The sequence below is a fragment of the Nicrophorus vespilloides genome, unplaced genomic scaffold (assembly GCF_001412225.1).
Source record: "Nicrophorus vespilloides isolate i.1.1-1 unplaced genomic scaffold, Nicve_v1.0, whole genome shotgun sequence".
Classification (NCBI taxonomy): Eukaryota; Metazoa; Arthropoda; class Insecta; order Coleoptera; family Silphidae; genus Nicrophorus; species Nicrophorus vespilloides.
In genome coordinates, this window is record NW_017097871.1 from 21051 (window position 1) to 142946 (window position 121896).

General features: G+C 33.7%; 5 protein-coding genes across 7 annotated transcripts; all 5 read left to right on the plus strand.

The window, feature by feature from the left end:
• The first annotated feature begins 4558 nt into the window (after nt 1-4558).
• On the plus strand, nt 4559-76307 carry LOC108561284. Its single transcript, XM_017919146.1, has 4 exons — nt 4559-4829; nt 15477-15522; nt 73876-74436; nt 74671-76307. The coding sequence occupies exons 1-4, from the start codon at nt 4776-4778 to the stop codon at nt 76146-76148; spliced, it is 2139 nt and encodes a 712-aa protein (XP_017774635.1). The 5' UTR covers nt 4559-4775; the 3' UTR covers nt 76149-76307.
• Nucleotides 76308-81516: 5209 nt separating this feature from the next.
• LOC108561230 (brain-specific serine protease 4-like) lies at nt 81517-82413 on the plus strand. The gene has a single exon (XM_017919077.1). The coding sequence runs from the start codon at nt 81517-81519 to the stop codon at nt 82411-82413; it is 897 nt and encodes a 298-aa protein (XP_017774566.1).
• A 2837-nt stretch (nt 82414-85250) lies between these two features.
• On the plus strand, nt 85251-86837 carry LOC108561240 (translation initiation factor eIF-2B subunit beta). Of its 2 annotated transcripts, none has more exons than XM_017919088.1 (8): nt 85251-85330; nt 85392-85475; nt 85536-85622; nt 85684-85813; nt 85869-86162; nt 86220-86414; nt 86474-86664; nt 86721-86837. In XM_017919088.1, exons 2-8 carry the CDS (start codon nt 85420-85422, stop codon nt 86791-86793), a joined length of 1026 nt encoding a protein of 341 aa, XP_017774577.1. In that variant the 5' UTR covers nt 85251-85330; nt 85392-85419; the 3' UTR covers nt 86794-86837. The 2 variants fall into 2 exon arrangements, with proteins under 2 accessions (XP_017774577.1, XP_017774578.1); XM_017919089.1 differs by having other exon boundaries at nt 85267-85330; nt 85377-85475.
• Nucleotides 86838-87020: 183 nt separating this feature from the next.
• LOC108561241 (trafficking protein particle complex subunit 5) lies at nt 87021-87898 on the plus strand. The gene is made up of 4 exons (XM_017919090.1): nt 87021-87245; nt 87299-87425; nt 87480-87662; nt 87718-87898. The coding sequence occupies exons 1-4, from the start codon at nt 87091-87093 to the stop codon at nt 87814-87816; spliced, it is 564 nt and encodes a 187-aa protein (XP_017774579.1). The 5' UTR covers nt 87021-87090; the 3' UTR covers nt 87817-87898.
• An 8490-nt stretch (nt 87899-96388) lies between these two features.
• Nucleotides 96389-121570, plus strand: LOC108561279. 2 transcript variants are annotated; one of them, XM_017919141.1, is made up of 3 exons: nt 96392-97172; nt 108720-108919; nt 120945-121570. In XM_017919141.1, the coding sequence occupies exons 2-3, from the start codon at nt 108722-108724 to the stop codon at nt 121473-121475; spliced, it is 729 nt and encodes a 242-aa protein (XP_017774630.1). In that variant the 5' UTR covers nt 96392-97172; nt 108720-108721; the 3' UTR covers nt 121476-121570. The 2 variants fall into 2 exon arrangements, with proteins under 2 accessions (XP_017774629.1, XP_017774630.1); XM_017919140.1 differs by lacking the exons at nt 108720-108919; nt 120945-121570 and adding an exon at nt 98059-99460 and having other exon boundaries at nt 96389-97172.
• Nucleotides 121571-121896: the final 326 nt, after the last annotated feature.

A 121896-nucleotide genomic window follows, 5' to 3' on the forward strand; every position in this document is an offset into this window, starting at 1 on the left:
TTGACTAGTGACAGGTGTCGACAAGACGCAGCTAAATTTAACCTGGCCCTTCATAGATGGAGGCATTGTTTGAAACCGGAAGTAGAAGGAAGATATAATCTCAATTACTTAAATAATACTAATCTTTGTATTTAAAATCAAAATATATTTTGTTAATTTAGTAAGCCGCGTACGAAATACAAATATAAACTTTTCCGGAGAGGAAGAACTCCAACTTCTGCTTCTTCAGAACAGCAACCTTCTCTTGTACCGAGCTCCTTAACTCCTTCACAGTTCTGGACCCGCACAAATATCTATCAAAACCTCGACGATTCGATCCGGTCTCCTCGAAATTCTGGAGACATCGTTGCACCGTGAAGCGTTGTTTTCAGTGTGAAATGTGGAATCCTAAAATTATGTAATCCCTTAAAAATTATCTATCTTAAAATAATAAAACAACAAAATCAACTCTTGTAAATGATGTCAAAATCCTCCATCTATTGTAAATAATTGTGAAATATTTTCTGTCAATAGTCAGAACTAAACATCACCAGCCTCCTTACTGTATTTTATTTGTATGACAAATATCCATCAAAATTTAACGGAAACTTATATAAGAATATTCATAAATATTAAAAACTAATAAATTTATATCAGTTTCTGCATATTACTTGTATAAGTGGTAATAAACTATGTCAAATTGAAACAAGTAACACAAAATATGCAAACACAAATTACATAGAGATGAAATACCACGTCAATAGAAAAGAAATTTTCTTCAACAAAAAGAATTTGTAGGTAATAATACTTCACAACATAAAATCACGATTAAGATATTATTGGTATGTTATATAAAGATCTCCGGTGCAAAGATTCATATACTTTTATTAGTGTTTTTTTTTGTAATCATGTATCGAAATCTATTTCTACACAATAATCATGTATCGCAATAAATTTAATTATAATATATGTTATTACATAAAAAATATATATGAATGTATTATGATTTTATAGTAAAATCTTTTTATAGTAACCATATTCAGTCTTCAAATATACTACGTGAATGAGGAAGTTAACAAACTGAATTCAACTAATTAAGATTGGACTCTTTGAAAGAACACTTCCGATTGAATTACAATAGACTCTGAACAACCAATGATATCTGAGTCATCTTCGTGTCTTTAAGCAATTACATTGCATTAATTACAATCAATTATTACATTTACATAATTGATTTGATTAACAATTATTTTCTAATTAAAATTTTATTAAAATATATGTTCTACTAAAAATCATTTAACATGTGGTCAAATGGAGAGTGCATGAACTTTAAACATATTTAAAGAATGGTAACGGTATCATCAACAGTTTTGCGGAAAGACTTTGCGGTTACCAGGCAACTCGAGGCGCATTGCCGTTCCGATGCTTCGATAAACATAATTTATTATAGAAACCATCCTTAAATCCCATATGAATATAAATGGATATCAATTTAAAATGTTATTTCTCTTTTCAATAGGTATGGGTTAACCTTCGGTTAACCCAAATAAGGAAAGTCCTAAATGTATCATTCTTTAACCATAAACCTAGCTATCCTTGTAGTGCGTTAGAGAAAGACGATTCGAGAGAAATAATAGCAATAAAAATAGGATCATCTTCTTCTCTAACAAAGCAGGTACATTTTTAGTGTTTCGAGTGTGCTTTCTCTCGTTTTATCATTGTTGTCTGGTGACTTGGTTAGCTTGTTGGCGCTCATAATAGTGGTGTTATAAAGGTGGACGTTTCGTGTCAAAACGAGTTCGAGTAGGTAAAATTATATGGCGTGGAAGGTGTCAATAGCCCCCCCGTACAATTTCGCTCGCGCTCAAAATAATACAAGCCAATAAATGCTATGCCAGGTGTTAAAAGGTCTGCGTGAAATCGGCGTGGCAGATTGCTCATAAAATTCGATTATATACCGGAAATATAGAACTGTATGCAGGTAATAATCAATTATAACAAGCTACACAATAACATAAATTACTTGGAATTGAAAAAAAAAAGGAAAATATGAACCATGAAATAATATTTATTATAGTTTTAACTTTGAAAAAAAATGTTTGCAAAATTAATTCACTAAATTTTATCAATACCTCGCATAATGCTGCTTCGATCATTCCGGATTCACTATAGTCCGGTTCACTATTAAAACGCAAAATTATTTTACTAAATTTTATACAATCAATACCTCGCATAATGCTGCTTCGATCAATCCGGATTCACTACAGTCCGGTTCACTATTATTACGTAAAATAATTTTTTAGTATATAAATGATCGTTAAGTCTATTTGTGCAGATTTTTGTATATATATTGCATTGCTATATATATAAGAACAATTATATTGAAATTTCTTTCTTTTATTATATAAACATATTATATTTCGAAAGGTCAATGGCCCTTAGCGGCAATTGACTTTTTGTTTTACTTTTATTTTCTTACATGAAAATACGCCATCGATTGCATCTATTTAGAAGGGGTCTATATCGCAAGCCCGACAACCGAAAGACCGACTATTGAAATCCCGACGTTCGAAATCCCGAGTGTATCGAAATCCCGGCTCGCTCAAAATCTCGACGTTCGAAATCCCGACTATATCGAAATCCCGACTATGTCAAAATCCCGACTACCATAATCCCGACAATCAAAATCTCGACAATCTAAAACTTAATCGGGCTTGCGATTGCCACCGATTTAGAAGATCCAATGTTGCTTGGAATAGAAGAATACTTAAAGCATCAAAAACACTCATTAGTTTCCAATAGTTACTTTATGTATAACAACATTGTCGATATTACTTAGATTACTCAATTAGTTAATCTTATCTACCAACCTTTGCGTAATATATAAATATATATCAAACGTACAAACTACTATTGTTTATTTGAACTGACAGGTCTAATTGACGTCATATGTACATAATAGTTGGCATACCTGACGGATAATTATACTTCTTACATTTTATATAACATTAAACAAAAAATATAAGAATGTAAATACTACATAATATATCTAACTAAATATATTTTTCATAAATTACTTACTATATTGTTGGATTAAGTTTTCTTTAACTATTGTTCTAATTATGTTTGTTTCATAATAAATGTATAAACAAACAAAATATAATTAGTATTAATCTTATATAATAGATTTGGCTAGGATGTGTTTTTTTATGTTACATAGTCATTTGTTTTTCTTCAAAGCGGTTGTGGTCAATAACTATGTACGTAATGTTTTTTTACTTTATAAAAAAATCTACTAGAAAATCATTCCATATAATTAAATTTAGCTTACTTATTTTTTTCAATAATTGCTTCATTTTCATAACTTGCTTTTTGCGATGTACTTTGAAATTAGTATCTATTAACCAGAGAATAATAATATGACTAGAACGTAAAACAAAAACCTTGAAACGTTAATAGACGAAAATCGTATTTTGTTTATATAACAATATCCCACTTATTCCGGCTTCGATCCGGATTCACTATATCACAATTTTAATGTAAATAGAGCAAATTAAATTTAGAACACAACAGTATTTTCGTACACAAAAATTATCAGTTTATTAGTCAAATTTATTTTTTGGTTCCTCGATTAGTCCGGTATATTGGTCGAACCAGACTATGCAAGGTATTGCTATACTTATGAACAGCGTGAATGTATCTTCAATTTGTTCTTTTGTTACATAAAGCAATGATCATGCAATGTTATAATAATTGTGAAAGTGCGTTATGTTTTTAAAAAGCGTCACGAAAGAAATTTCACGTTTCTTTTTCTTTGTAAATGGGAGAAATGCATATAGTTAAAAAAAAATAAGCAATCTAATGAATACAAAATCACCAGGATGTGAGTCTCGTAAACTTTGCGAGCGTTGAGAAAAGGAAGCGAATTTTACCATAACTCCGTGCGGTGCATTAATGTTTCCCAAATTTTTAGAAATACCCAAATACAAGCGTCAAAAATAACAGCAATTTAGATATTTATTCAAATTTACAAAACACTTACAAACTGGTTATTCACCTTCCAAAAAACCACGACAAAATTTGTTTGTTTGTTAATACTATTTACTATTAACCCATTTCATGCAAACATTTGTGGTATTTCATTTTGAAACTGCGATTGAACTTAATTTGTTCACTTTTAGCAGTTGGCACAACGACGATAATCGTTATGAGCATAGTCCTCTGGTGGTTTGCGAAAAAAAAAAACTTATGTAACTGCATGCAAATAGCGGTGAGTGAGAGATTTTGTAGGTCGTTTGCGCAAAACCCGCGTCCAATCCATTATCATCTTCGGAAATCTCACTCGAGCTAAGTGCTTTTTGCTCTTTTCATTGCGTTTCTGCGACTCTTTACGATTTTTTTTTCCTTGTTTCAAAAAGGAAACAACAAAAAAAAAACATAAACGCACGTAACAATGACTCGGTAATCTTTTATGCAAGTACATTTCCATTTTAGAAAATAAATTAAAAAAATATATAGAAAAGCGACGATCTCCGAATGGCGCCGAACGTGGGGCAGGACTCTGGGCCGAGCGTCGCGCGCTCCGTCAGTTCCTTTTCGTCCTTTGAGTGGTCACGTCCGACGTCGGAGCGAAAGCGCGCGAGCGTCTTCAATACGAAGGAAAACACGTTGAAAAGTTTGTGAATTTGTTTTTGATTGGTGGTGGCATTTCAATAATACTCTAATTGGGGATTTACTTGTTAGATAAGTGATGGTTAAGTTGTGATGTGTCTGATTGCGACTGGTTAAAAGAGAATATGGATACCACTTCCGTGATCGAAGGCACCGTCAAGTTTCGCGATGGGAAGAAGGTGAGATTCGAGCCATATATTCTAGGGGTTGTCGGAATGGAATTGGAAGTTGTGTTGTTGTCATCGACGTCTTCTACAGTTGTTGTCCTCAGACGAATCGAATACGTTGCATATTTCGCGTAATTACCTGCCGGAGTTTTGTTCCCAGTGATTTTTTCTGCCTGTCGAAACTACCTGGTATTTGAGGTGAAAGGACCTGGGTTCGAGGAAAAACAGAAGAAAAAAAGTACGCCTCTCGTGCATTCTTCTCATCTTCTCAAATAAAACGCGTCGTTTTGCGAGACCGGCAAATATTTGTAATGGATTCTTGTTATCACGCCATTATCAGTTTACCGCGCTCTTCAAAACCTTGGGTTTTCTTAGGTAACACTTCTTATGTGTCACCTAGGTAAAAAAAATCAACCACGAAGAGAGACCGCAAAAACGTATACGTTTAGATGAACGTGATCTTAAAAGCCAATTCGATGAATTATTTACAATGATTTAGCGCAAAAAGTAAAGTCCAAAGTTGCCTCTAGCGAAAACAAGTCAAAGAATACGGCAATTAATAACGAATTTCTGACGTTTTAATCGACGCAAAATTCTATAACCACATTTTTGTTACTAGTTATTTAGAGCTAAAACTGTATACAAAAACGAGGATGACCTTTGTCATTCAGCGTCTAATAGAAAGGCAGGATCCGTACACAAGAGAAACAACTCATAAAAGCTGCATAATAAACGCGTCGAGCAAATGCGAAACACGATAAAAATAGTACATCTTAACAAGTCTTAAAATTACATTTTTTTTTTTTTGCTGCAACTGGACCAGAACTTTGGGTTCAAAGAATTAGGTTCGAACAATATAATCTACCTGTTAATAGCATCCCGAAGACCTGTTAAAATGTTTCCCAACCTTACGAGAATATATTTTTTTTAGTAAAAAAAAAACATGAGTAATAGACCATTAAAATAATCGTTTATCGAAATCCTTGAGAGGTGATGCAATTCGGATGGTTCGATAAAACGATATTTCGCAAGCGTTTTCGATGAAGCAAAATGATGTTCTCCGTTCTTTTTGTTTTGCGGATGGAGGAAGTTTTTTTTTAAATATTTTTTTCGGGGAAAATATGTAAATGGAAATTGGACTAGCGAAAGTTTTCCGTAAATTAGTTTTTATCCGGGGCGAATCTTTTCGTGAAGTGTTGAGATTTCGGGCTAATTAATGGAGAGATTCCGATCTGCTCGGCCTTTTCTCCGTCTCCAGCTCGTAATGCCGGGTAACAGTAATAGAAAAAAAAAAGAAGTGGAAGCATACAGAAGGAAGAAGAAGATTAAATAACGCGCTGCGGAGGAAAGCGAGAGTGTTTTCAACTCGTTCATTTTTATGTTATGGAATGGAGAGCAGACGCGTACTGAAAGACATGTTTTAACCATTCTCCGGTAATTAGTTCTGTTGTTGAAAAGTTAAGAAAACTTATTGATTATAGTATTTTTTTGTTTTGTTGCGAACATGTAGGGCGATTAACTGGAGTTTCGTTGTAATCTCTAGTGAAAGAAGAGCGATATGTTTTGTACTTGTCATAACAGTTGAAAAGTAGGCAATTCATGTAAACGCTATCATTACAAGTGCGATTACGCACGCACAGTGCGGAATGTTCGCTTATTGTATGGTTATCATCCAATATACGGGTTGTTGTATTAACCTAGTATTCAATAAAATCCATTATATTTAGAATCATTCAAGTATATTTGCATCATGAGTATTCTTATTACGATTCAAATTTATATAGTTTCATGCAAGAAAATAAGATAAAGTATTTAAACTTTAAGCGTAGTAAATGAATAAGATTTTAGTGAAACTATCAACTCAATATAAAATAGTTACTCTTCCAAGTGTTGCAATTGTCTGTAACTAAACAATTGAAACAGCAAAGTGTCAACTAAATATGAAAATTAATTTTCATAATAGCAAAATTAAAATAAAGTTTTTGAACGAAACAACGAAATTTTGTTTATTATTTGTATACAATTTGTATATTCATATTTGTAAATGATTTTTCATACATTTGTGAACTGTCAAATTGCAGTTAACAATTTCATAGGAAATATTTGTATTGTTTAATAATTGAAATAAAAAAAGTTTATTGAATTAACTAGGAAAGTAAAATAATTTCAAAGGGCGGAAATTCCTGTATTCACTTTGTTACAGTTTATATTTTTTTTTGTTATGATTTCTATGTACCGATCATTTATGTATAAAAAAAATGTAGGTACAAATTTTTTACAATTTTTATTTTGCTCAATTAAAATTTTGTTTTTTTATATTTTTAAACCGGACTAAGTGAAAATGTTAAAGTTTAATATTTGAGTGGTTGCAAATGCATTTACTTAATGTAATATTTACTGAGTTCACGTGGTTCTATTGCAAGATATACAAGCAAATTTGCAACATAAGGATTTCTCATTGCCATGTTTATAATAATAACCTGCCCTTAATGTATACTAACGTTTATATATTATGTATCGTATGCGAGAGAATAAGATAAAGTAATATCGAAATGGATCGGTCCGTAATGGGATTTGCGGAATTTGCACAAACTCTCGAAAATGGATTGCACGGCATCGTTTCATTTAATACATCCCCAAATAGTCGGTGATTGATTAAGGTCGCAGCGTGTGGTCTACTTCGGGGGTTCGTGAAGGATGTGGAAAATATTAAAAAAATATCAAATTTCACTTCTGCTACATATAATACGTATATATATATATTATTTTTTTTCGTTGCCTCCGTCGAGTTTTCGAGATGATTGATGGAAAAACGTGGAAAATCCCTACTTGTGGCTGCAAGCATATTTTCGCTGTTGATAAATCCTTGCTTGCATCGTGCGAAGAGCGTTGGAGGAGAGCAATCCTTATCTCGGCCCATTTATCTGAGCGGTTTGCGCAAATAAGGACGGACATCTGTCAGAGGAACACGCGAAAGCGAGATGCAGGCTCGATAACAGGATTGACACCTTTATCTAATCTATATTTGGCTTTTCGTTGCAAAAAAACATCAATTATGCTTTAACTATTTGCACTCTTCTCTCTATATATTTTCTATATTATTATCGAGAATAAAATGTAAGCCTTAAATCTCCACTTTTATTATTTGCGGACAAAGATCGTGTCGTTTGCGAAAACAAGGATTTATTATCTGTTTATGCAGGCCGGACTTCTTGAGGCCAGATGTCGCGGTTTCCTCCCGCCTCTCGCAACCCTCTTGGAGCCGAAGAACAAACTGCTTCTTGTGCTCAAGCGGGCAATAAAATCGACACCCAAAAATAAATGAACATACTAAGAGACAAAAATAAATCAACATAAAATTGCGGATGTGTCATTTTTCTTTATTTTTTTTCTTGGTTACACATTCAATTCCTTTTCAAGTTTTTCTACTGTCTCCGATAACGATTCTATTATTAGACAAGTTAAATTAACGACAAGACAATTAACGCAGTTATGTAAGGACTTCGTTTCATCGATTACAGTTTCTATTTTTATACCTATAATTGTTGTTTTTCCATGTTTCGTTTTGTGAATAATATAATAAACAGGAATAATGTTCAAAGTTTATTTTGTTGTTTGCTGTTTTGTTTGTGTAACGTAGAGGAAATATATTCTTTTACATGCAGACCAAACAATCAATATGATTAAAATAAACATTTTCATTATTAAAGTGTATTGACCTGTCCATGTTAATCATAACATTATCGTCTTCCATTTCCTCTTTACACTCTTCTTCGGCGTCTAACAAGTAAAACGCGTTCTTGTTGTTTCAAGCGTGTACAATTTAATTGAGAGTTGTCTGAAATATTAACATGTTTACGATTGCGTCGCGGTAAACGTAATTATTATAATAACTCAATTTGTGTAACTGTATTTACATAGGAGTTACATATTGAAACAATGGAAGTTAAACAGCGTTTGTTAATGATATTACTTGGATGGGTGATCGGCTCCTTTTACCAATTACAAACAAATACTATATACTTAAAGACTAGTTTATCAAATAATTAAGAAATTATATGAAGAGTAAATATATTTACGCAATTCACTGTAGGAAGTATACATATTGGATCTCGAGACGACTTATGAAAGTTAAACAGCATTTGTAAATGTCAGTACTTGGATGGGTAACTTTCTGTACTAGTATCAGACAATGTAAAGAATGTAAATGAATGAAATAATGGAGGAAATATAAACATGGAAGAACGAAGGTTTACGAGGATGAGGAAATGAAAAGTTGAAAACGGTTCATTGTGGCGCATCTCAATGCGAGTCGTGTTGAGGAAAATGTAATGAAAAGAAAACGCCTCTCACTAAATTCAATTTGTAATGCGAGTGTTTCGAAATTAATAGCCTTTCGTCAAACGATAGTACCGGATCGAGATAACACCTAGGGGTCACGAATCGTGTTTATATGATTTACTGTGCATTCCTTTAACATTATCTCTTTCTCTCGCGTTTATTAGTGCCCTTTCTTTCTCTCTTGGTACATTTTGCCCGATCTCATTTTCAGAGGTTTTCACAATTAACGCATCCCAATTACAAAACATCGATTCGACGTGCGGGAAAACAACAAAAAAAAATAAACAACGAATCGGGCTGTTACTGAAATGAACCGATCGTCGATTGTTTTTCACGGATTTTAATTAATGCCCCCCTCGCGCTGACTAATTGTTTGCACACCTTTTCATCGATTCCGTTTCGGAGAATCGAAACAAAAGGGTTGGAGAGCATCGAGTCGGGAGTGAGACAAGAACTCTTTCAATATCCTCGTGGATAGAAAATAATGAAAAGAAACACAAAATAAAAAAATAAACGGTAGCAGTCTGCGGTGCTAATTGGGGGTGAGAGAGGTGGTCGTGGTTGTCGGAATCGACGCGCAAGAAGTGGGACTCCCCGATGAGAGACCTTCGTTGTTTTTGTTTTTCTTGCGGCGTGCGGAATTTCGTTCCGGTGTCGGGTTTGGGGGTGGCATTGGTGGTGGCGTCTGCAGAAGGGGGATTTGGCAGCGGTGAGAATAATTAATTAATTCCTTCCCGGATCGAAGGTTTGCGCCCTTCCCGCCTTTGTACGATACTTTAATTAAATTCATTAGGGAGCACAGTTTAGGTGCGCTTTTAACTAGTTTAATGCTCGAATTACCCAACTATCTGATCGACGGCGAAGGCAGCGGAGACGACTAAGAAAACTTTACCTCATCTCTGCCATCCTCTAATGATTTTTCCCTTCACCCTTCGCCTACAATTAATTACGCCCATAGCACGCGTTTCACGAACACACACATCCACTAACGTCACTTACCTTTTAATCACGAAATATTTCACTGTTTGTTAGGATATTATCCTTCCAAATGACCATCAACAACGATATCCTTTTAACCCCTCCAAATTGCGTAACTTTATCCATTAAACAAATAGCAAAATAATCTATTAAATACCGGTTCTTTGTTTTAATAAAATCTATATTCAATAACCACAGGTTTAATTATCATTTTTACCTTGACTCATAAACGGAAACACGCCGTCAATTTTTTTACTTTGTACAGGAAATTGATTATTAATCGCCTTCAATGATGTACCTAAATATCGTTCAACACGTTAATTGACTGAAGAGCGAAGGTTAATGACCACTTTATATTTAATTCACCAGACATTAGGAACAACATAATATTATTTTCAAATCTATTTTTGTTTGTAAATAAAAATGTTACTTTAATAAATCTAAACTCACGTTATGAAAATGATACAATATAATGAGTAAATTAAAAATAAAATAATAAATTAAAAAAAAAATATAACATAAATTGGTTTAAAATCATCTGTTGATATAAATCTGCAGATTTTTCTAAATTAATTATAATGTTGCGTCCACACTATCCACGAAACGATACATAAATGTCATCTTACTGTGAAAATAATTCCGCTAACGCCAGTAACTAAATATGGTAACATAAATTTCTTTAAGTTGGTACACGTGTTAGCACTATATGTAATTACATCTGTCAGTACAGTATCACCGTCATCGGACTCCCAAGATAACCAATGACTACTACAAGTTAGAAAACTAGATTATGATAAGAGTTACTGATTTATGTGTATTTATTTGAAGCGAAAGGATGTCGTTTCGGTTACCGGTAATTCGAGGACTAATCATTACGTGCACAACATCAAATTAACTAACTAGTTATGAGCCTTAACGAGCTTTAACGTCTTCATTACATAAGATATAGAGAGAGCGTAAGAAGTTTTTGAGGCACAAAACTTCCAACCAGAAGTTACTTAGCATCGGTGCATATTTAGATTTATTAAGTTAGCTTCCGCCGTCTCGTTTAGAAGGGACCTCATGAATGAGCAGAAGAGTCATCAAGAAAAAAAAAATATGAAGAAAATACCGACGTGAGGACCTCATTCTAATCCGGGCAGATAGTGAGGATGAAATACGCGACGCGGCGCACTTACATAATCTCCCAAACAAATTTCGACATAATTTACGGCCCATTCCGTGTGTATAAATAGGCTAAACACAAGCGATATTTCATATTGTTGCCCTTTTTCCTTTCGATGTTATTTCCACTTTTTTTTTTCATTACATTCTTTTTTCACCCCAGTCGGCAATTTATTTTTTTTAACCGACAAAAATAATTTATGTGAAATATCAATCAGAGATGATTTCCACTGGAGGAGGAATGCCGTTCCATATTTCTCGCCTCCGAATCTGGATAAGTAATTACGCCCGCGCAATTATTATTACGCCAGTTTCATAACCGCCGTTTCATTAATAATCCCAGTATGCTTATGTTTTCGTTTTTAAATGTTGCTTTTGTCTCAAATTGCTTGGGATTTAAAGAAATAAAACAATCAGTTACACTGTCAAACCAACTATTTGTTATTGCTTAAAACGCATTATATATTGTTAAACTTGATATGAAATATTACATAAGTTGTAAAATTAAAGAAATTTGAGCAGTATGTACGCACCTAAATAAATTAATGATTGCTAAAGTGATTCGCTCATCTCTTAATTAGCATACTAATTACAATCGATTCACGGTAAATTAATTTGCGACAAAGCGACTAATAAAGCCCGCAGATAAAAGTTTCTTTGAAGTGTCAGTTTATGACGTGATGCTCGCAAATCGTTTACATTTAGAGCTTCTAAAGGTACGTACACATTACGCTGTATTTGACAAGTTAATTATAAAGTAACGAATTGAACCATACTAAATTCAGAGAAATATGATTGGGATAAATTCCATATAAACACTACAAATACATCTGTCAATTCAGTTTGACATGTGATTTATCACAATTATTAAACATGTCAAAGGTACAGGGAATACCTCGCATAGTGCGGATAATCGGTTCCGCCAATATTCCGTACTCGAGGAACTAAATACAGTCGATTCCGCTTAATAGGGACATCGATTAATCGGGACAGGGACCGGGATACAAAACCGAACAAATATTTGGAATTTCGGATTATTGGGCCAGCCTCTTAATATACCAGCCCCGATGTGTCCGGATTAAACGGAATCGACTGTACATACAAAAAAAAAACGGAAAATTTACCTAACAACATGTAATAACATAATATTTGCCAACACGATCCGCTTAAGTTTCAATTACCGTATTAATTACAATCGATTCGCCAATTAATTAACGACAAGGCGAGTAATGAGCCGTGAAAGCAGTGAGACAAAGTGTCTTTGAAATGTCATTTGTATGACGTGACGTCAAATAGAATTTGATATTTTCGCATCGAACAGATAAAATCCGGTGTGATGCTTCGAACAAACATGTATCCGCGATTTGGATTACGTGTGGCCGCATCACCTGATTAATCCACGACACCATTTTGTTGCCATTGAGGGATCGAATGTTGGCTTCGCGTTTTGCAAACAGCAGATAAGATAAAATTACATCGTGCTGTTGTAACTGAATACACACAATTTTACGTGACCTCAAAAAGGAAATTATATACCAGTTATTATTAGTAGACGTTGTAGAAAAAAAGGATAATACGAAGACTGAATGTAAATCAAATTTCAACGAGATTCTCGGATAACCCAGACGATCTAATTAACTCATATCCTGGATCTAGTCACTACACATCATCTATATATCAAATTAAATTATCCTTGGATTAGTATAATAAAATATTATAAGATTTAGTTTTCAGTTAGTATACTTATATAGTTTTACTAGAGTTAAAACCTAGTTAAATATACTTGTTTTTTCGTATTTTTATCAATAACTATTACAATTTTTCAATAAGTATCATCAAGATTTCAACCCAAGTTTATGTGATGATTAATTTATGATATTTATTTTCTAATTGGAACTACTTGATAGATTTAAAAGAGTCAAATGGATGAAGTATGTTGAGTTGAAAAACACCGGTATATTTTCAAACTTAATTAGTACTAATTAAAATAATACAGGTATTTGGCTACTCGCCTAATACTAATTAAAATATAATTTCTATATTTTAAAATAAGCTTGTGTTATTGGACCGCGACAAGAGGTTGAGGCGAGCGAATCAAACGGAAATTGGGTCTCCGTCCGTCGGCAGGATTCAATTAGTCGTTTATTAATTTTCTAAATCGTTTCTAATTGGAATCGATTCAGTTTAATTAAAGCGTGATCGCGAACAAAATCAGCTGAGCGAATTTCAATTGGTTTCGGTCAATAAATCCGCGAAACCGCTCTAAATCACAAGAACAAAGTGCAACGCAACCCGCGGTGTCAATGTCAAAACGCGAATTATTGCAACGCCGCACGAAATTCCAATTAAATTTGCCTACATTGATTTTCGATCAATTGAATGCACAAAAGCGGGGAAACGCGTGAAAGGAAACGAACGCTGCCTGCGACGAGTGCGTTACGCAAAACCAACGTTTAATTGTATCGCCTGTGGTAGAACAAACGTTACTTTTGTTGCCTTCAAAGCATTCAGATTGATTGGAAATCAATAAAAAGTTTGGTTGATTTTGAAATGGAATTGTTTGACTTTAAGTTTAATTAGTCATAAATTGTTCATTTCGTTTGCACAATTTATTTAAGTTACACCAATATGAATTCACTAATTTAATCATGTTATATAAGATTTAATCAATGTATGATGTATGAAGTTATATAAGTTAGTAAGAAATTAAAATATTTTAACCACGATATATAAGTCAATGTCAATGTAACATAGATTTTATGTATACATATATAAAAGTTCAATCAGAAGAAAATAATCAATGTTTACTTATAGATAATAAAAGTAATCGTATACAATCGATTCTCGTGTCTTAAGTACATTAAGATATGTTGATTGTATAAATTATATGATAATTACATTAATATAAGTACTAAACCATTTACAAACATATTTTGAACTTGTTAATTAACTTACAAAAAGATATATTTAGTCAAGTCACTAACCTTTTTAAGAATAAATATTATTCTCTTCATTTTGTTAAAGTCTCAAAAAATTCCACAGAAACAAAAATAGAACGTTTTTTTTCATTTAAAGAACATACATTAATTTTCTACAAAAATATTAAAATGTATAGTTCCTTCCTTTTCATTATTTGATCTATTAGTAAGAAATAAAATGCATATTTTGAAATTACTGAAAGTTTTGAATTTTATTGATAAAGTATAAAAAATAGAAGTAATTGGGGCAGAAAGACTTATGGTCAATAGCCCTTTGTAATAGTTAATCTTTTGTTTTACTATTATTATTGATGTGAATGAAAATGTTTAATTTTGTTTTTGACTACAATAAATATTATTATTAGAAGTAATTTTAATTTATTAACTATTTAGAGACATTAATTTGGTTATAAATTAATTTCAAATTTGTCACTATTACAATTTTCTTCAATACACAAAAGTATGAATTATAAGAATATTAAATAAAATGCGTGTACAAAGATATTATAAAATTATACATAAAAATATGTCAATAGAAATTTAGATTTGTTATTTATCAGAAATACAAAATATTATTAAAACAATTAATATATGATTTTTACAGTTTTAAAAAAGTGAAATGAGCATAAATTAACTTAATTGCCTCAGAAGCAATATTGATCATTTTATAACTGTCAAATATATAATTATTGAATGCTATATGTGGCTTTTCCCTATCATTGCGCAATTTTAGACCTAATGAAGCGTTTACAGTGTTCCACAATAGTCAGATAATTTAATGTTGGTTGAACAAAACGGCGGCAAATACCAATGGGACATTTCGAACGATATTTTCTAATTCTTCTAATTTGTGCCGTGTGTTCGGTGCGTAGTTTATGGATCGGCGTTTCGGTTCGCCGTGTAATTTACGGCCGCTGCGGCAGCAATAACAAGACCACCTTGTACCTAGGGCTTGTATACCGTTAGGGACGTATCGAATTTCCAGGTCACAATACGAATTTCGAGGGGCAGCAGCAGCAGCCTCCTCGCTTCAGCTCCTTATAGACGAACGTCGACAACAACACAACTACAATTCACCTCCGCTACCTACTGCTAATGGCTATAAACCAAACTCTTCTGTTCATTCTCATAATTTGTTTTTTTCTCTCTTTCTTTCCCCAATTTATGTTTTTTTCCATCTACGTGTGCGCGCCTCCAGTGGAAATCGAGGTGGTGCGTTATGACCAAGCTATCCCCGGTTGCAGGTAATTTATTTCACATATTTCTATTAATAATAGTTATAGACTGGACGATGGCATTCAGGGTTTGGTTGGTAGGTAGAGAAAAAGCTGCTCGGCTTATTCTTCTCCCTTTTTTTTCCAACCATCTGATAAAATTTTATCATCGCTGATAGCATTTCAGATATGGTCCGACAACTAACAGAAATAGTGTGTTTTCTTACCCTTAACAATCCTTTTTTATCAGTGACAGATTTATTCCACCTTTTTGACAGATATATTCAATTCAAATCCATTTACTTTAATAGCTATTCCCATTATAAGTAATGAAATTTGTCTCATTTATTCACAGTTATTAACTGACAAATTTACTGACATCTTAGTATTAGAAAGATTCCAAACATTTTATTTAATATTTAATGATTCTAATCAAATGTTATTTATTCTTATTTTATTCATTCTATTTTTACTTTTATAGTTTTAAAACTATATTATTATTTTTGTATTTACTGTTCATTTCTTATTTTAACATTTATATAATGTATTTTCTATAATGAAATTTGTCAGACACATTTTTTTTTTCACTGTTAAATCGACAAACTAAATAAAATACTTTTGATTTAATACACAAGATTTCAAAGCAAATTTATTCATAGTTTATTGTAAATTAGATAAAAATAGTTAAAACAAGATATTATTACTTATTTTGAACATTAAAATCAAATGAAATCAATGGACAATTTTTATTACTCATGTCAAAAAATTGTACAATCACCATTTGTACCATTTTATCCGATTTTCCGACATAACTTTATTAAAATAATTTGAAGCATGAAATTCGTTATTCCGACAAAATATTTTCATTATTATCAAAAAATCAATTAAAAACTATTTAAACAAACATTTAATTATACAATCAATATGAAAAAAAATAAATTACACAAAATATTAATAACTAACACGTTTGTCATTTTGATAACTTAAATTTAAAAAAATCAATTAACTTATTCATTTATCTTTTACACTAAACATTTATTCTTGATATAAATATAATCATTTTCCTGTACTTTAATTACTATTAAGGCTTTAGATGTGAATAATATATCCACAGTGTAATGACTTCAATTGTTTCCAAACTATAAGACAAAAAAGAAACAAATAATAATGGAACACCCCCTTTGTTGCACCGCAGTTATAATTATTATGTATCTAGTGACAAAGTGAAAACAAAAGGAAACAAATGAAAACGTACGGTGGGACAATATGCAAATGAAAATGATTAATTCAACAGCGCAAACGTATATGATTCTCTCTTTTTTTTTGTCTCCCTCTCTCTGTGCGATTCATGTGAAACCTTTATTACTTTATCCGTCTCCATATTCGTTATGACATTTACCACAATTTATTTACATCGTTTATATGCTTTCGTTAAATATTTATATCAGTCACAATTTAATCAAGATTTTTTTTCAAATTATCTTAATTTTTAAGGTAATTCTAACGAACTGTATATTTATTTTGAGCTAGTTGAGCGTTTAAACTCTTCTACTAAACCAAGCTTTTTTGAACGATACGAATACTTAAGTTTTTATAGTTAAGCAAGGGATGATAAAGTGATATAGATGATAGAAAGGAATTCTACTGGAACGGAAGCGATTTGTTGCAGTAATAAGTTTTATTACGAAACATAATTCATGGTTCAAATGATAAGTGTAAAGTTAAAAAAAACTCTGACAATTCTTCTTTAAAAAAAAATGTATATAAAACATATTGCTTGCACGTGATATTCAATTTTAAGCATTTTTTTGAATGCTTCATTTATATAAGAATGTCAATGTCATTTTGCTTGCAGTGTGTTTTTCTACGAAATTGTACGTAATTTTGAATACGGGAAAAACGTTGACGTAATATCGAAGTAACAATGAGGGAAAAATGCTTGGTAATAGTTCGATCATTCATTTTGATAGATAGTAAATTTATTGGAAATGATGCAATATGGCGTTTCCGGAAAGCAGATGTAATTTAGTAACAAATAACATCAGGAATGCCTAGAAATCGGAAGCTTATTTGACAGCTGCAGTTCGGCGTTTTTGCACCATTCGTTTAATTAAATTGCATAAGGATCCCGTTGTGCAATGAAACGAAATTCTTCTAAATTGCGTCCATTCGAGGATGCTACGTTGAAATGCACACGCGAAACTCTAGCCGCAACCCTCTGGCACACCGATGACAGCCAGGGCAGCCACCCCATTCATCATCATCGCACCACCCCTTAGGATAGACAACGCAAAGAGAGAGAGAGAGACTGACAGCAATTATTTTCCCTCTTCGACATACACACATTTTTTTTCTGTCACCCCAGACCTTTTTATTTTTATTTCATATTTTTTTTCGTATCCACACCAAGACAGTTCGAGACTTCTTCGAGTTTGTCAGGGGGACACGTGTGTGTGTGTGTATGAGCTCAATTAAAAAATAATTACCCCCATCCTCCCCGCAAGAATAACACGGCGCAATGGAAATTTAGGGACCCTTATTATTTTGAATATTAAAAATGATTACTCAGTTCTTTAACGAACGGAAGAAGCTCCGTAACGATCAGCTGTAATCCATCTCAAAACTGTCAGTCCCTTAATTATTACATAATCACATTTGATTGAAAGTTATATCTGTGATCAAAGATATAAATTACACAAATTTTGTTTTTATGAATATGTATTTATTCATTCAGTTTAAAATTAAAGTTAACTAGCGATACTAATATTCGGATAACGAACAGCTTACCAACAGTCTGACGTTACGTTTGGGAGTTAACGCTAATGGTGATATTAAGCTTAAATCGATGATGATTATGAACATTTCGGATAACGAACATTGTTTTTGACCGGATTATGTTCGTCAACCGATCATATTTAATCAAAAGTAATATAGAAACAGATCACATTTATAAGTTACATAAAAAAATGAATGTAAAAGCAGTAAGAAAAATTGAAAAACTACGTATTTAATATCGTTAAGTTCACACCGTAATATTGTGTAGAAGTAAAGTTAGCCCGAACTGCGAGTATCAGAATTGAATGCGAGAATCCTCGTGAGATACGTTTTATTTTGCCGGCATCAAAGCAGCTCTCGGTCTAAGTAAGAGGAGATGAAGTGAATATATTTATTAAGTTTTTAAGAGACTTACGGAGAGAGAAATCCATAAGAGATGAGAGAAAGAGGGACAAAACAAGGAGAGCAAAAAAAATGAGAGAGAGAAAGAAAGAGAAGAATAAGGAGCGCCTCTTTCTTGGCAACTCGGAGAGTCGAGCGAGCGCAATCTTATTTATATGAATCCGCGAAGGGGCGAAGTTTCTTGCATTCGTAAAAATAAGGGAAAGTTTCTTCTTTGGAGTGCTCGAAATGTAGATTGATTTTATCGTGTGCACGTGAACAGCTTCTTCCTCTTCCAACACATACATAGCCACAGCCACACACAAAACAGGAATCAAAAAGCTATTAGCTATATGCACAAACCGAGAGCTTTTTTCAATTACTTAATACATTCCATCTCTATCAGTATATATTTTTTTTATTCTGTTTATTTCTTTTTTGCTTCACAATTGTTCAACCCCGACGTCACGAAATATATCATTTAAGCCCACCCAAATAGGATTTGATCTGGGGATTCCCGGAATTGATTCGTGATGGGCCAACAGATCCAATAAAATATTAGATTATGCCATCCTTTTACGGTTTGATTTACCATCTGGGTGGTCAATACGATGGATGAATAAAATGATAATCTTTTTCGTTTTTTTTTTCTTTTCGAGGGTGGATGAACGAGATTATTTTATGTTTCGATCTAGATTCGAGATTCGACTGGTTTCGGATCGCACGCTGCGCTACTCTACGTCCGACGATTTTCACACAACAATTAATTGCTACCTATTACTGAACGGACTTGAACTTTGTTCATCGTAAATCATTGAACTGCTCCAGTTACACACGCTCATCTTCGAGGAAATTAACATCTCTTTGGCATCTGTCAAAATATTACCATAACACATTTCCATCAAGATTAATCGTTTATTCTGGCTCTCTTTTTTTTATCTTGGTTTGCTTCAAAATCCCCAATCTCCATGATTGATATTCATATACTTAGTTAAAATTTGATACATTCAGAAGTGATTTTTTAATTTAAACATTCTGTTTACTGTGGTGCAAATATATTTCCAAATATTATTTTCATTATGAATGTTTTTTAGACAAAGTTGCGCGGATGTAGAAGAAATCGTATTGGGGTTTCAAAGATGGCGTTTTATTAACTACATCACATCGCTTACACTTCTCTACTTAATACCTTATACTCAACTAATACTCTTCTACTACTCTCTAACTAATGTTTAATAAAGTTCTCCTCCATACTTAACTCCTCCGAGCTATGCGTTCCTCGCTAACTTCATGGTGTGCATTTTTGCCACCACTGTTGGGCTCAACCAATTAATGTATATATTGATCATAGGAACTACCATTTTTTATAAGAAATTCACGTTTAATTATATTATGTGTTATTTCAATTATATTTTAGTGATACAATCAAATTTCACTTTAATAGAAGTGTATAAATCTAAATCGCAATTATTATATGTAAAAGTAAAATGAAAGTACAAAATATACATAATAATTGAATTTGTTTACGAAATGTGTAATCGATTAAAGAAGCCATATAAATAAACATTGTTTTGTTAGAAGACTTAACTAAGTTTCTTGTATCTGCGTTTACTTAGACTTATAAGCTTGTTTTACAAGGACTTGTACAAGTTATTCACTCCAATATTAATTATATTTAAACGATCGTACTACAAGTTACACAAGTAGTGGGTTCTCACCTTTAAAAGCTTGCATATAGATAAGTGTTTTGATATGTGTAACACGTTTCAGAATGTGATGGTTATAATTAAATAATATAATTAACGAGTGGCGGGAAGAACTGATGAATATGGTCGAAGTGACAAAAATGAAATAATAATGCTTTGCGATGTAGTCCACAGAGAGAGTGCATCAATTGATTATTCTGTGACAGGTGTCAAATCAGGTCTGCGGGGAATATGCGGGTAGGAGGTGGCTGGCTTTATTATTTCTGCCCTGCATGTTGACATTAACTTTTATACATCTCCGGTGAAGTTAATGAAAAATGTGTTTTAAAACGTTTTCCTTGTCGCGCGTCAGAAATGACGGGGAGAAAAGAAGAGATAGATAGAGAGAGGAAAAAAGGGTGCTTTCCAATGGTTTCGGAATACAGAACCATTGTGTGTGCACACACTCATGCAGATGCCATAATAGGCGTCGGTTCAATCAGTCAGCGCTACCAAATATTGACAGTAGCTGCGGCTTCCCGGCGCGCCGCCACCATCCCCCCATTCTAATAATTATTATTTCATATCGTCGACGCAAAACCCTCTCGCTCCGCACTTGCCGTTTGCCAAAAGAGCAAAACGCAAACGTTGCGCAACGATAAATCATTGTTTCGCTTTTGAAAATTTCCGGTTTCGCCGGCGTGCAGGAGGAGGTGGAGGGTAGCTCTGGTGGCGTCAGAGGGACGCAGGCGCCGAAACCACCCCCGCACCCCACCGGACCTACGTGAATTATTTCGCGACTTCCGAAAACAAAACCCGTCGCGAATTGTTTTCGCTCACATAAATTATCGCCGCAAAAACGCAAACAATAATCGAAAAGCCAACCCTACCCGATGTCTATAGATATATATAAACAGAGGGAATCGAATCACTCGGAGTTGGAATTCAATTTGCGGCTTTGCTTCCGAGTAGAACAAAAGGAAACAATATCAATTGTTAATGAGGGCGACACCTTGCGGCACTCAGCTTTATTAAATTCTTGCTGCTGTTGTTGTTGCTTCCGGTTTTCCGCCTTCCAATCGACATAACTTCGCGAAACAAAATGCAGTTAGTATACGGATGGACACTTTCCATGCGGCAGTTTGGATTAAATTAAAGATTGTAGAGTGTATGAGTGAGAGAGAGGGGAAACAAATGGTCCGAGTGCGTGATTCAATTATCGCCGGCGTCAGCTGTGTCAGCATCGGCGGCGTCAGCCCGCCGTAAATCCCCCGGTAATTAGTTACAGAATGAAATCGGTAGACAACTCAGCGGCCTATTTATAAATGTATATCCTCCTCAACTCGCGTACGCCTAATTTTACTCCGAAAACTATTACAGAACTCATTTTTTTTTCCCTATTTTCTCCGCCGTTTCCTCATTTTCATTCTCCCCCCTCGAACGCAATTAAGGGCATCCGGAAGGGAAAAAATGCGTCAAAAACTATTATCGATTGCATAAATCAACGCACTCAGAGCAAAATAAAAAAACGCGCCGGCAGTTGACAGTTTACGTTGGCGTCCTGCCTCTATTATTTGCAGATGCGAAATGTACAAGAGGAAAAACTTCATGTTTATGGCGGACAGCTGACTCGCATTTAAAAGTGAATAATAAAAACGCTGCTGCCATCTATTTACGATGTTGGCGAATCCATTCATCGTCGTCTTTTTCAAATTTGTTCCTTCTGATGAACAATTTGTTTGCCCCTGCAAATATTTGCCACTTCGCCGGGATAAAATCTCGTCCAGAGGATCACAAATATTTGATCCAGAACGTAAATAAACGAACAAATTTCGAATGAAATTATTACATTTTTCCATCTCGCAAATTCAACTAGGTTACAAATATAGCAAATCCAATTACATTTTATCTCAATGCTTCTAAACTCAATTAAAGTTATTTTTTCTTTGAATTGAATCATTAAAAATCCGATACGAACGCTGCAAGTTTGAATTTAGACCCAATTGAGAAACGCCAAAAATTATAGTAAATAAGTTCAGCTTTAGTTACCTAGATTTCGTAAACACATTATTTCAAAAAGTCACGATAAATCAAATTTTAGACAATTTACATATGAAATTAGAATGTGCAATTTTAAAAACAAGCAATGCTAAAATTATGAAAGCGATATGCAAAGTTTACTTATAATACACGTTAATATGTATGAATATTTGACTTTCTCGAAAGTCTAGAATCATTAGTATTTACACAGTTTTGATAATATTTGTGTAATATTTGTCAGTGTCAATATTTGTCAGTTTTCCGAAAATTGTAGTAAATTAAAATATAAATCTACACTTAGAAAAATAAGATTTTTTTTGGATGAATGGAACACTTAATGGAACACTTATTAAATCCTGAACTTTTCACGGAACACCTTGTTTATTTTGTAAAATTTAAAAAAATGTGAAAAAACATTCATTATTTATTTAGTAATTATTTCATTCCAGTTTTTGACAGATCACTTATTAACTTTTCACGGATCACGGAAATCCAGCTTTGAAGGTTTCATTTTTAAAACAAAGTTAATTTTCAAACAGACTGGAAATAATTTTGCAATAGAAAATGAATATTATTTTATGATTATCTTAACATTTCATTTAAAATGTGTTAATCCATTTAACCTTTGCTTTATCTAACAGATTAAATGCCAATAAATTTATAAGTGGTTTTAATTTATTATATTATTTCTTAGACACAATGTTTTCTACATTCTCATCTAAATGGTTTTGATATATTGGCCTATTGTGATGTAAAATAGTGTAGTCTAAATTATTGTTAATGCGACTTTATATATTAACTTATTTCAATAACTAACTTATTTAATTTAATTATTTACTAAGACAATTCCTGCTACAAAATATATATTTGAACTTTGATGAAATATCTCAATAAGTTTAGTAGAAATACATTCATACAATTTGATGTAAATTATAATAGATTTGAATCTGTTTAATAATAAAATAATAATAGTCACTTTGATTATTTTGGTTTAAACTCTGCGGGACATTCATTTTCAGTTTGCAAAGTAATCCGTTACATGTGTACACATAATGAAAACGAAATGCAAACTTTACTTTGACGACGAAAGCCGCAATGTGTATTATTAATATTTGGTTTTCGCTTGCACCCAGAGCCATCGGTATTTGCATTTTTGAGTGAGTTTATTTTTTGTTGCGCAAATACTTTGCATAAAATATGGAGGCATTAAAGTAATTTCGCTCAAAGTGATAGAGAGAAGTTATCTTTTTTTTTTATTATTATATATACATATTTTTCGCGCGCGCACGGAAACAAAATGGAAAAATTGCGATGCGCATAAATTTGGAACAAATTTTGCATCTCATTTGCGTCGAATGTTTTCCATTTTTCGTAATAAGGAGGGCCGAGGAAAGATGCAATATTAACAAAAAAAAAGAAGCGTAATGTCAAATTCCGATTGCGGCGTCATCTAGCCGAGGTTATAAAAAGCTGAAATGAAATTTTTAATAAAAAGTGCATTTCATTATAATCCCCTTGAAGCATGATTATTATGTTTAAAAATAATAATAATGAGGGAATGAAGGGTGTGCATTACATATTTTAGTGGAACGAAATTAGTTTCGTGCTCGTAAATGAATTAAAACAATTTCGCCGAGTGTACGTACGTTGAGAATAGAAAAATAAGCGAGCTGAATATAAAGAGAATGAGAAGCATAACGTGGATGTCATATTAGTCGTTGCGAGTGTATGTGGGTGTGTGGGAAGAGAGGAAGTTAATTTGGGCCGGAATTAAAACTGCGCTCCGGGCATTCGCCTAATCCCGCGTCCACATTACGACCGGCCCAGTTATTTATTTACATAATCCGTATAGCTGCAACAAAGTTACGTCCGTCCGTCCGTATTTCCGGTCCTGACGTGGCACTCACCTATCCTATTCACTCCAAATTTTTTCTTCTATTTTTCACAATTCCCCATATGCCCTGTTAACTCCAAACAAATCGAACAGCAACAACGACGAAAACACACATTGATGGATATATATTCAGAGAAAGAGCATCAAAAACGTTTCAAGTAAACAAAAAGAACGGCTTTTTTGCGCTGTATGGAAGAGGGATGTTTTATTGAGCGAAGGGATAAGGGAGAAGTAGAAACAATCATTAATACAGCTCAAACTCTAATCATCTGTCGAGTGTCTGTGACAACTTAGTTATGTCGACGCGGAGGGAGGTGTTGTGTCCTCCGAAAAATGAAACGCATAGAGAGAGAGAGAGAGAGAGAGATGGGGGGTGTCGTAATAATAATTTGTCAAAACGATCGGAAAAATAAGAAGAAGAATACGCAGTAATCCAATGAAAATCACTTCCGGTTTACGTGAGACACGCACGAGGAGGAGGAGGAGGCTTCGATCAATTCCGCAAAATAAAGCACACACGCGCCAACGAATTTTCCGTAGAAAATAAAGGAGAAGAAAAAAAAATATAGAGAAGAAAACACACATCCGAGGAAAATAAAAATCCGAATTCCCGGGTCTCCAGATTTCTCCTCCTCTCCCATCACCCGAAAAAAATAAAGCAATAGTGACGCGTTCGATAAATTCCAGGACAAACCATGATATAACCAGTTTCGTATGTTTCTGGCAAAATAAAATATAGTTTGTCCAGGATTAATATATTTGCGCGGTCAGACGGAGCGAGCGCCACGTGTGCATCCGCCGCAAAACTCCGCCGATTTATTCAAACGGAAATTATAATTTAATTCGATCATACTGCCAACCGCAAAAAACTAAAACAAAAATGCAAGAGTAAATCAAGCGTTCCTCAGCTTTTAATTTATTTTTTTGCAACCCGTAATTAATGCCCATTTCAAAAGTGGATCTTCTAATCCGTGCCACGTCAAACTACGGGAGAGACGCCCTAAGCCCTTTTACTCTCGCGATGTTACTATCGCAAACAGAGCGCGAGATGTTACGTAAATACCTAAGTCCTTCGGATATTAGACTTCCTCGCTCGTTCGTTCGCTAAATTCATTACCAACGATTGACTCTATCTGGGAAAACGGGGCTCCGTCCTTCCTTATTCCCTCGCAACCGGGATTTTCGCACGTCAATTTTCGCAAATAAATAGTAGGAGAACGCCTTTCCGGTCGATTGCTGTCAGCAAACACACACACAGGCTTACAAACACAAACTTGATGTAATCAAGACGCAAGACACAATCGAAAAGCAAACCACTCTGCTACAGTCCTCGACCATTTTGAGAAGCGTATTTGCTTTACCCTTATTCCACTTCACCTGCTAATTAAACTTATGACACAAAAGGAATACTTCGCCCTCGAATTCCGCACTTAAAGGAATTTATAATAAATTAAGTTATGCCTTAACCTTGAACGTTTGCAAAACTTCTCCTACACCTGCTCAAACCGGCTCAACGTGTATCATAAACACTTATAAAAGTACACAATAGAAATTTATCGTTATAAATAGTTATTAATGAGTCAGTTGTTTCTAGGTTACAGATTACGTCTATACTAAATAAACTTCCTTATAGACCGAGTATAAAAAGAAGATTAACACAACCCACAACTTTATTTTTTTTTATAAGAATCAGGCGAGAGCGGAGTAATTTAAATACAAACATAAGACGAACTTTCCATGTTTGAACATATTATTTGCACTTAATTAGCGACGTTTTATCAAAGGATGCGAAGTGGAAAATACTTTTCATTAACTATTTATATATTTTTTTTAAGTCATTGACCATTACTGTGTATTTAAATCCATATACAATCTTGGAAGCAAAATAATTATTTAAGCATTCTGTTATTGACCATAAGGTTTAAAAGTTGCAAGAAATAACACCAAAACATATTTGCGTTTCAATCTTAACACAGATAAGAATTTTATCTTTTATTATGTTTGGGAATTTTGGTACTTTTATGTACTTTTCGTATTACTGTTGTGTATCTAAGATAATTTCCGCATTTTCTCTTAAACGTTCTAAAATCCTCTCTTAATCATAATAATAATATTTGAATGATGTTTTATATTTAACACTTTTTTTACTGTAATTATGTATGTTATTATACAATTACAATATTTTTATTATTATAAATATATATATATAAATATTTATAAAGTACATAAGTAAAAAAAAATTAAAAATTATGTTTAGATGAATGTGTTTCTTAATTCGTTAAGCTTTTATGAATTTAACAGTTGTGTATAATTAGAACTGTTCATATTTTTGTACGAAATGTGCTTAATTACTTAATTTAACGCATTTAGCAACGTTTTAATATACAATTTTTGTTTTAACTTGACCTCATGTTGGATACCATTATAATTAAGTAGTAATTACATTTGTGTAGTTTTAATTACATAATTAGGAAATTTACGAATTGTTTTTGTTTTCAAATAGTATTTGCGTTGAGAAATATTGAATATTAAATATAATAAATATAATTTTAGAATTACATATTTACAATATCATTTTAATCAACATTACAATTTTGATATTAAAAAAACAACTTAAGTTTCAATTGACGTTTGTATCTAGTTAAATATTTGACAGTTAAGTGGCATGGCAATGCAATAACTGTCAGATGAAAGTAGATTGAAGCGACCTGACGTTGGTGGCGACAGCTTAACCATCAGCAAAAATAGAACTGCATTCAAACGCTAATTATAAACGCAATCAGGGAAAAAACATTGACGCAATTCAGTGAATCGCCGCGGTTTCTGGTTACACGGGTCAATTAAGTCTTCACAAAAAAAAACATTCCAAATAAGGCATCCACAGGGTTGCCGGACCTCTCCGAAAAGGGATTCCATGTTGCATTGACAAAAGGTACAATTTATTGCGGTCGTCTATTGACAATAAAAGTGGAAAAAATGTCTGAAAAAGAAAAACTATTGAGAAAAGTAGGATGAGGAAAGAGGCAAAAAAAAGGTTTCGCCACACGTGGTGGTAACGGAGAGTCAGGTCCAGCTGCATCCAACAAAACTCTTTACTAAATGTGAAAAGCTTACAGTGGATCATCGCTTGCATTGTTGTATGATTAGCGCGAAAAATTGGATACTCTTCCTCCTCCGCCCCGCCAATCGGCGTACGTCGGCCACCAATTAAAGTCCCTTTTGCAATTCGATGTTGTTGAGGGAATTCGTTTCGTTTTCCCCCCAGATACTGCGGCGCCGTAATTCGATTACCGTTCGAAACGCTCCATTTTGTTGCAAACCGGAGAGAGAGCTTAATTTACACTTCATTACTTCGATACATTAACGGAAGCCCCGCAAGCCGATCCAACGAAGAAGGCAATAATTACAAATTTAAGTTGTAGTATTATTATCAAAATAATATACAGTGTCACAAATTTAACGTAACCATCCAAAATATCAATATTATTCTTAAGACTTCTGTGGATTAATGCAATTTTGAAAAGATTTTTAAATTTCATGATAAATGTTGTATTCTGAAGAATTGAATATTGATATTAATTGTAATTCTGATTTTAGTTCGAATGAATTGATTTAGAATGTAAATGTATTGTATATTTGTTCCTCCAAAGTCCAGTCATTCTCAAAGGCAAATCTTATACTTTTACCTGACTTTTTGTACAATTGAGTATTCCTTTCTTGATGTTCCTATTGAAAATGTACCTATTACCGTTTTTGTAATAATACACTATGAAAATAACAAGTGAACATCTTGGAAACCTAAAAATAAAATTACTATCTAAAATGAAATGGGTCACTCCATATATACATTTTTATATATATTTCATATGAAATATTTGGCGAGGTTGAAATTAAAAGAGATTTTCATTAAAGATACCTAGATTTATTATACACCATCAAAGGGGTTAAAAATAATAATCAACGAACATTTCTAATTTAGATATCATTCCATGCGCCCGAATAAATCTTTTAATGGACGTTCGATTTTTTCCTTTACCAGGCGACGACGCTTTGATCTCTTCCTGGTGCTTCGTTTGAGTAATATTCTTACGTAAGACCGATACTTGCCAAGTAACTTGTCAGGAGTGCTCATAGCGTATTCATGACACGTACCACCATTTAATTTCGTAATGAGACAAATTGCTGTATGCGACGTATTAAATTTTCATTACTGCCAAATACAAATATTTCCAATTACACGAACCGTGCGTTATATACATACAAAACCATTACCCATCAATTTTTAATTTCAAATCGGCCTTTTGTTCGTGATCGATTGCCGAACTCCCCAGTTTACGTTCCAGTTGTTTTTTTTACCGTTTTATTTTTCATTTCGCATAAACATTTTTTCGCATTGTTATTTCCCTCGCCACGCGCACCCTCGATTTCAGCGTGAAAATTGCGGCGACAACATTCGCACATCAAAGGTTAAATTTAACCATCCCGCATGGAACATCATAGCTCGTTGCAAATTTCAATTAATGCGAAACGATACTATTTGCATATAAAATACACGCATTTATTTTTATATCTGTTTCACTAAAAACGCAAGGTTTAGTTAAAATATATATATATTTATATGTATTGATCATTATATACATTTACCATTTACGTAAGATTTTGGCAAAATTACATGTTTATATATTTAAATTATTGGAAGTAAATATATTCAATTATTACTACTACACTTTAGCAAAAGCTTATATCGCTTGCTAACATAATAGGTAAGAGTTGCCGAATTTGGACCCTCAAACATTTTTTTTTATGGGGAGAAATCAAATGTTTGTTTTGCTATTTATTTAGACAATAGCTTATGGTCCAACATTAGGCAAATTTCACAAAATATTGGTGAAAATTTGTTATAATCAATGACGGTTTTTCATATGCATTTTAATATTATTAAATACATGTTTTAATACTTAAACACCTGCTTTTTGAAGTTTTCATTTAAATATTTTTGTTTATTTTTTTACAATTCACATATGCTATAAAGTGTTTATTTAAAATTTTCTGTGCACATTTTTGACTAAATCTGCAATGAATATGCATGATTTCCTCTGTGAAAGTTTGAAATTCATTGCTCGTTTTTCAATTCAAATTAATGTGCATACATTGACCAGTAAGTGTATACATTTACTGCGACATTTTACAAGTGAATCGGATGGTTCGCTGGAGAGGCGGGTAATTTATATGCTCGCAAATTTGAAATTCAGAATTCATTCTTAATTATTCCCGTGAGACCGTTACGGCAAATTAAACAGGTGTTACGTTTTATTTTTTTTTTCGCGTTACTTCTTAGCTTCTCCAAGTTGACGGCGCCATCTAGCGGTGATGCCCCGGGAAAGCTAATTATTAATTACCAAGTTTAAAGTTAATTACTGCTTGGTTAATAACGAAAGAACAAAACAGGAGAAAAAATGTAAGAGAAAGAACTTTGTTGGGTCGTTCCAAAAGTTCACAATCGCTGAACTTTTTTAATAAATTGTGGATGGAGGGAAAATCGCGTACTTTATGAAAATGCCGAAGGATCGGTTGTCGTCGTCGTGGGGGTGGAGGGAAAAAGGCCGGTTGCGTTCCGTAATGGGAATTTAAATTGAACGCAAATTGTTAACGTATGGAAAGAGGAATATAAAAATAAATATATATATATATACACAAAAAAAATCAGGTTGGAACGCGCTTCGTTCGCAATTATCGCCGTCGTCAGAATCAATGCAGGAAATTATAATAATTTAATTTCCTTAATCTAGGAGGGCGCGAAATTAAATGTAAAATTTCTTTTTCGAGCGCGCGTTTTCGCACTTTTTTCTCTCTTCTTGCTCGCTTGAAGGGCGCCGTATCAATGGCATTCAGCCGGCGACGTAATTCAATTACCTATAAGAAGGCGGAGGGCAACGGGTGGAAGCGGAAAAAAAGCCCTCCGAGTGTTTGCCTCCCGTTTAATCAAGGCGGACTTGAGAATTGCCGGCGAAAAAAAATTGTATAATAAAGGCGAATCATGACGAGAAACTCAAGTGATTATAATATGGTCGATAACTGACTGCTGCCGAAATTAATTATTTTAAATACATTGAAGAAGACTTTACTGCATTGCGTAATTAAACGTAAATTATGTTCAAACATTCTGTCTTTCGATAACATTACAAGGTTATATTATTATTAAACTTTAACTACTCGCGCGGTGTATTGTATACACCACATGTATTACTGCTAGACGAAGTCCATAAATTATTGTATGAAAAAAATTGTTCATTCTTCTTTAATAGATTCATAACTATTTGCAATACATCAATGTAATTATCAGAATTGTCTTCATTGCCCTTTATATATTCGTCAGTAGAGGTATTAGCAGTGTCTGCTATTACACCAACACTTCAGAGCAAGAACGAACATGCACAAAAACAACTTCTTTGTGTTGCAGTTAACACAAAATTAACCCGGCGTTTAGTACACATGTTGGGCTTAGGTTATGTTAAAAAATGTGGTATAATTTCTTATAACATGGTGTACTTTTTACAGGTTACAGGTTAAGTCAAATACATTATTGTGATATTATTTTTGATACAAATATAAGATTGATAGAAAATTGTCCAATATATGAAAAAATAAATTTTGTATTCATAATACTCACTGTTCGTAATCATGTTTTTTAACCAAGAATATTGATATGTTTAATGTATGTAAACTGTTAAAAATATCAAATTTAATCATATTCTGAATATTGCAAAACAACATTGAAAAGTCCTAAAATTTTGATAATTTACCCAACAACAAACATCATTTACATATCAGGCGTTTGTTTTTTAATCGCTGCACGCAATTTAAATAAACATGCAACGAAACTGCATAAATTTAGTTACGTAATTTATAAATTATATTATAATTTCATCAGTGCAGATTTGTTGTTGCACATTTTCTATGACATTAATCTAAATATAATAGATCAAGGTTCAGTCTTAAAATAATTGAACTCTCTTTATTTTTTATTGATAAATTTCAAAACATCATTAACTCATTTCAATTATATTAATTCAGCTAATTATATTTGTGTACTGTGAATATATGAATATAAAAATGTAAATTATCATTATGGTTTTTTTAATAATAATCTCGTATAGTGGGCATAATAGTTTCTGCCAATATCCCGGACTATTTGAAACTGGAAGAACTGAATACATACAAAAATGAATTGCATAAAAAGTGACTTGACTGCGAAAAAAAAACTATAATTTGTGTCTAAAAAAAATAAATTTATAAATTTATTTTTATTGTGCTCATTTCAAATACATTTTCTTTTGAAATTTGTAAACCGTACTATAGTGAATCCGAAACTTCAGTATGCGAGGTATTCCTATACTAAGTTCTTTCTTTATGTGAATTTAATGGTGTATCCACACTATGACTCACATAAAACGTTTGTCACTATTATTGGTTTCATCGAGTGCGATGACCCTGACTCTGAACTTGCACATTTTGTATATGGTAGTTCACATGAGAACTAAATAAATAAAAATGTAATTTAATTTCACGTATTTCATTTTGAGAGTTAAATTGGAAGAGGAATTTATAAATTATAAGAAAAATATGTGAACGATCTCACAGTAAAAGTTTGTAAATCAATAATTAAAATTAAACACATAGTTGTAACAAACAAGAACATTTACTACATAATTATAATTAAAAAAAGTACTATTATGAAGGAATGGCAGAGGACCCAAAATATAAACTCGTGGTATTACGTTTCAGCAAATCATCACCTCGTAACGTGAATTAAAATTAGATGTACTTTGCTAATTGCAGTATTGTTTTTTTACTGGGTTTCGGCAATTAGAGTCGAGGCCTTGGGTTTTTAATTAGTTAGTTTACATGTGTGCTGGTGTTCAGCTACATGAGACATGTTTTTGTTTAGATTTGCGAGCAAACGTTGCTACCTTTGGACGTGTTCGGTTGCAATTAAATCATAATTAAAGCTCAAAGAGCCAGCGAGGAAGGTAAGAGCAGTAGAATCAGCATCAGTAGGAGAGAAAGCAACAGAATATAATTAATTTAATTGGAAAATTGCGTTCTGCGCGGGAGATTCTCGCGGAGCGGGCAAGCAATTTGCAAATTGGTAAATTCGTGTTTGCTGTATATATAAGCACTGTGGAGATATTTAATATTGTGCACGAGAGGTGGGATAGGATGTAGCGTGAGAAGACCACCACAACAACCACCCCCTAACGCTATCTATGTTTTTATATCACTTCTTTCGCGTCCTAAGACCAAGTTACTTACGTTATCGCGACGACAAAACCAGAGGGGGCGGTTCGTTGCCTCTAATCCCCCAAGAAACTTGATTAAATTAAGCCACCCTTTTAAGTGGATTAAGCGACGAAAGATTTTTTTTCTTCTTTTCTTTCTCTTTTATACACACGCTGGTTTTGCTCTTCAACCTAGGGGATATAATACTATATAGTACGCGGGTGTTTTGCGGTTTTTCTTTCTGCGCGCATTGCACGCCATCGCGGTTCGAAAAAATGGCTCTCTGTTCGCTGGACGCAGGCTACCGTGAATTTATGATAATGAGAGGCTCCCAATTAGAGCGAACTGTTAATAATTCAATTTGCTTTTATTTATATTTACCGGAACAATAATTTTGCCCGCTTTAGCCGTACCATTGTTCGGCGCTCTTGCACACACACACACGCTCGCACACCGCGCTTTTTTACACATTGTCCTAATTTCATATTCATTTATGCATTCCACCGTATACAATTTGCATTCCTCTATGGTCAGTATTTTCATCTTCTGGTTACCGTCATTCGTAAATTTCTGTAGATATTTAAACACATGTTTTAAGATCAAGCATTTTTGTCGGAAACATTATAATGCAGGAATTCCCAACTTTTTTATACATCACGTCATTATATGACAATGCTCAATTGTTTACATAAATTTTGGCTTCACTTCTACTATTAAAATTGAAATATAAAGAAATATCTTTATGCTAATAATCGATCAAACACATTACGTAAGCTAACCTAATTTGTGTCATAAACAAACAACTATCATTACCTAACCTCAAAATAACATTTCTAAGCAAACCTTGCAAATAAACTAGAATAGGACTCAGCAATTTTATTTTATTGATCTGGTAGTAATTTGTAACAAGAATGATTGAGGAGTATTTACCTGATTTGTAACAAGGGTGTTCTTTATAGAAGTGAAAATGTACCCTTGGGGATACATGTACCCTATATTGGAAACCCCTGTTCTTTTCCATTCTAATAAATTTATATATAGGGTAAAATAAACAGGAACAATACATGTACTCATGACACTATAGGATTTACTACATTCACATTCACCGAACTTAACTGCAAAAATCAAGAACACCCCAATTTATTCATAATTTTTGTTGACATGTCCAATAAAACTATTAATATTAATTTATTCTTTAAATAAAAAACCTTGTTTTTTTTATTGTTGAAGATTAATTATAATAATTTGTGAACGCGCACACGGGACAGTTATATAATTATCACATTTGGCTATTAATACAATTTTCGTTTTAAACTTTTTAATTGGGTTATATCAAACCAGTTTATTTAGTTTTTTTTCTGCTGCGTATTCATTTTATTAAAACAGTTTTTACAATGTTTGCTCTAAATTCCTCGGAGGGACAACAACATTTAACGCGCAAAGTGTAATTGCGTAATTAAATAACCATCCCTCGGATTGACGAATAATCCCCCAATGTCCAATTCGCTCGAAACTAAACAAGTTTCATAATATTTAAACTAATTGTTATATCACTCATTTTATCATTAAAAAAAATATAATACGTGTCAGTAAATCTTGGAATAGGTAATAAATAAGTATATCTAGGTTATCTGCGCAATATCATAAATGTGTAACTATTCATTAAATGTAAAGTGAAGGTTATAGATTCTTGCAGTTTATATAATTGCGTTAGTAAATTATCGATATAATCTATATCAGTTGTCTTGGTTATTAAACTTGGTTATTTTGGAGTCTTAAAATTTAAGTCAGCTATACCAAATTTCATTGGTTGTCATGGAGATATCAGTCAATTATTAAATATGATGATGACATATACCTGACAGACATTGATTCTATTTTTATTAATAACTAATAAGTACTACAAAAGTCTATTGTCTATTTTACTCTAAAAGAAATGTATGTAGAGATGCAAAAAAACAAGCTTGTTTTAATCGTCATTTAAAGAAAATGGTTAAATCAATGTTTAACTAACTCAATGGACATTTTTTATGAAATTTTAAAATCAATGAACTGCGTGTGCATTGTATCTGTTAGAAGTGACGGCGTTTCCATTAAGTGAGAGTATTAATTAATCATAATTATCATAAGATCAGGGCAAGTTACTTTTTATTTCCATTTACAAATACCATTCAATAGAGTTTGGCATTTAGTAATTATTTTATTTTTGTTCTACAACTCTTTATATAATAGGCAAACAATACGTATATCGGCAGTGTAATAATCAAATTAAGGTGACTACGTTTCCAGTCGTATTTCACCATCGCTACATGGCGTGATTTTCGTATCCTTGAATTTTGTAAAAGCAATAATGGTTATTTATAAACAGCGGCAATTAAAACTTTCTTAGAAGAGAAGTAAGCAAAAAAAAATTACAAACATATTTATGTGCTATAGGAGGAACTATTTCAGGGACAGTCGAGTATTTCGGAGTCAAAGGTGTGCTCCGATATCTAAGTTTTTTATAGGTATATAGTAGAGTGGAGTCTCAATGGCAAAGCGCAATGTTTTGTGTAGCAATTCCTGTTTTTGATATGCGGAAGTTGTAGCTATCGGTAACTGTCATAGGGAGAAGCAGCGACGCATGCAAATGCATACACGAAACCAGAGATAGGACTACCCCGACTACAATGCGTATATGTATATGTATACACGGCAGTGGTGCCAACTGAGCCACGTGTATCTATTTTCCTGCTGATAAATCATTCACACAACGGCAACATTAACAAGGACGAAGGATAAACGCACGCAGATAAAACATTCGCACAAAATACATTTCGTAGCCGAGGCCCATTCCAGCCTGGAACAGACAACAATAATAGCGGCTGCGAGAGAGAGAGTGCAAAAAAAAGCATACACGAAATTACTTTGCGAAGGGGGAGCGTCATTTTGATTTACCTACGGCTGAGGGTGAAGCGCTTCCGCTTGGTTAAACAATAGTACTTCGATTCCAATATGGATTGATACATTTGATGGCGAAAGTAACAGTTTCAATGCAAGCGACACACGTCATTTTGTTCTATTTGGGATCTGTCAAAAGATAAATTTTAGTTTAATTTAAATTAATCTACGGTACAAATCTGCTACTTTTATACAGTTTTATTTGCTAAAACTTGACTTCTCTTTAATTACAACATTTGGTTGATTACGTTATTTGACTTTAGAATTAGAACATCAATTAATACCAACTTAATATCAATTGACATCAAAATAGGTTATGGGTTATTAATAAAAACAATAATCAATCATACATAATTTGAACATTTTGTTAAGTAAAATATCAAAGCCAAATATCAAATTTCTACTAATCAAACATATTCCAATTATAGTGTAGTTTTACCATTATTAAACGTATTGTATTTTTTGTTTATCAAATATATATTAATTCAACATAAGGTAGTATTAAAAATTATTTATTTATTTTATTAAACATAAATTATTTTTTATTGTCAATTGATTTAATTTAAGAAGTAATTATAAAATTGACACTTATTACCTTAAATATGAACCGATATAATCTAAACATGTTAAAATTTGGGTTATATTATATAATTTATGGAATAAATATAAAATAAATAGTTTGTTAACTATACGGATTTCCCGTTATTTGTCATTGATATTTAGTAAATATATAATGGACGTTTGTCAAATTAACTGTTAACCTAAACCGGTGTTCAAATATTAATAAATTATCGTGTTAGTATGAAATTGACGTATATGCAATTAATGTTTATATAATAAAAATTCGAGAGTAAAAATAAAGTTCATGTGTATGATACATGATTAGTTAGGTGGCTTTAGTGAGCCATATCTTACGACGTATATGTTTCATCTTATCATTCTATACTGCGACTTAAAGGCGACATAACGCTTTAAAAAAAGTTCTTTGACAATTTTGTGTTTAGTGAATCTAGTTGTGTGTTAGAACAGGTAGCCAAAGAAATTGTGTGTTGTTTATGGACCCAATACAGTATCGAATGCAACAGCAAAGCATTGGTTCCAACGCTTTCGTTCTAGTAATATGAACATCAAGAGATCGTTGAAAATGTTGATAAAATCATGAAAATTGTCGAGTCGAACCGGCATGCGAGCACTTATTCCATTGCCCAGGAACTGAAGATTAACCAGGAAACCGTATGGAACCATTTGCATAAGGCTGGTCTCAAGAAACTAGATGTATTGGACAAAACGCTCAGAACTTTTTACTTCATCCTATATATTAATTGACATGTAATAGAATAAGTATAAAATTTACGTTTGTTGATATCTTAATATATTTATATTAAGAATGATTTATAATTACTTTCTCTAATTTATAAGCTCTTAAATCATCAGAAAAGTATATTTAAGTCTCAGTATGCAGTAGCAACAAATAAATTAAAAAATATTAAGAACTAATCGAAGAACAATTTCGTATTGTTATTTAAAATAATGTAATGGGATATGATTTTGGAAATTGTGATTTCCTTGTAAAGTTACAGTTGTAAATATTTTATTCTTGAATAGCAACTGTGTTTTCCAATTATGTAATTATAAATCTGTCATAAGTTACAAAACGTTAGGACGAGTGCGAACGAATAAAGTCTAATTAAAGTTAAATTAACTTACGTAAACCTAAGCAGAAAATTCAATTATAACAAAACCCACATCGGACGTGTCACGCATAAAACAAGTGGATGCGATTACCGAAATGAAATGAATCGAGGAGTAACATTAAACTTTTCGGTGAGACGCCATCTAGCGGCGTTCTCCTAATTAAATATAACAATACAGATCGTCCTACAGGAATTGCTTGATTCTGGATTTTATGGCAACGAGGACGGCTGCCAGATATTAAGGATCTCCCTAATAATAAAGCGTGTCGCTAATGGGGAGGTTGGCAGTTGGGTTCGTGCCCTGCGCCCGTTATAATTATGTTGCTTATTAATCTGAATTAAATGCAATGGGGGAATCCCCCTTGATTCGGAAAGTACACGCCGTATTAAGATTTCCATTTGCGCTGCGCTCTGCGAAAGACCTTGCAACCCGCCCACCCCTCATTATAGAAAGGGGGTTAATTTAGTGAGGCACATAAATCTCTGGCAAATGCACAGAAAAACAGCCACGTCGCAAGAGAATTATTGCTCCACTACTCTAGTCTCTCTCTCTCTCGGGCACATTTACAATTGCCTAGAGCAGCCCCAAATGTATTCAATAAACTAAACAAAATCTCTGCACATATTGCGTGCGCAAAGATTTTTCCCTTCCGCTGAATGAAAAGGGAAGAAAAATTATAGGCGAGAGCTGCCATTCAATTCCCTCGATGCACATCGCGAAATCAAATTCGCCATTGATGAAAACGTAATGCGAAATAGAATTCATAAACGTAATAGTATTTTCCAAAGCAATTCGATGTATTTGTGCAGCATTTTTATATAGAAAGATACAAATATAAAGAGAGAAAGAGGAAAAAGAGGGAGAGAGAATGAAAAAAAAACACCAGTAATTTAATCCCCCCATTGAGATAAACGCGTATATATTTTGGAAAAAAACACACATACAGACCATAAAGGGAAAAAAAGCGAACTGTGGAGGAAAACGGGGATGAACATCATTATACACTTATTGATCCCTTAAAGAAGCCATAAAAGGGGGAACAATTTATTGCGGCCGAGGGTTTCTCTCTCTCTCTCTCAATCCCTTCACCCTTCGATTTTTCTTCTTTTTTCTATACTGTTCCAATCTTTTTGTTCGATGGCTTAATTAAGAATCCAAAGATTGTTGACCGCAGCGGAATCAATTTACGATCACCGCCGACGCCGAGTGATGCATCAATAATAACATTCTTGGACTTTGTTAATAATCCGACTAGATAAGATACAAATAATTGGTTTATAAATAAATCATACGCAATTGAAACGCGGCGAAGCAAATTGAAAGCAATTAAAAGCCATCGATTCGTGCCTAAGCCGGAGGCGCTAAATTCAAATCGAAGAGTTGATAAAACCTCAGCACCCGAAGCGTTACATATTTATAGGGCAAAATAATAGGGAGCTGACCGGAATTTGCGCAAAACGAAAACTGGATTAGCCGAATCGTTAATTTTCGTTGTGGCTGTTCTTTATGCATTTGGGGGTTTTGTGTTTTGGGTAGTTTCGGAACGTGAAATGTTTCTGTATTTATAAATTTAATAGTTTCGTGGCTCGGGGAGTTTATGAATAGAAATAGTTGTCTCCTCTCTGTAAATGTGTGTGAGCGCTGTCCGCAATTAGCGAGCAAATTCGCAATTCCAGTCGCACATCCTGTTGTGGCCGAGGACACGATTTGCATACAGTACTTCTCCGAAGGGAAGCGACAACACCACCGATGTAACTGCGGAACGAGAATGGACAAAGCGCACAGAGAGAGGAAAAAACGAAGGAATGATAATCAATAGCAAAGTCCGGAGGAAAAGAATGAGGAGCGTTTCGCGTCTGCCTTTGTGGTGGCCATGCCCGAAATGGTGGGTTCAGACAGGAGACAACGGGGAGGAAAGTTTCTTTTGTTGGCGGTGATCATTAATTATTTTCACCCAAGATATCTGGAACCGATATGTTTTTCGGCCGCGAGCAGCGCGAATGATAAATTGTACTTTTTCCCACCATTTTTCCACTACCGCCACCCTCCGACCATCCATCCATCCCCGATGGGAGGAAATCCACGCTCTTTCCGGCGTACCGGAATCTTCGCAAAAATTTAATAAAATTCTACTATAAAAAAACTATTAATTACAGCTCATAGCAAGCATTCCATTTATATTCTACTTCTACTGGAATTAATAGAGAGAGAGAGATGCAAAAGAAGCATACTTCCTAAAACCAATACGCGATACTTAAGTACTTCGCGTTTACAATCTGTAATACAGCATTTTTTAGGACCAAATTTATAGGACTTTTTTTTAATGTATGTATGACCATAAAATACACTAGAATTCTGCGATCGCTATTGAATTCAGTCAAGTTGCAACGTTTAATTCTACGTAAAAAATCATTATTGTTATAGTAACAGCATATACTTAACTAATCCTTGAGGAAAACTGTACTGCATTAACCTTATTATAATGTTCATCATTAGAGTAGTGTATAACGACTTAAATACTTGAGCAAAGTCACAAGTAGTTACAGTTTGCTATAATTGTTATTGCTTTATAGCAGTTGTTTCCACTATTAATCGATTGTTTATTGCGCAACTGTTGCGGATGCCGCATGGGCCTAACCATTGATATTTAGTGTAGTAATAGTAATTGTATTTATATGCTCAAACTTGGTTATAGTTAATATACCCTATTTTTTTGTGAACTGTAAAAAGTTATAATATATACGGAATTAATGATTTTACCCATCACAATTGATATGGTTTTGATTGTAATTATATGATTCATCATAAGTACATGTTACTTGGCAAGTATCGCGTCATAACGAATGTCCATTCAACAGAGCAAATCAAACAATATTACTTTTGTGGCCAAGTTATTCCAGCATTACGAGATTAAAATTAGAATAATCACGTTGATTTGGAGGGGCAAAGCAAAAGAAGAAACGAAGGAATGGATGAAAAAAAAGTTGCCGGCGAGTGATGTAATTCGGTTTCACGGCCATCTGCTCCTGATTTCATTATTCCCTTCCCCTTCGCGTTCCCTGTTTCCTCTCATTCTTATCGCGCTGCATGTAATTTTTTCTTCTCTTTTCCCGATCCACATAATGAAGACAGGAGCAACCGGAAACCGGAAACAGACGCGGATCGTCGTCCCATGCATTACGCGCGTTTTCTTTTCCGCAGCCCGCCCATGTTATTATAACAACGAGGGGCTTTTCCCTGTCTAAATCAATTCTACGGTTTAAGAATAATCCGGTTTATCTTAACCAACCACTTGGCTCAAATCCGGGAAGGGGGTTGTTACAACATTCCCCGCTTCAAGGGCACGTTCACGTGGGGGGCGGCTAAGAAAGATACTTTGCATAATAATATCATCTCGGAAATCCACCCCGCATAATTATAGGTGACTCAGGGTGGAAGAGCCACAAAAAAAATGTGTGTATATATATAGAGTGAAGGTAACAATCTGGAATATGATCTTTCGTAAGAGGACAAATCGTCGGTAATTTATTATTTGACGCGACGTCGAATGCCGTATTTAATTTCGTTGCGGCGGGATGCGAATCCGTCAAAGGTGAGGGCGGAAAGCGGGAAAGGAACACATTTTCATTAGGGTTTTATTAAATGCGATTGTGTGTTTTGTTTTGGTCTCGAGAGTGCTCCGTCGGGGTAGATTTATCGACAGCCTCTCAGAGCATCGGACATCAATCGTGTCCAATTCCACAGTTTGATTCCAACCCCCTGCGAGAGCAAACTTATTCTTCTCTCTTTGTATTTTACTTTTTTCCTCTCCTCATTCTCCCCGGATGCCAGAAAGATCGCTTTAAACGAAACAAATTGTTATTGATCCCAATCAATTTTCGCATACTGCCAGAGCAGACGTGCATTCGCCGGTATTTTGGGAAGCGGAATGGACCGAAAACGGCGCATCCCCGGCGGCCGCAGATATTAAATATCCGCTGATGCAATAAACTTTTTTTTACCCGAATTCGCGCCGATTTATTATCTTATCTGTCAGATGCATTCGCATGGGGGTGGTGGTTGGTGGTTCGGCGGCGAGAACAAAAAGCGCCACAGAAATATTACGCAACGAATGTAGCGGTGGAGGCGGCGAAAGGTCGAGCCGCGTACCCATTTCTTTCTTCCTTTCCATTTTTGTTATCCTCGCTCATTTGTTTCGGGGGAGTCCCCCCATTGTCCGCCCTTTTGTTTCCGAAAAATTACAACCGCGCATTATCTCGCATTTGTATTTTTTCACTCTGTCTCTCTCAGGATCTCTTCTCTTTTTTTATTTTTGGTTCGTTCGTTCGTTTCATTTCGCCCCCGCTCAACCCGAAACCTTCGTAATAATAATTATTACAGCGGAAAGTCCGAATTACGTATTCCTCTTTCGGTGCGACCGTAAATCTCCTCAAACCCGAAAACAAAAGCAAAGCAGAGGCAAAAAAACAGCTTCATTCTACAAAACATATTATGTCAGTCACCTTACTTCTTTTGTTCCACATTTATCTATAAAGCCGGCTACTTGCCGTACTTAACCATTGCTCAGTTCTGCCAACAGTAGGAGCAGTTAGATGCAGCTAGATTTGAAACGAAAATCCGCTAGATTTTAATACTAAAATAATTAAAAACACAATTTCAGTTTCGTTATATAATATTTATTTTATCATTTTATTAACTATTTTTGTTCGTATGCCGAAAACTTTTTATATGTATTTGTTTTATTATTCTTTAAATTCTAATTTAGTATCAGAAGTTTCATTGCGTTTGAATGCGGAAATATTAACATAGCATAATGGAAAATTCTTTAAACACACAGTTGAGAATTTATAATTATATACTTCTGCACAAAATTTCAGTATATTATTTTTATTTTCTTAGTGTATGAAGAAAATTTAAGTCTATACATTATAAATTATTAGAATAATAATTTACAAAATTTCTTAGTCCATTTTGAGCAAATATATTTCATTAAATAATTTGTTGAACAAAAATTAGCTACAAAAATCAAATATTAGAAATATTCGAGATAAGATGCAATTCAAGGTATATGATTATAATTAATCAACGGTGTTTATGCTACTTTAACACTACGACTGATATGAGACATAAATATCTGTCAGGCGTACCAACCACACATGAAAGCGCAATGTGCAATTCAGTTTCAGTGTCATCGAACTCCATAATAACCAATAATAGTTAATACGCCTGATAGTTATTTATCACGCATAGTGTGGATGCATCATTAGAACTGATATATTGCTATAAATCAAAATTGTTGCGGCGCTCGAATAGGACTTACTAGGCAATTATCTAGTATCCGTCTTTCTGTAAACGAATTGAAATTATCCAATTCGACTACTATTTAATTATTATATTGCAAAATCACATGTATTTTAATGATTATGAAACTTCAATGAATTCTCTACATCATTGAAAGCCATCTGTCGTGTAAGATGTGAAAATTGATTCTCGATCTATATATGTATTTCTATGATTATTTTCAATTGAACGAAAACGCGACCCCCGCTGCTGGGGTTGTCGGACGCCCCGTCGGTGAAGGCAATGCATAACAAGCAGATCATATTATATCGAATAGATTCCGGATTGCCGAGGAAAACGAAGAAGAAGCGGGCGCAAAATGAAAGGAGGAGAAGGGACACACATAGAAGAAGGGAAAGTGGCGAGATGTTCGAATTCGGTGCACGTCAATCCACCTTTTTTTCTTCTTATTCTTTGGGGGGCGGCTTGAGGTCCCATCGATTTCTCAAACCGCATTTTTTCACCGCGTTCATCGCTATTCCTTCCCTCGATTTCGGTTTAAGGAGAAGAGTCAGGAGGAGGAGGAGAATGAGGCAAATTTTTATTGTCGCTCTGGGTGGGTGGAGGTGGCGAGATTAAAGTGACGGTGCGTGTGGGATGCAACACCTGCCCGCAATCACAACCTGCCTCTGCGAAGCGACATCCGCCTCCGCCTGATAACACAGCATCCCTTATCGGCTCAGCGCCAGCTGCTTTATTTCCCTTTATCTCTTCCTGATTTATACAATCACATTATATTCATCCCTTTTGGAACACCGCAGCCCCGAAACTTTCAGTTTTATTGCCACCCTTACTAGGAAACTTTCATTTTGCATATAATAAAAATGAAACAAGTGACAGCCAGACTTTAGGGAAGAAAAAATTAAAAACGGTAAATTTCCGTTTCGTTCTTAACTTAACATTGAACTTGCTTCAAGACTTTGATTCCCATAGTAATTGCACAGTGTCCACTGTTTGTCTTCGAAATTTTGTGGATCCCCTGATGATGGCTAATTCAGGATGCTGGTCGTGTGGCAGTAACACGTGATGGCAGGTAAATAGTGGTTGAGCCGTGTCGGAGGCGGCAGTTCCAATGCGAGAGGAGTCCTGCTATTTGTGTAGTGTTGGTGATTAAGCTACGGCCGAGTTGAGTTGGTGGTGATGTTGACCCAAAAGGGATTAGAACAACGGCAAAGAACTTAATTCCCTCGGCGGAGGCCGCTCGAAACATGTGCTCCGTGCAAAGCCCTTCGATTTTCGCGCCGCCCCTCGGTCTACAACTAGCAAGACCAAATCGAAGCTCGGGAAAATACGAAAAAAAATAAAATCATACCGCTGATAAAAAGAGTGTAATAACTCTCTAAGCGCTTGTCTTAATTGCGTCCGGGGTTTGCTTAAACCGAAATGTGCCAAAAGGGCACAGACTAATAAAAGAATCGATTAAAACCGTCTCTCCCGACGGTCGCGTTTAACTCGGGGCACGAGGAATATGCTCTCGGGGAGATGAAAAAAAAGTAAACACATAAAAGCAACAAAGATGGAAATGCCCCTCTATTTATAAAACAAGTATTTAGTACTCGGCGCAACTGATTTCAAAGCCCGAGCACTAATTACTGTTTAAGTGGGCTCAATTTATGTCCGTAATTTTCTTCTTTCATTAAATATGAATATAAAATTACAGTTCTCCAACTTTATGCATACGACAAATTTTGAAATACACACAGTACAATTTAGTGAAACAGGAAATTACATAAAAATCTTCATTTTAATACTATCCAATAACGATTAAATCGAAAAAGGCTCTTAATTTTAATGGCGCGAATGATAGATGTGCACTACACATGGTACACCATTATTTGTAAATATTACATAAACACCTGTCATCAATATTAACCAATAATAATAACTTAAATTAATTGTATACGTAGTAAAAATACATTAATTTGAAATATTCAAGTTTTATTGAAGCATCATCTCGAAGAAAATATTGAGCGAAGAAAATAGATTTTTCTTACATAGATTTATAATTGAAGTAAATATCAGAGAGAATCGAATTTTGATAAAACAATCCGCGGTTTGTGTGTGCACACTGAAGTTGGAAATCCAATCTAAACAAAGGCTACCAACATTGATCCTGACTTGCTCATGCGAATACAATTACGGTAGATTTCAATTAACACGCAAGTTTACAAATACGAATGCTGTTTTCAATTAATTACAATGCATAACAATATAGAAAATATTAATTTAAAATGTATTTTTACGTAATGAATATCGAATGAAAGCATTAATTATAATTACATGCAATTCATTCACTTTTTTTTTGTACCTTTGACCTTTCTGAAGTTTACTTTTTTCTGTATCCTTTGGGCCTGTCACCTAGTCTAGTCTAGACACTGAGTAAATTTCAGAACCGAACCCGAATTCCTCGCGCTCTCTGTTTGTGTACACGCGCGGTATCTTTTCCTTTGCTTCCCCATTTCTTGCACGTATCGATGACATCGTTAAACGGCGTACCCTCTTTGAATTTCCCGCCGCAATGAAACGAGAAGAAAGAAATAACTTGAAGGGAAACAAACGGCCGTACTTTCTTCCTTTGTGTAATACGAGAATAAAAAATAGACGGTTTGTGGGGAAGAGATCGAAAATTAGGGATCGCCCTAAAAACAAATGGCTCCTCACTTTTATACGCATCTACTTTCCCTAAGCAGACGTGCTACTATTTCGTGCTTTTATTTTTCCCCCGCCGCTGTATAAATAGATTATGGTCTGTCTCCTCTATTCTCGTTGTTTCCAGTAAATCTATGTTTTAACTCCAATGCCAAAGATCATCAACCTAGTTTCCACGAGAGCTGCACTGAAAGTAAACAAACGGTGCACACTTAATTCTGAGGGTTCAGAAATTGGAAATCTTTCTTTGGTATCCTTGAAAAGGACGCATCGGAGAATTTCCCAATTCCTCGCTAAGAAACAGTTTCTCAACTGGCTTCGGCGAAAAGTAAGAGAGAGAGGAATGATTTGATGCAGTTGCGTTTCAATTTTCCGACGACGGAGGCTTTGAATGCGAAATAACGTCATTTCCGGCAAAGAAATTCATCCCCGTTTCGTCGTCCGTCGTTCGCAAAGAAGGAGTGCATTAAATTTGCACGCGAAATCGATTTCGGTTTCCTTACTTTCTTTGGTTTTTTTTTGATAGCTCGCCATTTTCGTTACGCTAATACTAATCTCTTTTTTTTTCTGTTTCAGGTGAGCAAACTTTATCCTTGCCTTTATATTCCGGTTCCGGTTAATTACCGTGGGTAAGATTATTTATGCACGCAAATGTTCCTAATTAATAGAAACCGCTGATGCTCTTTGCGGCTCGGATCCTCCGACTCCGCTTCAGAACTGTAGTTTTCTGTTCATTTAGCCATTCCGGCCACTATTTAACATCTAATTAAGAATTTACTTAATTACACACCTATTCAATGACGAACTATTTACATCTTCCGTCTCAACATGAAAATATGAATTAATTTTAGAAGCCAATTTGATATACAAATATGCAAACATTATCTACACTTTTCTAATTTATTAACTAACTATATTTCATCCACTAGATTCTAGAAAATACTCGAACCAAATAGTCTGAAAGCTTATTTCTTTAATTACTACATAAAATCTAGAAGACAATTTTGATTTACACATCGATTTATTTATATACGAACATTGTCCACGCTTTATCATTTCTTTAATTATTAAATAACTAAGTATTTTTGATTCTGAAAATAATCGAACATAATAATCTAAAATCTAATAACCGAGCATTCATCAGACTTTATATTATTTAACTATTCTTCTGTCAGAACATGAAAATACTCGAATAAAATAAGCCAATTTTGATTTTCATAATGATTTGTTATCATTTTCCACACTTTTACTTCTTCAACTATTTAATAATGATTTTTTTTCTTTCGTCAAATCATGGAAATGCTCGATTGAAATAATCTCAAAGCTAATTTTGATTTCAACACCGATTTATTTCTATACGAACACTGTGCAAGCTTTTTATTTCTTTAATTATCGTAAATGCAAATCGTAAAACATTAATAGGAGTTTCCGGCATTTACGGTCCATTTCCGGAAAGCTACACGCCCTTTCCTACACTCGGATAACTCCTGGCTTGTTGTTGTTCCATTTGTTCTTTATATATGTTTTTTTTTCGACCCTGGTTTAGTAGTTGAGCTAATTTCCGCGCTCGGGTGTAAATAGATAACGAAGGGAAACCCCCCGTGGGGGAAAACCGGAGGGGGAAAACTTTGGGTAGTATAGGGCGCCGCATGTGCGTGCAATTACCGTTTCGGCCGTCGCTAATTAATATACGAATTCCCGGGGTCTGATAAACGACTAGGGCCAATTGAATAAATCCATTTGTTGTTGCATCATCCGCGACTGAGTTCATGAAATTATGTAACGCAAAGTCTGTATGCTGCTACCCCGTCCCTCGCACAACACGCGGTAGTAATTCACGTGCAGCGCGCGCTAATTACTTTTGATGCCCATCGAAGGGTCCTTTTTATCGCGGATCTCAAATATTTAACCAACCCTCCCTCGAAATCGGAATCGCCTCCGCTTTCATCATCGCAACATATTTAATGTTAATTAAATTGCTCGCTCGGATTTGTACTTTGATAATTACACTGCAACTTCGACAGACTTCACAAATTTGTTTTGTTAATCAAGACGGCGAGTTTTAATGTAAATATATTCAGTATTTCTTAAGATGTAAATAACCTAGTCGACTTCCCTGTGGTACTGCTAATGTTAGATTAATAGCAATACCTCGAATAGTGCGGGTAATCGGTTCCTCCAATATCCCGGACTAATCGAGTCTAATTTAATTTGTTTTTACATTTTCAAACCGCACTGATCAAATACGTACTATTCGAGGTATCAAAATCAATATGTTTATTAGGAATGAATTTTTTGTTTAGTCTAATTTAGATATGTTTAATTGTATGAGGCAATGTAGTTAAGTAAAAGTTTTGCACTTTGAGTAATTCACATGTTATCGCATAAAAATTACTGTAAAGAAAATAAATGTTTTGATGAGGTTCTGAACTACTAAGTGTAAATGTAAATCCAATTCCGCGTGACCTGACTCTGATAGTTTTAATGGGGTTTCAGTGCAAATAGTAGAGTATTAAGTGCAGATATTCTGCGAAGAAAAGTGTTACGATTTGAAGTGTTTCTTGTTTTCCTTGTGAATGTATTAATTAACTACGAAAGTTTGAGAGCAAATATTGCCGCTTTTGTACATCTATAATTGCTATAAAATATTTAATTGGTTTTACTATAATTACGCAAAATGTTTGATAATTCCGAAATAAGGTCTAAGTTTCGTTGAAATTTTGAGAAGTAGTAATGAAATTGATGTTAATTAATTAGATCCATATATTCATAATTATTTTTTTTTAGTTGAATAAAAAATACATTTGGATTTACAAAGCGTTTCATTGAACAATTGATTGATACCAAAAAAAATAAGTTTCTGTCTGGATACAAAAACAATTGTTTTAAGTGAATTCATCTATTTGCATATGACTTATCAGAATAAATACGTCCAGTCGGGACATAACATTGCACTTAGGTGTCTTACCCTTGAACTTTGATCTTGATTATAAGAAATTCATATCATAATAAATTAAAGCATTTTCAAAATGAAGTGTTACTGTAATGCAGTTCCGCAATCTCTTTTTTATACTTACGTAAGCTGCTAATCTGAATCAGCCATAACCTAGTTCCTCGCTCTGAAGCTTTCGCGCTTTTATACCGATTACAAGTAAATGTGTTATTACCGTGTGGTGGCAAGTTTTTAGTTCATTCACAAGTGAAGAAGTGCTTTAAAAAACAGAACCCTCATAAAAGTAATTAGAATTTGTTTTATTTAAATTATTAATTTTATGTGTTGTATACTTAGTTTATTCTGAAATTGAATAATAGTGATATTATAACAACCTTAAAATTACATAAATAATTACAGATGAAAACAATTTGTTGCTGTATTATATTTCTTATATAAATTATACTAAAAATATACATTTTTAAATAACTCAAATATATTTAATGTTGTTGAATAGCATTTAAGATTAATTTATAAATTTTACAATTATGTTAAGAAGATTAAAATTTGCTTATAAATATTAATAAAATAAATTTTATAAATTAAAATAAGTATGAAACAACTGTACTGCATTGTACATTCAGAAAACTGTTACAAAATTTGAATTTGATTGATTGGTGACTCAAAAGGAAATGATTACATAATTCCACCGACAAATATTTGTCTTTAGTGTGTGTGAAATTTATACGTGTCGGATATTATGATGTTAATGAAATAGGAGAAGCGTAAGAATCGGAATTCCTCGGGGAGTTATACGAGATGTAAGGGAGTTGTAACAAATGCTCGTAATCCACCCCCAGAAAGGACGAGAAAGAGAGAAAAAAAAACAGAAAACAAGACCAAACAAAACTTTGTCACAGCCGCTCCGGACATATGAAACAACCTGCCCCATCCAATGCACGTCTCCTCCGTTGTGTTCCTTATTATTGCAGCTGGTCGCGCCTCGCCCAACATCAAAGGACCAAAAACTGGATGTCTTCTTCTAATTGCGAAACGCGTCCACAGTATTATTGCGCGACGCGTCTCGAGATGATAAAACCTGCGGGTGGTAAGATTGATGCGAAGGAAAAGTTTTTGAAGCGAAGGGAGAAGAAAAAGAGGCAGAAAAAAAAAGACAAGACAACGACAGACCGACGAACTTTAGTTTACTCTTCTTTGCCGGAGACGTGGAGTAATGGTGCTTGCATTTTTTTAAACTCCGGCTTTCTACTTAATTTATCAACATAACAAAATCGTTATTTTTAGTGTGGCATCTTCACAAATATCATTCCTCTTCTTTTTGTTGTTGTTGTAGATGTAAGGTGATGATATTTTCCGTTTCGCGGATTATAGTAGGAAATAGGAGACTGTATGTGTGTATGTTTTTTTTTCTGGATCTCCTCTGGCCTTTTGTAAGTGGATGGTATAGTGTGCTGATATCAAGGGCTTCGGGGGTGTCGAATTTACAAAAGGGCCCTTTTGATCCTGGATGCAGCGGAGGAGCGTCGTTCTCGCGAAAGCGCCGGCAGGACGAGCAAAGAGAAAAAAAGGAAGGAAGGATACAGAGAGAGGCCCACGCCCTTATCCTTCTTATCCATTAACATAATCCTAGCAACGCGCACAGATGAAGGGAAGCGGATTGTGTGTGAGCGTAAGCGCGTGTGTGTGCAAGCTCTGGTGTTTTGGATCCTTTCTCTCCTTTCCCCTTATTCCTTCTTATCTCCCCGTTCACCTGATAATGAATTAGACGTATTGCCTTTCCACTTACAAATTGCTTCTGGTGGAATTCATCTTGTACAAAAATAAATGGTAACGTTACTGCGGCCGCCAAAGAACATAACGCAGCGCAACGAACATATGTTCTTCCCGACACAACCTATTTTTCTTTTAGTTTTATACCTCCATTTCGTTTAGCAGCACCCAGCGCCAATATATAAAATACAATATTTCGCATTTACACGCTGCCACATGCTCGTACCCAAAACTTACAAGACGTGCAATACATAGCTAACAGATTTCAAGAAAAAAAACTTTCGAAACACTATTATTCTATTTTTTTTTTCTAGAAATATTTCAATAAAAAAATATTCCAGACGAAATTTATTACCAACTTATATATACATACATACTACAAATCGATTTAATATTTCAAACACATCTTACATTACGTTTTATAATAATAATAATAATTAGACAATGATACATATTTCTGTAGACGAAAATTTTAAGTTGTATGAAATGTAATACAGTAAAATGAAGATTTTCTAAAGTAAACAGTTTTAGTATATGAGACTTCGGTTGATTTGTTACTAGAGATATTTCAAAAACTTAATTTGTTCGCAAATCGAAATAATTATTATATACCTAATTGACAGTTTGTCTCGCACGTTTTTATGTTTTCGATTATGTTCAAGAAACGAGGTCTCACAATATTTAAATGAAAATAATCTTTATGAGAACTAATCCTTGCAACCGAATAAGTACAACTGTTATTTTATGTTATTTTTACGTAATTTCTTTGGCTTAACGAATAATTTCCATGTAATGCGTACAGTAATTGGAACAATTCGGAACAAATAGAAAGCTAGCAGAACGAATATATAAATTCGTTAGAGTAAATTTGTAATTTTTTGTATTGTTGTAATTTGTCGCTAATCTTATTAATGTTTTCTTTAATTTTATGAAAATGACTGTATACTTGATAAAATAATCTCTAAATGATTTGGAAATTAATAAAATGTAATTCACAAAATAAAGAAAAACACTTTATTATGTAAGTGCTCTAATTTAGTATCCCTAATTATTATTTGTAATGGGAAAATAGGTGTGAAAAGTATTAAATACAATTATTCTTTTTCTGTGAAATAAGATGATCGAAAGAAATATTAAGAAAATATAGTTATTAAATAATGATGTGCGTGGATGTCAGTATGTTTTTCGATAGTAAAGAAAGAAAAATACATGAAAAAGTTGCTTAGAATTTCAATCGGCGGAAAGCATTACCATAAGGAAAAATGGAATAAATGTTTTAATGCGAAAACTTTCCTGTTTTCATTTTTTTCCTCTCGGATCCCTTTGGTGGTTTGATTTAAAATTCAAACCTTGGACGGTTCTCCGCTCACTAGTCCCTTTTTTTACCCCCGGAGGTATAGGGTGGGGGCAAAGTTCGAAACACAGACACACGCAAACAAACAAAGTGAATTATTATTCAAACCCGTGATCTGTCTAGATTCAGGACCACTTTATGTGAAATCATTCGGGCGACGTAAACTTGTGTGTTTTCGTTCGAGTGAGAGAAATGGCTCCCATCGTCAATTACAAAGGAATAGTTTGGCTTTGATTAAGGCACAGGAGGTCCATGGATCGATAAAAGATTTAGCTGTCGCTAGATTGAAATTTGAATTATCGAACGGTCGCGCGCACTGAATAATACATACCGATGATGATTTATGCCCGAAATAGTTGTCGAGATTCAAACGTAAGGTATTTCGATTCCGCCGTAAACAAAATTCGTTGTTAGAATGAATGAATGAATGAGGAGACCCTTTTGTTTCATTTTCCGCTGATTACGTTCGCGAATTTCGGTAAGATGAGAGTGAAAGACAGAGGGGGGACGACGGCGGTTTACTAATTAGAGGGCCGCTCGCATTATGAAAGCATTCGCTGGGAATTAGGGCCCTCGGGGCTTTAATTCGGGTCCCTTTTCCCTTTTACGTCCTCCGCTGCATTTATTAAACTTTCATTATTTTCCCTTATCGCGTTGTTTCGTTACATTCCGTTTGTTGGTCCTTCTTCCACCTTGCGACGTTCCTTTCTTTTTTTGCCGCTTATCCTGAGATGAAAAATAAAAATAATTGCGGCGACACACTTGCATATCCCTTTTGCTGGGAATTATCCGCTAAGCACTCGTATTCCATGCATAATCCTTTTGCAAACTGGAAGCAACAGTAATTCCGCTTCATTAACTCCGAGTCCTCAAAAGTAAATTGGTTTTAAAACTTTATTTTTTTGCACAGACGGAGGACTTTTCGTCAAGGACGGATTCGCATCCTCGTGTATATCCTCACTGCTGTGTATGCTCTTTTTTTTCTCATCGTCGTCTATAGTAGCCCAATTTTTTTTGTTGCCTTATTCCTCCACTCGTAGGGAATTTGACGGGATTTCGGATGTCAATTATGGGGAATAAAGCCAGAGACCAGTTCCTTATCGCGTCAAGCCCCGCGACACGTGACTCACATAGCCAACTCGCATCCTTTTGCTACAAGGATTTTCCTCATCCCGTCCGTCGGCACACGCTCTCACAATAAGCGCCGCAGATCCTTGATTTGTTCTTTTTCTCTCTCTCTCTCTCTCTTTCTCTCCTTGAATACATTTCAAAGCGAGATTTAACTTCGGAACGTAGCAAAAAAAACTTTACAAAATTGAATTTCACACTCGCGGTGTGTATTTCCATTTTCCATAGAAAACGCTCGACACGATTGAAACTCTTTCATAAAGGACGTGAGCATTAAGCAAATTGACAAGCTAACAAAGAGTTCAAATAGAGAATAAATCTGTCCTTAACCACAGATGGCGCTACAATCGTATTATCCTGTTTTTCTTTTGTCGTTATTAAAATCGTGTTCTAGTACGAGTAAAACCATGAAGGCTTTTTGGCATAAGTAGAAGATAATATCTCGTGCACTGAGAACTCAGACATGTCTTGTTTTAGTTCGGGAACCGAAATTTCTTTGTTTTTATATACTAAATATTATTTATTAAATGCTATTGAGGTTTACTGTTATTAATGTGCAAATACTTTAATAATGCAACTCAATATAACTTTGTGAATTCATTTAAATTTAAACAAAAGTATAAAATAAATTATAATCTAAAAATTAATATTTACTAATTAATAATAGTATCATTCTATTGTCATACTCATTAAAACATTATAAATTAATGAAATTATTATCGATAATCACAGATAAAGTAATTGTATGAACAGTAAATATATAAAATAATTAATTAATTATGTAAAGATAATAAGAAATGTGTTAAATCATGCGACACAAAATTGTAATTGCAGTTATCAATTCAGTTTATAACTGAAACTAGCAGTTGATACGTTACTCTTTGTGTGTCATAACATGTACTTGAAACATTAGTTTACAAGTATCGAGAAGTAAATACAATTGTAAGCTATTTGAAATGTAGATTAAAAGACACCTGTGGACTGTTCAATTTCTCTTTACTCTCTGAATTAAATATCGAAACTATATATCTCTATATTATATCAATAACATATTTAGTATTTTTTTATTCCAACTTACTGTTATATTGAAAACTATATTCTATTAATAACATATATAGTATTTTTGTATCCCTTGAAAAAAGTGAAGAGAAGTATCTGAAATAAAGACCACCAGTACTAATCTAAATGAACCCACGACTCTAACGTCCTCATTATATGAAAAATATATTACAACCCGCCCCTCTGTCAGTCTGTTATCCCATGGAATGATGTTTAATGGAAAAGATATGTTACGGAGTCTGTTCCCTAATTCTTCGTTGGATGGTCCTCAATTGAATTGGGTATGTAAATGAGGCGGGCGCGTAGATAAAGACTGAGAGGGAGAGGCCCTAATCAATCCTTTTGGAATTAGATAAACGGAATGAGAATAAAAAAAAAGCGGTGGATCCGTACGCCGAAAGTAGCCCTACCAGAAATGTATGCAAATTGGATTGCAGCAAGTTTCGGGCAAACCGCCTCCACCCATTCTCTCCGACTCACCCACCCTGTCTTAATTATTATAATTTTTAATATTCCAGTGGGACGATGATGATGAATTGAAGATAAAATAGATGCTCCTTTCTTTGCTTCCACTGTTCTCCGCTTCTTCTTTTACATTATATATATTTTTTTTTACTTTTCTTTTTTTGGTGCCAAGTTGGAATCCGTCCACGCCCGTCCATTATCCTCTTTCAAATATTACTCAGCCACTTTGCAGCGTCCTGAAAGATTTATGGGCGGCGGCGAGTCTCGGGGGCGTTCAGCCTCGTCCGAACCTGGCGAAACACCGAACGGGTTGGCTTCTCCAAAAAGTACATCTTTCTACTCCTCCACCACCAACACCGCGTTTAGAAACTTTTCCAATTAGAATAATCCATATTCTGTTTGTATAAACGTCTGCTTCTTTCGAAAGATGTTTCTGATTCGAAAAGTTTAATTAAACCGAATGATGTATTCATGGGTTATTATTAATGTGCGCGCACAGTGACATTACTCTGTGTGTGTGTATAATATGTATATGGATGAGTGTATGTATGTGAAATGCGGTGATATTCGTTGGGGATTTAGCCGGGGGATAATAATGTGTGTTGGATCGGCCTAAGCCGCAGATGTAAACTAGCTTTATAACGTATGTAAGCTTAGAAAGTATTTAATATTTACCGGGGGCGGCGGAGGCTACAATGCAACCGGGAGATTGTGTTTGCACGTGGAGCTGCAGATAAGGGACGTTTGCAGGGGATGGCGCGCTCTCAGTGAGCACGTGCGTCCCTATGTCGTTGGGGCGGCCGCGGCGGCGGCGGCAAATACATTCGGGGATTTACCGACTGCGCCAGCCGCAAATTCACGCACAACACCTGAGACACGAAATCCCCCCTTTGCACAGACCTTGCGAACAAAAAAAAACTATGTAGATCCCCAGATTTACACACTCCAGTACTTGCTTACTTAATAGCCAACATTTTCATCGACAATCTGTGCTGTTCTCTATAAAGAAACTTAACTTAATAAATATTACATATTAATAAGAACGTAGAAATAATTATTCCTGACATTCAAATAAAAATCACTTCAAAGCAAAATAATTAAAATTTAGGTGACTAAAGCAGAAAATAATGTATTATTATTAATTTAGATATAAAATAGCAATACATGTATAATAATAATAATATGAACACAGTTATCCCCCGAACTAGTTCCGTTCCAAAGGGTTGTTCGTAAGACGGGGGAATTCTAAAAAAATTCATAATATACTTATCTTAGCTTACTTTATCATGTTTTTTACTTCTATATATGTTAAATTCCGTATTACTGACTGCATAAATTTGAAAAAATAGATTAAAATAAACAAAATACTTACTTACAAATACTATTCAATGTAGACATCACAATTATTTAATAAAAAAAGACAAAAGAAACAAATGCAACAAAACAGATAGAACATCTTCCAAAAATATTATATTATATTAAAGAAATTATCAATTTTTGTATAGATATTTAATTTTTTATCACTATATATCTCCTTGTAACAAGTTAAAGCTTTTAGAATTTTGTTCGTATGTCCGGGAGTTCGTAAGTCGGGAGATACGTGTACTAAGGATATTTGTACAGGTTCTAAGGAAAGATCTTTTAATCTATTCATTTCTAAAGTATGGCATTTCTTGAAACATGTATATATTACAGATACAATCGGGTCTATTTGTCTTTTTGGAACCCATTAATCAGAGATAGGCATCTTCTTCGAATCCAAATTATTTCTGTTAATTGTTGTACTATTTTAACGTGAACTTAATTAAACTTTATTAGTTTCGTTTTTGGTATAATGAAACCATTGAAATTATTTTTTTAAATATATTTTTTTTAACTTTATTTTAATGGACAATAATAATAACATTTATTGCAACAATCAATTACTTAATAAAAAAAACTTAAATCAATAAATTTCAAGTGCTGCAAAGTATTTTTATTATTTTTTTTAATTCTTTAAAATATTTTTGTTTTGAAATATTTATTTTAAATGATATTATGATGATAATAATTAATTTATTGTACAAAAATATGTTTACCATTTTTATTTAAATAAAATATTTTGCTATATTATGACACTATAATTTGTTTGGTAACTATTTAAATTTCTAATTTGTTATTCTACAAAAATATTTTTAAAAGGACTGCCGTCAATAGAAATATTCATGTAAGCAATATTTTTTTATTAATAATATTAATTTCACCAATTATGCAATTATATAAATAATTGTTTTGAAATAAAAACCATATTAAAAAATATATATAATTTCAAAAAAAAAATCAACTATTACAAAATCATATTATTAAAATTATAATTTTTTGTATTCAATTTAATTTTAAAGATTGCAGAAATAAAATTAAATAATGTATTTTTTAACTATTTGTTTTCAATTTCATTCCGGAACGTAAAATGAAACAACTAAAAAAATTGCATACGTTAAAGTTACTGATTCATGAGAAGCAAATTCAATCACTTGCGTAAATACACATAGATTTTATTCTATGAAAATGGTTTTGTCGTCCATTGAGTTGTTGTTGTCGTTATTGGCCGGTTTCGGTGGCACTGCAACAATGCACGCGTTGATTGTTGTGTACGTATGTCTGTAATGTTTGTTCGTACGGTATGATGGGGTTTCACGGGGAGGTGGGGGTGTTGTTGTAATCCCCCCGGACGCAGAATGAGCGAATGCTGTATGAGTAAGCCCCCGCAGGCCGAAGGGGGCAGGTCGGAATCAATTGCAAACAAGAGCCGTGCTCGGACCGCGGTCCCCGGGGCCGCATATAAATATGGAAAGCGTACACCTGTTCCACTTTGTTGCAGGCACAATAAATATTTAAGTTTTTTACCCCCTAATTGCGAAAACCCCTGCGCAAGAACACAGACCCAACAATGAATAGGGAACGAACAGTGCCGGGCAAAAAATAATCTCAGCTTGTCCTATTGTTTGTTCTTTGATATAAATATATACAGGAGTGCCTCGGTTAACAATAAGGATATTATACTCGTATTAATGTCAAGCTAACAAAACTGGTATACCTTAAATATTTATGAGTGTTGAAATTGCGTCAAGGTCAGAGATCATATTCAAAGAGGTAAAGAATAATGTTAAAATATTTCAAGTGTAAAACCTAAACAAATCTAAAATGGGAATGAAGAAATATAAGTAGAAAATGATGAACAGTTCTATTAGATCAAAATTGATACTTTTACGTCTTGAAGATGTTCAAATTCTCATTTTAAGCAAACATAACATTGTTAATTATAGGCAAAGTTGTGCTGGATCCGGAAAATCGCCGGTAGTTAAAACTTTTCCAGGTACATCTGTAGTTTTCGAAGAAACAGTTAAAACCGCAGTTGTAATTCTTCAACTTCCACGTAATTAAATTCCAGTGATCTTACCACAGTATAAAAGGCCTTTTATTTATAAATCTTCCAAAGTTGACAATTGAGGAAAGCATATTTTACATTAACCAAATTATAATTACTTATTGACTAATTTTTTTAAGGATCTTAAACATCAATACTTTTTATAATTTCACAGCGTAATCGAAACTACGCAAATGAGGTCTGGTCTGAGAGTGATTATTTGATGTGGCTGTAAGAAATAAATGTAAAACAAAAATAGGATGTGACTCGAAACGGATGCAGCCTTTTTGCGACAAAACGAAACTCTCGACAACGAAGTGACGTTTATGCGATGTTCGATGATGAGCGTCTTGGTGAACAGATGGCGCCGGTATCTGACATTTGCTAATTTAATATTTGCCGCGTGAAATATACGGTCTGTGCTCCAGAGTAGGGGAGGGAAAGTTTTACGAGCGGAAGTCTCGGTGCGCCACTTCCGCTCGCTCGCTATCACTGCATATCTCGCAGATTAATCGATCTAATCTGGGCTTAATAAACTTTAATTCGCGTCTCGGCAAGCCAACCAAGTGGGAACAACCAGATAAGGCTCTTCCATTCTTCGCACCACCGCAGGATCCGAGCGACGATTACATAAGGAGCCATTCGACATCGACGTAATGTAGAAAAATGCACGCGTTTCCAATTGTTCGAATGCAATGGCAATGGCAGAGAACTTCATATCTAATTCGGCTCGAAGTTAATTTCGTTAGCAGCCATCTCCCGGGTAATCCGATTTATCCGAAGTGGAGGCCGAATAAAAGAGAGGAAGTTTTCCTGCCAATATATATATATCTATAGATATATATAGGTTGAAGCTCCGAGGATGCACAAAGATTCCTCCACACGAATTGGTATTCGCGCTCCTCGTCCAATCTTCTCCAGCGATATTTAACTTGCGAACTAACACCAAAACCCACATCCACCCGACCCAAAATGCATAGGGAGGACCCGACCCCTTTGTATCCGCAACTCAACATTCAGCCCAAGTTCCTTCATCCGCTTAATTCCTCATCCGCGCTGTTTACAAGAAAACCCCCCGCAAACTACAATTGCCCAACCAGAACAGGGTCCTATTTACTTTCCATTACTTCGTTTCCTACATGATTTCAAGAAAAAAAAAAACAAAGGTTTTTGACCTATCCGAAAAGCCTTTTCGCCATCGTTATATATGTAATATTTTTTTGTTGAGGTCAGCTCCAGTTGGTTTTTGGTGTGTTCGCGATTATTTCGGCTCGTATGGCGAGCTTCAAAGGTATATCCTCTCTCTTTCCTCTCAAAGCGCCGTTTTGGTGCCAGAGTCAATTTGCGGGGAGAGAGGGAAAAGTACGCGTGTGTTTGTGTGTGAGGAAACGAGAGTTACAGAGGGAGATGGAACAACGGCTGCGGCCGGGGCCAAAGGGCCAAAGGGCATGCATAGGTATTTCCATTGTATTACATAAAGGATGTGCCGCCGCCGTCGCCGCCGCCGCGGTCGTCGCCGTAACGCTTGTATTTATGAATAAAGTTAGTGGCCTGTTAGAGGACAAACTACAAATACTCTAAACATCCCCTCGGCCGTCGCCGCATCCCCGCGGCCTCGCGAGTAATTCCGTTACAAAGCCTCGGGCTCAGAATTAGTAAGCGTCCACATTCCGCCCCCCAAAATTAAATTGCGGCACTCGTTCGGTCCGTGCAAGGAAGCGCATTTATTCCTCCCCTCTGAGGTGACCGAAATCATCACAAAGGAAGAGAATTCTTCGCGCAGAAGAATAACACAATTTAGACGGTCCCCTAATCCAACTAGAACAAACGGACATGACTTTCTTCTTCGTCTCCTCCTCCTCTTCCACACACACACGTTGCATTACCGAAAACTCCCTATAAATCACAGTCAATTTAAGAAAGACCGTAAGCATCAGCAGTTTCACGATAGAAATTTAAGATTACAGATTCTACTGCAATTACTTACCTTTCATCATTCTAACTTGCAGAGGGACAATCATTATTCTAAATTTAATACGAAATCTATATATTAGATGAGATGATGTAATAGCCTTCAAGTAGATAATATTCAATCATATTTTCAATCATTATGAAAACCTATAAACAAAATCAATTATTTAATAATTAATATTGGAAAACAATGACTCTAATGGATTTATTTATTTCCCTTGCAATTTATAATTTATATTTAGTTTTAATTTTCAATTTATATATTTCATTGCTTTGCACATTATTATTTTATTTCATTTTACTATTTAAATTATTTTCGAGTGAAAATTATTAAGTTTTATTGAATGTTATATTTTTATTTGATTTGATACACATTGCACATATTTTTTTTTTTACAATAACATTTTATTATAGTTATTTCATTATACCTTCAGTATTATTTACCGGTTATTGTATATTTAATTTAAATTTACGGTGAATATTTTATGTGTTTTACTTTTATATATTTATAGGCAATAAGCATTGTCCGAACTGTGTGAAAGTATAATATATAATGCACTGAAAACAAATTCAACTAAATTATTGAATAACTACAACAAATGGCCGAATTATATTTTATATGTATGGTATTATTTCTAATTGACCAATGAAACTCAAAATAAACAAAATGTCGATGAATTTAATTGTTCCTTCAGAAATTTCTGTTTTCGCATTGTGATCAATACTTTCCTCTAATAATAATTAGTTCTAATTCGTGTCATTTAATTAAGAGGATTTTCTAGACAATGATGATCGATCGACGTCTCCGAAACTTTTTTTCTACTTTTTTCTTCTCTACCGTTTTCTCCAGTTCCACTTCTTCATCTTCTCAGGGGCTTTCAGCGGCCGGCGAAACTGTTTCCGAATTCGGAGCACGCAGAGCATCGTTACACTAATATCATCATTCCTTCGAAACTAGGCGAGCGCGTTCCACTTCTCTACTCTTCTCCACATCCATCCCATACACATCGCAGATTCATCATCGTAATAATCGCCATCATCTCGGCCCGGCAATAATAATAATAATCGCCGTCATCATCATCATCATCGGCGCATTTAGAGAGGGACGGTCCGCTTTCACTGGCAAAGGGGGATTACTGCAATTAAGGGGATGAAATGTGACGAGGAACGCACTGTACAATGTTAGTCAATAACGCGGCACAATGCATATACGATTTGCCCATTTAACGTCTAGACTGTAAATCATTCATAAACGAAAAGGGATTACGATGTGTGCGTGTATGTGTGTACGGGCATAACCGTGCGTTGCGTAACATGTGTTGTTCGCCGTCCCTTCTCCCCTTCGACTTTTCCCCAAATTGCCCCAAATTATGATATATCCATTCAATGAAATGGCCCTAGGAATTCATCATCGGCACCGTCGCCCTTCCTCCACGAAATTTGGTATAAACCCGACGTTATTACCTCCGAACACGAGGCAGTCAATTAATTTAAATAAATTAATTCCTCGTCTAGGAGCAATTACATTGCATCATGGATCAATTTAAACGTTTATATTTATTATTGTATCTGTTTATCAGTTGGGCAGATGTTGAGTCTTAGCGCGTTGCAGCCGTTCTCCGAAACCCCAAACGCAGTCATCGATCACAATGTCCCTTAAAAAAGGGATATAAATGAGGCTCGGATCGACCATCCGCTTTGCACCAGATCTCATCGTTATCATCGAGATGTGATATGTCCATCTATCAATTCCGTAGGTGTACAGACCCTCTCCTCCCCGCCTTCACTCTAAAAAAAACATCCACTCACCATTGCCGCAAGCGTGTTCATCTCCAGATTCAATTCAATATTCTCGCCCTCTCGCGGGGGCACAAAGGGAGATCGCACTCCGGTCCGGATCAAACGTCACTCCGCTTTCATCCCTTAAATATCTCGGCGATCATCATCACTGCAGCCCCACTTCACTCACTTTATTCAATACATACATACATGCACACAAACAGACACCCCTCGCTTTTCAGATCCCCGAATGAACACTCCAGTATTTCCATCACCTTCAGCGAAAGAGCCGTTCTCGTATTACATCGTACTTTCACTTATTTGACGCTGTTTATTTATGGTAACCATACGTTACCGTCAATTATTCATAACTGGAGATATTTTAGTTGCAAAATTTTAACTTTTTTTTTCATTGCGCTCCATCTAAAAAACTAATTGCATTATGCTTCTTCTTTTTATTTTTTGATCAGTAATTTCAAATAATAAAATACAAAACTAAATTCTAAAAAAAAATATTTACAAACTTATTTTTGAATTAATCTCCCTATTTCTCCCATTTTTTGATAATTTTCACAATAATAATGTTTCAATACAAACAAATTCTAAGTATGAAATGAATTGTTCAAGAAAAGTTTCTGGAAGAAATAAAGGCCTTATAAGACATAAATAGTTATCAAGCATATGTGGCATATCAAATTTTCTGGGATTTATTCAAATAGTAACCAATACTAGTTGATACTCCTGATAAACATTTACTGTTTCTATTATTCACATTGTGTGAATACAAAAAATATCTCTTTATAGTTTAGAAATAGTAAAAATTAAATAATTATATTGGAAAATTAAATGTGTAACTGAAGACAGACAGAAAAATGTCATTATCATTGTAGTTAAAGTTTTAATTGGACTAATTTAATAGACAATCTCGAATGTCTAATAACCCAAAAAAAAGATAGCGAAGTGATTAAGCTTGCTCCATAATAATAAAATTCTTTATTGCTGCACTCGAGTTTCCAATCTCCGGATTAAATTAAAGTAAAGATAGAGGGAGAGAGCAAAAAACTGAAATAAACTTTGCAATAAAACGATGAAAGATTGAATTCCTTGAATTTTATCAATTTTTGCCAGTCGCCATTGTTTCTGCCTTCGTTTGGCGATTGTAAACTTATTATCAAGACAGCGAGCGTCACAGCTTCGTGATAGCATTGCGATATTCTGAATTGTTAATTATCTCTAGGGTGTTGTTTTGGAAGCGCGGGGTTGAGGGAGGACGGAGACAGACGGAGAGTTTTAGTTAGCGATTAGTCGTATGGCGTGTGAACTGCGGGGAGTCCCCTTGATCGTTGAGTTTTGGTATATAGCATTGTCTGGTGCCCGGGGGGAGGTAGTGGTGGTGGATGGGTGCATTCTGCGGGGGTTGGTGGTGATGGTGATGGCGGCGGTGGCTGTGTGAGGAGGGTGCTTGCTTCGCATTAGTCACGACAACAACAACTTTGAGAGATTAAACTTCGACTGGAATAAAGACGGGATGCGCCCTCTGACGGTCTCAGCCGCCAGCACCCAATAGCGACACATGCATACACACTCATACATATACTATATATATAGTATTCGTCGTTACACACAAAAGCCATTAGCGTCGAATTAACACACGCGATACAGGATAGGAGTGAGGGTGGCAGGCGGGCGGCGGAATAGTACTGGAGAGGAGCAAACAGCAGACCCGCATTCTCGCATCATTAAATCGAATCAAATGCAATTTGTCCGCGGAAAAACTGCCGTTTCCTCGTCAAATAACACCAGAGGCGAGCGCAAATTGTGTTTCTCTGTGAAATGATGGTTCTGATGCACTCGCGAATTCCGGTGGATGCGCCGGGCTACGTGAATTAATTCACTATATATTTCAAATTACATAATGTGTTATTTGTTTTTAAAATTTTATATTAATGAATAAAAGAATGTAAAACTCATAATACAATTATTTTTTTCTGAAATTTTCAAATTTATAATACATTTTTAAACCAATTCATTATAATATATTTTTATATAAATTGAAAAAAAAAAGGTGGAAAGTCTGCGGTTAATAGCTCTTTGTATTTAACGACGATATATAATTCTAATATACAATAAATAATGTTTATTTCTAATATTTATTGACAAAAAATAAAACATTGAAAATATTAAGAAAATTTTGGTGGATTCGCTTGGTTCCATTTATTGAAGGTAAATTTGTAATTACATAAGAATAAATACCTTTTCCATTAATTAATAAATTCAATAACCTAAACAATTTTTCAATATTTTATCCATAAACCAAACAATTGAATTTTAAATATTTGAATTTCTAAATTTATATGAACTAGTATATAACATTTAGCTAAGTATATTTTCTTGTGTACTTACTTATTCCATATTATTTCAGTAATAGATATATTGTTTGATATTACGAAAAATCGAAACATAACCGTTATGATAAAATTCTTTTGCGAAATTTTCAGATTAAAATCCAACAAACAAATTATAAAGAAATGTATCTATTTCTGAAAAATGATTGTAAATTGAGTTTAATAATAATAACAGAACATAAATACTTATTTGTCCCATTTGTCCCAATTAGTGACAACGGAAATTCGTAAAATAAATAAATAATAATTACATTATAATCTCCGTATTTCAAAATGTTGCTTTTAAATTTGAACGAATTTAAAATGGACTAAAATTAAATTGAAAATCGACCGATAAATTTGTGAAAATAAACGATTTGTGCCTCCCAAAATAGAATGTTTATTATAATACGAAATGGCCTATAAATAATATTACTGGGATGGAAAGCAGACGGGGGACGTTTTCAGTTTTCATTCCCTCCGAGAATAAACGTGGAAATGCAATAATTCCTTTACGGGTTAAGCGAATGGGGGAACAAGGAAATGGCCTTGCGAATGTCCCACTTAGGAAACGAGATAAATAAATAATAAGTAGAATTGCATTTAATGGTGCTCCGTTATATATATATATTTTTTCTGCCTTTTCTGCTGAAGGACGGGAAGATGGAAAAAAGGAGAGTAGGAAGTAAAATTAAGGAGTCGCCGGCGGCGGCGGCAGCGGTAACGGTTTTATGCGTTTGGCCCTGGTCGTGATTTAACCCGGGTGGGTTTTATTTAGTCGCTTTCTCGCAATGGGGGTTTGTATAATGGCCTCCACTCGTATATCAAAGGAGGCGGCAGCAGCGGCGGTGGTGGCGACCTGCTGCAGTTCGGAGCTGCCCCGGATCTCCTCGACTCTCGTTTTGATTCATGTGCATGTGTGTGAGTGTGCCCCCGCCGAGCACAGTCGATAGATCCGAGGAAGGAAGCGAGCAGCAATAGGGCCAAAAAAAAGGAATCCCTTCGATGATGCGCCCCCGCCGCTCCATCCACGGAGCGGAGTATAGCTGAAATTCCCATCCCCATTATTGCCGCAAACATTCCGAAATTGCATTCTCAACGTTTTGGATGTTATATATATATGTGTGTGTGTATGTATGGGGGTGAGTGTGTGTGTATGAGATCGGGTACAAAGCCAAAGAAATCAAACGTTGGCCTCCGAGCTCAAAGTCTACGTCTTCTTATGTTCCTTCCACGCCGTCTCAATACCGACGTAACATCCAGAAGACCGCAGAACCGCCCCAACCCACCGCACCCCGCATTATTATATTTACCTAAACGTTTTGCTTCCGCCCAACTTATTACCCTTCAATATACCATCAAAACGTCCTTTTCCTATGTACATTATCCTTTGAATCTATTACCTCTAAATAACTAACCAATTCTAAATGTTTTTTTACATATTATTATCTTATTATATTATCTTAATGGAACAACATTTAAATACAGTAAATTGACAAAAATGTCAAAGCATTTAGTTATTCTATATTATTTTATCAATTACTACAAAATATTATCACAATTAAAGACCTTTGAATTCATCAACTATTGTTTCTCAAAATTCAATAGTATGTAAATATTCATATGAATGTTCATATTTTTACTTATTTCCCTTTAAATCCATTCCCATTTCCAGTTATTATTAATATTTGATCATTATTTATCATTGACATTTTTTTTAAGCTGAATTATAACATAAAACTAAATAATAAAGAGTACATTAAAAATATTTCATATTTCCCATTTTTTTTAAGTCAATGATTTATTTGAAAATTACATATGTTATATTTAGAATTGATTACATTTTTTTTGGATATATTCATAACTTTTTATAACTGATATTTATGTACTGATATTTCAACAAAAAACAAGATACTTTTTTTTTATTATTTAAAAGTTAACTTAAATTTGTAAGATTGTATATAATTCAATATAAAGTGCAGAAGATCTTTTTCCACTGAACTTCATTTTATGACCTAAAGCTTTTATCTTTGGACTTGCAGTTAATTATAGGTACATGTGAGTTCTAACCTTCGGTCTTACATTCACTCGAAGATGAAAACAAAGTGTTAATACGATGAATCATATTGCATTCCAAGAAACGTCCTCCTTTTTAATTTCATTATTTCCTCATATATTTTATACTTCTATCTTTTATTTTATATTTTTTTACTATAATCGTATTACAGTAATATTACAATTTTCTTTCATTTTCAACGAAATTTGTAGTTAAAAACTTATATTTTTTAGAATCACTAAAATATTTTAGATAATTACACTCTGTCAGGTTCAGCTATAACAAATAGATCAAAAATCTGTAGATTTTAGAAAAAAAAATCTCTTATGTAATAGTTTGTGCATTTTTTGATTATCACTTTTTATATTTAAATTTCCATAATTTTACGTGAACAAGAATTGAAGTATAAATTTTTATTTTAATGGGAATTATTAGATTGTGAAATATAGATACTTTTAGTTTCTTAATTTATTACACTAATTTTTCATAACATATGGACCTGAACAGTTATAATTAATATTTTAAAAGAATATTTTTATTCCAACTTTTTAATATCTCTTTGACGCTGAAATACCCGAAAAAATACAATTTTCTTAGCGAATTTTTTTGTAAATAATGAATAAAACTGAAGTCAAGTAAAATTTAAATTAATTAAAGTTGGTACATATGTTACACATATTAAATTAGATAACAAAAATTGTTAGTTTGCTTTAACCTTTCGTATGCCAGTGGTTCCACCATGAGACCACATAAAGAATAATTATCAGTGGTTCCGCAGTTTTTCAAAAAGGAAACAATCTTTTGATCATTCGTAAAGTATTACACATTTTTAACGTAATTTATCCAAAAGAATCGACAGTTTTGACGAAATTAATCTGGGCTAAGTTGATTGAGGATTTGCAAGAATCAAGTATAGGATCACCGATATATGCTTGTCTTACTTATCAATATTTTTGTATTGCTTTTGTGGAACCACCCAACGAGGTGATCCATCTGAGATCACGTAAATGGGAGGATACACTTCGGCAACGAGACGACGTTTCCGGTCTCGTGAAACGCAGTTCCGTGATTTATCGTAAACAGAAATAACACGAAGTAAAATAAAAGTGTAAATAAACATCATCGATCTAACCCGAAATTTATGATCGTAAAACCACCACAATGGCGAAACTAAAAGCAAGAGAGCTATCGCCAGAAAACAAACAAATATCATCGAATCCAAAAACAATAATTCGTTTGTTTACCTTTTGATTGAGTGAAACTCCTCTCCAGTTTATTTTCTTAACCGCCGGTTTATTTTCTCATCCGACGGTTCATTTTTATTGCTTATAGCCTGTTTACGTTACACGATTACTCAACTCTTTTATTTTTTCATTTCGTGGAGCGCAGATGGTGCTGCTCAATGGGTCACGATGCCTCCTTTTGTTTCCGATGGGCGGCAGAGGTGGCGCACTTCGTACACCCCATGACCCAACAACAATGTAATTAACAGCTGTAGGATTTCCCTTCGTATGTGTGTGTATGTGCATATATGTTGGCGTGTGTATGTGCATATATATGTGTGTGTGTTTGCGTGTGCAGAGCGCGGCAGTAATTCGTGAAATCGAATCGAAATTAAGGACATTAGTCATGAGGACGTTAACGACGATATCCCGGGGCTTGAATATATATTTATTTTTTTTGGACACCGGCCAGAAACCCTCTTGCTGTCTCGCCCGCACTCCCGAGAGAATTATTAATTGGTCCTTCTCTCTCTGCAGTTTTTTTTTTATCAAACTAAACTTCTTGTTTCCTCCTCTTCTCTCTTTTTTTTGTCCTGCCCCAGCCGAGCCGGAGCCCCCGCGGCTCTGTAATTAAATATTTAATGGATTTCGCATGCTAATAAAACGTCTTTATGCTAGACTTAGAGGGTCCCTCTTTGTGTGCAAACACATACATACGCGTATACGTATACGTTTTACCTCGAAGCACCGCGATCGATTCCAACGGGACTATAACTAACGCAAAAAAGATGCGATAATAATCCAGGCAGAAGTCTTTCTCCACTTACAAATTAATCCGAGCGTCGCCGAAATTTACAACCCTTAAGCATCCTACACGCCAAGGCAACCTGAGAAAAGCGGCTACGAATATTATCTGGTATCAAAGTAACAAAAGCTTATATTGTCTCTCCTTCTTCAACACATTTATTCCGACGCTTTTCGAGTACTTTTATTCCTTTAGTTAAATAAAATGTAAATTTGTAACTGCGATCATATCCATTTATTCATGTTTAGAAATACAGTATGACCTTCTTCAGCGCTTTCTCGTATAACACTGATTCCCTAAATTTACCCATTTATTGTATATTAATATGTCTTTATTTATTGGTACCAAATTAAATTAATTTTGAAATATCTGAATTTGGTTCATCTGCAAACTTTTATGTTAAAATTCATGAATTTAATTTGAAAATGTTGCATTTCGCAAACTTCATTTATCTTGCCTTATAGTTCTTATTTAACCGGCAGTTAAGTATCTGATCTGACATTAAATATTACAATATTCATTTGACAGTAATAATATATGATTTATTAATTAATTTAATTAGAAACAAATACGTTTAATAATAAGCCATAGTTAATTATATCAACAAAACTAGTTATACATTGGTTTTACATATTGTTTTTGTTTCCTTAAACAAAGTGCGTCGGCGTGTGGAAACTTATAATCGCGTCACCCCGAAAACTTTAGTCGTCAGCCTAAAGAGATGGAAACTGGCTTCGCGACAACTCGAAACCTCCTCTTCATCCACCCTCTCCCTAATTGCAGCGCGCGAAGTAAATGGAAATCGTTTTCAAATTAGTTTCCTTTTCATTGTCAACATCAGAAAATTCACCAATACCATTCGCGATTTGCTTGGGGAATTGCCATTAAATTGAAAGAGATATAAATCGCGCGTCGTTCATCTGAAAAAGTAATCTTCGGAAGCAATCAACGGATTTTCACCTTTCTATAGTGTTTGCTTTATCAACAAAATTTATGATTTTAAACATGTAATTTTAATAGTTTTAATTACTATTTAGAATTATTGTAAATTGTCTTTTTTATATGATTTTTCTATAGTTTATGTTAAAAATTGTTGTTTTTTTTTTATTTTAAAGAGTAAAACATAGTATTATTTTCCAGAAAATGTTTATTTTTAAGTATTTTGTCAAATTTGAAATATTCATTTAACAATTAGCAAGTTTTTCAGTTATATTCATAATCAAATAAACTAATTGTAGTTGTGATTGCGTCATACTTAAAATTGTAAAAGTAATTGAAACTGTAAAATTGTAGAGAGAGTACAAATATTTAGAATATTTTCATTTTAGCGACACTAAATATAATTTTGTATCATTTATTTGAAAAGTTCGAAAAGTACATGAAAAAGTTTTACAAAATTCTGCTAAAATTGCTGATACGTTGCATATACATCAAAGCTCTATTCAATGTATTGCCGATCCGTTAAGTGGTCCAATGATAAATTCAATAAAATGTCTTAAGCTGGTAAGCGGCAGAACTTTGGAAAGTAATTCCGGTCGGGCTCTTTGTGACCTAAGCTCGAGGGAGAAAAAGAGAAGAATGGAAAGGAGAAAAAAGTTACGAGCATCGAAAGTTAATATTGGAAACAGAAAACTGTCCTCCTTTCTGTTTGTAAATTGGCGTACTTAGAATTGAGTGCGAGTTATGGTGCAGTTGTTGAAAGTTCTGGATGTTGGCAATTTTTCGTCGGAACAGAAAAAAAAACTGAAGGAAGAGAATAGGTGGGATGGGAGGATGGGGTGGTTTTGGTAGGAAAGTAAGAAAGGAGCAGAACAGCGGACAGATCCATTCGCTCAAGATGAATAGGAATTTCTGCACATCCTCCCGGTGTCCTGCACATCTCCCCGAACCAGAGACGGCGTGTGTATTTTAAACAGCCCGCCGTTCCGCGTTGTCACCTGCAGATTACTTTATCTGCCGTTTCGGAAAGTTGAACAACAGTTTTATTGTCCCGAGAAACTCCCTTCATCCAACGAAGAGAGAAAATAGATTTCCCGACCGTCGTGAAAAACAAACTGTAGCGTGAAAAAAAAAACTATATATAGAAAGAAGAATTGAAGGATGCGAAGTGCTTGAAACATTTTCTTTTTTTCGTTAATAGCCTTTGCGAGTCGCAGTTTGATGGGTCTTAAAACCGCCGGAAGATTAAAGCCGGATTAAGATGTTTTTCAAACTGTCGGCGAGATAATTAATTTGCGCGAATTCGAATTAGTAAGGAAAAGATCTATCTATTTTTTATGTAATGGGCTTTGAATTGAACCCAAAAGGAAATCAATTAGTTTGTAGACTTAAGCTTAAGTAGTTACGTATTTTATGCAATTAATTTTCTGAAAGGCTGATTACATTTGCATTGATCGGCTTTTATTGAACTGAAAGATATATATTAATTAGTGTTTTATCTTTTAAATAAAATAAATATTTCCACAGCTTCGTCAAGCTACTTGATAGTTCGTCAAACTTCTATATCAGATTTTTACAATTCATTTGGTGAGCGGACCAAACAGAACTCACCAGTACAGAACGTGACATATTAGGACAGATTAAAATAGAACTACATAAAAGATAACAGGACAAAACAAAACTGCGACAAAATAGAATAGTTCTAAAGAGAACAGAATGAAAACAGGACAACGGAAAATAATATTGATTAAAATTCCAATAACTTTAACCTTACTAAATAGCTTTACCAATATCAATATCGAAATAAATTTGTCTAGATCTACGTGTATAATATTCACTGTATTTCGATAATAAAATACTTATAAAAACTACTAAAGCATAATGAGTTTTTTTTCCATAAGTAGAATATTTTGAGGATAGTTTGTATGAATGAAATATTTGTAATTAAAAGGTTACATAATTGTACAATATCCCATATTATTCAATAACATGTGAAGTTTCATTGGCTAATTGCTACATGTACCAACATAAATAAATGCATGTCACTGTTACTGCCGTTTTGGTAATTATTTTTTGTGAGATATACGATTATCATCGTACATATGACAATATTTATTTCTTGCATAATCTGGATGTAGTATAAACTTGCATGATTTCATGATGGCAAATACATCAAGGTAGAGACACCTATCGGCGCGATCGTACATAATACAGACACTCGTATCTCCATAATTGTAATAGAAGAGACGAAAACAAAAACCTGTTGTTTATTTTCCGGTCAACGCTGATCCCGTTTATTTTCTTCGGTGCTCCTGGGGGGATCGCAGAAGCTGGCAGGCCGTGAAATTGCTCAGTGTATTTATGCACCATACACGCGCAAGAGGGGAATCCCCGGTAACGACGCCTCCGCAGGACGCGTTGCGAATTTTTAACGAGACTTGCAATTAACCGCAAAATTACGTTTTTTTTCATCCCATTCTCTAGCTCTGCATACCCCCCATGTCTCTTCATTTCTAGACCGAACGCGTCCGAATGCCGCACTGCAACCCCCCTAATGGGGCGCCCAAGCCGCACATAAAATTTTCGATTTTAAATGAATCGTCGCGTCCCACCGCGACACGGAATTCCAATTAGGACTCTTTAATTTTACCGTTTCCTTCGCTTCCGTTCTTTTATTTTCTGGCTTTCGCAGTTGACAACGCCTTTTACCAAATTACCATTATATATGTTAAAATACCTATTAAAAAAAAAGAAAAGTGAGTGAAGAATAAACTGCGTCTCAGAAAAATCTCAATCTTTCTCTCGGATGGATGGAAATCTCGTACATCTTTTTCATATTTTTTGTGTCGTCCCGCCCGTCCCGAAATGATAACTCGCGCGTTAATGATGTATAACTCAGGCGCCAGACTAGTCTGCATATATCATATATCAAACATACATTACGGACGCATAAATCCACGCCCCGTCCCTAAAGCGAAAACATTCATAAATGCCTTAAAATCCTGTTTATAAATATTGCCGCAGATAAATCACCGTCCCCAGAAAGCTTCCAAAAACCCTCGCGGCACCGAAATCTCGCGACGGCGACGGCAAGGATCGTTACCGGCGCGATTGAAATCTTACTAATTTTTAATGCTAGCTTTGGTGGATGCGCCTGGATAAAATTCCTCCACCCTACGAAACGCCTCCGAACGCTTGCCTTTTCTTATTCAAATATTGACGAAATCCGTTTTCGCTTCTTAATCTTCTTTTAAATATTCACCACTTCATTTCCGGTAATTTCGTTTTACGAGATTTTGCAACTTAATCCTTTGCCTCTTGTATAATTCATGTTTATTTTATCAAGTCTTCATCCGCATAATCGATCTTCCTTCTTTTGTATGTTTCATCTTTAATCGATATATAATTCTACTTCAACTAAATTTATGGAAGAACAAACACTCTGATATGCAAATACAAACTATTGATTCTATTCTGTGGCACGTAAATAGTTGATTCAAGATATTGAAGTTTGTGTTTAAAATGACTTTAATATTCAAATATTCACTTTTATACGACATTAAACGACCAAAGTTATTTACAGCAACATAACAACTTATGTTACCTTTAATATCCTATTCATATTTACATCGTTAATATATTTTAAACGAAATATGAACAAACATATTAAAAAAAACTCCTTTATTTACTCAAAAGTTATAATATAAATTATTTTTATTAAGAGATATTAATTATTTACAAAATTCCCAATAGATTATAAATGTATGTATTGAAAATGTATGTAATTGTGATCATAATTTGTTCGTATTAAAGTCGAGATTAAATGATAATTGAAATGATTTACTTATTAGTGGTTATAAATGCAACTGCCATATATTTTTCTTGCACGGCAAACATATTTCGGTGTCACGCAAATTATGATAATTCTGCGGTATTACGGTTTGCGCAAATCGTGGGGGGACGATGGCGCACTCTGATTTATCGCTCGCGATTTTCGTTTGACGCGCGGTCGAGGATAACAAAAGCTAACGCAAAAATTACACGTCACGGCGAACTGCAAAATAATAATTAATATTCAATTGTGATCGCGTCACAATGGGGGTTTTTGGGAAGCGAAAGGCAAATAAATACATGTAGAGTGAGGGAGAGAGAGAGAGAGAGCAAAAAAAAAACATTACTGTTATTATTATTATTGCTATCATGAACAATAATTGGGCGCATCGTAAATTAAATTTACGCTTCGTATTTATTTATTAACGCCGAACGGCCGCATGAATTTGCCGGTGTGCCTTTCGGATAAATGGGCATAAATCAAATGGAGGGACGGACAACGTAAACAGCGACTTCCAATGTTTTGTTTCGTTGCTGTTTTTTTTATTGCTCTTCTTTTGTTCGCGGGGATGATTTTTTTTTAAACGCTGTAATCGTTGTGGGCGGGTGAAGTGGGGGTTAAAGTGGAAAGTTTGTTTTCAGCAGTCGCCGTTTTGATTGATACGATTAAGCGCAGTGTATTATGTTATTTGCCCCATTACCTTTGATTTATGCTGCTGAATGCAATAGTGAATGATTTTCGCTCGTAACTCATGGAATTACCCTGAAATCGCTATTGCGCTGAAAAAAATATATGAATATATAACGTAACGCACAATAATAGAGTGCTATTTGTTAAAGCTTAATCGAACATATGATTAGTAATAAAAGTGGTATCAACTTGTCTTTTAAAAAAAAAAAAAACTAAATTTGCAACAGTAAATATTGAAATAAGTTTGAAATAAAATAGTTGTTAATTTTAACTGACGATAAATTGATCATAAAGAACTAAAGTTAGGTACATAAATTAATGCATAAAACAATGCAACCATATTTGGTTTATAAGGATTATGTTTAAATCATCATTGAAAACCATTTTTATTATATATTTACCAAAATGTTGATTCTGTTCAATATTCATTTTATATAATAATATAGAATGTAATAATTCCATCTTATTTGTGATTTTATGTTGGATGTACGGAACATTTGAGTAGTCTTGAATTAATAATATTAAAAATAATATAGGTTGTGATATTGTGAAGAGGCATTATATAAAGAAAAAAGAGGGTCTTATGTCGAATGAGAGGAATGAAATCCGTGTTCCAAGAATAATAAATGTGTGTTTTATGAGGAGACTTGAAGACCGGACGTCGTTACTGGCTCCACCGAAATGTAAGAGGCTTTTTGATCATTCGGTCTCTCTCTTGTAAAGGGGATGGACGGCCTCGTTGTTTTCGACCCCCGCAAAAGTCCTCGAATCGCAACATTCGCCTCCCTCTATCTCTCTCCATCCTTTACATTTTCGGTGTGCGGATGGCAGAAGACAATTGATACCGAGACGCCCGGAAGTAATGTTCGTTCCTTTTGTGTTCGTTACAGATTGCCTCTATCTGCAGCTCTATCGGGATTCCAAGGACAGATACAAGCAGGGCCACACGAAGGCGTCGCTCTCCCTCCAACACTTCCTCGGCCTCGAGACTGGCTTCACGTTGGATAAGGAGTCGAACACTGTGGCCATCCTTTGCGAGGATGTTGTCGTCGTTTTGGCTTTCGACAACAGGGAGAGGTTGATGCAATGGCAGATCAAATTGAGCACGCATTTGGGGGATGGACCGCAGTACCTGGTGCTGCTCCAGTCGGCGCCACCGAAGGCTCGCGTCCAGCCCGGCCCTGCTAGGTTGCACGTCCAGGAGAAGGGCTTCTGCTTAAGCACAGGGGTACCGCCACGTATGGCCGGTCACTGGCTCATCTCCAATCTAAGGCGGTACGGCGTCGTGGACGGAAAGTTCTGCTTCGAGGGAGGCTCCAGGTGCGGTAAAGGCGAAGGCGTTCACGTGCTCGTCACCGATCAAGGAGACGATATCACAAGCACTCTTAAATTGGCCGCTGCAGGCATGCTGCACACTTCCAGAAGAAGGCCAGTCTCTAGGAATATGTCAGGTAATTATAATCAAATGTATAATTAATGGGTGACCAAATATGAATATTAATATTTTACTATAAAGGCTTTGTTCATCGTTTCATATAAATATTCGCCTTTTACCATAACCCAATTAAGTATTAAGTTGTAATAGTTATTGCTGGGCTATCTTGAGTAGTTATACAATAATTTAAATGTGTGATAGATTTTGGATCAGATTGTAATGTATGTTATCATCGATCGTTTTGTTTCAGTGATGGACAGCCCACGTCGGCCACCTTTGAAGGCGGAATTGAGGAATCCGGATATCGCAGATCCGTCCATGTTATCGCGGGTCGATTCGCCGTACACGGATCTAGATAGTAACTACGGTTGCGGTGATGTGGGGTCGACGGATGGATGGAACGGTCCGCCCATTGAGAGGTGCATGAGCTGCATCAGCAAATTGGGGGCGATGTCGAGGTCTTCGACGGCCACGATAACGCCGAGCATTCCGCCCTGTTGGGAGCACACCTGCGACAGGCATTCGATCAGCAGTGGATCCGACAGCTCTGGCTGGAGCCAGACCGTCACCAAGCCTCCGGCGAGACCTCCGAAGCCTATGTCTCCAGGCAAGAAACCGGCGATGCCGCTGCCGGTACACTACGACAACTACGACATCCCGAATTTCCCTTATCCCGTTGAAGCGAAGACTGATGAACACTACGATACGCCGCGGAAGATCAAGGAGTGTCTCGCAGAAACCGTTCGGAAGCCATGCGGTTGCGTGCTGAAGATACGACAGCCCGAGCCGGAACGAAACTGCTATTGCCAAAGATTCCTGTCCTGTTGGGGACAGACTGACGACGTGAACGCGCTCTACGCCCAGGTCGACCTCACCAAGAAATATAACAGGAACCCCAATTATGCCAACATCCCGGTGCAGGCGGCTCCACCGGCCAACAACTACGAGAACATGGACTTTGCTCAGTCGCTCAAGCTGTACGAGAACGCCAAGCAAGTTGTTCAAAAGGCCAACAATCTCTGCACCAAGTGCGGTCACGCTCAAGAGGATTACCTCATGATGGAGCCGGCCACGCAGCAGCCTCATCCCGGCTACCTTCCGATGTCTCCCGCTGTTAAGCAACGACTGGGCAAGCTGCTCTCCAACTCCAATCCCAACTTGACGAAGCCGAGCGGCTCGGCGATGCTCCAGGGCCAGACAAACCTCTACCAAAGAAAGCAGTTCCTCGACAACACAGACAACATCGAACGGCGGAAGCGCTCCAACTCGGCAGATTCGAGCCGCGCCGAAGAATCGGAAACCGCCCCCGTAGAATGCACCTGTCAGGCGGTCAGGAGATCCTCCTCGGTTCCCAGCAAATCTAACCGCGATTCCTCCAGTTCCAACGATTCCGGCGTGTTCGAGCTGCCGCGCAAATCCATTCTACCGTCCGCCACACTGCCAAGAAGGTCTAAGTCCTCAGATCCGCTAAAGGACATCAGCTTCAACTTCCAGAAGGGCGAACAGAAGAGCGCCAGCGCTGAGGCGGAGGTGCCCGTCTGTCCCTCCGGTTCCACGTCGAGCGGCACCTCCGACATGTCGGATTACTTCGAGACGCTCTCCTTGTCCTCGCACAGTTCCTCCGACGCGCCGCCGCCGCCATCCTGCACCCTCAGACCCAGATCGGGCAATGAGTATCTGAGCCTCCAGCGGCTCATCGCTCCCGTTCCAGAGGAGCGCATCAACTAGTCCTTTTCCTATAGCAATATACACTTCTTCCTCGATCATCCAGCCCTCACCTGTCCCTAAATCCCATCCTTCTTTATCGACCTTCCCAGTCCTTGATGAAAACAAAAAATAAAATATTATTAAATATACAAGAATAAAACGAAAATATCGATTACATAATTAATAAATAAATAAATATTAATGCAGTAAATAAGACAGAAGGAGAAGGAGTTTAAACAAATAAAATCTATCTAAGGAATTTATACATAGCACTTGTACTATTATAATATTATTGTAATAAGTTTAATCATTATGTGTAATGTAAAAAGCAACGACTATTATTAAATTATTAACAAATAAAGAAAAAAAAATGCCAATTATAAAATAATATTTTTTATTTCATATCACCAATCATAATCCCCTTTAAACTCATTCAATACCTAAAGGTAAGTATTAAAATAATTTATTCTCAGACTTACTATTAATGGCTTTTTTCACATATAGTCGACATATAAATCAATAACAAAAAAATAAAAATCAACTGAAATATTTTGCTCGTTCATCACGAATTTTGGATTATAGATTTCTTCGTATCGTCTAAAATCAAGTTAGAAATTAATCGGTATGAGTGATAAGTAAATTTGATATACAACCACAATGTGTATATAAAATTGTATTCAAATAATGTCGTGTAATGTAAAATATTATTTCGATTGATGTTTATGAAAAGTGAAATCAAGTATCTTCGAATAAATTCAGTATATGTATGTTGTAGCAAATAAAATAGAATTAATTTTCAAAATTGTCAACAAATATTATTGATAATTATTGTAAATTACTAAATTGATTATTTTGCTGCAAAAGTAATTAAATTTGTTGCGCCGTAGGTGCTAATTATTACATCATAATTAGTGTTTCAATAATGCCTATTCATAAATGTAGAACATGTGAAATTATAGTCATCACTTCAATTGTCAATAAATATTACCATTAAGATTTCAATTATGACAATTACTTTATACAAAATTAATAATAAATTTAAAATAAAATGGCGTTATGGAAATAATGATATTTCCATGATTCTATATGTAAATTGTAACTTTATTATGAATCTAACATATTTATAGAAAGAAGTATTATTTTACATGAATCAAAACTTAATATGCAAATTTATATTTAGATCATGAAATAGTATACATTTTATAAAAAAAGCAATAAATATGATGTTTTTCTTTTATTTCTTTTATTTTAATATTTTGTTTTATAAGATATGTCTTACTGTTGTACTCTGAAATTAAATAAAACAAATTACAGTATTAAAATTCTATTATATTCACATAATTTTGAAATTATTTTGTAACAAATATTTCAATCATCTTATAAACTGTATTTAGCGTGAGAGCGAAATAATTAATTTAGTATGGGTAAACTGTGAGCGCTGCTTGTTCTGTAGCGGTTACAAACACAAGGAGCTCAACATGTACCGAGCAAATAAAGTGCACGAACTAAAGAACTTGGAAGAGGTAGAGCGAACTAATTGCACTTACAAAACTACGTCAGCTCAAAGCCCGCTAGGCCGATGAAGAAAACAACGCGGATATCTTGATTAGACCTGCCCTTCGGTAAATTTCCCAAAAAAAAGCCTGGGTTTCATCTTAACTTAACTTTTGCAAGTGTAAATTCTTCTCACAGCATTTTGTTTTCTTTATTTAAACTGTAATATAAATACAGTGTTGTAATTTTAATCTTGTAGATCAGTGGTTGCCAAACTTATTTGGCCTACCGCCCCCTTTCCAGAAAAAAATACTACTCAGCGCCCCTGGATTTTTTTTAAATTTCAATAGCAATTAAACAGAAAGATATATGTATTAAATGCAAATGTACCTGTGGCCATCACCGCCCCCTGGATCGCTGCAGCGCCCACTTTGGGAATCACTGGTGTAAATTAATGAAAATACATCATGCAATTATCATAGTTTTTAAACAAGATGTCACAAAAGTAGCGTTATTATAAATATATTTTAATTAGTAGTTAATTCAATGTGGGGAAGAATATAAATGCAACAATATTGAGCATTCATATAAAAATGAAATAAAAGAAAATATTGGTATAATCTGTACTATTGAATTGAATACGAATCATGTTTATAATTACTTTTATAAATACTATGGCTGAAGTATAGAAGTATATTGAAAACACGGGGAATTCGAATAATTTGAACGGTTTTCCAACCCTAATCCTTTTCAAATTCCAAATAAAAATATGTTAAGCCAAATTAGCTTTGAAATTAATCCATAAGCTTACAGTTTACTCCGCGTTCCCAGCAAACCTATTTCAAGTGCACATAATCAACTTTTAAAAAACAATACAATTTTTTTTTGGTATATAAATAACAGACAAATATCAATGGATTATAGCACAATTTAATTTAGTTTAATATGCGACACATAATAATGGTATTTTCTGCATTACAGTTGCGATCAGATCAAATCTGCGCTTTGCATATTTGGTGTATTTCAAAGCTGTTTATTATTTTTGGATCGATGTGCTGTTTATGTTTTGGCTGCGACTGAAAATAAAAGCTTCAGCCGTGATATAAAAGTAAATAAATAGGGGCAAATCCCTTTCCATTACATATTTCCAATAAATTTTGAAATAACAGATTTGTTTCATTCGATGCACGATATATAATATACGTGTGTGCACTAAAGTGTGTATTGGGTTGCATAAATAAATGTAACATTTCAATAGGAAATATTGTTGGTATTATATTAAATATTGGTGCTGCAAGGACACATATTTAGTAAATAATATAAATTTCAGTTATATTACATATAATATTTGGGTTACGCAATGAAATTATGTTATATAAGAGTTATGTCCATTACATTGTAGTTGTAAACTAAAGAAAAACAACAATATCTCGCATATTGTGGGTAATCAGTTCTGTAAATATAAACATCGCATAAGATGAGAACTGTATACTAAAAACGACTATTTATATATAAATAATATTTTGCTCAATGAAAATTTAGTTTGTTTTGAAATTTTCAAACCGTACTATATTGAATCCGAGATAATTGAAGTCGCACAAATCGAGGTACTGCTGTAAAATAATTTTATAAAAAATAATTACAGTGGGTAATCGGTTTACGAACAATTCGGACTGTGAATAAATCGGAAGAACAGGATCACTTTTGCAAAAGATTTTAATGTTTGGACAACAAATAAATTAAAGTTATTAATTACCCACCTAATTACAATACTGTTGGGAGTTAATGCTGATGGTATAATAAAGCTTTAGATGCTTCTTAAATCGGTTAACGAATATTGCCGGTAGTAAACATCGTCTTTGAACGGATTATGTTTGATAAGAAATATAAATTCTTAGTTAATATTATATTGAGATTTAATAAATGTAACCTCGCTTAACGAGTTTAATCCGTACAAAAAAACACAAATAACATGTCTGCACACAAATTTGGAAATATACGTGATCACAAACAACACTAAGATGCAACTAGAATGACCACTAACACTAGGAACTGTTTTAAAATTCATACATGGTGAAGTGAGTTTATATTTGTTTATATTACATGTATTATTTCGGGGTGGAGGTCTCTTTATACTATTTATATTTTTTTATATAAAAAATACACATAATATGTGTATACAAGTTTTAAAAATGATGTAGAAAGCGCTCATTCCGGGACTTCTCTTCTCATCGTCACTCGTTATGCGAAACGTCAATGTAATAACATTTAATTTAAAAACTATCATTAATTTCATTAAAAAATAGAAAAAAGAATAAAGAAAAATTATTTATTTATTTTAGTATCTTTATATAATTTTGAATATATACTTAAAAATCAGGTAAATCTATTAATTTGGACAGAAATACCAAGGTCGATGTCACGTTAGGCAAATTTATTTATTTCTATTCACTACTTATTAATATTATGAAGAATAATTATGTTATTTCCAATTTCTTTTTTTTTGACCTAGCAAACTTGTTGTTTTCAGACACAATAATTGAGACACTATCGAAATGACACAATCTGATGACTAGATGATATTAATAAATATGGAAATATTGCAGAATAAAAAAGAAATACATATACAAACTAGTTCCTTTCTAAAGGGTTCGTAAGTCGAATTTGTTCGTAAATTTCAAAATATACTTATCTTACCACACTTTATCATGGTTTTTACTTTTATATATTTTAAATTCCGTATTACTGACTGCATACATTTGAAAAACAAGATTAAAATATACAAAATACTTACAAATACTTTTCAATGGAGACATCAAAATTATTTAATAAGACAAAAGAAATAAACAATATCTGTATTAGTTTCAGAAACATTTCCAATTTTGTAAATTATCCATTAATTTTATATACCTGGTTATATTATCGATAAAAATAATGATCATTTGACTTACTAAAAAAACAGACTTACTTGAAAAACTTACTTGAATATTTTTTTTTTTTTAATAAAATTTATATACATTTTTTTATATAAAATCAAAATTGAAAACAATTGTTTCTTATTTATGATATCTTGTTAATTTTTAAAAGAATATGTAAATGACTACGGTAAATCTTGGCTTGGATCTTGGTAATGAATGGTTTTGGTAATGAATAAGCCAGGCAGTAATAATATTGTTTGGGGGAAATCGATGGGCACGTAGATATATTGTTGGAATTTCGGTTAATTCGAAATGGTGTGTTATTCAGTCTATTGTTGTTCATGCGTGATATTTGTTTTCGAATGCACATGGATCCGTGTGAGCCGCAATTAATTATCCAGGTTGCCGTTTAATGCGTTCTATGAAATAGCAGCATTATTAGTTTTTAGTTAATTGCCGGTTGATAATGTATCTGTTCCCATTTCGTAATTCGTCGAGGCTTTTCCATTTCTAAATGCAGCGGCCTCAGGAAAACAGAAGGAAGTTCCAGAAGGTTCATTTTTTGTTTTGTTTAATCGAAATGTTATTTTATTGTAACTGCGTTTCCGATTTCCGAGTGGTAATGAACGGAACGAAATCGAAACCGTGCTCTCTGCTGTTTACAAAGAAAGTTGGGCTCTTTAATTTGGCGCTTCGTTCCGGAATCGGACTGAGGTGCATCGAAAAGAAAGTTACGTAAACGGCTCCGCGGAGATGCACTTTCGCTGGATTTTGAGAAAGCGAAATGCAGGCACTGGGCCAAGGTGAGTGCGAGGTGAGGAGCATACGGGCACCTGACATAATGTTATCAATCTGGGCCCGCTTCCATGATAACATAGGAGGCAAGATCCGAATGTCGAGATTTTGTGGGTCGCAGAGGAGGAGGTGACGGCTGCCGTAATAAAAGGGACGTCGGACGGTTGGACTCCCTAAAAGCCATGGCGATGGTCGCCGCGCCGGTCGTTGGTCCGCTCTTGACCGTCATCACGATCATCATTGTGATCATCTCGCTGTCCAGTCGCGCTGAAGCGCGCACCTATCGAAGCGGATTCCCAAAGTTCCCTGCGAGGTGCGGTTCGAGGCTGGTGGCGTGGAGTCCGCAGAGGGAGCCCCGGATCATCGGCGGGGAGGTGCCACCGTACGGAGCCGTCCCCTGGCAAGTGGACATCCGTATAGATGGAGCTCACCACTGCGGCGGCACGATCATCGCAAACCGCCTCATCCTGACGGCCGCGCACTGCTGCCAGGACAACCTGACAGTAACCACAGGAACCCAGGGACCTCACACCGATTTCGAACAATCCTTGAAAGTGCTGAAAGCCATCAAGCATCCAGATTTCCGGAGGGACGGGCCGTACAGTAACGACATCGCGCTTGTTCTCGTTGAAGATCCAGGATTCACGTACAACGCTGTCGTGCAACCAGTGTGCCTCGCAGAAGAAAGCCCCCAACCTGGCACCTGGTGTGAAGTCTCCGGATGGGGTGCAATGGACCCCTCCGATCCGGAACGAATCTCGCCTATTCTCAGATCAGCAGCCGTTCCGTTGATCTCCTTGGACACCTGCAGACAGAGCGGCATCTACGGAGGCCGACAACAACCCATTTTGGATAGCATGCTTTGCGCCGGAAGACTCAAAGGAGGCGTCGATGCTTGCGGAGGCGATTCCGGCGGTCCACTCGTCTGCAACTTGGATGGTAACCTCGAGTTGGCCGGCATCGTTTCCTGGGGTGATGGATGCGCCAAGCGCGACAGACCAGGAGTCTACACTCGAATCTCCAGTTACCGCAAATGGATCCGCGAGGCTGCCCAGAATCTGGGTATTCACTTCATCTAACTAACACAAATTTATTTATTCCCATTAATCTGTGATATCAAAGACAAAATGGATGTAAACCATGGATGTTTACTTTATATAGAACAAATACAATCACGCTGTTTATGAAGTTTTTCAGTTTTAATATAAACAGAACCCTTAATCTGGATCCCGCATTCATTCAATTTATTAAAAAACTAAACTCTACAAAATTGAATCCGTCATGAAAACAACTAGCAAAATGGTAAACAAACAGAATTTATTTAATTCAATTCAGAAGGTTTATACTTTTTATTATTTTTAATAAATACAAAATATATATTCCATAAACTTAACAATCATTTTACATTATAAGTTATGGTATTATGGGAAGGAACAACCATTTTGGGTATAAACATTAACAAATAATTGAAGTATGTCTTATTATCTGGAGGTAGAGAAAATAACTTATTTTTGAAATATAGTTCTAATAATAATTAAGTTAATAAAATGAAAAAAAAACATATTTATAAATAAAAATTAAGATTTGTGTATATCTTATATTTAATCAAATATTTTAGGTGCTGTTAATAGATATGTGTACTCCAATTTTGTTTCTCTAACAATAAGTGATATAATTAAGGTGACAAACTATTTTTTGGAAATTCATCTACCCATTCAGTTTTTTTCATTTGATTAATTGCAAATAGAACTGATACATAAACATCTTCTTATTCTAATATTTTGCATATTATGAGCTGCCCATTCCTCAATATATTGATAGCAAATTCTATAAAAATGTCTAAGTTCTTTTATAAATGTACTCTTAATCCCATATTGAATTCCTTCAAAATTGTTAAATTATTTTTTAAAACTGGAGGTACGAAACCATCATCAAATCTTGCTTTGATATTTTAATATTATCTGGCTGAAATATTATCAGACTCAATTTCTTATGTACTTATGTGAAAACATAATTTCTGACTGTGAACAAAATAGTGTACAATTTTAAGTTATATGTAAGGAACATTCTACAGATATCTCAAAGACAATAGAAGTATAACATGAAATTATTATATGAATTATATAAATTTCAATGAAGGAACAATTCCTTTAATATTTATTTATTACAATGAATCAGGACTTGAAATTAAAACTTTATTGTACACTTTGCTAATCTGACAATGAGAAAATTTGTACCGTAAATTTATGAATAAAATTCTCATTTGTATTCATCCACATCACATATTTGTCATCTTATAACAGTGATGGCAAACCTTTTAGGATAAGCGTGTCAAAATTTGGGAAAAAAACCTAATATAACAAAAGAGCCATCGATCTAGTCTTTCTGCCCGAGAATTTATTTTAAATATATTTTAATTTATTTTTTATGTTTTATTATATTTGTTGCCAAATAAATTGTTATTATTATAATAATTATTATAAGTGAGTTTCTTAAAAACATTTTTTTCAGTATCCGTCACCGAGTTGTCGCGTTCCCATAAAAATGTAGTAGGTGGTGACTATGATTCGGAATAATTTTAAAATGATATTGTAGAAATTATAATAATAAAAGACACTGTCGGGATTTCGATAGAGTAGAGATTCGATACAGTCGGAATTTTGATATAGTCGGAATTTCGGATGTCGGGATTTCGATACAGTTGAGATTTCTAACGTAGGGATTTCGATTGCCACCGATTTATTTTTAAACTTCACGGCCATATGTCTTTAGATTATTGACTTATACCAAAAATTTCTTGATATTATCATATAATTTATTTATAATTCTTAAACGGTTAAATTGTTCTGAGAATATCGCATCCAAAAATTTAAAAAAATACACCTAATAGAAATACGAACGGATATTTGATAACTACAGAAGACCTAAAAATGTCCCCTAAGACGACGTTAAATCCAATTCGGCTTAGCATGTTTTGCTTCACTTTTAATTAGTTTTATTTAATTTCAAATATTATTTGGTTTTGGTAAAAAAATATAATTATTGTACACCATCTGTCCATAGTAAGACATACAGTGTAACTTCGCTTAACGAGTTTAATACATTCCAAAATTTCCGGATTTTTAACATATTAACAATATACATAATATATGAACACAAGTTTTAAAAATGATGTATCAAGCGCGCAATCCGGGACTTCTCTTCTCATCGTCACTCGTTAAGCGATTCATTTTTCTTACAATTAATTTTGCTCGTTAAGCGAGGTTCCACTGTATTTATATCGAATCAAGAATAAATAATATTTTAATTTTAATATTTCATTTTATCATACAATTTAAAATACAGGTATCTCCCGACTTAAGAACTTCCAGACTTACGAACAAAATTCTAAAAGCTCTAACTTGTTACAAGGAGATATATAGTGATAAAAAAATGAACAGCCCAACCAAAATTGATAATTTATTTAATAAAATATGATATTTTTGGAAGATGTTCTACCTGTATTGTTGCATTTGTTTCTTTTATCCTTTTTTTATTAAATAATTGTGATGTCTATATTGAATAGTATTTGTAAGTAAGTATTTTGTTTATTTTAATCTATTTTTTAAATGTATGCAGTCAGTAATACGGATTTTAACATATATACAAGTAAAAACCATGATAAAGTGTGGTAAGATAAGTGTATTTTAAAATTTATAAAATTCCCCCGACTAACGAACAACCCTTATGAACAGAACTAGTTCGTAAGTCGTGGGATACCAGTATATTAATGAGTAATATTTGAATGTCAAGTTATTATATATGCAACCTCTTGTACCAACAGTATGTTCGCGTGGCTGTATTGCCATTATTGTTTGGTGTAAACTTGGCTTTAACCTAAAATTATTCCACAAACCCTGAAAATAATTCATGTATTGCCATCTGTAGTAATTCAACAACATTATACCAAATCATTTGTGCACTTGTGTTGGGTTTTGTAGTGGTAGATTCCGTATTGTAAGTATTTCAATTACTAATAATTTTTGCTCATATTTATTGTTAGTAACTATATTAACAGGTCAATAGAAACGATTTAAAAATTCGAAATGTCTGAAGCAGTTCCAATTGATTTTAGCTACATAATCGACGAGATCAGGAGCGGGTAAGTATTACTTTGTAGCTGATAATTTCTTTAATAAATTGTTGTTATTTGGATTTACAGCACACTGAGCCAATCGAATGAAGTAGCTTTGAAAACAGAGGAATTTGTTGAGAGGATAATTGCAGAAAAGGATTGGAAAAATGCACAGTGAGTTTTCATGCAATGCAGTCATCAATATGAATATTAACAAATTTTAATATACTTTTAGAGAATTGATGAATTTGATTAAAGCTGAAATCAAACTGATTAGTGAAGCACTTCCCTTGCATACAATCTCCACGAATATATTGAGGCATGTGCTGAACATTATCAGAGAGGAATATGATATTGGTTTTAAGGTTAGCTATAAATCATTGAATTTCACAAAGTTGTTACATATTGCATTGGTTTTAGAGCCATGTTGAGCAGTCCTTGCATCAAATGATGACGTCTGATTCAGATGCAATGGGAGACTATTCAAAAATGTTGGATGGTTTAAAGACATCCATAATTGATCATTTATCAGAATACAAAACTGAATTGGAGACAAGCATTGACAATATTGCTGCGCAAGCAACTGACCATATTTACACTAATGAAATCATCCTAACCTTTGGACAATCTAATACTGTGGAGCAGTTTCTGAAAGCAGCATCTCGCACCCACAGCTTCCAAGTAATTGTTGCAGAAAATGCACCAAGTTACAATGTAATTATCCAATTGTTAATCTATTTAGCATCAACTTTAATAATTTAATTTTTCCAGGGTCACAGTATGGCTGTATCTTTAGCTAATCACAATATACAAACTACTGTTATATCAGATACTGCAATTTTTTCTGTAATGTCTAGAGTTAACAAGGTTATTATTGGAGTGCATTCAGTCATGGCTAATGGCGCTTTAAAAACAGCTTGTGGTGTTCACGCTGTTGCGTTAGCAGCTAAACATTATTCTGTACCCGTAAGTTTATAGTTCATTTTTTAATATTTTTGGATACATATTATTTTCTTGCATTTCAGGTAATGGTTTTAACTCATTTGTATAAGTTAAGTCCTACTTATGTCAGCAGTTATTCATTTGATGCTTGTTCGTCTCCTGCTTCTGTGTTACCATACTCATTTGCAGGAGATATTGTTAGCAGAACAAATATCATCAATCCTATGTTTGATTATGTTCCCCCAGAATTGGTCACCTTATTCATAACATACCAGTAAGTATTCTTTATATCAATTATAATAATTGAATTAATTATTGTCATTATTTCAGAGGCGGAAATGCACCCTCGTATATTTACAGATTGTTGAGCGAATTGTATCATCCAGATGATCATGAGCTTTAATTTCATTCATTGTACATACATTTTTTTTTTCAAACATAATTTTATCTCAGTTATTTAATTAAAAAACAAAATTAAATATTTTATATTATTAAAAATCCTTCCATTATTGTCCATATCCTAAAAGTTTCGGACTTTTCCAATTAAATAAATTAAGTCTTAACTTCGAGTCTTTACTATAAATAATTGTAAAAATTTTGAAAAGTTTGATCTACAGCAAACTTCATACCCGTAAACCTAACCTAATTTACTTGTCAAAGTAGATGAAAACATTTTGTTTTGCATCACAGCCTATTCATCATGAGTTTATCAAACAGACCTAAAACCAGTATTCTGGATAAGCCTCTGAGCAAAGGGAAAGGAGAGGTGTCCTTAAGCTGCTTTGCTTTGTTGTTCTCGGAGGTGGTTCAATATTCTCAGAACAAATCCAGCACTGTGCCTGAACTACAAAACAGGTCAGCAGAAAAAACCTTCAGCATTTACAACAATAACTTTGATATTGTTACAGATTGCACAGCTTGGGCTACAACGTGGGATCTAAAATAATCGATTTATATTTCGTCCGTGAACGTAACGCTAAACGCGAGATCAAGCTGCTTAATATACTGCTGTTTATTAAATCTACCCTGTGGAAGGTTATTTTAAAATTTAGACATTTTAATATAATATATATTGGGTTATAATTGTAGGCTTTGTTTGGTCGTGAAGCTGAGAAGTTGGAGCATTCCAATGATGATGAGAACACCTACTATTTGATGGAAAAAGAACCACTGGTGAACAAGTTTATTTCAGTGCCGAGGGATAAAGGCAGTTTGAACTGTGCTATTTTTATTGCTGGGATTATAGAATCAGTATTGACTGGCACTGGTTTTGTATGTTGATTCATTACTGTTATTGTTTCTGATTTATGATTATGATATATTTTAGGCGGCGAAAGTCACAGCGCATTGGCATAAAGGTACGACGTACATGGTGAAATTTGATGAATCTGTTGTGGCCAGAGATAAGCAATTGGAAGATAAATGAGTTTAGATGTTGACATTCCAAAGCAATTTGTATTTGTTTTATAATTATTTAAGTATAAATTAAAAGCGTGGATTATGTTTTACATGCAATTATTTATCTATATGAAAATATATTATTTTTATAGTAGCAGCAGGGTTTTCTTGTTAATAACAGATTTTTAACTCATCATCTATTAAGAAAATTTCTGATAGCATATTGTAAAATTTCTAGTTTTACGATAAAATAATGACAAAAAGTTAAATAAAAGTTTTGTTTTTTTGAAATTGTTGTAAACTTAAAATTTGTCGAATCTTCTTCGAAAACTGCTATTTCCACTTGGAAAGTGTCTTAATAGTACTATATTTTTTTAGGGTCTATAACGCAAGCCCGATAACCGAAATACCGTCAATCGTAATCCCGACATCCCTGTCGATTTCGATATAGTCGTGATTTTGATTGTCGGGATTTCATATAGTTGGTCATAATTATGGTTGTCGGGATTTTGATATAGTCATGATTTTGATTGTCGGGCTTGTGATTGCCACCGATTTTTTTATTTTAGTCGGTTCTTATCCATACATAAAAAATAAATAATGTAAAATTTCGTATCAAATTTTACTTCTTAGTGATACCAACATCCAACCCGTAAATGGATGGAAAAACTGCATATTTATAAGGGAATTTTCCGGGTTACAAATTTCGTAACACGATAGGTTGAAGGGTAGTTTACATGTGTAATGTCTGACTAATGTAATTATCTGAAATTACTCGTTCTAGTAATAAGGTTAATGTTGGCGCGGCCGCCTCCGCCCGAGGGATTCGATAATTTTCGTACGGAAAATTAATTTTTAACGGGAAACGAAGATCGATCGCTCCGGTGGAGGCATCCCTTAATCATCCTACGTCATTCGGACGCCCGTCCCTGTCTGTCTGTTTGGTTTCGCCAAACTTGAATGCGCCCAGTAAACACATCAAGCACAAATATTTACATCGAATGGAAATTTCTTGTTACATGTCCACCTCCGCATTGGAAATTCTCGTTAGGTCGGATCATCTTCAGCCCTACAAACGACCCCTTGGTGTTGTGTATAAATAAACATTGATGTTGCGTATCACGATCAGCAATCTTACGATGTAAATTTGTTTACACTTTATCTTTGAAGAACAGATTTGGACCACGTAAGATCGTTGATTATTTTTTTGGTTAACAATATGAATTATATCAGCGATTCTCAACCGCGTAAAATTTTGAATAATTTTACAAATATAGAAAGTACACCCGAGCGTATATTGACGGTCACCAAAATCGTAAATGAGAAGTCGATTCCGCTTAATTGGGGCACCGGTTAATCGGGACAGATGCTTATTAGCGAAAAATCCTAAAGAACGGAAACAAAACTAAGTAATTATCAAAAATTAGAGTAATCGCCATTTTTTATTGAGTACGCGACAGCTCAACGACGGACAAGTCGGCGATGGTCAAGTCGGCAACGGTCAACTGAGCACCTACTAACTCGGTCAACATATTTCATATTTTATTTAAAAAAGTTTAATATAATTTCCAGTCGATTGATTATGTTTAAAATATGTCATAAAAAAAATATACTATAAGAAACGTGACTTTCAAGTTTTCAAAATGTTATTAATTATTATTAAAAAAATATTTAAATAATAAAAAAGTATGAATTGCAGATTTTAAAGAAAAATTTATCTATTTTTAAACTTTCAAAATTCGATGCTGTCTTGTATGTAATTTATGCTTAACTAATGTATAAACTGGGAAAATAAAATTGCACTTCATGCTAATAGTATAATCTCCAAAGTTTGTTGTAAACTGTTGTTTGAGTTCGTGGATTACAGGGAATTCAATACTTCAATTTTTGTACAAGCCATTATTAGAATCGTATAATGTAGCATGTCTCACGACTCAACATATTTGTTTGTAGTTGTGGAGCGACCTAATTGTCAAGAGTATTTACCATTAGATGGCAGCTGTAATTTCGCAACCATGCAATTTTGGGTTGCGACCCATAGGTTGAGGAACGCTGGTATAATGTAATCCAAAATATTACAGAAACTTGCATGATATCTTTGGTTCAATTATTACGTGTGAAATGTATCTTTATTGTTTATAATTCCGTATATATATAGTACGTTTATTTTGAATATCCAATTTGATTTTCCCAAATTCACATGTTTATATTTAGAAATAATATGGTTTTCGTCAAATAGGATATTCCCCTAATTAAAGGTGAACTTGCCTCTGTGGATGAACTTGCTGCTAAAAACTTTTCGTCATAACTTGCGAAAATTATAGCAGATCGTTCATTTGCTTATAGATGAATTGCTAGTTGACAAATATTTTTAGGATGATGAAATAATAGAGGTTGTCTGTGCATCCTTCTGATCTGCTGGAAGAAATCATAAAGATGATGACGAAAAGAATAAACTGGAAATCAAATTGGAAAACCATTTTCTTACACGTGATCCTCTTATTGAAAAAACTAAGTAGTTTAAGCGTGAATTGACAATGTAAGTCATTACCATTTTTTTAAATTAATTATAATATTTTCGTTTTTAAGAACTAATCTACATACACACTGTATATATTTTTACATGAATTCTTCAGAAGTCCATCTACCACTGTAAAACAGGTTGATGTGTACATATTTTGTGTAAATTTAAATATGTATATTCGTTTATTATTTTTTTTCAGTATTTCAATATTTCTTTCCTAAATTCATATACTTTTAATAACTTTAATAACTAAATTTTTATGACGTAATCACGCAATATATTCAATTTTTACAAATTTATGTTATTTTTTCTGATTGTCCGCAATCAATCAAACATAAAATGGTGTAAGAAAATAGATGAATCAACTCCATTACCAATTGTATCAGTCTATAAGTACGTAAAAGCTCCCTTAACGATCATTTTTAAATATTTTTTATATTTTACAGCATTTGATTTATTTTAAATAGTAAAATGTAAAATAATAATTAAAATGTTGAATCTTAAATTGTTCTTTAGTAATTTTCAACGATGACGATTGTTAATTGACAATTTGTTTTTTTAACATAGTGTATTTTAAATCAGACTAATCAGCATAAAAATAAATTGTACTAAAGCAGAATTTTATAAAGGAAAAATCACAAATCATTTTTATGGATTTTTTTTATTATCCTGAATAAAAAGTTATTTTTTTTTTGAAACTGGACTGTAATGAATCTGTATTGATCGAAGAGTAGTATGCGAAGTGTTGCTGTATTGTTGATATCCAATTTCATGCGAATTTTCAATAAAAATATTAGTTTCAATATTTCTAGCTAATGGAATGACATCGAAGTAGATCCATTATGTCCACTTGTTTGTCTATTCTCCAGTCTCGGTTATACAGAGATAGTCAATATTTCACCGACGGTCACGGAACGACGCAATAAAAAAAATCACCTTACCATAAATTTAAACTTTGGTTTTAAACGATCGTCAATAAAATCTACACTCGTCGAGCACTGAGCTTTCTCACGTCTAAAAGTTGATGTATTGCAATCGCAGCCGTCTGTTTCAGTTTTATCGCACTCCGTGATAACTAATTGTAGTTGGTACACAAATGTATGTCTCATTGTGCAGATGACACATAAAATGCAATGCGCGATCGATTACTATTTATTATTCAGTGAATTTTTTCAGTATATTTTTATAGTGTTTCAAAGTAAAATATTATAGTATTTATATGAATTACAAATTTTTCATGCAAATAACACACATCTATATTAAAACATTCATTATAATTCATATAATTCCAATACATAGCAAAATAACAAGCTTTATTTACTCGGTAAATAGAAGTACTATAATATAAATTGATAAATTGCGGTTAGTTTCAATAAAAATAGGGCATTATTTATTCGGTGATAACTTATGATTTATCGTAACTATTCAAAACATTTTTTATTGATTATCGCTACACAAATAAAAACAGAATTTTTAATTGAACTGATCAGTCGATTGAACAAGAAAATAAATAAATTCGAAAAATTATACAATAATAATAATTTTTTTCACCTTATACAGTTAAATCTCTTTCTGTGCGGTTTATTTTGTGTATGTAATTAGTTCCTCGATTAGTCCTAGATCTTGGCGATGTTTATTGACAGTATTATGTGAGGTATTGCTGTATTTCGCGTATAATACAGTGCGTTTACAACATGATTTCTTTATAAAATAATTAAATCTAAATCTCATATAACACTGTTGTGTCCAACCACTGTATTATTAATTATTGATATATATATATATATAAGTACTGATAAATACTATGTGTACTGTTTATCAAGTACAGTATTGTGGAAAGTTCCCACAACAAGCTTATCTGCACTTGCAACACCTACATAGTGCAATAAAACCTTTTTGGAGAAACACTCTATTTCTCATATTTTGTTAGTTTTACGACCCATTTAGGTCACCCTCTTGCATTATGTGAAAATCAGGCAACAAACTATAAAAACTATGCCACCCAAAATTAACCTCCCCAAACAATTGTAAGATTTAGCAACTTGTCGTGTTTAGTGAAGCTATTTTTTTAATTTTCAAAACAATGGAAAAATCAATAAAACAATGCTTTTTTCATGGGAAAAAATAACGTTCAAGCAAAGCAATGGCTTGATAATTGTTATGGGGACTCATCTCCGTCGAGACAAATGGTAGAGAAGTGGTTTGCTGATTTTAAACGCGGTCGTACAGACACAAATGATGCTAAACGCTCGGGTTGCCCAAATTCGGCAATTAAAATGTCCAAAAAATGGTTTTGGTCGATCATAAATTGAAATTGCGTGAGATAGCTGACATCTTGAAGATATCAGAAGGTAGTGTATTCACCATTGTGCATGAACATTTGATCATGAGAAAGCTCAGTTCAAAATTTGTATTGCTATTTTTTTCATGCGGTATGTAATAATGAATAAAATATGGATCCACCACTACACTCCAGTAAGTCGGTCTTCAGCTGAGTGGACAGCAAAGGGTGAAAGCTGTCCAAAGCAGAGAAAAACGCAAATGTCAGTTGGTAAGGTTTAGGCTTCCGAATTTTGAGAAGCGCACTAAAATTTATAATTTGATTACCTTAGAAAGGAAGGAAAAACCGTCAATAGAAAATATTATATGCCGTTATTGGTACGTTTGAAGGAAGAAATTGAGAAAAACAACCACAAATCACGATGAAAAAAGTGCTCTTTCACCAAGACAATGTACTGTGTCAATCAATACGATGGCAAAAAGCACGAATTGTACTTTGAATTGCTTTCCGATCCACCGTATTCTCCAGATCTGGTTCCCAGCGACTACTACCTGTTTGCAGACCTAATAAATAAATGCCCAAGGGAAAGAGATTTGGCTCCAATGAATAAAAGTGATGAAGCGCATTTTGAGGCCAAAAATAAATAGTTCTACAAGAAAGGTATCGAAATGTTAGAGAACCATTGGAATGATTGTATCACTTTCGAGACTATGTTTATATTGTTCGAGACTATGTCAAATATTGCCTAAAAGTTGTTGTTGTCGGATGACTAATAAATCCTACGAACTTATTGAGTGAGGTATTAAAACTCAATAGAAGTTAAAAAAGTTGCTAAAAATGTATTTGTTACAAAAATATTTGAATGAAATGTGACAACAGTTCGGATTATAAACAATTTATAGAAATATTTTACTTTTTCCAATAAATTTATTTATTTTTTATAAAATATGATACTAATTATTAATAATTTGTTATATGTATGCATTATAAGCCTTTTCATACCTATAACAAAAACTGCCATTCCCGTTTCTATAAGCGTTCTAGAAAAATGATTCATCCAGGGTTGGTTATAACGATAATTGACTGTAATAAAACTGATTTTATTAAATTATAATGTAATTAAATTTGAATAAAATTGAGAATATTCTGTAAACTACTATATTGTTGCCACCAGTAAAGATTGGTTCGAAAGATTTGCAACAACTTCTCATAACATAACATAAAAGTGCTTCAGCTTATATTTTTTTTTAACTTTTTATTATTATTAAAGCAATCTATCATCTGATATAGATATCAAGCCTTATGAATGTGGTAAAAAGAAAAATTAAAAAAAGGACACTATAATACTTACTGAAGAGATGATCCAGCAACCCCACTTCACATATACAATAATTAGTTATGCACTTACAAACATTGATTTATTGATTATTATTTTAATCGGTTGGGTAAGTCTTGCGGTTTTAACCTTTTCAGTCTTCAACGATGATCTGCAGTATGCATCAGCTCCGTAGCCAGTTGGTTTGGATGATTCTCTAGCCGATTATGTCTTGCCTTTGCTATTTCTTCCTTGACGAAACTGATGTTAGCTTGCTTATGGATGTCATCGTTTGTGAAGAACCATGGAGCATTGGTAATTTTTCTCAGCGTTTTGGACTGGAATCTCTGTATTATATCAATACTGATGTTACAGGCAGGTCCCCAAAGCTGAATGCCGTAGGTCCATATCGGTTTTAGAATAGCTTTATACAGGAGCACTTTGTTTTCTGTTGATATGCAACAGTGTCTTCTTATTAGCCACTCCAGCTTTCTAGCCCTCAGATTGAGACATTTTCTCTTGGTTGCTATATGCGTTTTCTAAGTGTGCGATGCCAGGATTGCAGTGTCATCAGCGAACGTGGCCACAGTGACTTGTTTAGATGTAGGCAAGTCCGCCGTGAAAAGAAGATATAGCAAATAGATATAAGAGATTATAATAATGCGACAAGAAAGTATTTAGAGCAGGAATTGCAATATTATTTTTTACTTTGATATCATTGAAATATATGTTTTACAATCGACCTCTATCATCAAGTTGCTGTTGGTAAAGACAATTCAGTAACAAAATATTAGAATTATTTCGACCATTTCCAAAATTCCATCGTTCCATGGATTGAATTATTGAAAAGTAAATAATTAAGTTGATTAAATTTTGAAAATTACACTTGTAGTAAACTTCTTTGAATTACAATTTTTTGCACTATATCTAAACTCCATTGTGCACCGGTTGAAAATCACTGATCTAAAGATTATGTGAAGTTATTTATATACAGTAACGTATCTGGAGTTTGCATGGCAAAGCTCATTCTAATTTAAATATCAGTTAATCTAACCGTTAAAACTGTGATTTACATTTCATGAATGAATGGAAATTGTATGCTAAACGTATTTTTAGCGAAAAATCGTTTCAATAAAATAATCACAATTTAAATGTCAAATCTTTAGCGATAAATGTCAAGAATTAAAAATGATTTATTTTTTTTATTTAAGACCGTGCAAAGTTATTTATACTACAGTTAAAGTTTATTTCAATTTAAATGGTTGTTAATCTTAAGTTAAAACAATGATTTACGTTTTATGTATGAATGGAAATTCTGAGCGAAATATAGTTTTAGTAAAAAATTGTTTTACTAGAACTGACATATTTTTTACTGATAGAAATAAAATAATTTCATTTTTACTTTGTTGTTTATATTCGCATCGGGAGATTATATGTTAAAGTTCATTTTAATTTAAATAGCATTTAATCTTAAGGTAAAACTCTGATTTACGATTTAAGTGATTGCGTATTTTATTCGCAAATCGAGTTTCTTGACATAGCCAAGGTGTTTTATTGCTACGACGATCTGAATCGATAATGGCCTTGATATGATATGATCTCATCAACTTCACCAGAACGAAATTTGAGAAACCAATTTTTACACTGCCTTTTCGGAAACGCGCGTCTTGTTCTTCCATTTTTCCAATTTTAAATTGGGATAAAAACATTTTTTTACTAAATTAAAGGTGGAAGTCCAAGCAACAAGAAAACAATATAGTTGCCAACCCAAAATTATAGTAAAGTTCTCAATGTTTTTGTCGCTCATCCAAGCATATTTGTTTGTAGTTGTACTGTGATCCAATTGATAACAGTTAATCACTTTGACAGCTGCCATTTTATTTTTGATTAAATTTTAATTAATTACTTTCATTATTTCTTATTACGATTTTTAATTCGAAACTCGATTAATTTGATAGTAGTATCATCACCTAAAACGAATCGTGTTCGGAATTAGAGGTCCTACTGTATACATCAATTTATATCTATAGCTAAAGTTGACCTACTCTGCGTGTAACCAAAATCACGCTGTTATTTAATCGGCGAGAGGGATGATTCTCTGTTGATTCTGTCGCATGATTTTATCGTTTATTGATCATCGCGGTTTTTCCTCCGGTCAAGTTTACAAAGTTTTGTCTTTCGCGTTTAATTTTCCATGGTTGGAAAATCGAGTACCTGGAAACTGGATTAAAATAAATTGAAAAAACGTGCATTTTTCAGGTGTACTTGGTGCAACAGTGCATTGGCCTCAAAGCGCGCGCGATTTTTTTTATTATTATTTCGGGGGATTAAAGCGTGCGTTCGGAAACTGTGTCGCAGAGATCAATACCACTTTTGGAAAGGGGGAAACGCCCCGAAAGCCAGCAGGATCCCCAACGCTGCCAAATACCCCCCACAATTTTGGTCGATCTCAGACCTGAAAGTTTGCCCCAGAAGCCGAACAATGTTGGGGTGGTCAAACGACAGAAGTGAATTACGCGAGGACACATTCGTCCCATTCTTACATCAACTTTTGTCCCTTCATTATTCAGTTATTTTATTTTTTTGTATTTTTGCTTATTTTCATCTTCTTTCTTTGCTTTCAGCATGTCTTTTTCTGTTCCATCTATGTCTGTGTGCTGATGTGTGTATATGTGCATGAACCCAGTGTGCTTTCTATTTTATTTCGTCGTAGGGTCGATGGATCGATGGACGAGTGCGCCGCCGCCTCCGAGACGGCTGCCGGTCACCGGTTCAGTCAGTTTCTAGTTTCAGTCGAGTGTAGTTCGTATACAAATTTTTTTGAGTTTACACCGATGGATGCACACTGAGTAGTTGTTCTGAACCGGACGTGGCCGCATAAGAGATTTAAGGGCCGTATCAACTTCGCAAGTTAAAATCGCAGGATAAGAGAGATTCGAGTGTCGTCCTCCTCAAGGGCTCTGTCCACTCTCGTCCTGTCCTCGATTCTGGTCTCCAGCAATTCCCTCCGTTCCCCGTCACCGCCCGACTTATTATTAAATCCCGATGTGAGTCTAAGCACAATTCTTGGGGCCAAAACGAACACAGCACAAACTCGCTCTTTTTATCCCTCTCTCCTTCCAACCACAATCAGAACCTTGTCCTCCGTTGAGCCGACCGAGGGGGGAGATGCTGCGACGCTCCTCTTCCTGTCTGTCGTCGCTGAAGAATGAACAAAACTGACTCTCGTCTAGAATCCACTCCGGTTACGCAATAATACAAAAGGTAAAGACAAAGCGCTAAATTTTGTAAAGCAAAATAAAACAAGAAAGAAAGTAATTACCATAATTCCTTATGGTCGTAGAGAAATGCGTTTCTGGCTCACGGCCAGCCGATGCATTTAAAATAATTGTTCAGAATTGATGAGTATGTGTGTGTGTGCATGCGAGCGTGTATATTTTACATCCTTTTCTCTCTCTTTATTTTACTCTCTGCGTGTGTATTTGCGTTCGTGCGTGTGTATGTATGTGTATTTATTTGAATTTCCCGTTTTCGAAACAAATCGATTCGAGGCGGAAATCGCGTAACATACTGCACACTGCCATCGTTTGATCTGTTGCAGAGAACACGCAAACACGGTTCTCTATTACTATTTTGTTTTCATCGATCAGTCGTTTATTCTTAATTCCTCAAGAAAAAAAATAACCCGGCGCATCCACTGTAAATTCATCGATTTGTCAAAAAAAATCATTTGCTTTACATGCAACGTCGTGGCTGCGTCTTAATATAATTAAAAAATGCACAGATGGAAAAGGGCAATTAGCTAATGCATTTCGCCTTCCTCAACATAAGCATTTCGCGCCGTTTGATTGATGGCTTTGCGCCACGCTTTTCCACGTCTTTTCCACTGAATTATTGCTCTCTGTCTTTCCCTGAATTTTTGTAGTAGTTAACTTATCCGATTGTTTCTTGGTGGACGAACGTTTCGTTTGAAATTTGACTCTTTATATCAGTGTTGTTAATTCAGTGGGAATAGTGTCCAAGTGCGAACTGAACTAAGATATTAATTAAATAGAAAAACGATATAATAATAGTGTGTGAGTGTGTGTGGCAAATTAAGTGCGGAGAATTGAGAGGAACACTGCAAAAACTGTTTTTGGGGCATTTCCAGGATCAACGAAAATGCACGGATCGGCGGGACTGCACTCGGCGATGGCCATCAAGAGGCAACGCAGGCTGAGGGAGCAAGCCAAGAAGAAGGCGCTGGAGCAGCGAGAGCGTAGACTTTCGTCGAGGACCAGCAGTTTGGACAGCGTTGAGCAGCAGCATCCGAAGAAGGTTCTCCACGCGGCGCCGCCCGATCACAAGCTGGCCACCTCCATCGGAATGCTGCACATCGGCGTGTGCTTTTTGGTGTTCGGGATGTTCCTCATTGGATCCGGTCTGCTGCCTGATGACATGGTGACCTGGCGCGGCGGAGGATGGTGGAACGAGCTCGTTGCTACCGGTCTCTTCGTCATCGCGCTGGGCGTCTTCCTGATCTCTCTGAATCGCGTGATGAGCAAGCGCGAGGAGGACAATCTGAACGACTACGTTCAGCGGCAGCTCACACGCTCCAGAAGCGGTCATCGGTTGGAGCGAGATCTCGAAACTGGTTGTCTGGCCACCAAAAACACTCGCAGGATATTAGAGAAGAAGCGCGAAGACAAGGAACGCGGCTTCGAAGAGATCCTGCCCATCGTGCATTCCCCAAAGATCGTCCAGAACGGTGATCTACCTCTGGAGAAGATTCTCGAGGAGGACGTCGAGATCAGGCACGACGGTGTCCGTGAGACGATGTCCACGACCACCACGGCGAGCCTCAGCCCTGGGACACCTTCTGAAACCAGAGAGCTTATCTCCAACGGGAAACATTCCTGTCTCGCCAAACCCTACTAATAAATTCCTTTCCTTTCTTTTTCTAAAGCAGTAAGAGTAAGTTTTTTGCATATCGCGTTTTTCTACTAACCTCTGGGACCCAGAGACGATTACCGGGTAAGAATCTTTTGTATTCTTCGGAAATTCGTAGGCTAGTATGTCGAAGCATCTAGGCTTCCTCTTAAAAGCACGGATTTAAATGATATTATATTTAAAACAAAATTAATGAAATTACGAAAACGTCTTTCTAATATTTAATCTTTAAAATTCTAAAACAACGTTGTTATTTCGTTCTGGGCCAAGCGCACGCACGCCTACAACAAACTTTCAAAATTCTACTCATTCGTTTATTACTTAGCTATCTAAGAACTTTTATTCCATAAAGCAAACATGTCAAAATTTGATCCATCATACACGAAAGTTTCCACAACATTTGTATGATCCCAAAATAATGTGACCTAAATACTTGAACATTTTACAAATACATGTAATACACTATAATTAAAAATAAAGTAATCAATATACTGTGGAACCCCGATCTTCAATCACAATTCATTCCAGTAGACGGTTCGTTATCAATTTTGAGTTTCCCAATAAATAAATTATAAAATATATACAAAATATGACTCCGTTCTTTCATATAGAATTCATTACTTAAAGATTGAGACCATGCTTTGTTCAACTTTCGAGTCTGAAAACTAGATTTTTCTTGACTTTTCTCTTAGATTTTAAAGTTGTTCGAAGTTTGACATGATTGATTTATGGAGAAAAATTAATTAAAAATATATTTAAGTTGTTACATATCCGGTACTTCAAATCTACAACTATTATTATAATCTAAAAAAATATCTTGTCAGAAAAAATAACTGACAGATAAAGTGTCAACAAAGTAATGCTCGAAACTAATAGTTAACTTATTACACGAGGTGCCGGTGCTAATTGTATTTAGTTATTCCAAACGTGATAATTAGGGAATTTTATTTTGGCCCTGATAAATAAAATATATTGATTGTATAAGGTGAGATTCCAGTATACGTCCCAAAACGATTTTGAATAAGTAATTATACGATTTATTTATTTAAAAAAATCGAGGCAATTCGTTCTTCAAACAATAACACCGTGTATTGTGTATTGGTTCCATCGAATTTCGTTCCCATTTACTCAGCGTTTATAACGGAACAGCGAATACGATTCTAATCGATAAATTTGATTACATTGAAATGCACAAATACCGCAGATATTAAATATCTAGTCCGCAAATAATCCATCACAATGTGTTAATTAATACACGCTAATACTTGAATGGAGATTCTTTGATATGTAAAAGATTATATAAAAACGTAGTTTCCATCTGCTAATTATCAACGTAATTTTATTACCTACTATTTTCGTGTTTGAGGACTATTAACGTAGGTGATTATCATGGAAAGCAGATATCCAGATACGCACGGAACATTCCAGTTAAAATTATTTGTTTCACAGTACTCGTACTTCATATGAATGATAAAATATTATTAATTAATTGTGTGCTTTCATATTTCTTTTCAAATAGTTGGACCAGTGTTTCTCAACCTATGGGCCACGACACAATTTTGGGGTGCGTGCGTTAAATTTTGAATGACAATGAAAGCTGTCGCCTTATGTCAAATTGAGGTTCTGATGATATACTTTTAGAAATTAGACAAATATGTCGGTTAAGAAATACTGATTTAGATTATTGGAAGTAATTTCCATACAATTTTACTTAGAGAAAAAAAAATAGTTTTTTGTAATGTTTTCCATGTATATTTAACATTGCATAGTGACAACAATTATTTAAGTTGGCAAGGGGAGAAAATAACAAACAGCTAATGTCAAATATTTAAAAAAATAACTTAGATTGTTTCACATTATGTTGAGTGAAGTAAAATAATATAATTATTGTTCAATTGAATATATATTGAATAATGCGTCAAAATTCATGCGAAATTTTACTCCTGAAGTAAATAGATTATAATGATAAAATCCAGTTATAAAATAAATGTATGGTTGCATAAATGTCACGTGAAGCATTAATCGGTTCGTTTTGACGTTGATTCATATTGAAAACGTGCGCTTATGTAATTGAAATTATCGATAAACACTCGTATTGCCCAGGCAACGAACTTTAAAACGTAACGAACAGCCGCCAAATATGTCAAACACGTTTGCCAACGATTCAATTTACATCTTCGATGACGTAAACTTAATTAGTATAGCGTCGTTGCGTGCAGACCACAAATTAAGTCTTTCGCCGCTTTTCGTAATGCAATGAAGAACGTTTATAAGATCAACAAGAAAAAACGAATTTAATTGCCGGAGCGTACACTGGAATTGCATCGAAAAAACTTTTGAAAATTTGAAAGAATAGTCGAGAAATAAAAGATTATTCTGAGAGCAACTAATGTGATATTAAAGTTTAGTGAGATTTGCGTTTGTTTGACGATTCGACTAGTCGTAAGAAACTGTTCGATATGCTTGTTTCTTATGTATTCATTTCTAATATTAGAAATGCATTAAAAAATTGTTTTTGTTATGTTTGCTGGCGTGCGTTTCGGAAGCTTCCGGAACAATTGCACTGTGATTATATCCACCTAAGTTCAAGCACATTCATGTACTCAAAACAAAAAGTTATAAATATTACGTTACAAGTATTCATATACTCGTTTATATACAAAAAAAATCTATCGATATATAAATATATACAAAAAAATATATATCCTTCCCTTAATCCTCGTCTCTTTCTAACTATATTTATAATAATATTTATACATAACACTTATTATATGTACGTAACAAGTATTTAAGAGAATTTATGCGATTCTATAAATTGCATCGATCGATATTTAATCTGTGCAGTTCTTAGCTTACCTTGCATATTTTTTTTCTTCTTCACAATACGCGGACAATCAAATAGAAGGAAAAGGAAAATCAACGGAGCGACGCGACGTCGGATTTAGTTCATACGTCGCAGTAAATTCACGAAGAAAAGGCTGATTATCCTGTTTCCCCGCCACCCCCCATCCATTCAAAGCAAGTAAAACGTAAACCCTATATTCTTACGTAGAGAAAGAGAATGAGATTTCCTAAACCAAAAAAGAAAAAACAAAGAGTAAATAAACCGTCTTTTCTACAAGTTTGTAACGATTTTAAAAAAATGAAACGTTATTATTAATATTTAAAAGTAACACACGTTTGGATGTTTCTTCAGTTATTCATTTCTCACTTTGGATGTCTAGGATATTTCACGTGTATTATATATTGTATTCACACTTTCGATACTTTTTTCGGGCGCGTTTTTTCGAAATTCGCGTGGTAACAATATAACGAAAGGGAGAATGAGATCCGCCTGCCGCCGCGCCTACCCGCATAGCGTTAAACGTTTATTATATAATATGTACGGGGTTGGGCATATTCAAGTTCACTGTTTACGAACTTCGCGTTACCAAGTTGCGTTTATTGTATTGTGAATTTTGCGGACGCGATTGCTTTCAATGTTCACAACATTGCAAGTAATTGTCATGCATTTTATGTATCGTGTAATTTTGCAGATTACTTTCAATGTTCTGTAACGTTGCAAGTAATTGTTGTGCAATTTGGACGTGATTGTAACAGATTTTTGAAGACGTTTCACTCGAATATTTGTACTTGCGTCTGAATACCGCAACATTCTTTTTTTGTCCTACAATCAATCGATTGTATTGGTAAATTTTTATAAAGCAAAAGTGGCTTTCAGCGAATCGCAAGTTTTTTTTCTTACTTTTGTATATATCCAAAAGGACTTATTTACTTATCTATATTATATGATGATGAAGATGATGATATTCAATAAACGTACCAAAAAATATACCAATTGTGTTTACTTTCATTCCTTTAATTTATATCCAAATATACATAAATTAATAATTAACCATACCATAATGAATTTAATTGCTCTTAATATCTTGTAACTGTAAAGTATTGATAACATAATTTTATTATATAAAGCCATTATGTAACTGTAACTCAACCATTACTGAATTGATTCCAAACAAAACTCTAAGGCTAATCACCCGCGCCTTATGGTATTTAACAAAAGAAGTAATCCAAAGCCAGCACAATTTACCACCTCCGACTGAAAATCCGTTCGTTGACGCCTGGACGGTGAATAGATAGGTGCGAGTGGATATTTTGAAAACGATAGTTGTAGTATATAGTTGTGGTTACATTTTAGTGTAAAGTTTATTTAATTTTGCTATTTAGTTTGTGATATTGTGTAGACTGTAATGGAAAACAGAAACAAGAATTTTCGGCATATCAGTATATTATTAACCGCTTTACTTAAAAGCACGAGATGTGGCCACACGTGAGCACGACAACGCTACTTACATAAACGCTACACTATTATTGTTTGACACTTCTAGTTGCAAGTACTGTGTAAAAGATATTATATTCTAGTTCTGAAGAATGGAGAAGTTGTTGCATTTTAGAGGGGAAAAGTTACAACAATGAGATAGAAGGTCAAGCATGATGTTTGCATTTTGAGCACTATCTACATTGCAGAAATGACAAGTGTAACTAGAAGGGTCAAACAAATAACAAAACCAGTAGTTATTATATCATATAGTGACACAATGGGAGAAGTGATAAAGTTGACTAGCATATAGTAAATAACCCAGCGACACGGAAAAGGGAACAAATATTACAAGAAAATATTTTTTCATCTACTCGAATTGGCACTCTGGAATGCATTCATCTAGTTACCGGAAATCTAGAGGAACGAAGAATTCTCTTGATTTTCGTGTGGCAGTTATTGAGGAGACGACAGTTCTATATCACAAGGAAGAATTATCTTCAAAAGTAGCTGGTCGTTCATCTTCAAGCACCAATCCTAGTTGTCTAACTGGCCGACATTTCCCATCTGTTATTCCGGCTACTACAAAGAAGCAGGAAGAAATCACGATATGTACGAAGATTGTGATATCGCTCTGTGTATCATTTCATGCTTCAGAGACTTTCATACAGCGACGAACATATGAAGATTGTAAATACGAGTATACTCAGGATATTAATATAACGTCTTAATTACTCCTTAAATTAATGAATTATTAAAATTACAGTTTGCAACAATCTATATTCATAATAAATGTTGAAATTCAGCAATAAAAAAAAATAGTAAAATTTGGACAATCTTTTACAACAGAATTCTTAAGTTAAGCTGTTTAAAAAATAAACTAACCGACGTAACAATCCAATGCCAAACCGTTAATAGTTAAGTACATTTATACAAGGTTGGTCATTTGTCCAATTATTCAACTCAACGTCCAGATAATCAATTAATCTTGTTATTATAAGATTGATAAATGTATAAAAAAAATATATCTTATAAAAATAATGTAAATAATAGATTCTCAAAAATGTAATAACAAATATTTCTCACTGAATAATGGTTAATCCTTTGACATACTTAAGATATAAGACATGCCATGTCTGAAGATTATTTTTGAATTTCCAGTTTATTGCAAGGTATAAATAATAATTATTAAAGTTTTAAAGAAAAAATAATAATTGTACGTGTGGAAGGTAATTCAAATAAAAGTACATTATACAATAAATATGTGTATATTCGTAAAACCTTTATGCAGCAATGATGAATTCAAATAATTTACTGCAAACCCTGGTTTCAACGCTTTGGTTCTTTGTTCCCTCAAACAAGTTTCGACTTCTTCAAAATGATATTAAAAGAAACAAATATATGCAGCAAAGAAAGTAGTCTTCCGTTATTTACTAATGAAACAAACAATATATGCCCAAGAAATTGATATTTGATTCGTATGACAAAGAATTAAACAATTTAATTTTTGCATAGTGTGCGTCATTTTGACAAACTACCAACAAAAGAAAATACGTTTTGCTTATGTTTCCACAGATACAGATTAGATTGTTGTTATAGAAATATAAGGATTCAGGAAGGTCAGGAGAGGAAGAAACCATTGTAAAAATCCATTGAATCTTTACGAACAATCTCCGATTAAAGGTTTGAGACATAACAAAGGGATATTATATATTAAAATATGAGAAAAACGTTTTCTCCTCAATATTTTAAATATTTTGTGATGTTTGATGATCCATCAACGAATATATTACATTAAATAACTGTAAAAACACGTGAAATAACTGTTGTTAGCACGAAGAAGACAAATTTTAGCATTCAATTGGATTAATGATCATTGGAGAATTGGAAAACAGCGAATAAGATAAAAAAAATAGATTTCACAATATAGACGTTCATAGTATACATAAAATGAGAACATTTGTAAATAATTTAAATACTTAAAAAAAAATATTAATAATTAACAAAACCATTCATAGGAATTCAGATTTATTTACTCTACGCAAAGTAAAGTTCAGTGATAAACATATTTATAATTCAACTATGATTACATGTATATTTATTTATTAATATTTAGTAACGTGATTATAGGCAGAAATTTATATAAAATTGTTTCAAACCCCGAAGAAAATATTTACAAAGTAGTATCTGTCTATACTACGTTTTATAAAATGTTTTGTAAGCTAAACATTCAATTTTCATTAAAACGTATTTAATTGAAATGAAAAAATTGTAATTTGATATATAAATTATTGTATATTATAGTTATTTCTCATTGTTCTATCCAAGGACGATTACATTATATGATAATGATGAAATGTGAAAATAGCTTAAATTATTATATTTCAATTGTTAAGAAATTGGAATTTGTGTAAAGAAAAGCTGTTACAAATTCATATTGTTCTTTATTTGTAGCAGAAAAAGTAATGATGATAGTAATTAAGTAAATTGTCGATGTGAGTAATGAAATGCATGATAAAAAAAAACGATATAAATGCCCGGAATTTATATTACGAGAAAGCGGAAAATTTTATTACGCACTTAATATTCATTTCTTTCGCTTCGTTCATTTGGTATTCAAATGCTAGGGAGTCTGACATTAAAGGAAAATAAAAATAGAACGGCCTAAATGATTCTCAACTTTATACTGCATTATATGCATGGCTATCGACCAAGTTATCTGCATATATTATTTGCAAATATTTCATTTCATTTTCAAATGAAATTCACTCATTCACTTACATTAATACTATTCAGATTTTTTTCCATAAAATTAGACACTACCCAACAATTATTTTAATTATTTGTAATGTTTCGCATAATTGTTATATTGTTGTTGGTCAATCTTTTCTTTTCCTAAAGGCTGTTCGAAAACCAAAACTCAGCGTCTTGCTGGTTGCTAGTTTGTGTGTTTGTAAACCGATGCGTTTTTATTTCTGTTCGAGAACCGAAGTTCTATTATGCAGATACGTTTCAATATAGGGGTCAGTTCCGCCAATATCCCGGTCTAATTGAGTAACTAAAACTACACTAAAATAACTGATCATTTATTTATAAATAATGTTCTGATCTATTTTTTGAAAATTCCTTATTGTTTTGCCGTATTAAAATTTAGTTTATTTTGAAATTTTCAAAGCATAGGACTAATCGAAGATGGACTATACGAGGTATTCCTATATGGAAATATGATTTAACGGTACGCCTCTAAATATTGTTCATACTTATATATTGGGCCTGCTAGAAAGTAACATTGCTGATTTAGTGTGAAATACAGTTTTTCTTCTGATGTGTAAGTATTATAAGGCAAATCCCCAGTGGAATACGATTTATGATTTTGCTTTGAATGCTTCCTCCAGTTTCATTAGTTGTTGTCAGTAAACTTCTGACTTGATCAATGAAATTAATATCATGATCTTTTTTGATGCAATTCAGTTTTTGTTGTGGTTTGTGCTGGTACATTACGTTTGGATCATGACCATTTTTGATCGTAGACGATTCAATTTTCATGACTAATGATGATTCGTTAAAAAAAATGAATTAAATCATCACTTTTTTAGACGTTTGAGATGGATATTACAAATATTGATTCGTTGTTTAAGTGAATCTTTTTAAATTCATGCGAATATCGAGATACTTAATGAGTCCATGACATTTAAGTGATAATTTCTCTGTACAATTATAAAATGATCTGATTCCATTATGACTTCAATATATCGAAAATTTGTCGGCTATCTTTAAGTGAAATATTTCCAAAACTAATTCTGATACGTGCATTCTGTCATCAACATACTTCACATACCTCTTTATGAGCCTTTATGGAAATAAGAAAGTAAAATATATCGAAAATGTTCGGTTTTGCACTCTTATTAAAATTGACTCTAAACTAACAAAATTACGCACAATTGGCTTCTAAAGCAAATGAAATATTTCAAAAATTAAAGTGTTTCATAAATAGGTATTTTAATTGTAATATGATTGTTAATATTTCTTTTAAATATATGAAGAAAATAATCTATAGAAACGAAATTTGTCTCAATTTTAAAGAATGTGCATATTGGCATTAAAATATTAAAAATTGCATAAAAAAAAGATTTAGGTGAAAATAAACATGAACTGAAGAAAATAACTTTTCCATAAACAATGCGCTGAGTTTGTGAATATACGAGATGTACTCAATTTTCTAGAAGCTGGTGAAGAACCAGTTTAAAATGAAGAATTGATACAATTAGAAACAGACCGAGCATTCCATGAGCAGCAAGAGCCGACAATTAATTTGGAAAGATTTATTGCATGCGCTTTATCTTTTCGTAGATACAATAAACAGAATTCTTCAAAATGATAGCGTTGAAGAATTATGTGCCAAATTTTGTTTAAATATTAAATGAATGGAAATAAAATCTAAGAAAACCAAAAAAGTTTGGGAACCCCTGCTATAAAATGAATACCAACGGTAACAGTAGAATGAAAAAACTTCATACATTCATACCTATGAATAGTATGAGATCTACGAAATTACTTCGTTAAGCGAAACTATTGCTAGAATGGGTATGAAAAAATGAAAAACTTTTTTCGAATAAAGAAAAGTTTTATTATATCAAAATTCAACTTTCTAAGTGAAACTTGTCGTGAACTTTTTTAATTTTGATTTCATTTTCTTTGTCTTCGTTTATGAAAATTTCTGCTCCTTTGTCGCCATTTTTGAAACCTATTGATTGAGGAAATTGAGAAATATATTGATTTAGCAAATAATAAATAAACTAACGATTAGCAAAAGTTTCTTCTACCATTAACAGAGCTGTTAATAATGCAAGAAAAAATGGATCAATTTTTAAACCAAGTCCTTCGACAACAGCAACTGGTAATAATTACGATCCGATCTCATTCAATTATGCACGTTCATGGCAGAATCTGTTTTGAATTGTGTATTGGTATGTTGGATTATATATTTATTATATTTATTTAAACATAATTATTTGCCACAATTTGCCCAATATTTATTGTCACTAATATACTAACAAAAAAAATGATTTTCGCTTTACTACTAATATTTCAGAAATACGTTTATGTGTTATTATGGGCGGAAAAAAAACTACGATCAATTGTAATAAATTTACATTCATCTTATTGTGTTTTATGTTTTTCTTTACTTATAAACTTAATTAACATGGCAATTAAAGTCATTACTTTATAGGTCGATGTAAAAGTGCAAAAAGTTAAAAATTGAGTCGAGTAATCACCAACAACATTAGAGCTTCAACACTTTTATACAATTAATTTGTAAAGTAAAATAACTTGGCAAAGTAGCGCGTTTAGTTATATTTAAGGTGATCAAAATTTAATTTTGTTAAGGCGGGTCAAAAAAGGACTTATAGCTCATTCAATTTAAAACGTGAATGGAAGTAAAAAAAAAAGTTAAAAAATCTAAATTTTAAGAAAGAAAGCAAAACATTTTTTTAAAACCAGAACATTTTAAGAGCAAACCAGCAAATTGTTTGTGGTTTCTGAATTGAGTTCCATTGTTTCAGAGATGATCGGTGCTATGCCGGCGGTGGCGGTGCGCCACGAGAGACGCAAGGGGCAGGAAAAGCGGTCGAAGAGGCCCAGCCAGCTGTACATCGGGGGCCATTGGCTGCCTCCGACCAGCCCCAGTCCGACTCCAAGTCCCAACGGGCCCCACGGCACCGACTCGGACGACCGCCTCCCCGAATACTACGTCTGTGGAAAGGTAAAACCAAAAATAAAACAACATCATCATCAGAAATAAAAACAGCAACAACAGTGAGAAACAAAACAAAATAAGCGGTGCGCGCGTTACGCAACTGGAATAACGACGCTGCGGTCCGTCGTCGTCCAGCATCGTTTGACATTCAGTTATCAATCATCATCACCGCCCCCTAGTCCATGCGTGCGGTCAACTCGCGACGACCTTGTTTTCACCTTTGACACAGATCCCGATAATTGAATTGTCGGTCACACAAGCTCCACTAGCATAATAATCCGACGGCGAATTTACATCCTTCTCAGGTCAAAGTTGAAGAAATCGCTTAACCGAACAAAGCGCAACCTTCCAAACTTTACCGGCTGTGCAATACTTCAACCTTCATTAAGCGTTCACGCGAAATGAAAAACTCGCTAATGACGTGGAAATATTTATAAAACCATTTTCTAGTTTCAACGTTATAATGAATCACCTTCTTTATTAGAAGCTTTCGATTCAATTATTATAAAGTACAAAATACTACATTCCTCATAATTTTTGAATATATGTTCTGTTATACCTTTGTTATTTTTTCTATATTTAATTTATTCAGCTTTATTTATATGACTAGAATTAAATAATGACTTAACACTTAATTCTAAAAAAATATAAGAAGATCCAAGGGCTTAAAATGCTTTAATCTTCTTTATGTAACGCCTTTGTCCAGAAGATTGACATCCAACGTATAATAATCAAGCCTGTTTGTGTATTTTTTTGGAAAAATCTTTGACAACCTCTTCCACTGTCTTTATTCCAAAAGTCCTGGTGCATTCTCCTATAGGCGATGTACCATGGTTTTAATATTCGATGAGCTAACAATTTCCCACAATTGGATACCATATGTCCAAACCGGTTTTAATAGAACTTTGTACATCAGTACATTTTCTTCAAGGTAAATTATGAATTTTACCACAGGAAATAAAATTGGATTTTATATTTGATTTCATGTTGTTCGGACTTTTCTTGATAGTCCATCCAAGTCAGTCTTGTGCAGTTGTAGCATTCCCAAGTATCTCACCCTTGAAGATGTTGGAGTTACTTTGTTGATGAGTTTATACAAATTCGCCATTTTCTGAACCATATCTCAACCAGATTAAGATCTTCTTGAAGATGTCGAGATCCAATTATGGGGCTTTCGTCTGATGCCATCATTACGATGTCGTCTGAAAATATTGCCATGCTTGTTTTGTCTTTTAATTGTCCTAACTAACTTAATAATTAAGCAATCATAGATTAACTTAATATAAAAAGCATCTAGGTTGTTAAGTCTCCTGTTCTTGATCCGTTTCTCTGTTGCTTTATTTATCACTTATTATTCCTTCTTGAAATTGACTTTTTTTAGTGCTATATTTCTGCTTTCTAATCGAAAGATCTTCTGTTTATACACTTTGTTAAATTATTTAACTTCAAATGGTTTGAACTACTAATTAATGATTACTTATATCAGCGGTTCTCAATCTTTCGTATTTTGCGCCCCCTTTTTACATGAATAATATAAAATAAAAAGATAGATCTGAGTAACACAATTTAAACGAAATTTGGTAATAAATACATTTATAAATAAATACTGGCCTATTTCTTCAAAGAAAAATCTAATTTTGTTATTAAGCCTTTAACAATTTTAAAGCAGAAGCTCTTCGAATATTGTTATTTTTCCCCATTTCTTACCTTTGCCAAATTGTTTTTTCTGATGTAGCTGGTTTACACATTGATAATAGAAAGAGAACTTAGAGTGACTATTTCGAATGTAAAACCAATTAGTCATTAGATCTATGCTCTAGAAATGTTTTATTTTAATACTTTAATTATTATATGAATTATTGAATATTTATTTTGTTAATATTTTTGTGTAATCATTAGCTGTATTTAAATTATTTTATTTTTCATGCCTTAATTTTTATTTTATTCCTGTTAACGGTCTTTCATTTCTCAAGTATAATAAAATTAATTCTTCTGTAATTAAAATTAATCACTTACTTATTTTACAATAGTATATGTTATTAAAACAAATTGTCTTCATTTAGAACTTTATTCTTTCAAATTGCATACATGTATAGTCAATTTGTATGCATTTTTAAAAAATTTAATTTCTGCCAGTTTCAAATTAACAATGTTTTTCATTTCTCAACTACATTTAAATAATTACTTAGTAATTAGTAATTAACCGCTTACTTCTTTTCGACACAAATTACCATAATCATCCACAAGATCTTAAGTACTAATTATTATATCATTAATTATTAAGTGTGATATTGTTACTTGTTACTTTTCTAAACGTAAATAATAACGCAATAAACCATTCAAAATATACTTAATTTAATTAATTAAAACAGTTTAGAAATTAAGGATAATTAATAAAATCCTTGAAGCTCAATATATTTAAAACAGCGTTATTCGCGATCATTTTTATTTAATATTATTCATTTACCATTCGATACTAATTTCATTCCACTCAGTCACTTCTTCAGGTTTGGAATAAGTGAAGCATGAAATCTAGTGAAGAAGAAGTAACTTCAAGTATTTTCAAAGTCGATTCACGTGATTTTACGATTGCAATTATCGACTTGTGAGCAAAGTGGAATTATTCTGATGGAAACGGAACTATTTTATTTGCCAAATGAGGCCATTTGGCTTTGATTTCGAACAATCCAATTAGAATACAATACTTACATCAGATCGATTTCTCATAACATGAAAATTATTTCATCATCAATATTATAAGCGATGATCTCGTATACAGTAAGACCTCGTTTAGCGATGCCTTTAGTGCTGATTTGCTGGAAACCTTAAAACAGCTCAAAATTCAAATTATCGCGGCATTTCATTGATTCGTATATAATACTATTAGTATCGAACACGTAGCGCTGTGCTTCCCCATAATGTATGCTTATTTGAGATATATATAAGCAGCATATTAAAGAGTTACTACAGGTTTCCAGTAAGCGTGTTCCCGTTTCCCTATTTGATATGTGTTAAAATATATAAATGTGTCCTATATATAATATAACTATTTATACAATTTTTAAATTCAATTTATTTGTATTCAATTTCTTGTCTACATAGTTTTAGCTAATCTTTAGTCTCAAAGTGTGATCAATCTTTCAACATTCATTCATTTTTCAAGTCCAATTGTTTGTTTTAAATGAGTTTGCCTATACTCCAACAACTATAAACAGCGATCATTCATTTCATTTGCGTGGATTTCTCCGATGATTTTTTTTCCTCGGCAGTTTTGTTCCGCTCACCTGAACTCTGTACATTCTGATTTACTTATGTACGAGCTGTTTCACCATGAACCTCATAAAACTCGGCTTTTATCTCTTTAGCATTTTAAACCTTTAAATAAAAGTTTCATCACTGGATAGATACTTTGTTCGTTTTATTTTTTTCATGGACAATAAAAAGAAAACCTTGTTTTCTTTCTGTTTTATTATATGCACGTTCTGTATGAAAATGATCAGTAGTTATTTAACACGGTGGCTCTTTCAAAATATGCCAACTGCACGCACACGTATTTATAATTGATGATTAAAGCACTAAATTATTGTTACAAGTATGAACATAACAGAATATCCAATTAATACTTAATTCAAAATAATGTTGAATCTGCTACGCTGCATCTATACAAATTGTAAATTATTATTATTACTAATAATAACCTATTGCTTGTACACAAACACAAACACATAACATACATATATAATGGATTATTGATCATAGGCTTTTCAGCTTGTAAATTATAATAAAAATGTATTATAATATGTAAAATATAGAAAATAAATAAAAAAAAATACCTCGTATAGTGTGACTTCGATCAGTTGCGGATTCACTACAGTACGGTTGGATATTTTCAAAACAAATTAATTTTCAATTGAGCAAAATAAAAATAAAATCTAAAAATTTAATACACAGCATTATTTCTATACGTAAATTATCGACTTTTCCTTTTATACAGTGCGGTTTATTTTTAGTTCCTTATTTTTTTTTAAATTGGACTATTTCAGCTATTGGCGGAATCTAATTATTGATTCTATAAGTACTAAATTAATATTGATTTTAAATTATTTATGTAATAATTATATATAATATGGGAAGGATTGTTTATATATTTTTTTGTATAATTGAAGCTCTCTGGAACTATTCTGTTCTACTTAAACGACCTACTTAAAATTTAATCAATACTGAACTTTACTTTGTAGATGTTTTTACACTAAAATGCTTTTGTATATATTGGGTTGTTTTATGTTACAACTTTCGTATTTTATTTTTTTTTTTCAAAAAGAACTACGTTATAAAAAGGGCTTTATTATTTAAATATATTATCCATTATTTTGTATCACTCTTGCAAACGTTCAGGCAATTTCATAGTGTAATCTCTCCAGATGACTCGCAAAAGATGTCAAGATAAATTTTGATGTCATCCGAAGATTCCAATTATTTTCGTTAAGGTCATTTTGTAGAGAGAGGAACAAATGGTAGTCGGACGGTGCGATGTCTGGACTATATGGAGAGTGAGGTAGTATATCCCATGACAACCTTATCAACTTCTGTACGGTGATTACAGATCTATGAGGTCTCGCATTATCATGTTGAAATCATTTTCGTTATTTATTATCCAATGAAGAACGTCTTTGGGCAAGAGCTATCACAAATTATCAAGTTGTTCACAGAACTTGACCGCATTGATAGTTTGATTATTCGGCAACATCACAATCTTTCTTAGATCAAGATCTATGGTGCGCAACATTGTTGTAGACTATCCATTTTTTATCTTCTGTAATCAAATTCTGGATAAAAGGTTGTTACTTTTAATGAGCTGATCATAGCATCGCTGCGTACATTCAGATTATATGGAACCCACACATTAAAACGCTTGACGTAGTCATCAGCATCGAAATGTCTTTGGACTGTTACATGCGACACATTGACGACATTCTTCGCAGTGTGAAATGTGGATTTTCGTTCACTACAGTCACTATATTGACCGTGTCAGTTGTTATAGGCAATCCGGAGCGCTCCTTATTTGTAAGCTGAAACTCGCCGCTGCTGAGATACCACTCTTATACTAGGCGATCGATAGGTGCAGAAGCCCACTGGTCATATCTTTTTGGCAGCTTGAGTTGCGTTTTTCCTTTTCGAAAATAATACAGCATGAAAGGACGAAAATTTTCGAAAACTTTGCACTAAAATGTAGCTACAACTGTACACTACAAATATCATTATAATAAATCCCCTACCACCTAACTATTCACCGTCCACTGGACGTCAACGTGTGCACACCAAAATACGAACGGACTTATGTAACAACCCAATAGAAAGTTTTCACATTCGTCGATTAGTTTAAATTGTTAATAAACATTACTTTGAGGTATTATAATTGAAAGACAATTTTTCCACAATTTTTCGTAGAAATGGCTTAATCTTCATGTTACCACTTACGTTAGCTTCCAAAAGTAATGCCAATCGAGAAAGTGTCCCATTTGTTCGCTCTCGTCACGTTTTCTTTAATCTTTTGGTTACTAGAGCATGTTGCAGTTTGTCGACCTCTGGTATAGGTTTGTCAAACATAATTGGATCGTAAAAACTGCATGAAAACTGAAATAATGAGATAATCATTTATTTAAAGTTTTATATTAGTAATAAACTCAATATATAGATAAAAATATAGGCATGAAGTTCTCTTACTGGTTTGAAGCAGAATTAATAGTGTAGTGTACACACTTGCTCGGGAATCAAAATCATGTTCGAAAAACGAAATTTCACTATGTTTCAAACTACTTGATGTGATTTTTTTGTTATATCTCGCATAGTACGAATAATTTTAATTGAACTTATTGAAAATAAATTCTAAAAAATTAGTACACAAAATATATTTTTTTTCTTATCACACAATCAAGTATGTTTGTGATGTTTATTTTTATGCGGTTTTAATGTCCTCGATGAGTAACGGAACCGCTTACCCGCAATATGCTGTATTTATAATTTTTTTAGCATATCTTAAGAAATTAATTATTACCATCTCTTTTTATAAGTTTTCTTCATATTTAAGTAGGTCGTGTCTCGTAGTTTTATTCCTTGACTTGTTGACTTGAAGTTGACCTTTGACCATATTGATTTAATGCATACAAAATATCTGTTCTTGTAAAAAAATAAAATGTTGCACCATATTATGAAGAAATACAACAGAAATATTTTTATATCGTTTTTTCCGAATTGATAGCACTAAAATCTAGATTTATTTGAACATTTTATTGACCTTCCAAACCGAATAATGCGAATGTAGGTTCTTCAATTTTTCATGGACTCTTTATAAGTATTTTCACATTAATATTTACATATAGATTAAACGGAATGATTTATATTTCGATCCGGGTATATAATTCAAATTTCTGTATTAATTTTTCACCCATTACAAATATATAAATATTGGAAATCCCTGTCATAAATAACGTTATAGTTATTACATAACAAATTAATTGATAAACACGTCAGCTATTAATCACCAACGTGCGTACATACTATTCTTACTCTGTTTCAACACCTTCTTGGCAAAGGTACAACAAGCGTAGAATCACCAAATCGCAATTTATTTGAAAAAAAGAAATCTATCATGAATCATGCATTATAAATTGAAAATTCAAGCGGAATCAGTTGTTCTGATGTTATTATTATACAGTGGACAATTAAAAATACAAATGTTACACACGTTTAATTGTTTATTATAGGTTTAATTTGTTCAATATTTAAAAAAAAATCATTTATGGTAAGGAAATCAAAAATTTTAAACAAAATCACATTTTACAGAGGACAATAAAATAAGAACACTTCAAAAATTCTATAAAAAGGTTGTGTTATTAATATTTCGTTGATAAACACCGAAATATGTTTCAAATCATTGTCCTGCTTCAGTTGCCATTTTAGGGGCATCTACCATCTGCTCAAGGAAGCATAATCTCTTCAAGTATGCGGACGTAAAGAAATCTGTCCATCATTTCTTTTATCCAAAACAGAGGTCCCACACCATACTAGGAGAAGCATCTTTATACCATCATGTTTCCACCTCCATGTTTAAATGTCTTTGTAGTGTATTTGGGATTGAATTCTGCATTTTTAGGGCGCCTTACCCAACGTTTACCATCGCTTCCATCAAAACTGATCGAGAACAAATTTGAACCCCTGCCTCATCTCTAATTGTGGCTGCTGACTTAATGGATCCCATGACGACACAATTGTCGTCTGCGTTTGTAAACTTGTGAGGTCTACCTCCTTTGGAATCCCGTTTAAGGGGTAATAAGGCATAAATAAACAAATGTAGAAGATCTTCCAATCGTTTTTGCTATTTGGCGCATACTTTGACCCTCCGTCCGTAGTTTTATTACTAATTCTCGTTCTTCGACGCTGCAGTGCTTCGCTCTACTCATTATATTGTTATAATGCGGAATTTTTTACATTTAATTTATCTAATTACACTGACCTTAAGTATTTTAATACTTACCTGTAAAAATAATACATAACATTAATCCTAAATTAAAAAAATACTATTTTTCTTTCACTGTTCTTATTTAATTGTCCACCTTCACAAGCTTCACTTACACATTCGCAGGAAAAATCCCCAATATGTATTCAGCTGTAGTTTTGCAAACTACATTATTTTTGCATTAACCATTCCATATTATTTTCCAATACAAATATTTTAAATAAAAGTTGCCATAGGAAAAAAAATGTAATAGTATTGAATGTCAAAGAGTGTCCTTATTTTTTTTGTCCGACACTGTAAATATAAATAATGATAATCATTATGATAAAGCAATATCTTACATAGTTCCGCCAATATACCCGCATTGTTTTAATCCGGATTAATTGAGGAACTAAATACATATAAAAATAAACCGCATTTTAACTTTTTGAAGCAAAGTGGGACTACTAGAATCCCATCAATTTTTGACAATTTTTGAGACTACAGTAAACCCACTCGAATTCAATATGAATTAGAAAAAAAATCAGAGAAGATTTTCAATCATTTGTAAGCAATACAGGACAACAAATTGGACTGACAATTTCAAAAAAATATAAGGATGGATTTATAAGATAATTAATATAATATATGATTATAATTCTAATATGTATTCAGTCGACAAGTTTGACCAATTTATCACATTGAATATTTTTTTTGGATGCAAATAGCCAATTTTTTTTTTAATTAACAAGAATGTGTCTAATACACAAAATAGTAGATTTAAACCATGTTTCCAGCCAAAGATTGGAAAAATGGAATCCATAAATCTACTAGAACGGTTTACACGAAGAAGATGTGGATTATGCAGCACTTAAAACAAAGAAGTACGTACTCATGGAGTTTCACAATATAAGAGTCCCTTTTTGTTTTACAAACAAAAGTTATTATTTCAATTCTGTGCTTCAAAAGTATAAGACATTTAACAGGAAACAAACATTTATGTATAAAAAATAATTTTGTTTACTAAATTTTTAAAATTTACTTATATTTTCTATTGAAATTTTCAAATAGGACTAGAGTGAATCCGGACTGACCGAAACAGCACTATGTGAGATATTATTAGATTAATACATATTTAAAACTTTATAAAAGTAATTTGTGCATAAAAACGTACATAGAAATAAAGATTAAACACAACAAATTATTTTTGCTTTATAAATATGATGAAAAGTTTATAGTGTAAGGGAAGAAGTTTCTCGTTTTCTCGCCATACTTGATTCACTTGAATCGAAATAATGTTCGGAAACCGAAACTTTATCAAAAGGTTTATAAAATTTGTATATTGGATTTATTACTTATTTCATAAATATGTATTCCATATATGTAAGCAGGTTTTATGTATTCATTTATGAATTTTATGCATTATATGCAACTAATTTATATACCAAGTTAGTCTCAAATTATAATTGAATTAATAATGATTTTCTTAATACAAAATAATAAATACAGCAATACCTCGCATAGTGCGGGTAAGTATTTCCGTCACTAATCGAGGAAATCGCATAAAAATAAACAGAGACATGAATCAATGAAGTAAAAAAACTAACAATCATTAATGTAAAATAAAAATTTATATTAGTATTAATTAATTTATATTAGTATTTCTATACTCTATAGTGATAAAACTCCAAGAAAAAAAAAACTTTGGATAAACATTTACATTATTATTTTTTAACTTTTACAATTTTCATGTCTGAAGCTTTAAAGTTTTATTTTCATAACTTTATTGTCTTATCTGTAATTATTATTTTGTTATTGTAACTAAAAACTAAACACATAACATATGGAATAAATCTTGATGATGATCATTATCATGATCGTTAATTGAGGTTTTTAATTATTATTGTAAAAAGTTTTTCAGAATCAACAACAAACATTTAATTTATTGTCACTTTTTGGAATGTGGAATAACTAAATCGTCACACAATAAAACAGTGTTATATTGTATATTTGTACAATGGGGATTTAAATCCGTACGTTTTAATTGATCCATTTTCAATAAAAACACGGTTTTGTGTATGTTCTGTGCATTATTAAGCGCATGAAATGTAGACGGCAGTTGCCTTCCAACTTTGTTCTACAATTGTGAGGACAATCAGGAAATTCATTGTATTCCATGAAATGCATATCGCAAATGCTCGCAGCACTTTAGATTCGTGTTTATTCAATAAATCCTCTCCGTCAAGTATTTAAAACCGATCCAACAGCGTTGGCTGGTGTGAAGCAGTTTCAAAGCACCCTCAGTGTTGGAGATTGCATTTCTGGGAAAACCACTACACAACATCGATTTTGAATACCGCTATTTCAGCATATATTTAATTTATTCGTGAGTAGTCATTCCCGTTCTTAGCTGACAAACAAACTTAATTGAATGTACAGTTGTTACTTTTATTGAACTTAATCTACAAAAAGTACATTGATATTTAATGCCAACATCAATTTATGAGTTTGTAAACATTTTCATTATCTGAGCCATTATTAATTATGTAGTATATTTCGGTTAAAGAGAGAATTCGAAACAAGCATTAGTTTACGTAATTTTGTTTTCACCTTAAGATAATTTCGTACAAAGTTTCATAAAAAGTATATTTTATTAAGCAAGTTGCAAAAGTGCTTATAGCTGGCATACCAACTTCAGGTAACTTAGTTTTTAGTTATGGATTCTGACTACAGAGAATCAAAACAATACAATACAAACTGTTATTCTCACTTATATAAATATCATAAATAATATTTATAAATGTTCACTTATATACATTAAACTTGACCTTTAACTACTCGCGCGATTTAAAATGTATATCAATATTTTAAGAAATGATTATATTCTCTTTACCCCATCAATGACACTTAATGTACCCTATGCTCAAAGTGTTTACTAAACGCTGGTGCAGTATTGTGTTAACTACGGCAGAAAGAAGTTGTTTTGGTGCAAGTTCGTTCTTACTCTGCAGCTATCACAAACACAGAAATGCTGGCACTCTTAGACTTATTATTGTTATCTGGGTATAAGAAACATAATCATACTTTTTTTTTTAATGTGGACAAACGATGGTACAGTGTAATATTTTGTGCTCGCATGAGCTCTAATAGATTGAAGGTTAAGTATCCCGCAAGGGAGCGTTTATTACTGGCGGAATCGTTTACTCGTACTATGCGAGGTAATGCTGTATTATAGACAGGTATGTCTGCGGTCTACAATACATTATTACAGTCTATCATAATAACAATTGCAACTTTTGTCGATGATACTACAATAATTTTGTCTGATTCAGATTCAGTTTATAAATCGCATTACCAGCTATGACCTATTTCAGGAATGGCTACATACATAGAAAATAGTTAATGAAACAATATCGGCATATGTCACCTTCATCAGGTCTCCCACCGGTAGTCCTCAAAGGTAAAATAATACCAGTGGCTAACAAAGTCAAATATTTGGGAATGCACCTAGATAGAAGATTGACCTGGAAAGATCACATACAAACAAAATGGGAACAACTTCCTGAACTTGAAATTAAGTTCAGAAAACTACTGATTGTTATGTAAAGACTCGTAAGTTATAATAGAAAACAATTTTCTGATGTGTAAAGTAATTTTAAAACGGCTTATATTTACAAAAATATTTGTATAAAACAATTATAGTCCCCGTTTCTACATGCTTTGCCTTTTTTCGAGATACAACATTTCCAAACCTGTTTCTATTAAATAGCTTACTAAATTTGATGAACATTTACTAAATTAATATTCATTAAATTTAGTAATTGCTCATATTTAATATTTTTTTAAACTCAACATACTGAATAAAGTTGTTGTAAACAGCAGCAGGTCAAATATTGTCATTATACAAAAATTCTAGTCAAAGATCCTAAATAGGCTATGAAAAATACACAAACTTAATAACAATAATAACTCAATTACTTAATCGATTAAAGCAATAGTTGTTTTGTTATTTGTAGTAAATCTAAATTGGTTGTACGTTTTGTACTAAAAATTCGGATTTCAAGTCAAAATGTTAAGACTTTCAATTAAATTGTTATTTTATTTCCAAATCGTTATAAATCCATGTGGAACAATATAAAAAGCAATCATACGATACACTTTATTTATTAAATAATCATATAATGGCTAGTTTAACCAAAATATTTTATAGAAATCAATGGTATTTCCATTTCATCTTCATTCATTAAATATAATACAAAATCTCCAGCGTTGTGTGAAAACAGTTTTATAAAATATAATTCATAAATCTATATATTGATACTGATGGATATCATATTTTTTGTAAATCATGGCTCCATTTCTGCCAACCTTTTGTTGCTTATCGAACCGAAACAATGCACAATGTATTTTGTAAGAATTTCGATGTTATCACTTTCGTATCGGATCTTTGTGACCACTGTTATTGCGCCGCCATCATGATTAATATAACGATTATCAGTAACTAAATGTCATAAAAATCTGGTAAATTTGCTTTAGGTATCAGCACTGCAGCTGATCGTTGGTTCGATCCTGCTGGGGGCGATCGTCCTGATCGTGGGGTTGGTGCAATTGGCACCTAACGCCGCCGACGCCGACCATAGGTACATCTTCCTAGCGGCTGGAGGCGGACTCCTGGTAGCAGGCCTCGTCATGACAGGCATAAGATGCTTCTGCATGCATTGCCGACACCATCGATACAGCGGCAATCCAGAACCACCTCCGCAACCGCCGCTCCCATCAGTCCCCATCGACGCCGTCCACAGCATTGACGTCCTCGTCCAACGCCGAGACACCCAGGTACGAATCCAAAACCAATACCAACAGAAAAACGTTCAAATATTTAAAAATAAAAACGTGCCATCTATCGACCATCGAAACCCCATTAACAATATAACTAGGATTCGTTCAAATCAACGAATCAGTCCACCTTTAATTTATATAATAAAACAACTACCAAAACCCTTAATATCTACAACCATAAACTTTTTTAAAGCATGCTTCCTCCCCAAAAGAATTGACAAAAAGTAGCCTTATTTAGTTTTTCTCTTCGTTTTTCTTTAAAATTTTCCTACTTCATTCTCTGTAACGTCTATCTGTTTTCTCTCTGTCTCTCTCTCTTTATTTTCTGTTTCTAGGTAAAACCGAAAGGACTGGGCTACGTCCTTTTGACATTCGAAGAAGACTCGATCGATAGGCCGAGATATTTCAATTGATATCGCGTCTAAGCAAAAAAAAAGCAAACAAGAAAAAAAGAAACAAAAAAAAACGAATATTGATATTGTACTTGATTATTTATTAATTGATTGATTGATTTTTCATATTGAAAAAAAAAAGAAACAAGAGAACAACAAAATGGGAACAAGGCATTTTGAAAATGAAACAACAGAAACTGTTTGACATATCGCTTTAATGGGAGCCAACCAAATGTGTGGGAATTTTTTAATAACTA

Excerpts from the sequence above, each read along its gene's own strand:
- LOC108561240 (XM_017919088.1), top strand. The coding sequence starts at position 85,420 with ATGTCTGAAGCAGTTCCAATTGATTTTAGCTACATAATCGACGAGATC. Across the intron at positions 85,814-85,868 it reads AATATGATATTGGTTTTAAG|AGCCATGTTGAGCAGTCCTT; the intron begins GTTAGCTATAAA and ends CATTGGTTTTAG. Across the intron at positions 86,163-86,219 it reads AAAATGCACCAAGTTACAAT|GGTCACAGTATGGCTGTATC; the intron begins GTAATTATCCAA and ends TAATTTTTCCAG.
- LOC108561284 (XM_017919146.1), top strand. The coding sequence starts at position 4,776 with ATGGATACCACTTCCGTGATCGAAGGCACCGTCAAGTTTCGCGATGGG. Across the intron at positions 4,830-15,476 it reads AGTTTCGCGATGGGAAGAAG|TGGAAATCGAGGTGGTGCGT; the intron begins GTGAGATTCGAG and ends GCGCGCCTCCAG. Across the intron at positions 74,437-74,670 it reads AGTCTCTAGGAATATGTCAG|TGATGGACAGCCCACGTCGG; the intron begins GTAATTATAATC and ends GTTTTGTTTCAG.
- LOC108561230 (XM_017919077.1), top strand. The coding sequence starts at position 81,517 with ATGGCGATGGTCGCCGCGCCGGTCGTTGGTCCGCTCTTGACCGTCATC.
- LOC108561279 (XM_017919140.1), top strand. The coding sequence starts at position 98,070 with ATGCACGGATCGGCGGGACTGCACTCGGCGATGGCCATCAAGAGGCAA.
- LOC108561241 (XM_017919090.1), top strand. The coding sequence starts at position 87,091 with ATGAGTTTATCAAACAGACCTAAAACCAGTATTCTGGATAAGCCTCTG. Across the intron at positions 87,246-87,298 it reads GTGCCTGAACTACAAAACAG|ATTGCACAGCTTGGGCTACA; the intron begins GTCAGCAGAAAA and ends ATATTGTTACAG. Across the intron at positions 87,663-87,717 it reads TATTGACTGGCACTGGTTTT|GCGGCGAAAGTCACAGCGCA; the intron begins GTATGTTGATTC and ends GATATATTTTAG.